Genomic DNA, 139,405 nt, shown 5'->3' with positions numbered 1-139,405 from the left:
CGTGTTTTCTGGTATTTAATCTTCACCTCTTTCTGTTTGCTCCGCACTGTAATTAGCTGTTCATATAAACAACAGGCGCACATTTTCTAATGTATTTGCATTAATGGAACCGGAGGCAGCTGTAAGGTATTCCCGTCCACTTCCCAAGGAATGACCCTGAGACAGAGACACTTAACAATTTGCCTGGGGGAGGAAGGAGCTGAAGCAGTGGGAGAACCACGCCTGGAACTGGGGAATGTCACCGCTCGCGTGTCCTCTCTGCGCTTGGCGGGGACTTTGGGGGACCAGTGGAACTATTTGTCAATGTAAATCCTTTTTTCCTACCTCTGGCTGTGTGGTCGAAGTTAAGACTGAAGAGTTTCTCCTCTCTCAGCCGTGTGCTCGGGTGCTTTGTCCTCACACTCCCTGCTTTTTATTTTCAATGTGCTATTAAGGATTTTCTTAACATTTTCATCCATGGAACGGATGGGTGAAGCCTATATTAAGCAGCTTTCAAAGAAGTCGTGCACAAGTGTTAGATTTCTCCGCATTGTTACCATACACTCAATTTTATGGGATTGTTTCCAAGGCCCGTGAGGCTGGGATAGCGTGTGTCCAACAGTATTCATGATGATCGCATTCAGTGCTTCACACTAACACTTTGATTCTTTGCCACTGTGGGCAAGCACAAGGCTCAAGACTGGGAATTGGGTCTTGAGTGCACTTCTCCGTGTCTTCACCCCGCGCCTCGGGAGCCCAGCAAGTACCTCACGAATGCTCCGAGTTGGGCACCCAACAGGGCTTTTCCAGCAATTACTTACAGCTGTTTTGGCTGAAATGTGCTCAGGCCAAGACTGAGCAGTCAGGAGTGAACAGATAAAATGTTTGGAGTCAGGGCAGATGTTATGAAATGGGCATGAGGATGGGGAAAGGAGCTGTGGCCATATGCAGAGCTAGGACAGCCCCACATGAGACAAAGAAGGTGTTGATGAAGTTTTCACCTGCTGAGAGGAGACACCAATGTGACACGAGTCTCAGGACGATGAGGCAGCTAATATTCACAGCAAATAAAGGCTGCTGTCACGATCAGCAGACTCTGAATGTGAGGCTGGCGCGGCGGCAGGAGACACGTAGTTCCTTCCGAAGATGCGAATGTGACCTCCTGTGACACTGGATGGCTCTTCTGGAATTGTCCCTGGGGAAGGATTGTTTCAGTCATGAGATCATAGCCAGATACCTGCCTGCAGGAAGTAATGCCCCTTTGTGTAAACCTCAGCTGTGCTGTCCAATGAATAAGTCATTAGCCGCCTTTTTATCAGGCTTTATTGCCATCATATTGGCTAAAAATGATCCCTGTGTTAGAAATGGATGTGAACCCTGCAAGGCTGTTGCCAATCAGGGTCTTAAACCTTGAGGAGATACTGGCGTTTAATGTGTAGTTGGGTCAGAAATAACATCTTCTACAGTAAATACCTTTTACAAGCCTTGCCATGCTGTGCCTTGCCATGCTGTGCCATGCCATGCTGTGCCATGCTGTGCCGTGCCATGGTGTGTCATGCTGTGCCTTGCCATGCTGTGCCATGCCATGCTGTGCCATGCTGTGCCATGTCATGATGTCTTTGTAAACTTTCGTGGTGGTTACATGAATTTGAGGGCTGCAGTACCTTTGTGAACAGGGAGGAACCGGTCCTGGCAGCCTTTCCAGCATACGCTGAAACTAATATTCACAAGACTTCCTTAACAAATTGTGCTTCCGATACGGTATAGAATGGTATAGAATATCCTTCTGCCTGTGTATTGTACCCGATTTACCTGTTAACCAAAACCTCCTAAAGTCTGAATAATCTTGCAGGAGAGTTTAACGTATGTAGAGAAGATGATTCTAATGCAGACTTTGTGTATGCTCTGAAGGTTTGGTTGAGGGAAGCAATCAAGATAGCGCTTAAGGCATTTTCTTGAGACGTGCAATTCAGAGCTCTGTCCTGAATTTTAATGCTAAAGGAAGTCCCAGCCAGGTAGAAGGGATATTGTTGACTCATGTACACGCTATTTTAGGAATGAAGCTCTTAAGTTGTATGCTAATGCCTGGGTTTCATTCCAGCACTGGTAATCCAGGAATGCTGCATATGAAAAATCTCTGCTCACATAAAAATAATTCAGTGATCCAAAGTGCTTTCTGAAATTTTATTTTGAAGATGGTACCTTCTGTTCAGTGAGCAGCGAACTCCTCTCAATACATACTGAAATACCTATTCCAGTATCAAGCATATGTTCCTATATTCTTTATGAAGTGCTGTGATTTCAGCTGGCGGAATTGCACGTGCTTCATCCAGACTGCGTCAAGTGTTGTTTACCTTAACCATTTAGTTTTATAGTAAAAAAGGGGCTAACTTGGGCAAATGGTCAGTGGGTGCAAGAAAGGATCATTCTGCTCTGGTGTCTTAAGACATAATTGATGCCAATGGGAAGCATTTTGGGGCAGTTTTTTCCTCAATGTTCTGCTGTGCCACGGAAGATCTTTGGTAGCCAGGAGGCTGAAGGCATAGAAAACACGACCAGAATGAGGATGCACCTGGGCAAAACAATGTAAGAACAACCAAACACAAGACATTTTGCGTTTTGCTCAATGCTAGGTTTTATTGTCTACAAGTCAAGAAGGAAAACGAAGAATGATCACATTAACTGCAAAGGTATTCCAAGTCCCATAACCAAGAAGAGAATGAACAGCCACACTAATATCTAATACATGCCTTACACAGTGGATAAAATATTCAAGTGCATTGCAGATGTTCGATAATTGAAGGACAGAAAGAAGAATTTTGAAAACAAGAAGAAAATCACTAGACATTTACTCCGCCATCACGTGAACCAGAAGTGAATGAGCAGGTTTTCACCTCCTCGTGCCTGCTCTTGTTGCATGCCAGAGATGGGCGCCAGCAGAGCTGATGTTGCCACCTGGAGCTGGCTCAGCAAGACTTCTTGATGGAGTCGCAGCACTGCTGGATCGGTATGGAACACTTCCTCAGTGGAGAGCAGTACTGCACGGGGCTGCAACACACCACCACGGGTTTCTTCACCACGTAGGAGCAGCAAGACAGACGTCCAGAGCAGCAGCAGGGGCAGCAGCCACAGCGGCAGCAAGGTTGCAGGCAACAGGACTGCTGGCACACCTTGGTACAGCAGACGGACCGCTGGCACGGGTCACAGCAGGACTGCTGGCATGGGTCACAGCAGCTGGATTGCTGGCACGGGTCACAGCAGGACTGCTGGCATGGGTCACAACAGCTGGATTGCTGGCATGGGTCACAACAGGACTGCTGGCATGGGTTACAGCAGGATTGCTGACATGGGTTACAGCAGGATTGCTGACATGGGTCACAGCAGGTCTTCTGGCACGGGTCACAGCAGGACTGCTGACATGGGTCACAGCACTGTTTCTGGCATGGGTCACAGCAGGACTGCTGGCACGGGTCACAGCATTGTTTCTGGCACGGGTCACAGCAGGACTGCTGGCATGGGTCACAGCAGGACTGCTGACATGGGTCACAGCACCGTTTCTGACATGGGTCACAGCAGGACTGCTGGCATGGGTCACAGCACTGTTTCTGACATGGGTCACAGCAGGACTGCTGGCACGGGTCACAGCACTGTTTCTGGCACGGGTCACAGCACCGTTTCTGGCACGGGTCACAGCAGGACTGCTGGCATGGGTCGCAGCAGATGGACTGCTGGCATGGGCTGCAGCAGACAGTCTTCTTCTGGCACGGGTCGCAGCAGACGCTCTGGCATGGCTGGCTGCAGCACACGGTCTTGCTCTTCACGATGGGGCAGCATCCGGTGGAGCACATGTTGATGTAGTGTGGTTGGAGCTGGAAGCACTGAAGACCTGAAACACAATGTACTTTCAGACACAATGCCTCCTTCCGAGTTCTTACATGTTTCATTTCGGCATACAAATTCTGCTGCCTAGGTCTGCAGGTGGTGGCCATATCACACACCTCTTCCTATTTATTTGTCTGGAGTTGCAAAAACAGATCTTTACAGAAATCAAGCTCAGTATCCCAGTAATATTTGTGCATCTTTTGGACCACCTTAGGAACTAACTTTGGTCCACTCATCCATGAACATCAGTCCCTGAATTTCCATGCCAAGGAGTTTGTTTTCAACTCCCAAGGCCTTTGCTCTTTCTCTACCAACCGTCTTTCAAAATAAACCAACAGGCTGGAAAAATCCGGGTTTCAGAGCGAGCTGTAGATCAGATACAAAGACACGTTTTGACTAATTGCTTGATCAAAACCAAATGAGAACCATTGCAACCAAGGGACGCTGCTAATGGGTCACACTTACCGCGCTGACTGAGAGGTGCAGTTGAGTGAGGAGCAAAGGGACAGGGAGACCTTTTATTTAGCTCGAAATGGTCCTGCCGGAAATGAGGTACCCCACAGCAATTTGTGATTTACGCACTAAGCCTATACTTACTTGTTGAATACGCCTTCATCTATTTAGTTTTTGTCTCATTGCTTTTGACTAGTCCCTTAATTTTGTGTAATTATCAATTTGTTCAGTAAATTTTTTACAATTTTTTAATGTCAAGTTAATTCTCGTGTGATGCCTGTGGTCTCCTTAACAGGTGTGTTCCTATGGTTTTGCATATGGTAACGCTGTTGGATTGACATGCTAGGTGGCTTGTTCAGAGCTAGCGAGTGCTCAATTATCATAAAAATCATAATTAAGATTGAAGAGTGGTGGATTCCAAAGGAATGCAGAGGCCTTATGGATGTCAGTTGCTCTTCAATATGATTTTATTAAACAGAATTCCTGCAAGTGTGATTCTGTAGCCCTGTGTTTTGTGTTTGAATGCAGAAATGGTGAAGCTCAATGGCCTTCTTTGGGTCTCTGGTCATCAGAAGAGCAAATATAGAACAGAAAGCTCCTGACGTCTCATCCCTTGTTGCGTTATCCCACCCTCGGATGGCAAAATACGTGCCCGTGGCCTTGCCAAAATGAGGAATTTTAGATGCAGAGGACTGTGAAAATTCATCATGGAAACTGGGAATAGGGTTTGGGTCAAGTCAGAGTCCATATTTTTCCAGTTCCTTTTTGACATCTTTAAGTAAAAGCGAAACATAAAACTTGTCTGGAAATTGTGCATCCTGTTTATGTTTAGCATAACTTGATCTGCAAAATTCCTATTCCATTTTTTAAAGTGTAATATGCCCTCGAGTAATGAAAGATCCACCTAAGGATGTTTTTATTTGAATAACTCCGCGCTCAGTTCTCAGTCAGCCACTGGCGGTCATTAGTGCTGATGTTAATGATCATGTTGCAGTTATTCATTAATGGGTTAATATTTATTTTGCGTGGAAGCCTGAAGGCCTGACGTGATGCACTGATCATCTTCAGGAGTTCAAATTAAACTGCGTCTTTTTGACAAATTGTCGCTCTCTGGTCAGACGGAATTCACGGGACCCAGGACCACAGCTGACCTGATTAATGCTTTGTTTCTGAGGTCACCCGGAGGAGGAGGATGGTCCCGCTGCTGGGGGTCTGTACGTCTGGGGAGCAGAGCACCAAGGGACCCTTGACCAGCCCCCTTGACGGCACAGAGCTCCACTGGACACATCCTGATTTCTGCTGAGGAGAAGGTGAGACGGTTCAGGCTGTTTCTGGTCATACAGTACGATCCAGATCACAGGTGCTGAGGACAGGATAAGTCATTGGGAACCTTATGTTTGGCTTTTGGTGCCACAAAGCATCCATTTCCACCCAGTTTCCATTTGGTAGCTGCTGTTTTTATTTGGCTACATCCCAGCTTTTAGAAAGCCACCCAGTCTTGCTTTGCAGAACTACAAAGACCATGAAGTCATCGCTTCTCCAGGAAAGCTCTTTCCAGGGTCAATATTCCTCTCTGCTAAAACAGGCTTCATTTCCTATGGAGTTTGGCTTCATTTCCTATGGAGTTTGGCTTCATGCTAATGACCCAATCAAACCAGGTCACAGCTGCATGTTATCATCTAATTAGTGATACAGATTTACACCAGCTGAGTATGTGCATCTCAGCTGAAAATAAAGGAGGCTCATGGCAACCAGGAGGGGATTTCTGAGCCTGCAGAGAAACCACAGGAGTCTGCAACATTAGAAACAGGAGGGACACTGAGCAGCATGATAAAGTAAGAGACATTGGTCAAAATGAGGCAGTTTTCACTGTGACTTTGTAGGAAATTGGTGCATAGTTTCATCTAGTGTCCCTCTGAGTCAAAACCCACTGCTGCTCCTAGAACTGGATGTGCACATCAGAGCTGCCTAAAGCCACACGGGACAGGTCCATAGGCAGCTGGGAGAAGTGGGACTTGGGAAAGGAAGGGGAAACAAAATCTACTGTGATTAATCACTGAGTAGAAATTTGGAGGCCTGGGGCAGCAGAAGAAAGTGAACGTATATACTTCAAGACAAAGCCACTCCTGTGGACTGAAGTCCTTAGTGACTCAGCACCCAACTGCAGAGAAGTGCAAAATGAGCAAGAAAAAGTGTTTTTAATGCAGCTGCCAAGGGCCATGTGAAAATGAGCCACCTTTCCGCAATCGCAGCAGCTTGAATGTCGGTGAGTAATTAATTGCTCTCTGCGTTGTTTTCAACTTTTCCTTTTTGGCAGGTTGTTCCTCTATAATGACAATTTTCTCTGTAACCTGTAAATAACTAATTCCAATTACTTACACACCAACTGGTTATTTAGTAGGTGTTTGCGGTGCCCGGTTCATCCAGCCCGTTCCCCATCCCTGCCCTGGGATGGGTGAATCACGCCAGGGAAGCCTCGTCTCATTTTACGCTGCAGAAATTCATTAATTGAAGGTGTTTCAAGGCACGTTCCAAACCTTGCAGGATTTGCTTTGTTTTCTTTCCAAACGGAGCAGCGGTTTTTGAAGATTGTGTCTGCAGTAAAAGCAGGAACATGTGGGCTGGGCCCGCAGCTGTAGCTCTGAACCCCTCTGTATGTGCTGAGCTCAGTGCAGGGGTTTGGTTAGAACAGGGATTAACCCGATGTGCTCCTCGCAGGAGCCAAAACAGGATTGCCAGCTGCACCCCATGGGTATGGCACAATGCTGGGAAGTCTGGTGTGATCTCTTTGGCTCCCTGGTGTGGTGAGAATGGAAATGTTTCTGATTCTTCACATATTCCTTGACCTGCCAGATGACCTGGCTGACCCTGCCAGGTTGTTCCACATGCAGCAAAGGCGAGTTAGTCCTTAAGGTCAGAGAAAACAGCGTAGCGAGGAGTTCTGTGGAAGGTCTGAGTGTGCTGAGTTTTCCTGTTCTTTGGTTTCTCTTTCCCTTCACTGATTTCTTATACTTTTTTGCCTGACGTCACCTGCAGAGGTGTCCGGAAAGCAAAGGGTTCAGAGGAAGGGAGCATTTGAATGGAAGTCTGAGCAAATTTGGGTTCCGTCTCTAGCGGTGAAATGATGGGCACTGAGGTTGCATTTTTAATCCTGTTTGGCTCAGTCTTTGAAGTGTAAGAAAATGAAGCCTGTAACTCATCAGTTTTGGAAAATGTTGCCCATTAGACTAATTCACTAACTGCTAATGAGAATCGCTTCTTCCCTTTCTCTAAAGTGCGGGTGTGCTACAGCTTTTCTTCAGGCTAGAGGCACCGTAATTGCTTGTGGTGAGTTTTGTGTAGAAGTGATGCATGGATTCTTTAGGGATGTTTTGTGCCTCAGTTGTGGGTCCAAACGCAAGGGTGGCTGCGGCTGCCCCGGTGCTGGACCAGGTGCTCGTGTGACGGTTCTCGGTTCCTCCGCGCTTTGGCCTGGAGTGTCAGACCAGTGCTCCTCCAAACTCCTTCCACCTCCTCAACAGCCTTCCAAAGCTGGGCTGTCATCCGCTTACACCCGCTCAAAAAGTGTTTCTGAATCTTTCAAATTCAGTTTCTGCTAAAGAAGGCATGGTCTCTGAAGAGTTGTCATCCATCACTTCCAGAACTTTTTGGGGAGTATCTAATGAAAGACCAACCTTCAGTGATGAAACCATGTCCCTGAGGACCTCATCTACACATCTCCTAAACCCCTCTGGGCATGGTGGCTGCACCACTTCCCCAGGCAGCCAGTTCCAATGCTTCACAACCCCTTCAGCAAAAGCTTTTTCCTAATATCTGATCTAAACCTCCCCTGGCACCGCTTGAGGCCACGTTCTCAATTGTCTTTTCAACTGTCTTCTACCTTGTTGTTTTCAAAACAGTGTGACAAAACTGTGTGGACCAGCTCATCATCTGGTGTAAGCTGGGGGAGTTCCGTTCTGCTCAGCCCTTTACATACATATAGATTTTTCATAGTTGAGACATTTTTCCTCTACTAATGCATTTGTTTTCTCCCCAAATGAATGTGGCAATTGTTATTGGCACTGACTGTTGGGGCACTTAGAGAATATGAGGAAATTTGACTGAAGAATCCAGGAAAAAAAAAATGTCTAAAGCAAAAATGTGAATAAAGGAATTGAAAGACAATGTGGGTCTCATGAACTGTAAGATTTATTGTTTCCCACACCCAGATGAGTCTGAAGCAGAAGTGCATGGCATAGAAAGACTCCCAACAGTAATTACACACTAAATAATTAGAAAGGACATTTCCTGAATAATTAGAAAGAATGACACTTTGAATGATAATTAGAGGAACGCTTCATCCAGAGTGGTAGTGAGGCAGAGACACAGGATTTCAACAAGGATGAGACAATCCACTCAAGGGAGGAGCAAGCCGGTGGGTCCGGGTCCCAGGGCTGGATCCTGCTGTCAGTACTTGGGGTACGTTGGTGGCAGCTTGCAGATGTTGGTGGGGTACTGGGTGCAGTAGGGAGCTGGGGGGCAGTAGCGCTGCACGGGGGGGTAATAGGGCTGCACCAGGGGGTAATAGGGCTGCACATAGTTGTACTTCTGCACAGGCTGGCTCTGGACGGTGTAGTTGCAGGAGGCCCCCGAGTCATGGCAGGAGGACCGGGATCCAAGGCAGGAGGACCAGGATCCAAGGCAGGAAGACCGGGATTCACGGCAGGAGGACTCGTAGTCGTGGCAGGACCTGCGGGAGCACATCTTTCTGGAGTGTCAGCAAAGCTGTAGGGAAGAGAGAGACCATCAGGCTCTAATGGCTGCTATACTGTAATCTCCTGAATTTTCCTTGTCTCTTTTTCTGTAGCAATCTGGGAAAGTTCTTTTTCTTCTGCTTTGTAATGTATGGGATATCTTGACCTTGAAAGCAATACTGCCTTGTCTTTTGGGGGATACTCTGCCATGGTACAGCTCTGATGAAAATTTCCCTACCAAGATGCTGCTGTTGGCCTTTTTAAGGTAAAATTTACTTCTAAAACTCTACACTGATTTATCTGAGATATCTTCCCTCCATCACCATCTAGTTTGAGAATTAATTCTTTGCTGGGTCCCAAAGACATAGTGTCTTTGAAGATTTGGTCTTCAATCACTCCAATTTCAATCACACCAAGTCCCCTTTGCTGTGAGCAGACCATGAGCACCCTTCGCATAGCTTACATGTTCAACAACCCACTCACAAAGAACAAGAAAATTCTAAGACACAAGCAAGATCTAAATGCAGAAGTTGTCAACTATAAGTCCTTTGTGAGGTCCTGCTGTTCAGTAGTAGATAAATCAACATAATCCAACTTACCCTCTGTTGGATCAGGCAAGACGAAGAGCACTGAGAGCTGATGCTGAATGAACGAGGAACAGGGGATGGCGGACTTTTATATCTTCCAAAGAGTTACCTGATAAATTATGCACCTCTTGGCGATGCTGGCAATTAATTAGTCACGTTCATATTTATCTTCTGTGTCTAGTTTTTAGCATTCACAGTTTGACATCGTCAGGAAAAACAATTATGACATTTTCCTTAGTATGTTAATAGGCAATGGATTTCCCAATCTGCTTTATAAGGGAATTTTGAAGGTAGTTGCATATTTGCATATGAAAAATGAACCTAACCCTAGAGTTATTAAGTGATTTGCCATTGAGCAACCAATATTGCATCAACGCACAGTTCAAAATTGTTGACTCTCAATTTGCACGCTGCCCCTTGGTCTCTATGGCAGACTCACATTTTGATTGATATGTTTTTGTCGTGACACAGGGGACTGTAATTAACAGCCACAGCGCACACGCATGCTCCTTGCAGGGAAGCTGTGTTGGCTAGCTCGAATGCCCCTGACACTTCAGCACTGGAGGTGACGTTAGAAGGACATCTCCAATGCCAGATTTTTGTTCCTTTTGTGAGTCCACCAACCATCAGCTGCTTTTCCCTTGTGCAATGATATTTTGTTTACATTCCTCCTGGAAGAAGAGGATTTCAAACCCTAAACAGGAAGGATTTGTGCTCAGAAACTATCACCCACTGACATTCTGTTTTCAGATCACAAATCGCCTTGGGCTCCTGCCTTAATTAAGCAGTTGTGTAATTTTTTGCTTGTTCCAGTGTTTCACTATTTACCACCAAGTTTATCTCACAGTGATGTAGGACTTTACTTTAGGACAATGAAACAGGTAATTGTTCCTTTCCTGTGACTTTTATCCAGGCAGACGCTTCAGGAACTCCCTGGGAGCATCCCGTGGTCAGTCCTGATGCAGTGACAGCAGGAAGGTCAGAGAGTTGCTTACTGAGTTACAAGAAGGCAGCTAACCCTATGGGGATGGTCTTCACGCTATTGAGAAGGCCCTTGTGTCAGTTCTCTGTCGTGCAAAGTGCATTCATCTCACCCTTTTTGAGACACACTACGTAAGTTGTTTAATTTGACCCCGGCTGTTGAGCTCTTTGTGACTCTGGTGCAGAGAAACAGGCGCTGGCAGAGGGAAGTGAGCGATCCTGTTCCAGAACAGATGTCTCAGCCAGATGGGCTGGCGACTGGGCAGATAAGAACAGTCTTAGGTTGTAAAAAATAGAGAGACATTTAGCATTTATTTTTAAATGCCTGCAGTTTTCATTGAAAAGGATAATCTGGAGTTCAGTGAGAGAAGGAGGGTTTAGAAGTCCTCTAGGTGCCCATTTGCATTTTTCAGACACCTTGGAATTTCGTGATTCTGGATCAGACTGACAAATGAAGTGTGAGGTGCTGCTGCAGCAGGGAACTGTGAAAGACAGTCCTGGGCTAAATATGGTATAGATGAGCTCCTGTATGTTGTCCATAAATGTGTTAATCTGCCATAGAAATGTATCTGGAATGGCCGCCTTTTGTTCACTTTGAAATTTCAGGATGTGAGCATTTTGTGGTAAGTTTGAGAAGAAAAGAATGAGGAGCTGTGACTAAGAAATCAGAGGTAAAGATAATTCCCGAGTAAAGAGGTCAAAGAATAAACAAATCATAAACTTTTTCTGTTTTTGGAAATGAAATTTTATTGTCTCATTTGCATGTTTCAGAGGCTGACACATCATATGTAAGCCACTATCAGCAGAAATAATTCTCAGCCTTTTGGAAAAGAACACAAGCTTGGTCTTGCATGCTAAATAAATTTAAACAGATCAGATTTATATTTTGAAGAAAATTCTAATCACATAAGAGGTATTTGAGGATTCACACAGACCAGAAATGGGAAAAGAGAACCAGTGATTCAAGCTTTAGGCATTGAGAGCATCCACGGGAGGAGCGAGCCGGTAGGTCTGGGTCCCAGGGCTGGATCCTGCTGTTAGTACTTGGGGTATGTTGGTGGCAGGTTGCAGATGTTCTTGGTGTACTGGGGGCAGTAGGGAGCTGGGGGGTAATAGGTCTGCACCGGGGGGCAATAGGGCTGCACGTAGCTGTACTTCTGCACAGGCTGCCTCTGGATGGTGTAGTGGCAGGTGGACCCCGAGTCATGGCAGGAAGATGGGGATCCATGGCAGGCGGACCCTGAGTCATGGCAGGAGGACCGGGATCTATGGCAGGACAACCAGGATCCAAGGCAGGAAGGCTGGGATTCGTGGCAGGAGGTTTCACGGCTGTGGCAAGACCCGCGGGAGCACATCTTTCTGGAGTACCGGCAAAGCTGTAGGGAAGAGAGACCATCACGCTAGTACAGCATCACCAAGGTACATGAGCATACCTGCATTCCACAATTCATTCTGGAATTCCCCATTTTCTTCCTACTTTTTAGTTCTTTAGGGTAAGAAATTTATTTCAATGCTGCCTAGGTACTGGGAGAGGATTTCTATCACCCACTGAAAACATGACCTTTTACAGATGCAGTTGGCTTCTTGGAGGAAAACGACTCACAACACCCATCGCTCCTATGCAGCCCCAGACCCTCCAGTGCCTTCTGCTCAAAAACTTTGAAGCCTCTTTTCCAGAAAGTCCTCTAACTGTCCTCTCTCTGTATTTTCCAGTCTCTCTGTTATTTGGTTTGGTTTGAGCCTCTGGCTGCCAAGACTATATCCCGCTTTTCATTTGCCTTAATGAAACAGCTCATATGTGTGACCAAGGCCCAGAAGTAAGGACTGAGTATCATAGTCCAACTCTACAAAAGCTTGTAGGAAAGCAGTTTGTTTCATGAACAAAATAAAGAGAAATAAAATGACTTGACTTACCTCTTCAGCAACAGGGATGAATGTGTGTAGGAGCAGAGAAGTGAATGAAGGCAACTGGGATGAGAAACCTTTTATACTCTTCCAAAGGGTTATCTGGGACATGAGACATCTGTTGGCCAGTGTAACCTAATTACATATCCCAGCCCATTTCTGTCTGCTGTATTCAGCTTCCGACATTTTCCCTTTGATGCACTGTTCTTTTAGCATTGTAATTGTCCCTTAGGTTATTAATAGCACTCTAATTCCTCACCTCCCTATGAAAAAGATTGGAAGGTATTTCATGCAATGTGACACCAGTATCGAAGAAACTAATGGATTTGGTCACGGACAACAAGTATCAAGTGGGAGAGATGTCTGTAATTCAGAAGAACTGATTCCTCAAGCTGTGCCAGGATGTCACATGGACCAAGAGCTAAACGTGATCACACCTCCATGTGAAAGAAAAATGATTACTAATGCTAACTCATGCAGGTTGTGTTTCGGGAAGGAATACTCTAGCTGAATTGCCCAATGGTACCCGATATTCTAGTAAGAGATTCAGCATTGGCACAAAGGTATCCTTCATTGAAAACTTCAACCTGCTTGCCAAGGATTCCTTTTATTCTTGTTATAAATGCTGTTTCAGTTTAGTTCTGTGCTGTGTTGTCGATGGCAGTGATATCAAACCCCAGAGCAGAATGGTTAAAGGCCAACCTTCCATCCTAAGTCCTGCTCACACTCCAGGAGATGTAGCTCTTTTTCCTCCTCTTTTCCTCCATCCTTCTTTTATGTACTCCTAATTTTTCTCCCAGCGTTTTATATAGAAACATGTCTTTAGTTTTCTTTCTGGACATTTTTACCAGTTGAGGTTGTGAGAAGATGGGCTGTGTGCCTACTACAGAGTAAGACCTTGAATTCCACGGTAATATTGAAGACGATATTTGGACGACTAACCGTGACAGAGCACCAGTATTGCTGCCTGGCTTTCAGTACCAGCCATGGCACCTCTGCAGCTCTTACGGAAACACACGTTAGACAGGACTGTAGCTCAAGGAAAACAAACAAAACAGCATAGCGCGGTAAAGGCAGATGCTTCTGAGTCTGGATTTTCCCATGAATCGTGTATGAATTTCAGTCTTCCTTTCTGTGTCTCTATACAGGTCGTGCCCATCTAACCCAGCAATTACATTTTCTGGTCATATAAAAGGCAAGAATGTGTCAACACCAGGCTGGCATTGTGGATTAGACATCAGGCACAAGTGATTTTGGGTGATGCTCCACTGACTCACTGGGATCCCTCAAACAGGTCCATTCACATCAGTGATTCAGTATCACAATGTACAGAATGAACCTGTAAATACTTTATCATGCTTTTTTGGTCTGTTTCTCACCCGTTCTTCTCCTGCCTCTCTTGAGGCACTGTCCAGAAAACGTCCTCTGCGGAGGTTGCCCTTGCACAGGCGTCATTGCTGCTGTGGGCTTCGTGGCGGGGGGAAGGGGGGATGATTTCCTGCTGAATTTGGGCAATCTGCTTCACTTCCCAGGGTGTGTGCTGAGATAACAACACTCCAGCTGGGGACAGATCTGCTGTCTCCATTCCTCAGACTCTTCCTAAGTCTTTCCTTAAATGAATGACACAACCTGCAGCACTTCAGCTTAGAGCGTAGGTGAGGACTTGGACTGCTTAGAAAGAATTGAGATAGGAGATTTTATCTCTCCTTCCCTCTAATGCGTTCAGTCAGACTCAAACTTGGGCTGGAGCCTCCAGTCTGGCTTGGTTTCAACCTCCCCTTTGGCACAAGGTGGGTTTGGCACTGGCGGGGGGTATGTGGGTGTCTGGGGGGAACGATGACCACTGGTAGCACCGTGTGAAACCTTCATGCAAAGTCAGAGCTGTGCGTCTCTGACCCTGGCATTCATCCCTTATGCTTGCAATCACATACCTTGCATATGGGAATGATGTTCCTTGTTACTTTAATTAACAGTAATAATAAAACAAGTGCTAATAATAAGCTTCTAGTTCATTTCAAAGATTCAGTGCAAACTCTTTGTTAATTAAATGTCTAGAGCATTACACACAATACTGCTCTCACCCCACAGAGGCACAAATCCTTGCAGCAATCTGGCTCTGTGCTTACGGATACTGGGGGAGAACCTGGGGATGAATCTAGTGCAATGGGAAATGCAGTTGTTGGTTTTTACAGCCACCTTTCCATTTGATATTCCTTTTTTTTCTGCATCTATGAGGAAGCTCTGAACTTTCCTGCTAAGACATTAGCTTGAACCTGTGTAGGAACTGGGAACATCTTTCTTTTGCAATCTGTCTCCTGTTTCCCAGATGTGAGCGGTGTTTACAGGACCAGCGTTCGCAATGGGAGTCAATGCCACACAGACCAAATTTTATTTTGCATCAGCCAGTACTTTGTGTGGGCAATATGGACTTTTTCTGGGATCTTCAAAGAAGATAGAGTTACCTTGCACAAAGTATCTGTCTAATCCCATATTCTCTATTTAGAACAGGTCAGAAAGAAGGCTAAGTATGATGTAGTCCTTCCTCTTGTTTCTGGTGATCAGTGATTTTTGGACTTCCTAGGTGTAGCCTCTGCATTTGTACTCAGCAGCCATGTACATATTAAGAAGATGAATCTCTGCTTTCACCTCCTTTGAAATGTTCCCGTGAGGGTCTGAGCCTCAGGGCCAGTTGTTTCAGAGCCGAGGGCTGGGATTAAAGAGAGATGCTGGTGCCACCTTCAGCCCCGGACAGCTTTTCCAAATCCAGAACCTGGCTTTATCTGGCAGATGCACAAGATGTAGGGACTGAAGAGCTGAGATTTGAAATGCAATGGGAAGGGAGGAAGCTGTTTTCAAGCTGGGAAAAGCAGCTCTTGTTAATAAAGGTGGGCTTGGGAATGATGCTAAAGATATGGAGGAGGATAATGGTGGAAAAACACCAGGACACCAAGTTTTGTGAGCTTTATATTTTAATATCACATCTTTGCTACTGGAGACAGAAGCAGGAAATCAACGGATTCAAATCATCTTGTGCACGAGGCAAATCACGTTTCTGCCATGCTAATGCCACTTTGCGTTATCAGGAGCGAGGAGAGGTAATTTGTGCCGGAGGGAAGGGGCAGGATCTGCCCAAGCTCAGGGCTGCATCTTGCGGAGGGGAGAGGTGCAGCCCCGCGTTGTGCGCTGACCGTCGGCTGGTCCTTGTCCCTTCACTTCTGCTGCTGCGGGGGCCACTGCGCTGGCTGCTTGATCTGCTGCTGCTGCTGCTGGCAGGGCGCGGCAGGCACCGGCACCTGCCCGGGCACGGTGACCACGGGGCCCTGGGGAGGCAGGACCACCACTGGTGTCACGTCCTGCACCGCGGTCACTTCGTGGCAGGTGAGCTCCTCAGAGCCGTGGCAGGAGGAGCCTCCGCGGTGGCAGGAGGAGCTCTCGGTGCTGTGGCAGCCTCTGTCTCCACGGGAGCACATTGTTCGTTGGGTGTGGGGATCCCTGGAAGGAGAGACCTTTGTCGTTAGACACATGAAGTGCAGCATGTTTTTCCCACTATACTTCAGGTTCAAAATTCCTCGACATGTTTATAAGCCTGCTGGGGGTTGGCAGGATTTGCCTGTTTACCCGTCCTGTTTCCTTGGCTTGGGGTTTCATACCATTGCTCCAGATCAGCACCCACCACCTGCACAACCTCACGAGCCCCCTGGCCGCCCCTATTTCCATTTCTGCTGGGCTGTCTGTGCTGTGCTTCCTCCCTCCTTGTGTCCTCCTCATCCTTTCCTCCCTCTGTGGCCTGTGGACTCTTGGCTGGCAATTGCCCAATTTCCTGAGGCATTTCCTAAGCGTATCCAACCCCCTTCTGAGGAGACGAGCCTCTGGAGCTGAAACTTCAGGGAGACAGAAGGTGCCCAGGATGCGGCCACCTGAGCTGAGAGCAGCTCATGCTACTCCTTCCTCTCATAGCTTAAAGCTGCCTTCTCAGTCCTTTCCCAAATTTCTTCAAGGGCACCTTAATACTTCCAGGTCCTGATATTTTCTAAGGGAAAGGAGTCGTGCTTGCAAGTGTAATTAAAATTCCCACCTTAAACCCAAATTTTCTCATGAAAGATCAGCCTGCCATCTCTTATTCATTCCCACATCCCATTCTTTACTTTTTATTTCCCTGTTTAACCTTTGGAAATGAGGAATCCTGAACACTGAAGTAATCCAAATACATGTACATGTGATAAGAACAATAGATTTTTCTTAGCATAGGCAATTTTGAGACCAATTTTGACAGCGCAAAACTGCCCCAGGTGCCGAGGCAGAACTCGGCTCTCAACAATCCCAGCGCCTGCAGACAGACCCATCTCTGTAAGCTCAGCTCACCAGACTTTCACAGCATTGAAATGTTAGCCGCGTAGTCAGAACTTACCTTGGCTGTAAAGGCTCGGAAGAGGGAGCGGAGCTGAGTGGATGAGATGCTCTCCCATCTGAGAACTTTTATATGGTCCCCAGCTCTCTTCCTGAAAATGCAATAAACCCCTGGGGAAAAATGACCAACATATTTACCAAACAACCACACCTCTAATTACCCACCACCTTCAAAAGCTTATTCAACCCCGTTTCTTTGATTGACTTGTCATACAGTAGATTGTCTTCCTTGTGTTACACAGCTTTAATTGCCACCCTGCCCCACACAGGTTGTAATGCACAAAGAGTGAAAACTGTGTGGGTGGTTTGGCTGTCTCACTGTCATGCCAGAATGAGTTTTATATTGCAAAACAGATGGCAAAGGTGGCGCTTTTTGGGTTTCTCTCCTTCTGAAACCTCTTGCCCAAGGTCTGGTGGGGAGGAGGGGTCATGACTTCTCAGTCACGGCTGCCTCCCACCGCTCTTGGCAGGACTGGAGTCCCGTACAGTGGACAAGCGCTACCCCGTCAGACCCTCACCATGAAAGGTGGCAAGTTTTTAGGAAGTCCTCATCACACGACCTCTGAAAGCTTCTTTAAAGTTACCCTTCACTGCATAAGACATCTGCAGGTGCCAGCAGCTTAGCAGCCTGGGGTCCCCTCTTGATCCTTTCTCTCTGACTGTGTCACTTTCCAGAGCAATAAAACCAGGGTAACGAAACCTGTGGCAGAGCCCAAGAGCTACAGCTGGGAAGTGTCTCAAAGCCAGGTACTGATATTGACATAGTTACGACTAGTTTTCGTTGCTGACATTTTTCCTGGCTGATACTGAAAAGCCCTGAACAGAGCTGATCTTCTAAAATTTCCATTTTTCTACTATTTTGATTCTTTTTCAATAACCTTCAGAGGAAGCAGCCGCTTTCTGTGATGGGAAATGCGCCTAGGGAAGGCACTTGGGCAAACCTTGCATTCGTGAGTAAGCTGTGAGTAAAGCGATAGCTCGGAGACCACGTGTCCGAGTTCACCACGCAGCATTTCCCGGGGGTGGGACGGGTGCACCGTGCGGAGCAGCGGACGCTGCAAGCCCGCGGCACTCGTCTGTCCCTGGCGCAATCTGCTGTGCAACCATCGCTTCGCAACAGCCCCGGCTTCTCCTCTTCCCTCCCATTAGCAACTTGACCATGCACCAAGGTTCACTCTGTGTTTTTATTAATTTTGCATCTTAACTCCCTCTGCCAACACGGGAGTCACGAGGTTTTGTTGGGCAGAGATTGGCTGAACTCTAAAGCAAAGAAGGGTGGCTCCTGCTTGCTATTTCTAAAACAATTCTTCTAGTTTCTATCCAGAGGTGCCAGCTGGCGACTTTCATCAAGGAGCCAGATTCGTGTTTACCGTTCATCCTGCCTGTTTACAAACAGCTGGACCGGGGGGGGCCATGGCTTTTGCAAGCACCGACATGCTTGTGGATACAGGTCCTGTGTTATCGCAGTTCATCAGTCACGAAGGACGAATTGTTCCTTCCCTGTTGTGCAACAAGCAGGAAGGAAATACGCATGTGCAAATGTGCAAGTGTGTCCCGCCTCTAAAATGTGGTGTCTGCCCGCTCCCGGCATCGTGCTGGAGATGAGCTGTGTCCGCTCTGGCGTGCAGAGAAAGGCAGTGGGATGCGGCCCTGGCTCCTTGTGTCCAAGCTCTGGAGACAAGGGCATCTCCAGTGGTTCTATTGTTGTATCATTAACCTAGCTTGGTGATCATTGATGCTTGAGGAGGGTTTTTAGATATGAGCCTCAAAGAACCAGACAGGTGGGCCAGTGAATAAGAGATGTGCTTTTAAAATGTTTTAAGGTGTTTTTTTTTTTGTGTGTGTGTGTGTGGGGAACCAAGATTTTTGAATGATTTTTGGTCAGGTGGTTGAATAGACAAGACATTTTTTAATGCTCCAGGCTCAATCAGTTTTCTGGAAGTCTCTTGGAAGCTGTGTGAGCTGAGTTATGTTGCCTTTGGTGTTATCAGATGAAGTAGGGACAACAAAAGAAATCAATAATGGAGTATGATAATGCTGTCTAATTTTAGAATGGAATTTAATATGTTTGGTGACAAAAATCTTGTGTAACGTTCTCTCTACCACAGCTCTCCAGTCTCACAACATTTTACTCCATGCAAGGTACCCGTTGTGGCACTGAACGTGGGTCTGGAGCTCAGATGGTTTTGGTTTTTGTAAGCTGTGGTCGTTTATGAACATAAGGGCAAAGTTTTACAGATTGTTGTTGAGGTAAAAAGGTCAAAATCCTCACAGGTGGATGAAAGCAGCAATGGTAAAAAATACTTTACAAAGGAGTCTTGTGCTCCTTTGCTCCCTTTTGAACGGGCACAGATCTGTGGGTGTTTTTTCCTCCATTATCAATATTTGGAGGAGTCAAAAAACCTCCAGAGCGCAGTCTCATAGCACTGATTATTTGGCAAACACCAAGTTACAACTGGCACTGGATGTTCAGGCCCCACTGGTGCTGTCCCATCAGCGCAGCACAGAGGAATTGTCTTCTTCCTCTGCCTAATCTGGAGTCTAATCCTACCAAACAATGTCATGAAGCAGGTTAAGGTGAAGAAGCAGATGAGCTTGTTCGAGTTGCTTCATGCCGCTGTGCAAGCATAAGGTTTACGTGATCCAGCTTACAACATAATCTGCAATCTCTCTGGGATGGGAGCCTGGTGTGTAATTGTTTCCAAGTAAACAACCTGGTGCTCCCAAGGTCACGATGTAAATAATAATCAGCTGGAAATCACCGGGTGTTTTGTGTATCTCCCTAAATCAGCCTGCAGGGTCTGGCCTGCGTACCCCCGCGCGGGGTCTCAGCACGGCAGAGCATTTCCATTGGGTGGGAACAGCGTGAGGGAACCTCTGACTTCGACAAGAGCAAAATTAATCACCTTCTCTTGCTCTTGAACATGATGTATTTTAGTTCTATTAGAATAGATATTACATTTGAGTATGGTTGTAAAATACATATAAAAAATGTTGGAAGATAAGTCTTGTGTTGTCAAGTAGGCTCCTTGGTATCTGTCCGTATTTTGAGTGAAGTAGCCAGAAATCAAAGAAATCATTCAGATATTGGAATTTCGCACAGACTATGGATCTTTATTTTCCAACCCATCAGCAAAAGGAGATGGAGAAAGGGCTCTTCTCCTGTCACTAAAGCACTTCCCAAGCGGTGCTCACAGCAGCACTGCCAGCACGGCCCACCACGAGGAAGGCAAACCTCCCCAACCATAATGGCACCTCCAGGGCACTTTTGCTGAGCAGGGGTGGCTGCTGGGACAGTCACTTCTTCTGGCTGTGTGGCCACTGGCTGGTCTGCTTGCTCTGCTGGGCCTTGATGTTGGGAACGACAACGGGGCATTTCTGCTGCATGTCCTGGAAGGAACCACCATCTCCATAGCTGAGCTCTGGGCCTGGGTGTCCCCTGACACCATAGCCTGATCCTGTGCTACAATACCCTGACCCACCTCTCACCCCACCTGTTAAGGCGTTTTCTCTTGGTGACGCATCATACCCGTATGCGGAGCCGCCTCCTTCAGTGCTGCCCAGTGTCCCAGTGTGGCAGGTGGATCCGCCACCACCACTGCCATAGACTGGGACTGTCCCCCCCGCAGTGCCCCAGCCAGACGTTCCCCCACTGTTGCTGTTGTCTATTATAATAGATCCATCCCCACCACATGTGTAGCCCCCGGCAATGCCGTAGGTGGACGACATTGGGATGGGCTGCCCAAATGAAGGTCTCCGGCTATAGATGACTGAGCCTTCCCCACCACAAAAGAAGGAGCCATGTCCATGGAGGTTTGACAAGCCCCTGCTGCCACTGTGGTGCGAGGAGATCTCATTGCTGTAGCCCCTGTTCCGGTGGGCACATCTCCCTCGGAGATACTGATAAATCTGAAAGAGGAAAGAAGGGAACAAACCAAACCTGTACAACTTTCCTTCGTTTTTGCACCATGGCAGGTGGGAGCTTCAGGCAGTGTGGTCAGAAAGGGCCTGGAACAATACCGGGTTTTGAAACAGGGCATTGCAAAGCTGTTCTTCAAATGCAAGAGTATTTTAATTCTTACTGGGATAGCTTTTCTTTTTCTTATGTCCAGGAGGTATTTCCAGAGAATTCCAATCTGAAGTATATTCTTTTAACATCCACAAACTGCCGTGGTTCTCCCTGCTCTTCATGACTGTAACTGCAGAGCTGTAAGAACAGCAAGGATTATCCTTGCTTCTGTGTTCAAACTGCTGCAATTGTGGTGGATCAAAGTTTCCGTGCAAGCCGACATTGCCAGCTGTATTATTGCTGTCACTGTATTTCATCCTCAAGGTCTTTTACATAAGGATATCGGCATAGCCGTAGAGGCACGTAACCACTGTGAAGTGCAGTACAGGCTTGTTGTTAAATAGTATTAAAAAAGTGTCCTGCACGTTGCAAACATATTTAAAACTGCAACGACTATGCAGTCACCGTGTGCTGGTCCCTACAGGCTCCTCTGGGCTTTTAGTGTCTCAACCCCATGGCTTTGAGTCCGGTGACCTGACTCCACCTTTCTTCCTAGTGATCTGATCCGCACCACAGCAAGAAGTCATACAGACCCCGAGAACTGCGCTGTGGATGCTCAGGCAGTGTGGCTGCCGCTGCAAGCATCGAGATCTGAGATGAAGCTGTATCCCATGAATATGAATCAATAAAGTCTCAGAAAAAGCAGACTTACCTTCCTCATCCATTGGAAACACATTTAGAAGATAAAAGTCGACTGAATGAGGAGCCTTATCAGACAGGAACTTTTATATGGCGTTTAGCATGTATGGGAAGTGAGACACTCAGAGGAATGGCAAGGATTTATTTACCTGTCAAACTCTGATTTCAGTGTCTGGCTCATGGCATCTGATCAATATCTTTCCTTCCTGCTGCTTGTTGCATTGCATGCAGCAGTAATTGGCACTTCTGCGTAATGATCCTATTCCTGTGTTCCTGTCCTGACCTATGGAGTGCTGCTTCATCCTCCAGTGAGTTGGCGATGCTGGCGGAGGCCGGGGAGGTGGGTGTGAGCACGGGTGTAGGGAAACACCGAGCAAGAGGATTAACAAGCGTGGGGCAGCGGGTGGCGGTGGCAGGGTCCTGCTCAGGGAAGGGGCAGGGAGCAGAGGGAGGCTGCGGTTCGGTTACGTGGTAGCTCTCATGGTTTGGGGCATCACTGCAAAGACGGGTGTGAATCACGGGTACCTTGGAGACAGGATGATGAATGTTCAGAAAACATCTAGTGGCCACATATCACACCGATCCCTTCAGCATCTCACCAGTGGCCACAGTGAGAGATATTCTGAGCAAGACTTTTATATCTGAACTGGAAGCTCATCAAAAGTGAAGTACCTGGCTTGGGCATTTTGCAAGGGTGCTGGAGATGCTCGGAGAAAGCTCAGGGGCCCTGGAGAGCATTGCGGAAGTGTGTATGTTCTAACACTTAAACCCACTGTGGTCGGATTACTCCTCTAATGACTGATGTGTCTTTCCTCTAGCTTGGAAAGAACACCAAGCACCAGGGACTCCAGGGAAGCTGATCTGGAGGGCTGAATGGCCGTGTTGTGGCCATGCTGTCATGCTGCCCCGCGCGATGTCCACGCTGCAGCCTGCGGCTCCACCTCAGCCCCACGGCGTGGCTCTTGCAGGCTGGACTGGGTCTGTTCAGCTGGGAGCAATTCTGCCATGAGGACAGTGAGTGCCAGCTTTGGCAAAAGGCCACATCCACTGAGAAGAAAGCAGCATACGGGGGTGGTGGTGCTGCCCTCGGCATTCCAAAGCAGATTTCAGAAGCTTGGGCAAGGATATTTTAAGACCTGGAGGCATGATTTGGAGTGTGTTGAGCTGGGTGAGGGATTTGCTGCTGGTTTTACTTCCTTCTGCCTGGCCCAAGGTTGATTTGACTGCCCGAGTGCGCAAAGATTACTCTCTGGGTAAGCTTTGAGGTCTGAAAAGCTGGGACAGAAGTGGACATTGACTTAGTGCTTTTGGCCACCATGGGCAGCAATAGTTGCTATGGATGGAGCGGTCCCTGCTCTTAAGGACTGGGCATGTTGGGCTTAGCTGTGTATCCCGGTGGCACCACGCTGCTCCACAGACATTGACATTGGGTGCTGCTACCTCAGAGGACTCAGAGACGTGAGCTGGGATGGCTCTACCATGTGCAGGTGGCACAGGAACTTTGTGTGAAGTGGGTGCTTGATGATTTAGGCTGTGCTGTTACTCTATCACAGAGCCCAGGGGGAGAATGAAGGTGCAAACTCTCTGGGGCTATGAACTGGGTGGCTTTAGAGTTGTGTGTGCAGCAATGTACTATTGAACCCGTCATCTTTCTACACAGAGGAGTGACATGTCTCATCAGATAGGTTTCTAGGTTCCAAGACAGTAACATGGTGTTTGAGAATACAAGAAAAAACAAAATCCCAAACAAGGCAGCTTTTTGATTTTTACGTTTATTAGACATCAACAATGCTCCTTGAAAATGTAGCAGACCCTCATCAAAGGAGTCCCAACAGCAGCAGCAGGGCACGAGGCTTTTCATCCTGGAGTTCTCAGCACCGGTTTGCAGCAACAAGGGAAGAGAAAAGGACATGCTGGGAGGAAACAGGCTAATGGACCCGGGTCTGGAGGGAAGAGGTGACATGGCAGAGGCAGGGTTGTTCTTGCTGAGTGCCAGGGCCACCTGTGGCTATTACTTGTGGTGGCTGGAGGGCCAGTGGCAGGACTGCTTGGTCTGATGTGACTCGATGTGGGGAATGACAATGGGACATTTCTGCTGTGTGGAATGGCCAGACCCTCCACTACCACCTCCGGAGCTGATGATGATTGAGTGGCCTGAGGAACCACCACCACTGGATCCTCCACTGCAGCATCCAGAGGAACCACCACTGCTTCCACCTACGATTACGATCTTGCCACCAGAAGACCCACCACTGGATCCTCCTCCCATGCCATAGCCTGAGGAGCCCCCACTGCAGCATCCAGAGGAACCTCCACTGCTTCCACCTCCAATTATGCTCTTTGATCCTGAAGACCCACCACTGGATCCTCCTCCCATGCCATAGCCTGAGGAGCCCCCACTGCAGCATCCAGAGGAACCTCCACTGCTTCCACCTCCAATTATGATCTTTGATCCTGAAGACCCACCACTGGATCCTCCTCCCATGCCGTAGCCTGAGGAGCCCCCACTGCTTCCACCTCCAATTATGCTCTTCGATCCTGAAGACCCACCACTGGATCCTCCTCCCATGCCGTAGCCTGAGGAGCCCCCACTGCAGCATCCAGAGGATCCTCCACTGCTTCCACCTCCAATTATGATCTTTGATCCTGAAGACCCACCACTGGATCCTCCTCCCATGCCATAGCCTGAGGAGCCCCCACTGCAGCATCCAGAGGAACCTCCACTGCTTCCACCTCCAATTATGATCTTGCCACCAGAAGACCCACCACTGGATCCTCCTCCCATGCCATAGCCTGAGGAGCCCCCACTGCAGCATCCAGAGGAACCTCCACTACTTCCACCTCCAATTATACTCTTTGATCCTGAAGACCCACCACTGGATCCTCCTCCCATGCCATAGCCTGAGGAGCCCCCACTGCAGTATCCGGATGATCCTCCACTGCTTCCACCTCCAATTATGCTCTTTGATCCTGAAGACCCACCACTGGATCCTCCTCCCATGCCGTAGCCTGAGGAGCCCCCACTGCAGCATCCAGAGGAACCTCCACTACTTCCACCTACAATTATGATCTTGCCACCAGAAGACCCACCACTGGATCCTCCTCCCATGCCATAGCCTGAGGAGCCCCCACTGCAGTATCCGGATGATCCTCCACTGCTTCCACCTCCAATTATGATCTTTGATCCTGAAGACCCACCACTGGATCCTCCTCCCATGCCATAGCCTGAGGAGCCCCCACTGCAGCATCCAGAGGAACCTCCACTGCTTCCACCTCCAATTATGATCTTGCCACCAGAAGACCCACCACTGGATCCTCCTCCCATGCCATAGCCTGAGGAGCCCCCACTGCAGCATCCAGAGGAACCTCCACTACTTCCACCTCCAATTATACTCTTTGATCCTGAAGACCCACCACTGGATCCTCCTCCCATGCCATAGCCTGAGGAGCCCCCACTGCAGTATCCGGATGATCCTCCACTGCTTCCACCTCCAATTATGCTCTTTGATCCTGAAGACCCACCACTGGATCCTCCTCCCATGCCGTAGCCTGAGGAGCCCCCACTGCAGCATCCAGAGGAACCTCCACTACTTCCACCTACAATTATGATCTTGCCACCAGAAGACCCACCACTGGATCCTCCTCCCATGCCATAGCCTGAGGAGCCCCCACTGCAGTATCCGGATGATCCTCCACTGCTTCCACCTCCAATTACGCTCTTTGATCCTGAAGACCCACCACTGGATCCTCCTCCCATGCCGTAGCCTGAGGATCCCCCACTGCAGCATCCAGAGGAACCTCCACTACTTCCACCTCCAGTTACGCTCTTCGATCCTGAAGACCCACCACTGGATCCTCCTCCCATGCCGTAGCCTGAGGATCCCCCACTGCAGTATCCGGATGATCCTCCACTACCTCCACCTACAATTATGATCTTGCCTCCTGAAGACCCACCACTGGATCCTCCACTGTGGCAGCCACATGAGCCACCTCCTCCACCACCTGAGCTCACAACGATCTTCTGGCCTGATCCCCCACTTCCACCACTGGATCCTCCTCCCACACCGGATCCTCCGCCCATGCTGTAGCCTGAGGAGCCCCCACTGCAGCAGGATCCACCTCCTCCACCGCCAGAGCTGACAATGATCTTGCCAGAGCCCCAGCTGCTCCCGCCGTAGCTGCCCGAGCCCGAGCCCCCACAGCAGGAGGAGCCCTGGGCCTGGTAGCTGGAGGAGCTGCCCCCACAGCAGGAGGAGCCTCCGCTGTGGCATCCGTGGGACTGGGAGGATGTTTCATGGCAGCCTCCGGAGGTCTGTCTGGAGCACATCTTTGAGCAGTGACCCTACGAGAAACAGTGTGCGTTTTACTCAGGTGCAGTCACTGCCATCACACAAATTTTTCCCAGCCAAGACCCATGTACAGCCCAATGTCATTGGCAGATAGTCTTCAGACTCAATGAACTTTCTTCTAAGCACTTTGTGCTCCATGGATCCCCACCACACACAGAGCTTTTTGCTAACAGGAGATTGCTAAAGTCAATTAACTAATCATTTAAAGTCTTTTATCCCATAGCTGTTCCGTCTCCGTCTCTATACCTACCAAACGTGACTCCCAGTATCATCAGATGATCCTGCTTCTGCTGACATCCACAGGAGATGTAAATTTGTCAAAGCAACCTTCCTCACCTTCAAGCCACCACCCACCAGGCATACTTTATATAAGCATTTACGATTTGCAAGCACAAAAGTAAGAGAAGAACCACTCCCTTTGGCAGAAATGGACTTACCCTTCTTGGTTCTGACGACTTGTATGATAGAGGAAAGCTGAGCGAATGAAGCACTGTGAGATCCAGCAACTTTTATACTGTTCCCAGTGTCCCCAAACTGGGAAGTGAGGCATCCAAAGGAATGGTGATAGGTTTATTTACTATACAAGTTGTGCTCCTTCATCCCACTTGTCCTGACTCATTGAATCGGATCAATGCCTCTCTAGTGCATCACTTCCTAGGCTATACGCAGTTTGGCCGCAGGTATTGGTTGTGAGCTCCCTCCTGCTGTTGAGTTTCAAGACAGGATTGTGGCACTCTAGGTAGCACCCTCCACTTGAGCTGGGGGATGCTGCTGGGCTGGTGGCTGACAGCAGAAGGGAGAACCATCTTTCCTTTGTGTCACAGACTATGGAAATGTCCAGGGGAACTGGCTGCCCAGAGAGGTTGTGGAGTCTCCTTCTCTGGAGACGTTCAAACCCGCCTGGATGCATTCCTGTGCAATCAGCTCCAGGTGAACCTGCTTTAGCGGGTGGTTTGGACTAGATGATCTCCAGAGATCCCTTCCAACCCCAACCATTCTGTGATTCTGTAACAGAGGGCTGCGCTGGGTAGGACTGATGTTGCTGGGACAAGCAAAGGAATGTCATATGCCTCGACTTTCCCACTATGCCAGTGTAGTGTCAATCATGATTTTTATTTGAGTGCGTGTGCTGGTTTGACTGAAAAGGGGTTACTTTTCTTCATGCAGTTAGAGACCTTTCTTTTTCATAGATAGCATGGTCATTATTTGGACTTAATCTGAGAATAAGAGATAACACCTCAGCACAGAATTAATGTTTTAAATTACTTTGATCTGAGAGCCAAGGATGTTCTGAGCGCTCTGCCCACAGGTGTGAGGCATCAAGGATGGGACAGACCTTGACTGACATCCAGACTGATCAGCAAGAGCATTCCATCCCATTAGCATCATGCTTCATATTTAAGGAGAGTCAGGATCTTCTTGTCTCTCTCTCTCTCTGTTTTTTCTGGAGAAGCAACAAGAGCTGAGGATGCCCTGTGTTCCTGCTGTCACCTCGAGAGCCTCTGAAACTTGGCTCCCCACTTCCTTGGTGCTGGGACATTTCTGGGTGTGGGGGTATTTCAACAACAGCATTCCCACCTCCTTGAAGCAGGACCCCAAACTTTGTCAGCACCGTGCAGGCAACAGCAGTGTCTGTGCAGTTCCCAGACACTGGTGTTTTGGTACCCTATAGCTTTCCATAACAAAATGCCAGGGAACTCAGCTGTTCCAGTGGCAGCATGGGCTGAAGGAACTTGTCCAGAAGTATTTTGAGAATGCTTGCATCCCCGGAGTCCCTCAGGGGGAAGGACAGAGGGCAGAGGGACATGTAAACATGAAGCTCTTTTACTTGTATAGGTGTGGGTCGTTCCTCTCTCTGCTGGGACACTTCCAAGCATCTATCATCTGCCTCACATAGTTCAGGCAGAGGTTAATTTTCCTTTCCCTGCTAATTGCCAGAATATACCACATCAAAGAAATCACTTCCCATAGGGAAACTCCCTCTGAAGACTCATACCCGGAGCAGTGTTTTATTCCTGCGGAATGAGGAGATCCCTGGTTACCCCACACTCAGCATCTCAGCCCTTGGAAGTGGCTTTCTGAAGTGCTGTTCCTACTGCTGGAGGTCAGAGCTGGAGCAAGAGTTGGAGATATCCCTCATTTCCCTTCCACAGCTGCTTGGGGCAGCTGTGGGCATTAAGAGCTCGGGCACCATGCACATGCAAGGACCTCAGCTTCACACCTCTGAGAGTACCTTGTAATCTGTCACATTAGAGCGTAAGAGTTTTTATGTCTTTCCTCTCCTAATCCATTTAAAACGTCCTTGGGCAATGTGTGGTAGAAAGACTGCAGTGTTTAACTTTGTGGTGGACAAAAGTCAGGACGATGAGTAGCAACAGCAACACGACATCTCTTCTACAGGTGGGTTTCTAATGCATTTTTGCTCTGGGGCTTTGTTACAACATCAGCTCAGAATAAACTCATAATAATGGAAATAGTGCAAATGTTGTGATATAAAGCAAAATCCAACCACTCAGACACTGAAGCGCTCTAGAACTGCAAGTTTTATTGTCTTGTGCAAGCACTAGAAAATTGAGGCAGAAAACAGACATATGAAACAATGCTGTCTGGAGGTTATTGGTACATAACACCAGAGGCTCTGTTCAGCTGGAGAGCTGAACAGAAAAATTCCAAGGAAGAGGAGAAAAGAATACTGTAAATATTCTTAAATTTAATAGAGAAAGAAATGTGATGCATGTTTGCATCTTGGGCTTTCTTGATCCGAGAGTCCCTTCTGCAGGCGCTACTTGTGTTTAGTCTGCGGAGGCCAGGAGATTGGCTGGGTCTGCTGTTGAATGGACAGACCTCCAGAACTGGATGAACCACCTCCACTGCCACCTCCTCCAGAAGAGGATGATCCATGGCTCTGGTGACCTGAGCCGCCTCCACCAATGATGCAGATGGATCCTTGACCATGGTGGCTGGAACCACCTCCTCCGCCTCCTCCTCCTCCTATGCTGCCACCTCCAATGCAGATGGGGCCTTGGCCCTGGTGGCCGGAACCACCTCCTCCACCACCACCTCCTCCTCCTCCTCCTCCTCCTCCTATGCTGCCACCTCCAATGCAGATGGGGCCTTGGCCCTGATGGCCAGAACCACCACCTCCACCTCCTCCTCCTCCTCCTCCTCCCATGCTGCCACCTCCAATGCAGATGGGACCTTGGCCCTGGTGGCCGGAACCACCTCCACCACCACCACCACCACCACCACCAATGCAGATGGGACCTTGGCTCTGGTGGCCAGAACCACCTCCTCCACCACCACTTCCACCACCAATGCAGATGGGACCTTGGCCCTGATGACTTGAACCACCTCCTCCACCTCCTCCACCACCACCACCACCACTAATGCAGATGGGACCTTGGCCCTGGTGACTTGAACCACCTCCGCCACCTCCTCCACCACCACCACCACCTCCAATGCAGATGGGACCTTGGCTCTGGTGACCTGAACCACCTCCTCCACCTCCTCCTTCTCCTATGCTGCCACCTCCAATGCAGATGGGGCCTTGGCCCTGGTGGCTTGAACCACCACCTCCCCCACCACCACCACCACCAATGCAGATGGGACCTTGGCCCTGGTGACTTGAACCACCTCCACCACCACCACCACCACCACCAATGCAGATGGGACCTTGGCTCTGGTGACTTGAACCACCTCCTCCGCTTCCTCCTCCTCCTCCTATGCTGCCACCTCCAATGCAAATGGGACCTTGGCCCTGGTGGCTGGAACCACCTCCTCCACCGCCACCGCCTCCGATGCAGATGGGACCTTGGCTCTGGTGGCTGGAACCGCCTCCTCCACCTCCACCGCCACCACCTCCAATGTAGATGGGACCTTGGCTCTGGTGGCCAGAACCACCTCCACCTCCTCCTCCTCCTCCTATGCTTCCACCTCCAATGCAGATGGGGCCTTGGCTCTGGTGGCTGGAACCACCTCCTCCACCTCCACCACCACCACCTCCAATGCAAATGGGGCCTTGGCCCTGGTGGCCTGAACCACCTCCACCTCCTCCTCCTCCACCACCACCACCACCTCCAATACAGATGGGACCTTGACTTTGGTGGCCTGAACCACCACCGCCTCCACCACCACCTCCACCACTACCACCTCCACCTCCAATAATGCAGATGGATCCCTGTCCATGGTGGCCTGACCCACCACCACCTCCTCCACCTCCTCCACTGACACTGATGGATCCTTGGCTCTGTTGGCCTGAACCTCCTCCTTTTCCAAAGGAGGAAGATGATATGTGGGTCTGGTAAATAGCACCACCGCCGCCACCGCTGCTGCCGCCTCCGTGGCAGGATGATCCTTGGGTCTGGTATCCTATAGATCCTCCTCCACCACTCCCGTGGCATGAACCTCCTCCTCCACCACTCCCGTGGCATGAACCTCCTCCTCCACCACTCCCGTGGCATCCACCAGACTGTTCAGAGATCCCATGGCCATCACCCTTCTGCTGACGGGAACCCATCGTCCCAGGCCTCGGGGAGTCCTCCAAGAGAAAGAGAAAACAGACCTTAGCAAACCCAGAGGGAGAAAATCTTGCATTATGTTGCCTCCCCATACTCTTCCAAAGGCAGGCTGATATAGGAAAATGTCTTCTGTTGCCTTTTTGCCCCCTGGCCCCCATCCACCTCTGGTAGTTAAAGCAAAAGGATATTGTCAGCCTCAGGAATTTATAAATTCAAATTATTACCAGGAAGGACTTGGGAAGTTTTTGTCTCATTCCATATCCCTTGATCAGGTCTTCTACAGGGCCTCCTCCACCCATATATAACAGTTATCTTTCTCTAGGATAGGTGCAGCAGTAATCATTCCTCAATAATTCCTTCTTGCAGAAGGTTGTCAGAGTGACAGGCCACTGTAAGAGGTACACGAGGCCGTGTACACCAGAATTACCCTTGCCCAAATGTAATTTGGGAACTTTGAAAGGTCTGCAATGCTTGCGGCTAGGTATTAACATTACCTGCCATACAAGAAATAAAGAACAAGGCTCATAATTTGCACAAAAATAACTTCATTGCACTTCAAAATTCTTCACTCTTGATTTCAAAAAAGCACAGTGACTGTTTCATTTCTTCTTCAAAATTGGAAGAAAGAGGAACAGCCACTGGAAAAGGTATCAGCAATGCAAAATGAAAAAGCAGCTGCACAAAGCGTCAGTGGGATGCTCTAGGTCACCACTTGCGAGGGCCTCATGGGTGCCCAGAAACCTACAGGGGTGCTGCAAAGTTTGAACATTTCTTTAGCACTTAACACCCAGCGCAGCCCACGTCCTCATCTGCTGGCAGTGGTCATTTATGTCCCTCCAGCAGGCAAGTGACAGGATCTACAAGTCAGTGGGCTGAGGTAGCCACATACACCACAGGAGAGAACGGTTCCTCTAAGAAACAAAGTGGGCAAGAGAACCCTTTCCAATTTAGACAAAAGGCTGGAAAATGAGAACAGTCTCTCATTTTGTATTTCAGTTCATGTTTCCCATCCTTTGCGAAACAGTTGCAAAACCTCTTTCTTTTTCCTGACCCTTTTCTTAAGCTTTGTATTTCAATAGAATTAGGAGCTGCCTGTATATAGCAGCGTTGGGCCCAGAGAAATCAAAGAAGCTCCAGAAATCATGTTTTCTATCTCCCAGCTCTCCTCCTTTTCTGTGTGATTAAGTAATCTCACATATTGAATAATTAGAAAAAAAAAGACTGTAATAAGGAGGAATTTTTGGACAATGAGACCCAGCAGCCTTATTTAGTCCCACCTTTTCCAGTTTAGCATTCCAAGTCTAAGCAGCCAAGTTAGTTTTCATCAGCAGCGTGAAAGATCTTACCGTGTCCCACAGCACGAACCAGTGGAAAGAAGTCAATTGGAGTGAGGAAACCTGGTGTGTGAGAACTTTTATATAGTATCTAGTCCTCCTCTTGGAAAGAAACAATGATTGATTTATTTACCAACCAAATCCAAACACAACTACCCACTTACTTAGCATAATCTTGGGCTTGTCATTTCTGATGTTATCTCCCTTCCACCACCTCTTTTGTTTTCAGCTGTATTAAATTAATTGGATGGCTCCACCTACTACAAGTAGAGTGAAGAAATGGGGAAGAGCAGACATGCTCTTGGATTTCCAAAAAGACAAGTGATTTACTTTCACATCCCCCTACACAGGAATCCAGCATTCCAGAACAGAAATGTGATGGGGAAAGAGGAACTTTTGTCTTTATAGTCACAGATAATTTATCTCTCATTCTATAAAATGTTTCTGAACACCCAGACATGGCTCTGTCATGTCATTATATTGTGTCGTAACTGACAGATCAGTAGGAGCACATTATATGTTTCTAATGACACCCGCGTTATTGCCAGGGGCTGTAGGGACACACATTGGACTTTGGTCCAATGAATTTAAGCTCTGAAAAGAGAACACATGCCTATAGAGCAAGAGGCTGAAGTGATGCAAACCTGGGAGGTTCCAGGTGATCTACAGCCTTGGAGGATTTGGCCTACAGAGTAATGGAAGAAAGAAACCCAAACAGCCAAAGGAGGAGTGATCTCCATGTAGAGCTGCAGTTGTGTAAGGGCAGCCAGGGTTAGCAATGTGACTTTTCTTTTTTACTATGCTGGCCTGCAGAGACCTTGGCACAAGAGAAGAGGGGACAGTGGACTCCTTGACAGTTATAGCAGTGACCTCATGGCACCACAAGAGCATGGCCACCACATCCCATCCCATCATGGGAGTCATCCACAGCCCTGCAGGCACTGGAGGAGCTGTCTTTGCCCTCAGGGTGGTGGACTGTCATAACTTCATTGGCACTTCCCAGTGTTTCTGCTTTGACTGTGCCTGTCATAGCCAGAGGACTTGGTCAGCTTACATAATTTTAGCTTTAAAGGAAGTCCAAGAGCTATTTCATTGCTAGTTCACTGGTAGATTATATACATAAGAGCAGAGAGAGATGCTCAGATGCTCCAGACATTGACTGTGTTGTCATAGGGAAAGTGAACATGACAGAAAAGGAGCAGTTTTGAAAAAACAACCAGAGCAATACTGGGAGTTTTATATTCAGTGGGCAGATACGTATACAAAAGGCTGTCTTTAAACTGCTCGGGAGAATATAAGAATAGGGAAAGCCCCTCTTTGTGAGAGACTGTCACTTACTGCATGTTGCACACAGTTGCTTTGCCATTCTTCTTTTGTAGCACCTTATCCCTTAACTCTAAGGGCCGCAGGGGAATTCATGCTGCAAAGCTGCTATGCAGCTTGCTCATACTTTTCCTGTCTTTCTTCTGCCAAACTGGAATGATTGCAAACAGTAGCAACAAGTTCCTCTGATAAAACCCTCCAGCTCCGGGCAAGCTGTTAAGTGCTGGTGCTGGCAGGATTTTTGCCTCAGATATAGCTGCTTGAGGCAACCATGGCACATCCAGCTTCTTGTGAGTATGTCAATGAGTATCCAAGTAGGTAGAGCCAAATAAAGTGAAATAAAACAAAAATCACCTCCCCTTCCCACCCGGTCTTTCACTAGGTTTTGTTGCAGCATTTTGACTGTGATATTTACACCTAGAAGCACCCACCTGAGACCATACAACTGCTAATGTGATGGAGACACAACCATGGGTAATGCCCAAGCCTCTCTCTGCTGTGCCTGGGCCAGGGAGGTAAGTAGGGCAGGGAAGATGTCAAGGGTTTCACTGTTTGTCTGAAAATAAAATTAAGGGCTGTGGTTGTAGTGCATACTTAGCATATCTAGAACAGCTTGTTTATCTCTGCTATTAAGATCAAGGGCAGGCAGGATGCAGTAGGAAGAAGTTTAGCATGTTCTGTCACATAAAATATGAGTCCTTGGATTTTAGGTATGTGTGCTGGGGAGCAGGGCATAACAAAGCTTGCTTTGGTTGGTCTAAATGAGGCTTGTTAACTTGGCTGGAGAGGCCAGAGCAGCATGGAGGTGCTGGCACATGCTGCTGCTTCATTAAAGGACTCATTGTAAGCAGTACAAGAGTAGTATTTGCAAACTGCTAAGAGACATCAAGAAAAATCAGAATTTGGCAGCACATTCAGCTGTTTCAACAGCAAAGTTAAATGCTCATATTAACTGAAATTAGCTTCAGCTGGTCTCGTTCCTGGGCAAGCTATCTGAAGTCTTTAATCTGTTAGTTATATAAGTGTTTTCTTCCAACCAACTGCTCCTTCCTGTTGCTGAAAGTCCTTTTTCCCAGGCCTATAAATGGGAGTTGTGGTGACAAAGACAATCAGACAAAACAGAATTAACTCCCCATTTTATGCACAGGGGAGAGTGATTTAGGTAAGTCTGGGACTTAACCCAGAGCTTCTAAACCTCAGCCTAATGTCTCATCACCAGATAAAGCCCCTCTTAATGGAGGAAAAATCACATTGCAGAGGCAGAGATACCCAGTACTTGGGAGCTGGAGATATTTAATCAGTTTATTGCAGAAACCCCCCCAAACACTGTGTGCTCTGAATATCTTGGTTCACTATGAAGCTCACTTTGTAGCTACCAAAGCTGGATCTGTAGGGTGGAGTAAAATTGCCACAGAGGCGTACGTGTTCTCATGATACGCTTGCTCAGGACATCCTGATTATAACCTCTGCACGGGTTATGAAAGAGGTGTGATCCTGACACCTGTCCCGATTGTAGGAGAGGGTCATGCTTCTGCTGGGTGGCAGGTAGCAGGTGAGCCGGATGTTGGTGTGACTAAAGGACACTGGAGATCTGGTCAGTTTCTGAAGCCCTCAGTTTGTTTTCTGTTTAATTCTCTATACCAGCTGTGCTTTTTGCACATTGCAGGCTGGTGTGTAAGGATGGTGAGGTAAAGGTAATGTGGCTGGTGGGATAGAGGATCATCTTCTGTTTCCTTAACACTTTGGTTTCTCCCTCAGCAGGTTAATATGGCAAAACTTTTAATAAAAATGGCCTAATGGACAAAATTTGTGATATCCGGCATCCCCATATGATGTACATTGAGGCAACTGGGTGCCAGTGAGGTGGCCACAGAGCATTGCACACCCTGGGCAGCTCTCAGGGCTACAGGAACATGATGTCTTGCTTGCGCTTCCACCTGCTCTGAGCCTTCAGGGACTGGGCTCAGTGGTCCTAGAGAAGGGCAGTGGCTCATGGAGAGTATTCAAAACAGCTTTATCTCTTCATCAGCTCACCGCCGCCGAAGCAGGACCTGCCCACTGTTCCCTGACAGGCAGCCTGCCCTTTCTGATAGAAGGTTTGGTGATGCAAGTCTTGCTACTGGGTACGACAGACACCCAGATAGCAGGTGACCACGTGTTGTGATGGTTGACAGTCCCCAGCCGTGGCCAGGATTGGTGCCGTGTGTTGCTTGAGGTGCTGGGCCCTCCTCTAGTGCAGTCAGCACTCTCATCCATAGGATACAGATCCACATCTGCTGAGCAGAAGCTGATTTTCCCTTTCCCACAAAATCAGTTCCATTTCACATCTCTTTCCTCACTCCTGATCTCTTCAGATAAGGCACCATCATCTCTCTACCCACCTCATCCTTGGTGTCCCATGGGCACAGGAGGTGGAAGGGAAAGATTATTTTAATCTGGAAGTGTTTTTGCCTCCATCCCTTGGGTTCTGCTTCTATTTTGGAGATCAAAGCTTTCAATCTTTGCCTCTTCTCAGTGCCAGCTCTTCCCCAGAAACAGCCCTTTTGCCCTCATTACAATACTTAACCAACTATGAGCATGCCTAGGGCTCTTTCTGTGAGTCTTTTTCCTAATTTCAACACAAATGTGTCACAAATGTGACATGTGACAGGACGGCTTTCTTCTTGAAGGATAATTCTGCTGTCAGCAAGCCCAAGCAGGCCGATCATACACTCAACTCAGCATTTCAAGATCTTCTAAAAGAGAACAGTATCCACTACAAAGGGAGCGAGAAACCCATCTTGTTTCACTACCTGCAGAACTAAATGTTGGAGTAAGCTTCTATTGTATCCGACTTTGCCCCAGACCTGTTATGCCCACATGCAGGTGTTTTTTAGAGCCTGTGCACAGCACCCCATGAGGTCGCGTTGCAGAGGAGACTGGTGGTGGTCACTGCCTTGGCACCTCATTCCCCAGCAGAAGCTGTTCAGCAGCAGGCATTGCTGTCATTCTCTCCACTCCAACAGGGAATAGAAGCATTTCTGAGATGCCAGGAGAGCCTGCTTGAAGAACATGTCATTTTTCACCTACGCATCGGCAGCACTCAGAATGTGTCATGGCCATCCTCATCTTCATGTCCAATATGGACCCATGGTGACAATGGCTGTGTGCAGGACAAACTCCTTGGGAATACAGTTGGAGCTGCTTATCCCCTGGCAAGTCTAACTGCATAGCTTCCTATTTTTATGATCCACCCAGCTTTTTAGTGGGTCATCTGCCAGTTTCTACCTATGACACTGATGCAGCTTCCTTTCCATATTATTCAGCTAGTTTGCACCAGCCCATTAAAATTACAGTCATCAAATGGAAAGTCTTAATTGCTCCATTCATTATCATCAGTGGTCATATCCGACAGTTAATTTATTTGCCTGGGAACTCCCCACAGGCTTCACAAGAGAGCTTTTAAACTAAATCAAGATTAACTGGTCTGACAGTCAGGAATGCCACCAACACAGGGGACCCCTTGCAATGACCCCAGATCACAGTACCATTTGTGCATTTACTGACCATGCATCTTCCTGCATTAGGACACAGAATATGCCAGAGCCAGCACTGATTTTAAGTTGGCAACTTCAGAGCAGGGACATGATGGCTCCACGGCGCCAGGGCATGACAATCTTTGAGGAACACGGAGGATGTCCATTTCACCCACAGCTGATTCTTAGTTACTCACATGAGGATGTCAGTAAAGAACAGTAAAAACATGACCTGTTTTATAGGACAGAGTAGAACATATCAGGAAAATGATGCGCTGTACAGTGTAGGGACACCTGAAGAAGATCTCCTTATGACTCATATTTCAGGGGGAGAACCCCTCCAGATTTCGCTCCTGGAATTACAAAGACCGTACAGCTGTATGCTGGTGCAGGTCAGCCCAGCCCACTCTTCTCAGCCTCATCAGCACCACCCAGAGAAAGCAAAGGGACTTGGGGTGGAGAGGGAGAAATGCAGTCTCTTCAGACCACATTAAATCTTATTCCTTCTTGTAGTGAAAAGGTTCTTCATGGAGAGACACCACCAAGTGCAACAATAAAATGGGATTTTCTCCTTTGAAAGCCTCCAGCCACTGCTGACGTCCCCAAAGGACGTGAGCAGGGCAACAATAAGAAAGGCACGTATATCAACTGATGTTAACGTTCTCAGAAATTCAAGTCAAATAGCAAGTCCCTCAGGAGTGGAAAGGAGTTGGCGCATTTGGTGCAGGGATCTTGCAAGCTCTGTGACCTCCACAGCTGAGGGAGATGTAGCATTTGGCCTTTGTTACTCACAGTAATCTGATATTAACATTTAACAGGTTTACCACTTCTTTCCCTTTAAAGCTAACCTGTTTCTCCAACACTTCAGTCAATCATGGGCAAGCCAGTACCACCAGATAAGAGTCCCTAGCATCATATATCAGCTTTTCTACATCTCCACTGCTGGTGAGTGTTGCATCACTTTATCACTGACTTCACAGCCCGAAGTTCGTCATCAGCGCAGCAACTTGGAATTTCAACAGCAAGACACACCATTCCTGTGCTGCTTGTCCTTCCCACACCCACATTCATTCTTTAATTCTCTGCCAAAAACACTTTGTGCAACACCTCAAATTTTTCCTTCAAAATGGAGAAGGAAAACTGACAAAGATGAAATGTTGCCTCTTTTACTGATGCAGGTCTAGGGCCGAACCCTACAGAAGTCCCTGGGGAACACCAGACCTTCCACAGCTCTTGTACAAACAGGTCACCCACCTGTCTCACTCTTCACTGGTTTGTATCCACAGCAGTATCTAGGCTGGGGATCAGCTGAGCTTTGAGCTGAGCTCATCAGCTAATTACAACAAGCACCTGTACCTCTACCAGGTATAAGGGAGGTGAGTCAGGAGGGGGCACATTCCTCTAGCTCAGTGCCTGCACTGCCACAGGATGGTGCTCTAGGACCATCTAGCTCATTCTCTTGGTTCTGAAGAAGACTTTTTATCACTTATATCTCAAAAAAAGGAAGGACCTATCCTATCTCACAGACTTCAGAAGTTCCCACACCACAGGTATGTAATTCCTATATCAAGAGCTGGAGTGAGAAATGGCTTCAGATGGTTTTAACCTGTGTGATATTATGGAGGACTGTGCTTTGCTGCTTTTATGTCTAACTGGAGTAATCTTGGGGTGGTCTAGCTCTTGTTTTTGTCTACCGGATGTTTCAGGAGTTCAAGGAGTTAAAGCTTGGCTTGTAGTGTCCTGTCTGATACTTGTGTTACAGACTACAGGAGGAAAGCCTGAGAGGCTTCTACCTTTTTTTGATCCCTTGTTGTATCAAAGCACTTCCCTAACATCTTGACGAACACCATCTTACCCTTCTGCTTGCTCTCCCTTGTCACCAACACCCAGCATTTTGAGTGCTGGCCAGCTGCTCGGTGCCAGGCTGTCAGCACTAAGTGTGCCCATTTTGAGGAGAGGAGGAGCTGTTCTCTGTGCTTCAGAAGAAAAGCAGCGTGGCCAGTTGCAAGAGAACAGCTGATGGTTTTATTGCTGCTGGAGGTCATGTAAAAACAGTGTCTGTGTAAGCTGGTGGCACCCAGAGGAGGGCAGAGCTGAGCTGCAACAGTCGGGCTGGGTGTTGGGATAGCTGGGATGCTCTCTGGAAATCCTGAGCCTTGTTTCTAGTGCAAGTGGCTGAAGTACAGATCCACATCCACCAGGTGACAGCTGTGAGCTCGGCAGGGAGATGCTCTAGTGTATATTACTGTCTGCAGCAAGCTGGCCTTTAAAAATAGTGAACAGCTGAATGCACTGAAATAAAGGCAGCTACAGTGCTTTGTAGGGTTAGCTGACACAAAGTGGGCACCAAGTATAAGATAAAAAGTCTGAAAGTAATAGTAAACTCTTAATGCCGTATCTGGAACAGTACTAAATGAAAGGCTTTGAGCTGCAGGTGCTGGCTGATTTGGGTCAGGTGCTGGCAATGATGAGAGATGAGCTGCAGCTGCTCACCTGGTGCTGGTCTGGGTCAAGGAATGCAGCTCCTGGGGGACGTGCAGGGAGCTGCTGTCTTGTGGAGGTCTCCTCTGATCCCTTCTGATGCAATGGATGGTTTGGTCCTGCATGGAAAGTGCTTCTTATCACATCAGGGCTGGAAGAGGAGCCTGCAGGTTTGCTCTCTTGTGAATTCTTGGTTCCTGTGTGCTAGAGGTGGCTCTGGATGCTTTACTTTTGATGTTGGAGGCAGAGTGCTTTTTATTATATGGGGGAAACTACTATGCTTTTGAATTGCACCAGAAATAAGAGACTAAAGAGCAAATTCCTAGCTCTGCAATGCTCCTAGTTGTCTTCAGCTTTTACCTGGTAGAGATGGTGCCACTATTCAGTAAATAACACTTCTGTCCTCCTCTTCGCAGCTTTTATCTTGCTTTTCCTGCTAGGTTTTGAACTGTAGGTATGTGGTAAGCCAAAGCTGACCAGAAGAGAGAAAAACTGACTGTCTAGGATCACTTAAACCTGTGTGTAGAAAAAGATATGGATCAAAAAACCATGAAGAGGGGAACAGAAAGGCTCCTTTGTTCATGTTGCTGCTGCAACATCGCTCTGCTGATGTGCTGCATTTGCAGGCCATGGTATTGCAGCCAGGAGAGGGAATGGGAGAGCGCTCCCCGTTTGGGTATCACCAAACAGCTTTTGTCTCCTTTGAATGTGACCACATTAGAGACATGCCCTTTGGCTACTTGGTGGAGAACAACTTTGTTACTCCTCTCCATTAGGCAGATCTGGAGCAGGCGTAAGTCCTCCTCCCTCTGCTGACTCCAGGGAAGTTGCACCACTTAGGAGAGGTTGTCTCTAATTTTTTTGTTCTCTTTTTTTTGGCTCCAAGACAATCTACCTGCTTCATTTTTTGGCTTCAAACCTTTTGTTCTTTTAAAAAATGCTTCCTTGCTGTGCAAATGTAACTGCGTTTTGGAGTCCTGTAGCATGCCTAAGTTAGCAAGTGACATGCCACTTAGGAGTTTCAATTCCAGCTTGTGTCACAACTGGTGGAAAAAAAAGAATCACTGCAAATCTAAAAATGTTTCTGCTATACCTTCTTCTGATACCAATGCATTCCTCTGTCTGTCTGCGGTACTGTGAGTCCATCATAGCCTGAGAGCTTTGTGCTCAGCGCTCGGCTGCCGTGCTGCGGAGCGTGTGCCTGCGCGGGTTTGCTTTGCTGCGGCTCCCGCGTGCTCCCCGGATCCGTTGGCCACACGTGGGAGCACAGGGAATTGCTGGGGTACAATTTACAAATGAGCAGGGAATGTTTTTGAGTAAATTTAATTGGGATTTATTGGTGGTTGGGGTCATAAAACCTCAATTTGTGAATAGCTGAATGTCCTACTGCATGCGGCAGTGTGGTCTGGGGGTTAGGGCACTGCCCCGACAGCTCCAGTGTTTGCTGGTGGTTTATGGCTTCACTGTGTTAGTCATCTCCCAGCTGTCTCAGCTTTTCTATACGTTGTTTCGAGAGCCACTGTGGGGAGCTGGGTGTTCGTTATCAACACAGGCGGAAGCAGAGCTTGACTTTCTGTACAGCCGGAGATTTTCATTACTGAGTCAAGTGCGAATAAGCATGGAGGAAGAAACTAAACAGAAAGCAGGTAGTTCAATGCAGTAGAGGATTTATTATGTGAGATTGGTTATATACCATAGAGAATAAAGTAATCAGACTATAAAGCAAGTGCCCTCTGGCTTACATTTGGTACATCAGAGGTACCAAATAGTACATGCTTCAAGTAGTACATGCTTCCACAGTGAGTTGCTTCACACAGCTGACCCTCTTGACTTGTGAAGTGGTGGAAAATGAGACTTGACTTTCGTTTGCTTGTCTTATTTCTCTTGGTTGCACACAGAACAAAGCACAAGATTACAACCCGGTTTCTTCTACAACATCTCCTACGGAACAAAGTCGAAAGCAGGAAGAAATGTGTGTTCTTAGCAATATCAGCGTGGATGAACCGGGTTTTTGTTGCGTCTGGGCTACCTGATACCGTTTGGGCAGTGCAGTGTTATGCATGTGAGTGATTATGCTCGTGGTAAAACTCACATATCCTTTACACTGGTCATCATGGAAAAGCTGTCTTCATGCAGTTGAGATCTGAGCCCACTATAGATGATAGGAAGCTGTAGGTATGAAGCTATGAGACCTCTAAACCTAATGCAGAGTGTATTGCGGAGAGGATTAAATAAGGGCTGGTTTGTAAAGCTGTTGAGTTGTTCGCAAGCCCCAGTGATTGCAGCAAGAGAAGACTTGCAGTTCTGAAAGTTGTACTGTGAACTCAGCTATGGACATGCACCTTGCTCTTCATCACCTGGTTGTTCTGTGGGCACCTCCCTGGAGCTCACTGTTGGCCGCAGTGGTAGTGGTAGCTATTGGACCACTGGTATGAATAAGGACATGAGCTGTGTCGGTACATGTGAGATGGCACACATACCTGAGGACATCCTGTAATGCCCGGCTGCCCACAGTGTGGCACGCAGAGATGTCCCCTGCCCTGCACATGTGGCTGAGGGAATGCCATGGTGCATGGAGCAGGAGACCTGTGGCTACAGGAGGAAGAGTGGTCTTCCACAATATGTGTCTGAACACACCGTGATGAACACGGTGTGGAGCACTTGGGGCTGCCCTGCGTGGTCTTCCTCACAGTGCACAGCTCGACACCTTTGGAAGCACAGGGTGTGCATGACACGTGCTTCACTGCACCAGGGTTCTGGCGTGGCGTGAGGACTGGTGTGGCGTGCTTCACTCCACATGGAATATAGCAACGCTGCTTGTATTGGTACCCGTGACAAGCCATTGTTCTGGGGTGGAGATGGACCTAAAAAGCAAAGTAGGGAAGACAGGTAAATCAATTCCCTGCAGATCATTGCTTGTATCTGACAAGTGGCCTTTCTGCTGTTTGAGTTTACTGCTCTGACTTTCAGCCATCATCTCTGCATTTACCATCTCTATCAAAGCTTCAGATGTTGTATGGAACAGGCAGCTGTTATCCTGAGGAGAAGGGGTGTTTCGGGCATGGCTGCAAAACGACCTGTGTGTTTCAACTAGTGAGGCAATGGCCTGTTGGGGATTACAGTTGAGGTTCTCATCTTTTGTGACAAGGGCTATCATTTATTTGCTTTCCACACACTTCAGTTGAAAACAGAATTGCTTTCTGCTGGCACCAGGTAAAGCAAAAGAAAGTATTGGCTGCCTTTATGCTAATTTAAATTGCAGAGCAGAGGATTGTTATCTTTGTAATTGGTGTGGTGATGTGGCAGAGCTGTATTTTAAAAAGCCTTATGTTCATTAAGGACAGAGCAACTTTTCAAAGCCTGGCTCAAGCTGCCAGTGTCACATATGAGTAGAAAGTCAAACATAGCTCGATGCAGCTGTGTAGCTGCTCTGCTGGTTCTGCTGTCTCTTGCTCTTTCTCTCCAGAGTTTGCTCCAGTAGGAGCTGGGGACCAAAGGGCTGCAGGAATCCCAGGAGGTGTCTGCTCGCATCTGCTCCTCAGCTGCCTGAACGAGCCCATGGGGCGCCCTGTGCTGCCAGGGCTGAACTGCTCCTGGCACGGAGACCCCTGGAGCGAGGGCGCAGGGTCACCCCAGCTGCTGGGGAGAGGCCGTGGGGCTTCAGAGCTGTCCCTGCCGTACCTGAAAGACATGAGCTGTCCATTCCAAAGATGTGATTGAGCGTGGAAAAATGCTGAGACCTTGGATTTCTTAATTAATATTTGAAATCTGACTGCCCATCAGCTTTGCTCAGCATTAGTAAAAGGCACTTGGGCGTCTGTAGTTTACAAGTTGGTGGCAGCTGCTTTTGCAGCTGTACAGGACTGTTGTAAGAACAAGCTCTCAAGGGTCAGATACAGCTACTGTAGGTCAGCATGATTTGTTCACAAAGATGTCCGCTGACACTTAACTGCAGACACAGGAGAAATGCCAGGCAGGAACCTGTTAGGATTTTCTTGCTATGTTTTGAAAGTAGGTAGGTAATATAATATCTTGTAAAGAAGAACCTCCCAAAAAGTGTGCATAAGAGTTTTTTACAGATAAAAATTAGCCTCTAGTATCATAGAAGTAATCTACATCAGTGTCTGTTCAGTTTGGTAAAGATCAGCTGCTAACAGAAATAGTTACTTGGACTATGAAAGTAAGTGGTGTCTAATACAGCAGACACCTAGAATTCAGGTTTTTTTCAAAGCAAATTAACGACACAGGTAACTAAATGGCCAAATCACATGGACACATCACATCCCAAATTGGGGGAGGTTCTGTAAATCTCAGGCACAATTTCAAAAGCTTTAAAAAAAATACTCAAAATCTTTTAAAAGCAACAAATCCCTTAATTTGCACTGTCATAGTATTTCTGCAGGATCTAGATTCATTTATGCTAGTTAGAAATAGAAATAGGCAAATTGCTTACCGAGCTCACAGCGGAGAGTAAGAACTGGATGGGAAGGCTGGAAATGTGTGTTTTTATAAGGTCTCTTAGACTGTGTGGAAAACTTGAGCCACTGTGTTTCAAATCTTAATTAGCTACAGGATAGAATTTGTTCATATGTAACGTTTTCATTGGCTGTAATTATTTTGCTTACTTGTGATGGTTGGTATATTGTTATCCCCCAATACCACGAAATGCACATCACACCCTGTGGGTTCTTTCCCATTTACATCTTTATAGGAGAAGTAAAAGCTGCCTTTTGTTCCATTGACCTCATTATTTACATAAAGAAATCTATCCCTCTCCTCTCAAAGCTGCTTTGAGCAGACTGACAAGCAGGAAGTAGCAGGGGGAGTGGTCAGTGATCAACCTTACTCCATTTTCTTCTTTGTTCACTTAAATGCAGGTGGGCAGTGGGGGCACTGAGGAATTCAGCTTTGCAAGGTGAGGATGGGAAAGATGTACCCAAAGCTTGGCACTCTTAAGCCTCTTTAAATGGGTAAATTAAGCTGACACGTGCACTGTTTTGCTGTGTTTCTTCCTCATGGATATATCCTTTAGCTAGTAGGTTTTGGCTACGGTTTACCAGCTGACTCATTGCTTTTATTTCCTTGTCTTCTTTGGTGGTGCTTGAGTAGGCAGTTGTAATATGCTTGTTAAAAAAAATAATCCATATGACAACACCAGTTGTGTAGAACATCAATGAGCTTTTATGATGTGCTTTGAAAATGCTTTCAGAAAGCATCGTCATGCCCACTGTCAGCGTTGTTATTTATGTTTGGATAAATGGACCTTGCAGTGACATTAACCTCAGGCAGACTGCAGCAGAGAAGGAAACAAATCCCAGTGGTGTGGACTCCTGACATTGGTTTGGAGGTTTTGAGTTACTTCAGGTTCTGAGTTTGAGTTACTTCAGGGCTAAATTGCTACCAATCTAAGCTGATGTAAAGACATACGTTGCAATTCACACATTTATCCTCAATTATAGAAAATCAGAGCAAATTTTCCAAAGGAATGACCAATGTCCTATGTCACCCTCAAACATTATCACACTATGAAGGTGAACCTCAGCATGCAATTTCAGTAGGAAAGCATCAAAGCCATTTCCCATTGTTAAGGAAAGCTTGATTGAGGTTTCTTTTCCACAGTAGCCTATAATGCAATGGGGTCTAGTCCTGCCCTTCAAAGCCATTTTGCTGCCACTCTGATATGTAAGAGGTTTTACCTGGGATTCATTCCTTGAAAGGTGGGAACTTTGTTCTGCAGCGTTACTCTAACTCCACCAAAGGAAGGTTTTTCCTTGCAAGAATGTGTTGCTGCTGAGAGAGGGGGAGAGCTTCAGCATAATAGAACAGCCCAGACATGTCCTTTCTGTTCCTACAGAAGTAACGAAATATCTTTGTTGTGAAGTTAAATGTAAATCGGGATGGATAAGTTGCTACTCTCCGCGGCCTGGCAGGCGTGTTTGCACAGCAAAAGCCGTCACCATCCTTGGCATCTGTTGCTGACTCTAGGGCTGTCGGAAACCCTCCTCCTCACGCTGCTGATTAACATGGATGATAACCCCACGCTGGCGGGTGTAACGCGTCAGCAATTGGGGTTCCAAAAGGCATCTTCCACTCATTGCTTTATATGTGCAATCTGCGTCGTTATTACTATAAAGGCTTTAGGTGCCCTTTTATTGAAGAAGCAACTCCCTGAAAAAACTGTCCGACAAGGTCTTACATAATCCACACCCTATTTATTGTGTTTTTGCCGTTCCCCTAATCAGGTAATTATTTGTAGCCTCACAGTATAGGACATTTAACTTTCTATAAAATATGACCTTATTTTTTCTTTTTTAATTGTTAAAGCTTATGTGTTTAAAGAAATGCTTCCTTAGTGTCTAATTGGAAGACCTGCACTGACTTCTTTGGATATATTGCTCTATAAAATTCAGGATTTCTGCCCTGTGACAGAGCTTTTTCCAGACTTTGTATTAGCCTGATTTCATCACAGAACCGGAACCCGACTACCCCCGGGCCAGGAACACAGCTCACCCCTCGCTTTTGCAACTCTTCAGGGCTGAGTAAAGTGCATTTTCTTGCAAGCAAAGGGCTGTTTACCACCTGTCCAGTGACAAGTCCGTTCATGGAGGACATAAAATATGCACCATATAAACATTTTGTCTTTCTCCGACATGCAAAGGTGGAGCATCCCCTCTAAATAAAGTTTTGAAATAGCAGAGGTGGGAAGACAGTACAGGTAATACAGGGTAGAAGGACAAACTAGTAATTACAAAGAGTGATTTATTGAAACAATTGACATTCCTTAACAAACTTAAGTCTTGAAAGAAATACATTTAGCAATTGATTAGGATGTTAGACACAGGTGATTCATGCCTTGGGCAATCTAGGGTTGAGTATAAAAGCACTCAGCATCAGACCTTGTATGATCATTTCTCTTGCCTTATTTCTCTTGTGAAGTAGGTAAGTTTAGTCTGAATTCCTCTTTCTAACAACGCCTTTGTTGTTTTAAGTCAGGTGGATAGTGTGTCAATATCCTTTAATATCAATATGAATGCTTCTTGATTAAAATTAATAAATTTGTGACTTCAGCTGTTGGCTTTAGTGAGTGCAGATCTGGAGGATGAGCTCAAATTTTTCATGAAAATTCATTGTCCGATGCTACTGAGTATAATACAATATTTATAGGTGTCTTCTGAGAACTGAGGTACAAAAGCCTACCTTTTCTCCTAGCCTGTTGATAGTCTTCTATTATAATGTTTGATCATGAAACTTATAAGAATTTGTGCTTTATTTTTATAATATTCTCTTGCAGTTCAGATTAACCATCCTTGAAAAATGGTGCACTCCTTAAGCCCATGCACTGACGGCAGTGCCTCCCCGTGCGGGGTGGCTGTGCCACGACCCATTGCTGACAGCTGCAACGAGCCCTGTGTTCGGCAGTGTCCTGACTCCAAGGTGGTGATTTACCCTCCACCGGTGGTTGTGACCTTCCCCGGACCCATCCTCAGCACCTTCCCGCAGCAGAGCGTCGTGACATCTGCAGGAGCCCCTGAAGTTGGAACCGGCTTTAGTGGTGCCCGTGCTCCTGGGGCCTCACGTGTTTATGGTGGTGCCAGATGGGGACTGGGATACCCAATTGGAAGCTGTGGACCATGCTAAATCTAGTGAGAGTTGCTACTGAGAGGGGAATGTCTGGAAGATAAGAAGGATGCAGCTATGTGTCTGAGCTCCAGGTTGCAGCATTCAGAAGTGCTGTGCATTTGAGGCTGCCATTAAATGCACCTGTAGATGCTCAGATCATCTGACAAATCCATTTACATTATTCTCTTGTTACTTTTCCTGACTTTATTCTTCCTAGTGCCTTTCCATCTAAGTGTTTGGCTCTTAGTGCTATGGACTATATTGCTAATTCCTTGGGTGTTTGTAGGTATCATCATGGCAATGACAAGGGATCTGGTATGACATCCATTTTAGATCCCTTTCTAAGCTCTTTCTGTGGTTGACAATGTATAAAAAAGGCTCATGGAGCCAACCAGTCTATGCTGTCTCTGTGCTGTGCATGTCTTGCTATCACAGAACTGCAATAGGGAAGCGACATCAGTTATTATGTGAATCATCTTGCATCAAATCACAGGTTGTGGGTAATTTGTAATCTGCACTATATTCTTCTGCCTCTGTACAATCTGCTGCTTTCTCATTAAACACGACCTTGCAACATGTTATTGGCCTCTACACATGTGTGGGTGTCTGTGTGTGTTCCCCATCACTCTGCCTAATTCAGGTGCCTTTCTCCTGCTTCAGGACAAGGCTGTTTGTGAGAGATCTGGCAGTGGGTTGCCTATTCATCTCCTTTCCACAGCAACCTCTATGCGGTAACTGTCCCTTGATGGAACCACTGCCCACATCTTTGCTTTCATTGTTCCTGGTCTTGCTCAGCTTTGAGGAGCAATTTCCTCAATAGGGGTCCTCAATATCTTATCAGATATAAGAGGGTCATTAGGGGCAGTCAACGTGGCTTCACCAAGGGGAAGCATCCTTATGAGGAAAGGCTGAGGGAGCTGGGGCTCTGGAGCTGGAGGAGACTGAGGGGTGACCTTATTAATGTTTACAGATATATCAAGGGTGAGTGTCAGGAGGATGGAGCCAGGCTCTTCTTGGTGACAACCAACAATAGGACAAGGGGTAATGAGTTCAAACTGGAACACAGGAGGTTCTGCTTGAATATGAGAAGCAACTTGTTGGGGGTGAGGGTGGCAGAGCCTGGCCCAGGCTGCCCAGGGAGGTTGTGGAGTCTCCTTCTCTGCAGACATTCCAACCTGCCTGGACACCTTCCTGTGTAACCTCATCTGGGTGTTCCTGCTCCGGGGGGGATTGCACTGGATGAGCTTTCCAGGGCCCTTCAACCCCTCACATTCTGTGATTCTGTATCTTACTAAAAAGAGCCCCATATTTTAAGATTGTAGAAACTTTGTTAATGACTTAGGCTCACATGGTGGGTTGACCTTGGCTGGATGCCAGGTGCCCATCAAGCTGCTCTGTCACTCCCCTCCTCAGCAGGACAGCTGGGGAGAAAACAAGGTGGAAAAATCTCACGGGTCCACTTCCACTTTCCCTTTTCTTCAAAGAGTCCTGTTGTCATAGTGCGCTTTTAAAGAAATATTTTGAAAAATGTTCTAGTCCAGCTCATGCAATAGTCAGGGGCCCAATTTCTCAATTAGGGTAAGGTTGCTCTTCAAAAATGATTCTCCGTCTTGCAGCGAATCTTCGTGCTGGAGGCATGTCCTGCAGCATGCCTCATGTGGGTTCACAAGCTGCATCTGAATTGCTAGTTTCCCACATGCATGCAGTAAATACATCCTGCTTCACACTGGCATACAGGAGTTTAAATGAAATTATAGGAGTTAATTTTCTGTTACTTAAATTAGCCATCTGTCATCTATTATTATAATATCTCATAGGCAGGCACAAAGTTCCTCTAATCACCCAACTTTTTGTAAGCCACAGGGCATAAACCCCTATAAAACAGGGAAAATGCTCTTCACACACCACTGGACAGGCGTGTGGGAAACTTGAAGCTTTCTGAGATGTTAGGATGGATGCATGGGGAACAAGCATCCATGTTATTGACTGATATTTAGGGGTCCAGAGAATGGTCTGGATCCCAATTCTGCAATGGTCTAGGATTTACTGAATCACCCTGATGTTCTTGAATGAATAGGTAATAAAATGATTCAGAAATGATTATTTGGTAATGAAAGGCTGACAGCCCTGTGGTAGGTGCACCTGGGGCAAAGAATAGGTTTCCCTCGCTGTGTGGTGGTTGGTCTCCAGTGTTTGCATAAAGCTGACCTGCAGCTGAGCAGGAGATCCTGACTGTGCCATGGATCCGTGGACCAGGAGGAGAGCAAGAGAGGGCTGAGGTTGCTTTGCTGAGCGGCAGCAGTGATGTGCATCAGGGCTCCCGTAGTGCTGTGCACAGAGCTGGCATCACAACTGAACTGTGGCATCTTCAAAGCAAAAAGGGAAGTGACGTGGTGCCCAGGTGGCCCCAAGGCAGGTGACATGTCTGGGAAGGCTGGGGTTGGCAGGCAATTCCAGCCTGTGGGCTGTTCCCCAGGCATCAGGCGGTGATTGCTCCCCCTGTTGGAAGCGATAGTGCCTCAGGCAATGAAGTGAGTGGGATGTAGTTGAAGGGAAGAAACATCAGTACTGCTGCATTGGCAAATGTGGACAGGGACCTGACATTAAGGTGGGGCCAAAGGATCCTGTGCAGCCTGAGATTTTCACCCACATCTTTGGCTTTCCATGTTTTATTCTGAGTCTCTTCCCGTGCATCTCTGTGCAAGCCCTTCAGCACCGTGCAGGTGGGAAAAGCCTAGCAGACAGCAGGGTTACAAAAGACGTCTTAATAGTTCAGCAAATTTCAAAGGGCTGTACTGATTTACTGCTGACGTGCTCTGCTAGGAGGCTAGGGTGGAGGTTGCTGCCCTCACCCTCTTTCTGGGTGTCCCGATCTGGCTCTGCCTTGCTCAAACTAGGCCACAAAGAGGTGAACTCTGAGCAATGAGGCAGCAAACTGGGCCCATCTCTTGGCTGTGGCTGCTCCTCCCCAGACAAGGAAATGGATCTGTGGAGCTCATCCTCTCAGTCCTGCTCAAGGTCAAATGACTTAAGTGAAAGCAATGACATGGACGTGAAGAAAAGGACTTTGGACTGGAGGAAGAGCATTTACAGCTCAAGGACTATTCTACTAACTATCCATGTTTTTCTGCCTTTGAAAGTGTTTCTCCAATCTTCTCCAGTAGTTATTTTCTTGACCCTTTCCTCCACTTTACTCCATCAGCTGGGGAACGCAGAAATGGTTGTGTAGGTGGCCACCATGAGAAGAGAAGAGCTAGCAATGTATGGTATCTCTTGAAAATCAGCCCAGAGGTGTCCCCTCACAGCCACTTCTGCAACAAGATTTTTGACTCCTAGTGATGTCTTTGAAGTATAACTTGGCTCGCATGGGATCCATGCAGTTTTGTCTAGGTTATGCTTGTTGAATCACCTTGTTTCATGCCAGACTGTAATCTTAAATATTATAAATCTAAATCAAGACTCAGTCTCCCAAGGTGACATGGTAGAGGCTGACAGGAACTCCCTGAATAACCTGGCTGTTCAGTTTGCAAAGGAGATGATCTCTCCAGTTGATGGTCATGGCTTGGTTGCCTTTGTTCTTTTCTCTTAGGTGTCTTTAACCTTGAGCGGCATTGTTTCCTTTCCTCAGCAGACCACCAGACTTGCACTCAGTCTCCTGATCTTGAAAGTAACTTTTCAAGCACAAAGCCCATCTTGCTCTGGGAGTGCGTGTTTGTTAACGCAGGCAGCTGATGCCCTTTTCTGGAGAAGTATTTGTGTAAACCCAGGGTCACGGCTTAGTTAAAATGAGCTAGAACTCCTTCCTACTCTGGGAAATGAGTTAGGGATGGAGCATTTCAGATGGGGTTGGGACAGTATTCTCTAACATCTGGAGTTTAGACCTCTCTCTTGCTCTATGGTTGGTTAAAGCGATGGTGCTGCTGGTCCCTTTACAGGGCCATACGAGCACAGACAAAAGAAGACTGGGCGTCTGATAAAGAAAACACTTTAATAGAAATGAGAAACAGTGAGGAACAGCAAGAGTATGTCTGCAGTTTTACAGAAGGCTCTTCAGCAAACAGAGTGTGTCCAGTGCTGGATGGTGCTTTGTCCTTCTGGAAACAGTGGAGTTTGACAGTCCAGATGTGTTTCTTTCTCGCAGAGCTGCTGGTAAATCATATGCATTGGCAGATGAGGCACAGCATGGGTATATAACAGGAGACCCTCTACTAGATGTTGTCTTTGGTGGAGTTTATAGCTAAGCATAGTGGACTTGTTCATGATGGTTGTAGAAATTCCTGTTGCTATGACAAGACAAAGTGGCTGTGAATTAACTTAAACATCAATTTACTCGCACCTCAAAGTCTTTACTAGATAAACATGCTGTAAAGATGCCGCAGTACTTGCTGTAATTCAAGTTGCCTTTTAGAGTAATAGTTGAAGAAAGAGGAGATATTAGAGAGGGTTATGTATGGGGTAATCTTACACACCCTGGCACCCACATGTCCCACTGAACACAGCCAGAGGCGTGGGTGCTCAGCGTTCCTCAGCATCATAAACCTAGCCATGAATCCGTGTCCTGCATTTCATTTCTTGGTTGCTATTTCTGCTGGTTCAGCATAGATAGCACTTTCAATAGCTGTATCTGTTGCCAAAACGAGAAAAAAAGGGGTAGCCATTCCCAAATCCATAGAAGTCCCCATATCCATAGAAGCCACCAGAACCAATCAAGCCTCTGTTCCCATACAGGTTCCCAAAGCTTCTGTAGCTGTATGGGTACTGGTCCCGGTAGTACCCATATTGGCTCCCAAATCGGTAGCCATTCAGGCCCCCAAATCCGTAGAGGTCTTCATAGCGGAATGGTGAATAGCACCCATCATCATAGAGGTCCCTGTAGAAAGTCATCGTTCGTCGATGCAGGTAAACCTGAAATACACACCCAGAAGCCAGGTGAGATTTTGGGCTGCTGACAGCAGGAGGAAAGGCTCAAAGCTCGGATGGAGCTGAGGAGAAGCAACTCGCTCCCTTCTGCAGGTCTTTTTCATCCTCTTGACCATCTCATTTATTTAATCTCCTGAATCCCGAGCAACATTTTAGGTGTTTTTCCCCCACGACTTTTCGTAATGGCTGACTATACATAGAAAATATGAGTTTTGCCAACTGAGATCTGAAATTTAACACTCAAGAAGTCAGAGAAATTTGGATAAATGAAAGAAAAATATGCTAGTTTGGGTACTGATTACTGATGCTTATTCAGATGAGACCAACAGCCTATCAAATGCACCCCCTTGTATCCCATGGTGCTGTGTGCCACTCAGCATGGGATAAACTCAAAGAATGCAATGAAATGGAGGAACTTCCTTCCAGGATGTCTACTTAAAGTAATGAATGTTTCATAAAGTTTTTATCTGGGGATTTGAACTCCCAACTCCTAATGAAGATAATCTGGAACTCGAAATTACTTATGACTTAAAAATTGCGGCAGTAAACTTAGAATTTTCAGTGCCTTAAAGCCGACTATTAAACTAGAACGAGAAGAGCGAAAAAGTTTAAATTAAGGATTTCCTTAATATTGCAGAGATTTTTGTGTTTGGAATTAACTCCAAAATGACAAAAAATTGCATACAGAATATCTGTACAAATACAGAGACACATTCTATATAGCACATGTACGCAGCAGTGCCTTTTTAAATACATATATCTATGTCCACACACATATTTATACAGACAAACACATATGGACATATACACAAACAAATATACTGATCTCAGAAAGAGAGTAGAGTTGGTATTGACTTACCTGGTTCACCGATGAGAGTAACTCGAGAGCAGTGAATGAAATTTCGGAGTTGTAGGTCCATATATATACCTTCTTCAACTTCGGTGTTTGTTATACAACGTATCTTTTTTTGAGTGCATTATTCCCTCAATTGATGTAATTGGAGTCAGTGATTTTCATATTTTCAAAGTCTGATGCTATGATGCACATGTAATACCTTTAGAATTTCTTTCATCTTAAAACAAGAAGAAATGGGCTCAGCACATTTGCAGTAAAATTGCATGGAATTCTTTGTAGTTGGGTAGGAATACTTCTGGGAGACGTTCAGACCATTACTGGTTGTGCAATCTGCTTGTAGGTACTCCGTTGGCTTGGCTTTTGCACGTAAGGCACAATGTATAAGGAAGGAGAAGGCTTTTATTTGGTGTGCCGAGATGTAGAAGAGCTTCTGTTCAGCATCATATGACCTGTACATACTGCCCAGTGACATTGGTGGCGCTTCTTCCTTACAGCTTTGCTTGATTTTTTTTGTCTTAGGTGATGCAACAGCAAATTTGAAGAAATTTTTTGTCTGCCTTATGAATGACCCCAAATATTTCTTCCTATTTTAGAAGAGTTTTTTTAATAGTTTTTGATTTTCATAAAGCATAAAATGCATTACCTTGTTCGGACATAGAAAAAGGAGACCTTGGTGTGTCAAGTGACCATATTATTAAATCTAGGGGTGTCTTTTGGTGACAAACTATTAATATTTAAATACTGCAACACTTTGCAAATTGAAAGCATTAATGAGTGTTTATGAAATGCTTTGGTATTCAAAATTCTGAGGAAGCCTCAACATCCTGCTTGCTCATTATTGCCCTTATTTTGTATTCAAATTAATGCCAGAAATTAGGTGAAGGTCATACAAGGAGTTCTGCAGTAAACTGAAGCATTCTTCACTACTGTGTAGTATTTGATACAGGTGACTGATTCTTTGCAAAGAAAACATTAACAGGGTTCCTTGCAAAAATAGCATTTAGTTAATCTCACAAAGCCCTTATCATTTATTATTTTCCAGGCCAAGTTAATACTTGTATTCTCCACTTGGTTTTGCTGAACTTGCAGACAAGCCCTCTGGTGAACCGAATGGCAAACAATGACTTAGTCCTATTTCTGTGGAAAACATTCTTTCTGCTTATGCAGCAACATGACTTTTATTCACCATGAACATTTTGGAGGAACGCAATTAAGATTTGTTCATAGCTCATGCTGGTCCTGTTTCCTGCAATTTCTATGTAGTTTGATATAAAATACATAAATATATGTTTAAGTTTCCTTTAAACAGGAAGCCTGTGCCACGGTTCATCAGGTTTTCTGGTGAACAACAGAAGTTTTCAAGTATGTGGGAAAGTTATTGCTTCTTACTGAAAATTTTTCTCCTTCCAATGGCTTTGGAAACTTACAAATGCTTTTATATTTTATAAAAATAAACTTTAATTTTGACAGTGAAGACAATAAACTGGTATCAGGAATGTAGTTGGCCCAGAAAATTTTAAGATGAAAGAAACCTGTAATATATGTGACATATGGGTGGCTGAGAACACACTAATAATCCCAAACAATGAAAATTATATTAATTGAAGATATGACGTGTACAGGCAAATTTGTTTTCCAACCAATAAGGCTACAAACCTTTTGAATATACAGGGCGTCTAAGATAAGCCAGGAGGCCAAACAAACAGTATAAAAAGGGCTTGGAGCTCCAGGCACCTCATCAGCTCTCTTGCCTTCCTCCTCCGGTGAACCTGGTAAGCCTCTTCTCCATCCAACCTCTTTGTAAGGATTTCTGCATCGCAGGAGCTGGTGGGTTTGAGTTTCAAAGCTGCGTCTGAGACTTTACTGGTCCTGTTGGTGCTTGGGGTATCTGCTCCATGATAAGGATCAGTGGTCATTAGACAGGTCTGCAGAGCTGCCTCCAGCAGACTTCGAGAAGGGTTTCCTCACTTTCAGTGGGTTCTTCCATAAACCTTCTATTCTATTTTGAGGGAGACATTTGGGTCTATTTGGCAGGAGAGCAGATGTTCTCACACGTGTTAATTACTGAAATGGGACTTGGAGCAATGGATCCAACAGCTGCCGTGTGTTATCATGGCACATGCCAAGTGCTTTAAGCTTTCTTGAAGGATTTTGTAATGTAGGGCTCTATGCAAAGCTGATATCCTAAAAGAAATCTAGGATTGATAACTGCTAAAAATATCCTCTAAGAAAAATCCGGAAATGGCAGCAAGGAGGTTTTGATCTGTAGCAGGTGTATTCCATAGTCAGCGTTTTCAACAATCTTGGTAAGCGAGAAAAGAAATAGTGTAAAAAGAGTGGGTAAATGAGAGAGTTAATGATAGAAATGGGCTGTAATCATGAACAGAGGAATTTGGTAGTAATTTTGCTTCTGTCTGTGTTTTCATGGGACCCATGAAGAGGTCTTTGGGCTCCAAGACTCTTAATGACACTGGAAGTATTTATTACTTTTGCTTTCCTCCCTGCTGCTGCATTTCAGGTTTGCCTCCATCACAGAAAGATGACTTTCATCCAAGGCCAGTGCGAGGATGACTGTTACTCCCCCTGCAACTATGGGAACCTGTACAGCTACCGGGGTTATGACTGTGGGAGTCCCTGTGGCTACCGGGGCTATGGGGGCCTCTATGGCTACCGGGGCCTCTTCGGCTTTGGGGACCGGTACAGCCATGGTGGTCTGTATGGTTACCGGGGCATTTATGGCTCTGGGGACTGCTACGGCTCTGGGGGTCTGTATGGTGGCTACAGGGGCTTCTATGGCTCTGGGGACTTCTGTGGCTACCCAGGCTATTACCTTGGCCGGTACGGCTACCCCTTTGGTTCACGATATGGCCAAAGATTTGGCTACGGGAGCTGCTACTCTTGTTAAACCCAGTGGGAACTTCCCTGAAATGAAGATCAACTCAGACCTGGCAAGCATGGATTGATGACAAATCTTAGCAGCAGCGGTCCCCGATGTGCAGAGCCCTGGTGACAGCAACCACCTTCCACAGAGGCTTGGAGAGCTCTGTGCTGCTGTCGAAGTGCTTGCGACAAATCATCTTTGTTCCGCTTTGTGTCTACTTGCTCTCTTGCCACCCGAACTCTCCTCTTGATCGAAAGCTTACTTCTCCTTGGTACTGCAGTTCTTGGTAAATTGACTTTTATGTTTGTTGCAATGATGTACAAAACATTAACCTTGAATGAATGGTATAGGCGGGGTGTAATGTGTCTCTGGGAATGTAGTCTTCTGCCTTTCACTCAAATTAAAACTTATGCTGCATCAATTCTGTATTTCTGGTTTTATTTTTCACTTGCATTTCATAAATACTTTGAAATCAATAGCATCACACAGATAGGATGACAAAGTTATTGACTCTGTGACCTCAGGTATTTGCTCATAGAGACTTGCCCTCCTCAAATTGAGAAACATGGACTTATGTAGCTGCAAGAAACTTCAGCTCTGTCTCTGGTTGTGCTTATTTCTGCAACTCTGGGTTTTTGCTTGGTGTATTCCAAACACATGGTTCATTAAAGATACTCCAGTGCTGCTGTTGTGCTAATGTGATGTGATTAGGGCATAATCCATCACTGGCTGTGATCTGATGTTGAAGAGGTCATAGCTAACTGCAAATGCATGGACTTCCTTGTAATAAGGATTTCAATTCTTAAATAAGTTTATATTTTATAAATTGCCATAGAATCATTCAACTGCCCAGGTTAGAAGGGACCTGGAAAGATGAGGGTTGAAAGATAAGGGGTTCCCCGATGGAGAAGAGGAGACTGAGGGGTGACTCATTCCTGGGGATCAATATGGAAAGGCTGAGTGTCAGGAGAATGGAGCCAGGCTCTTCTGGGTGACAACCAGTGACAGGACAAGGGACAATGGGTTCAAACTGGAACACAGGAGGTTCCACTCTAAATTTGAGAGGAAACTTCTTCCCGGTGAGGGTGGCAGAGCCTGGCCCAGGCTGCCCAGGGAGGTTGTGGAGTCTCCTTCTCTGCAGACATTCCAACCCGCCTGGACACCTTCCTGTGTAACCTCAGCTGGGTGTTCCTGCTCCGGGGGGATTGCACTGGGTGAGCTTTCCAGGTCTCTTCCAACCCCTGACATTCTGGGATTCTGTGAGTTTTGAGTCCAGCAGCAAGACAGGGAAAACTTTCTTGACACTTTTCCCAATGCTTTTAAGATAGTTTTTTATTTTTTCTTATGTTCCACTGGCTGGTAAAGAAGTTTGTCCATTAAATTGAAATGTGGTAGGAAATCGTGACTGTGGAACAAGAACACTTGAATTTGGTTTCTAGGAATAGGACAATATTCTGCTCACTTGAACATTTTAATATACTCTCTATAGATGCCTGGGACTAACTCTTTTACACATTAAAACATCATTGTAAAGACTATTACAACCCTGTTGTGCTCCAAAATGTTAACCTTAAAGCTGGTGATAGATTCAATTAAGTAAAGGGAGAAATAGTGTCATTTCTGGAATTTTTGAGGGACAGAAGGGCAGAAAAGAGTGTATTTAGTGGGACCAGCTGCTCTGGACATGGAGGGTTATGAAGTGCTCCATCAGTACGAGGGACAGAAGTCCCTCAGGGTGCTACTGCTCTCAGTGTCTCAATGCGAATTAGGGACAGAGGGAAGAACACGACTGGAAGTCCAAAAGATTTTTTTTTTTTTTTTTTAATGCAGAAAAATTTTGATGCAATAAGAAAAGCAGTTGGAACAGATACAGAAAGATTATAGTTTGGGGGATACTGGGAAGAGCTACAGCAGATGAGTCATTGCACTGTGTTATACAGAACATTCCTTTTTATTGAAGCCATGTTGTTCATCCTTTGAGTACTTGTAAATCCAGATCAAAGGAGAGACAGCCATAATCCTTCTCCATTACACAGCACTGTAGCACCTTACTGGAAGTAGTTATTGAAAATGCAGATGACACAAAACTTAATTTTACAGAAGTCCTTTAAAACCACTGTAGCAACTGTAAGAAGCTTCGAATGAACTGCAGATCATTGCTCCCATTGCTGAAGGGTTTAAAAGGGGTTTAAATGCAGAATATCAAAAGAGAGCTCATAGTTCAGAAATACAACGAGACAGAAAGAACAAGAAATTTTAGAGAGTAGCCAAGCTCCCCATTCTCAGTAACTTCAGTCGCTGTCACAGGGGCTTCGCACTTGTGTAAGCATTGCCTCTGAGATTAGCCACGTGTCTTTGCTTGCTGGGTCGAGGTTGATTCTTGGTGCAAGGATATTGCCACTGAGTTCAGCAACAAGGGTAGCAGCACCTGTAGCTGTAACTGCAGCAGGAAGGGTAGTAGTAGCGGGTCGTGCGTGTGGTCCCATAGCTGCAGCAGTCTCCACAGTTATACCTGCGCGGGTATCTGTACAGGATCTGGTAGTTGCAGGGGTTGCAGCAGCTGTAGGTGCGGGAGCGGCGCACGGTCCTGTAACAGGGTAAGTAGCACACGCTGTAGCAGGGGTACCCGTAGCAGCAAGACATCTTGGTGCGGTGGAGGGATGCAGGCAAACCTGAAACAAAACAGCGGGTAAAAGGTAGGCTTGGTTTGCAGGGAAAAGCAACAGCGGTGCCTTGGTGGCATGAGTGTGGTGGTTTTGGCAAGAAAAGTTGAGCAAATCCCTCAGTCTGTGGATGTGATTTTGACTTTCATCTTATCCAACCCCTTTCTGTGCTCCCTCCTTGTTAGATTTGACTGTGAGACAGTTTCTACTCTTTAGCTTCTCCTCTTGAAAGTGAACATGATATTCTGTATTTTTGGACTTCGGATACAGGAGATTGACCTTGTGGGTATCCATCAAAATGTGTTTGTGAGCACTTGGTGTCCAAGCTCCTGGCACAGGCAGCTGAAATCAGTCCCGACAGCTCGACTGCAGCTCAGAACATGCACTTATAGGTATCCTCATTTTCAAAAGTTTTCAGAAGCATCCATACACAACATGGCAAGTTCATGAAAGTCAGCCTCCTCGTCTGGTTTTAATCTTGGCATGCAATCCATTCATTTTCCTGTGTAACATTGGTTCACATGCCTTAATACCAGTTCTATCAAGGAACTGAAAATACTCTGCTGTGCACTAAGAGCTAAGGTTTAAATCCTCTTTTGCTGCACATCAGAGCAGGTCTAGTGGCTGCAGAGACACCAAGGCAATTAATGTGTTCTCCATATTCCTTATTGCAATATCTTTCCATCAAAAAGCCATTTCCACTTTACATAATATACAATTCTGTCCACGAGCCAAAATTTCAGACAGTACTAGTTATCACCAAATAAAAAAAGATTTCTATTCCATTTAAAAAGCCAAGGAAGTCAAGCTTATATACTCTATGAGAATGGGATAGGAACTTACCAAGTTCACTGAGCAGAGTAAACCGAGAAGAGCGGTGTGAGGAGCGTGGGGTTGTGAGCACTTTTATATGGATTTGTAGACCTGTGAAAGTCAGTACAATTCCTCGTGTGCTTCAATTACCCGCTGGTCACAGAACAAATTTCGGAAGTACATCACCAGTCCAATTGCTGTAATTGTTTTCCTCCACATTTAGGACAATTTTCAAATTCCTCTGGTACCACATTGTGATTAATATCCTGTGATATTCTTTCATCTTAAAACTTTCCAGGATAAATGAGTTTCTGGGAATTCACCCAAAGGACAACTTGGAATGAAACTGGAGGATACACAGAATAGTTTTAGCTACTTTGCCTCCCTAGCTGGGGAGTCCATAGACTGTTTCTTTACGTTATTCCCCTACAAGGGAGGTGATGCTGCACATTGTGGTGTGACGTAAAACACCTGAGGAAGAAAGAGGTATTAGACCATGTGCTCAGGGTTTTCACCAACCATTTTGATTCATTTCCGTCGCTATTAATGACAGGCGTTCCATTTATTCCTTTAGGTTCTTCTTCTGTCTATAATTTGGCATACGCACTATGAGAAGGATGGCTCAATGTATAGGATCAATTAAATGAGCATCTGAGCAATGTGTCTAAGACTGTTTTTGTTGTGTGTTTTTTTTTTTTTTTCTACCCCCGCCCCATAACTTTACTGGTTGAAATACTTTGATAATCCTGCTTAAATCAATGTCTCATGATATCATACACTCATATGATATATGATGTATATCTGAGATAAATATATATGTATATAATACTGAGGCAAGTACTGCTGCAGGATCTGGCAATGCAGAACAAATCTGGGTTTCCTGTTGTTCTACCGAAGAGACCAGAGTAGAGAAAAGGGGGAGAGCAGCCTTTTAGGAAGGCCACGGAAACCAGTAGGATGGAGACTGTGCATTCCTGACTGGTCGGAAGCATTTGCTGGGCAGGGTATCTGGAAAATCTGCTACTAGTGAGGGGTCTTATAGTCCCTTGCTTTGCAATGAGCTTCAGCAGAATAAAAAGACTGTCGAGGTGCTAAAAGTCACAGAAGGGATGTCTCTAAGCTGTAAAAGAAGGAATCACATCTCTGATTTTTTTCTGGTGGCGTTATCCTATGAGGTATGACTCTATCTCTGTCAGTCTGCACCACGGGAGGATGATGACAACTACCATGCCTTAGTTTTAATAAAGAGAAACATTGCTTAGCTCAGGGGTTCCCTTCCCCGTTCTCTCGTTTATTATACAGCACCGAGGCACCTTTCAGTAACGAACCATTAATATATTTAAATAATACAAACATTGCTGAAGTAAGTCTTTAATGACTGTTTTGGAAGAACATTGATACCCTAAATTCTGATGAGTCTCAGCACCTCTAGAATGGCTGTTATTATCCTAATTTAATATGCAAAAGAGGAATGTCTCACTGCAGTGAAGGTCATACAAGAAGGTATTCTCCCTCCCTGTCATGGCCCTTCTGTTAATTACGGGGAAGAATGACTTCCCCTTGAAGCTTCACCTTATCTGGAATCTGCATTCTTCTCATCTTCCTGTCTAAAAGTGACTTTCCCGATGGCTGAGGCTGGCGGATGCTCACAGAACGTGCACCCAAAAGCAGGGCTGGGCAGGGCAGCAATGGGCAGAGCTGAAGTCACAGTTCACACACAGCGTGCAAAGTAACCTCTGGTGGAAAAACGTCAATATTTAAACCAAGATCTGCATTGGGAAGAGCTTATTGTGAGCTCCTATGTGTTCTCTTATCAGGCATATATTTCAGAGCTGCAGAAATCTTAGGGAATCTGGTATTCTGTGTGTCCCAGTGCAGTTTGGATCCTCAAATGTTGCACAGCTTGGGTGGATGTCGTCAGCAAGTGCTGACTTAATTTTCTTAAATCTTCACATATCTGAGCTGGTGTTTTGGAAATAAACAGTGTTTTGTTGTGTTTGGTGGAAAAGAGGCAGAATTAACACACGGTAGATGTGAGTTTTCAAGACTGTCTTGGAGAAGACAGAAATTGAGGTGTTTTTTGCCATGTTTCAGGTAAATAATCAGTAAAGTCAAATATAACAGAAAAAATATAACAACAGTACTGTGATGCAAGATCTTTTAATAAGAGGAAGAAGCAAAGTATACAGCAGTTACAGAATTGGAGTATCCAGAGATTCACACATACTTTAAATGAAGAGCTACGACGTTTCACAGAAGATGCTTTGTTTTGGGACCATGGTGGTACCTGGTGAAGAGCAGAGCTGTGAGCTCAGCATGCAGTGAGGTGACACATCTGCTCTGTCTGCACCTCCTGTTGCAAAGCTACACTCAAAATACACAGTACAGCCACCAAAAAGGCTGTGAAGGAAGAGCTGATCCTAAAAGAAGGTTATTCGAAAAAGCTGCAGATAGTGGAGACAGATGCTAAGCACTTAGGACCATTCCTGACAGCTGTCATTGTCATGGGAGCTTAGCAAAGGTAACATTCATGCAGGAGCCATAAATCACTATTTCACTTTTCCTATCAGGTCGTTACATAGCTGGGTTTAGCAGGGGTAGCAGGGGTAGCAGCTGTATCTGCGGGTGTAGCGGGAAGAATAGGGGTAGCAGTAGCTGTAGGAGGGGTAGCGGCAGCTGTAGGAGGGGTAGCAGTAGCTGTAGGAGGGGTAGCAGTCCCGATAGCTGCGCAGGCTCCCGTAGCTGCGGTAGCTGCAGGGGCTCCCACAGTCATAGCTCCGGTAGCTGCAGGGCGAGTAGCAGACATCCTCACACTGGTTCTGGTAGCAGCTGGACACGGTCCCGTAGTTGCAGGGCGAGTAGCAGATGTCCTCGCACTGGTTCTGGTAGCAGAAAGTCATCTTGGTGTGATGGGGGAGGCAAGTCTGAAACACAACCAAAAGAAAATGATCAGGTCTGCTGCAGAGATCAAATGGCAGCCTGTTTCTTCTAGTAAATAGAATTTTAGAGAGTACATTTTTAGGATTAAGTTCCTTGTACCAATGTCTGATGTTTCACTAAAGTCTGCAGGTGAACAGACTCTAGTTCAGGAACAAATTCCTCCAGTTTTTACAGCTGAGAGAAGACACCAGGAGGAAGTCCTCCCTGTGCAAATCAGCAGCGCTTTGCTGAAAAAAACAGCCTATTTGTTTGGACCCGTGTCTGTACCTTAACGGCCAGTCAGTACATATGCTTACTTTTTTGTTTGAAATAAATGAAAAAAACGTAGCACACCGACTGCTGCAAAATGAAGAAGCCTGAAATGCTTCAGTATGTCATAAAATAGGAAAATTTCTCAAAGTGCATGGCCAGGTGAGATGATCTTCTGAGCTTATGCCTTTTTAAATAAGCCAGGATTGTACTTGCATGGCTGTAGAATTTGCTTTTAAACTATAACTGCCATCTGTATAGCAATATAGCAAAAGTACAGCATCTACGCAGCAGTAAAGACATTGTAGGAAGTCCGACTTACCAAGCTCAGTGAGGATGTGAGTTCAGAGATACGAATAGAGAGGCCTGAATTTCTCTCCTTTTTATATATTTGTCTGACTGAGCCTACCGTGTTTTAAACTCACACTCATCACTAAACAAATTTTCTTATGCACGTCATTCTTTCAATTGGTGTAATTGTTTTCCTTGGTTTGTGAATATTAGTCAGTTCTTGGCTTCCAAAAGCATGACATTGCATTGCAGTTTTCTTTCATGTTCAGACTTCCTGGATCAATTATATTTGTTGAATTAGTGTGGTGAAATCTGAGTTATAACAGAACTGTAAAGCAGGTAGCAATCAATAATAAATCTAAAGGTTTTCAGGCAGAAACAATGATATTTGAAATTCCCAGGCTTTGCACCATACGTGAAATCAGCTTACAGACTCGGTTTTCAGGAGAGCCAACTTGAGCAAGGCAAATATAATTGGATCCAAAAACATCTGCTTAGTGATTGTTTATGCTTTGATCAGAAAATGAATCACTCAGGGGTTTATTAAAAGGAACAAAATAAACCAAACAGAAACATATATCTGTAATAACTGTAGTTTTCATGAGAATTCCACCAAATGCTAAATATGGTTTAATGTGACATCTTATTAATGTTTAGGTGTTTAACTTAATGCTATTAATGACAGTGAATAATGCTGAACCCTGTGCATGTGACCTGTTGAGAGGCAACATCCCGGTCTTTCCTGGTGACCTTCAACTCCAAACATTGCTGTTTACTTGCATCTAAAGGAAGGATAATAACAGGCATGTCAGATGTTCTGGGCCTTTCTCTAAATTTTGAATGTCAAAGCCTTCATTAATGTTTATTAAAGATTCACAGGTACAAAGAGATTTATTATTTAAATATTACTACTATGTTGCTGGAGAACGCCCCAGTGTTATGTAACACAGTTTCTAAAAATGTGTATCAGGTTATCCTGTTTCTATGGTTTATTCACGTTGTAATTTGTAGCTTCGCAATCGGGTCTCTGAAAGTTTTTTCTCTGAAAATACGTCATATACATACCATTTCAATGCTTATAAACCAATTTTCTAGATGAATCAATTGACACAGCAGTATCCTATTGCATGACAGCATCAAATCAAAGAAATGGTCTTTCCCCCTTTGCCAGTCACAGGAAATGTTGGAAGGGAATGGTAACAACGTACTGTTTCACATGTCACTGAAGTTATGAGACACATGAAAAGCAGGGACTACCCCTTCCACAGCTATTTCAGAAGAAAAATGCACAACGAAGTATGTGAGCCAACGTGAACGATGAGGCTGGACTTCCAAAAATGATATGTTTGGTAATTTGTACAACTTTGCATATTCTTTTGACTTGTTGCTGTACTAAATAAGTGAATTCAGCATGATGATACCAAGACTTAATTGCCCTATATAGTTTTGAGATGAAAGAAACCTGGAGGGTGTAGCCTGCATGTCACAGTGCTGGACCAATAATCAGAAACCCTGGGGAGAACCGGTATATCAATGAGATGGAGTCACAAGGGAAGCAAAATGTGTTTGGTAATTAGAACCGGCCCAGGGCACAGACATTCCTTTCACGTGCTGGGCGGGACTGGGAGCTCTATAAAAACCCGCGCTGCTGAGAATAGTGCATTCGCTTCTCCTGCCTTATCCTTCTTGCAGAAACAGGTAAGTTGGAATAGATTTAGAAAAGCTAGTAAATAATGAGAACGTGTATTTGATACTTCCCCTCTCTTTCCCTAGCCCCCCGGTTACTAATCTACAAATGCTGTAGATTAATGTATTGGGAATTAAGGTTGCGATTTATGAGAATTATTTGTATGTAATATATTCTTTCCTCTCTGAGTTTTCATTAGTATCAGGGTGTTTGAAAATGTGTCGATCCTGTGCGTACCCATCTTTTCATTTAAAGTCTTTATCTCGGTGCGGCTATGAAGGCTCTTCCAGTTAAGTTCCTGACAGATCCTTTTTGACACAGGTGTCACATCAATCACATCTCCCATCACGGTCCACGGGCACAGCCAGTGAGGCTGTGCAGGAAAGCTCAGAATGGCTGGTCATGATGAAGGATTAGGGAGGCAATCCAGTACTGAAAATCAAGATCAAACAATAGATGAACACAGAGGGTGTCAGGCAGTGTGACAGGGTTTTCTGAGTCTTTCCTCTCCTTACACGCTTTATTTGACATTTACTTGTGACCATCGCCTTACAGACTTTTTCTTCCCTGCTGTGTTTCAGACTTGCCTCCCCACATCACACCAAGATGACTTTCTACTACCAGAACCAGTGTGAGGATGTCTGCTACTCGCCCTGCAACTACGGGACCGTGTACAACTGCCAGACCTATGACTGTGGGAGCCCCTGCAGCTACCGCAGCTACGGGAGCCTGCGCAGCTATCAGGACTGCTACCCCTCCTACAGCTACTGCTACCCCTCCTACAGCTGCCGCTACCCCTCCTACAGCTACTGCTACCCCTACTCTTCCCGCTACACCCGCAGATACAGCTGCTACCCCCGCTACCCCTGCTAAACCCAGAAGGATTTCACAGGAAATGACGACTGAGAATTAATTACCAAATTCACGGCTGCTGTCAGAGGAGAGTTTGCAGAAGCTCTGAATCCAGGACTGTGACTGAAAGCTGCAGCATTTTGGAGAGCTCGGTGTTTCTGCAAAACTTCTTCAATGTCCTGTCAAAATATTTTGTCTTCTCTTTTTCCTACTGACTTCTTTACTTTACATAGCTTTGGAGGTGGAAAGAAAACAGGGATTAACATGGATTATTATGGGTAAACAAATTCTTAACTCATTTATAGCTCTTTCCCAGCTAACGTTATTGGAATCTAGAGCGTACCGGCACTAGCCTTCCTATGGATACGTTTCTGACTTAACTGCTTTTGAAGCTACATCAAAGAAACTGTAAATCATCTGATCCGGTTTGTTTCATTGAACTTAAAGCAAGTGCAAAAGTTTGAAAATAGATATCGATAGTAAAATGCTACAGCTGTAGCAACAAAAATGACACCAATGAAATGGGGAGATATTCTATAGATATACATTAATCTCTATATGTATTCCTTCTGCTTCTAGCTTCTGTTCTATTTTAGACTGTGATAGGGGGCTTTATTCTTATTAAATATGTTATAGCATCATTACATGTCCCTGGTTTTCCTTTTCTGATTTTGATGTCCATGGATTTTTGTCCCCCACTTGATGCGTTTTACAGAGACGTACTGTGCCCTGTAGCTTTTATGAATGTCAGCTGAACCTGAGCACACAAACCGATAACCCAGAAGTATTTCAGAAAATGAAGTCCTCTGTTCTGGAACTTCCTAGGGAGGATTTGGAAATGGTCTTTGAAATCTACCTAAGCATCACAGTGTATGTGCAGGCATTGAACGAAACAGCGTGACACCTTTGTGATTTGTAAATGCACAGACTGCATGCGGGTAAACCAAATTTAGCTGGGGAATAAGCCAAGAAGTTGAGAGAAAATCCCTCTTTCTCAAGTGCTTTTGTTCTGGCAGCATCTGGGGTGCTTTCTGGATTTAGAGACCTGATATGTTACAGAGCAGAAAATGGCACACTTCCTGGTCACCTTATCAAGTGCTGATAAGAACAACTGTTTGCAAGTGTAACCACAAGGCTCCACTTGAATGTCAATGAAATGGCGTGAAGTTCCCAGGCTGCACAATCACACATTTGTTATTAGGGTGAGATTGCATGACGTGAGCGTGAATTGACTTCACGACTGAAGTACCCAACTGGCAGTAGTATTAACCTCTTAATAGTATGGTGCTGTAACAGAGTCTAGGCATAAAATAGCCAGCGGAGTGCTTTGAAAGCCCTATTAAACCATAGAACCTTCATTGTGAATGTAATTGCTGTCCTTTGAACACACAGAGGCACTTTTGAGGGCAATCTCACAAGAGGACAGAGCTCAGTCGTGCTACAATACACCTGTGCGCATGACTACAAAATTAATTGAAAATCTTTGCAAGTAAAGCTGTGGGTGACACGTTCCCTAGCTGTTGGGATGGAGCTTTCTCATGGTTTCTGAGGAGCTTTGTTTCTGGGAAGGGACTCACTGACTTCGTTGCCTCACTTGTTCCCTGCAGCAGCACGGTGCAAGTTACTGTTCAACCTGTATCTTGACATTAAGGTCTATAAATTTAGCTGGAACTGGTCATCCTTTCATTTGTTTTTAATTAGCTAATTATGTAAATAAAATCTGGAAAGTTATGAAAGTAAAAACTGGATAGTACTAAGTGTCTCGGAGTGCACAAGTAAGAATCAATGTTAGCTTAAAATAATTGTTAATATCTCAGTAGTTCAGCAGACTGTTTGTGTATAGGGGACCTAGTTAGAAATTCATGGATTGCCACACACATATATGTTTCTTCCACTCCAGGAAAGCTCAACATAAGACTAGAACTAAATACAGATTTCTGGGATGACAAGGCAAAGTAACTAACTGTAGGATCTATTATGGTTGGTCGTACAGAGCCACATCTGAATGAAAAATTTGAAGGCTATAAAATGAAATTCTGGCTAAAGCACACATTAAAATGTCTCAACGTGTACTTTTGAAGTGACTATTATTCACCTAACAAGAGCAGTAAGTTTTAATCAAGTAGTAGCACAGCAGGAGTGTATAAAACAGTTACAAGTGTCTGAGAGGTGCTTTGAACTTTTCAGACTCTCATGTCGAAAAATGTGGAGACATTGTACACTCCTGCTTGAGAAAAGTCCCACTAAGTAACAAATAAATTCATTGATACTTTTCCCCTCAAAAGTTGTCCCCGAATGGCGCTAATAGCTGCTTTGTATTTATCGTTTGCTACAACATAAGGTTGTGTTTCACAAGATGTTGAAACTCTCACAAACCCTGTTTGCTAATCCACTGCCCCTTGAATGTTTAATCATGCGGTTTGAGTTTCATTATCAACATATTCCTGACCCATATGGAAAATAAGAAGAGCAAACTCATACAAACCAATCAAAAGCCAAGTTACTGTTGCAATGTAGATTCTTTAATGGGGATGGAAAATGCAATAGACAGTGAGAGCAGGAAACAAAAAAACACAGAAACAATGAATTGGAAACATGAAAATGATAAGGCTACAGCAATGCAAAACTCAGGGCTCCACCACAATGATTCCCATGTCCTATTGCAGGCTGGGAGCCTCAGAGCTGGATGGAGCAGGGGACACTCATGTCTGAGGACGAGTACAGCTTCGTTCTGTCCCAGCTAGAGAGGAACTTTTGGAGGCAGTGCTAGAAAATCTAAAACCATTGGCTGAAGATCTGCAAGATTATTCTGTGCAAAGTAGCAAGCACCATAAAGTTCAAGTAGCTGCTTTGCTACAGCCTAGAGCAGGGCTGACAGCTTTGCTCTGCATCTGGAGGTAGAAGACAGGAGAGGCTACTTGTGAAGACCCAGGGCAGAGGCAGCGCTCAGCTCAATGGATATCTGGGGCTTAGCAGGGCCCACAGTTGCCATTGAGGTACCTGTGGCCTCGGGCCCAGCCACCATATCCACAGCTCCCAAGGGCTCCGTAGCCCCCATAAAGCGCAGAGCTCCCATAAAGCCCAGAGCCTCCATAGCCTCCAAGACCCCCAAAACTACCACGGCCTCCAAAAGTGCCACCATAGCCCCCTCCAACACCAGGGGCTCCCGCCGAGCCAACAGCGCTGTGCTGCGGGAAGGAGCTGAGGATGGGTCCGGGGTGCGTGACCATCACAGCCGGGGGCTGGATCACCACAGTGGAGTCGGGGCACTGCCGCACGCAGGGCTCGTTGGTGGTGTCAGCCAGGGGGGCCGGGGCGGCCACCCCACAGGAAGGGACGCACAGGCTGTAGCAGGACATCTTTCAGAAGGCACAGAGACCTGGAAAACACTCCAAGGATTAGGCGAGGCTGTGGGGAAGGGGCTGTATTGAAAGAGGCAGGAAGAGAACTCCAAGAGGCTTCCGAGAGCTGGACTTACCCGGTTGATCAGGAGAGTGAAGTGGAGGAAGCTGGATAGAGGACAGTGAAGCCCTCAGCTCTTTTATACCTGTCCCAGACTGCCTGGGGCATCAGCTGAGGGGTGGTGGCAGAAGCCCCATTGAATCATGAAATCAAGCAACAAGCTTCATGACACTGATTTTTTGTGATTTGAGACAATTATCTGCCTCCTCATCGGGGTTACTGGCATGTAAACGTGCCCTGAAGAGGATAAAGGTGATGGGAGGGACAGCCCGTGACACATCATGACATGAAAGCCAAGGCGCTGCTGTAGCTTACCCAGCAGCACCAATAAACCCTGATCTGTTCCTAATCCCACCACTTTAACCTACACGCCAGCATCCTGATCATCCTGCAGAAATACTTGGCAGTCCTGTATACAGCCATCATGCCTGTCATAACCTCTTTTTTACAGGCTAGTAAACAGAGACCGGGAGGCTGATCAAAGGATGAAGACGCTCCACCTGCACAGGGTGTCTCCTAAGTGTCCACCGCCTCCCAAGGCTGGCAAGGGTTGTGGGCTCACATGGCCTGGTGACAGCTATAAGCCTTGGCGATGTCTATACCCTTGGTGGGTCTTTGGGGCTCGCAGGTCCCCTTGATGAAAATGCAAAGAGCACACTGCCTGACCTGCGTGTCCCTCTAGAGAACATGGGCACTGGGGACCTGTGTGAGGGGAAATGTCCATGAAGGAGCAGGAGGGCAGGAACAAGACCAAGACACTCTGGGGTCCTTCAGCCACATGCGTGTGAGGGTTGTGCTCCTTGGGTACTCTCTGGAGGGACTTGGTTACTCATTTGGGCAGCAAAAACTGTGCCAGGAGAGGCTGCGTGACCACCCACAGAAATCCAGGCTGCACGTGGCCACTGTCCCCAAAGGCACCGGCACACTGGACCTGGGCACAGGGCTGGGCTGCTGCTGACTGTGCTGTGGTTCTGCACAGCAATCTCCTGCAAAATTCTCGTGACCTTTCCACATACACAGAGTGTGGGATTAGGAACAGATGGGAGTTTATTGGTGCCTCCAGATCAGCTGCAGCAGCGCCTTGTCTTTCATGTCATGATGTGTCACGGGCTGTCCCTCCCATCACCTCTTTCTTCTCCAGGGCACGTTTAAACACCAATGTCCCCAATGAGGAGGAATATAATTATCTCACATCACCTGAAATCAGTGTCATGAAGCTTGTTAACTTGATTTTGTAATTCAGTGGGGCTTCTGCCACCACTCCTCGGCAGATGCCCCAGGCAGTCTGGGACATGTATAAAAGAGCTGAGGGCTTCACTGTCCTCTGTCCAGCTTCCTCCACTTGACTCTCCTGATCATCGTGGTAAGTCCAAGTCTTGCCTCCCTCCGTCCTTCCCCAGCAGTGGCTTTCCCAGGGTACCTTTTGTTGTAGGCACTGCTACTCTTTCATAGTGCATAGTGCGGATGTGGTGGCACTATTTCAGAGCTATGGAAAGGATGCGAACTCAAACCTGCGGGTAGCATGTCCTGAGTATACCAATGCACTCAAGCTCTTTGGGTGCTCGCTGACTTTCCATCTGCTTTCGATGGGTGAAGGAGTTTTTCTTCTCCTCTGTGGGTGTGTTAGGGTGAGGGACCGTGAGGGAAGCAAGGGGTCAATGCCAGCATTTCAGCTGTGGAATGTGTTTTGGCTCTGACTGCCTGAGATGACACAGGTTCCAAGTACAAGAGAAGCAGGAGGGATTTGGGATCAGCCTTGCACTGATCCTGAGCTCTGCCTTGTATTGCAGCTTCACCTGCTGAACCAAAGGATGTCCTGCTCCAGCCTGTGCGTCCCTTCCTGTGGGGTGGCCGCCCCGGCCCCCCTGGCTGACACCACCAACGAGCCCTGCGTGCGGCAGTGCCCCGACTCCACTGTGGTGATCCAGCCCCCGGCTGTGATGGTCACGCACCCCGGACCCATCCTCAGCTCCTTCCCGCAGCACAGCGCTGTTGGCTCGGCGGGAGCCCCTGGTGTTGGAGGGGGCTATGGTGGCAGTTTTGGAGGCTATGGGGTGTATGGAGGCCTTGGGGGCTATGGGGGCTCTGGGCTTTATGGGGGCTACGGAGCCTTTGGGAGCTGTGGATATGGCGGCTGGCGCCGAGGCTTCAGGTACCTCAGTGGCAACTGTGGGCCCTGCTAAATCCCAGGTGGTGTAGAGGTGCAGAAAAACCCCCAGCACACCCTAAGAAGCAACTTCCCACCTGCATCTCTGGACTCGAGAGTCTGAACAACCGATACGTCCTTGGGGCCCAGCTCGGCCGCCTTCTTGTCCTGCATGATCATCCCTTCAAGTCTTGCTCTCCCCTGATGACACAACCCCGTGTTTGGTGCCTACACCTGCAGCTTGGCTGATGCTCACTGTCTCTGCCCACTGCCAGAAGACAGAGGAAATCAGTGGCCACGGTCCTGCTCTTCTCCCAGCTCCCTTCCTTCCCCAGAACCGCAATAAAAGCTCTGTTGCACTGCAATGTTGACCACTGGATTTTCTCGATCTTTCCCCCATATCTAATACTGCAACTGGGAGTATTGGCTCCCTGGGTCATCCCCATCCACTCCCACATGAGGCCTCCCAGGGTGACCTGTAGGAGCTGCCTCCCTTCCTCCTGCCTGCCCTCAGGCATCACATCCCTCGGGGAGAGGCTCCCCCAGAGAGGGGCCATGATCATCTGCTCTGTAAACAGCTTGTCCCGCTTTGCCCTCCCTGTCTTCTCTGTACATCCTGCACTCTGCAGCTGAGAAGGAGCTGTTGAGATGCAGTGGGTCTGGTGTCCCCTCTGGCCATTCACCATGGGCTGCCCGCAGGCCCAGGGTTGTGGAGTTTGGTTACCAACAGAGCCACCTGAGGGCAAAGGTCTAGGTCAGAGTCACTTAGGAGGCCACAGGTCAATAGGGAAGAGGGTAACCACCCCCCAACACCTCCACAACTGCCTTGCCTCTATCCTACCCATATTCCTATACTCCTCCTCTTCCTCCTTCTGCTTCTCTCCATCTCCCGCTGCTCCTTGGAGCACTTTTGGCTTGGCTTGTCTCCACCACAGGAGCAGAACTTCTTTGCAATGTTCCCTGTGCCACCCACTTGTGTCCCGGGTTCATGGCTCTGCTGAGGCAGCACAGGAGAGCTCCCTCAGCCCCGCGCACTGGACCAGACTTTGCTGACCCTTTGCTGCCCTTCCACACGCACCAGCCCACAAACTAGTCCACAGTGTCATATGCCCACCCAGAGCACCAGCCCACAGCAACCTTGATAGCATCACCAAGATCCCCTTCCAACACTGTGCCCTCAGAAGCACGGATGGGACACCACATGATCCAGGAAACAGCCGGTGGCTGAGAGTCAGTGCAGAGGGATCTGGGTAGATATGGGGACAGGCAGAGATGGAAGCATCCTCAAGGGGAACGGAAGACATGCAGACTTCTGTTCCAGCAGTGCTTGTGCTGTTTTGCTGTTTTTTTCCCATCCCCTGTGTTCACAGTTGTACATGACACATCTTTTCCTGAGCTTTCCAGCACTGATGGATGCGCTGCCACACTGACCTTCCTAGTGCCTTTGGCCACAACTGCCTCTGTCCAAGACCATCCTGCACTGCCAAGATCACACATTTAGAAGATACTTGGGAAGGGAGTGATCTCTTGACGGAAGGCACTCCAACCCCCACTCAAAGAGTTTTGCAGTTCCTGTGACTGGATACTCATGGTCGTTCGATGGCTCTGAGAGGACACTTGGGAAAAGTTGGCTGTGTCTCTTTTACCCCTTCCCAGTGCCCCCAGTTCTACCTTGGCTCGGGGGCATGGCCAGCAGCCCCCTACATGCAGTGGTCAGCTCCCCATGTCCCTGGACCTCCAGACGTGACCATGAACAAGCCAAGAAAAGGTGGCAATGCCAGGTATGCTGGTTGTGAAGAGGATTTGGAAGAGCTTCCTTAAGATGCCTCTGGCACTTTCGGGGTTTTATATTGTGGGCTTTGGGAAGTCATTGTGCTTATTGGTGGTGGGAGACCAAGCCCAGTGGGATGTGCTCTACGTGACCCAGCTGGGACTGTCATCATCAGTTGTAACACACTGACCAAACTGCCCAAAAGTCATAACGCACCTTGTGGTTTGGGGGAAATGGGAAAGAACAGGTAAGTATCAAGAAAACTCATGGGTCCACATTGCAATGCACCACAGCTTTTATTGCAGTTTCAAGGGAGAAGGGAGTTGGAAGTAGGTCAGGGCCCTGGCCAGGGCCTTCCACCTGTCTCCAGGCAGCAGGGAGAGAGACAGCGAGCCTCAGCCGTGCCGCAGGAGCAGGAACCGAATGCAGGGCTGCATCATCCTGGGCCCGCGAGTCTTGAAGGGATGATCAGCAGGACAGGAGAAAGGCAGAGTTGGACCTTAAGTGGGCACAAGGTGTCCAGGGTGCAGAGCTCAGCGATGCAGAGGGGAATTTCTTCCTTCAATCAGCAGGTGGAGATGTGCCAGGGTTTCTCCAGAGCTCTCCTTCTTCTGGGGTTTAGCAGGGCCCACAGTTGCCATTGAGGTACCTGTGGCCTCGGCGCCAGCCACCATATCCGCAGCTCCCAAAGGCTCCGTAGCCCCCATAAAGCCCAGAGCCCCCATAGCCCCCAAGGCCTCCATACACCCCATAGCCTCCAAAACTGCCACCATAGCCCCCTCCAACACCAGGGGCTCCCGCCGAGCCAACAACGCTGTGCTGCGGGAAGGAGCTGAGGATGGGTCCGGGGTGCGTGACCATCACAGCCGGGGGCTGGATCACCACAGTGGAGTCGGGGCACTGCCGCACGCAGGGCTCATTGGTGGTGTCAGCCAGGGGGGCCGGGGCGGCCACCCCACAGGAAGGGACGCACAGGCTGTAGCAGGACATCTTTCAGGAAGACACAGACACCTGGAAAACACTCCAAGGATTAGGTGAGGCTGTGGGGAAGGGGCTGTATTGAGAGAGGCAGGAAGAGAACACCAAGAGACTTCTGACAGCTGGACTTACCCGGTTGATCAGGAGAGTCAAGTGGAGGAAGCTGGATAGAGGACAGTGAAGCCCTCAGCTCTTTTATACCTGTCCCAGACTGCCTGGGGCATCAGCTGAGGGGTTGGTGGCAGAAGCCCCACTGAATCACGAAATCAAGCAACAAGCTTTATGACACTGATTTCATGTGATTTGAGACAATTATCTGCCTCCTCATCGGGGTCATTGGTATTTAAATGTGCCCAGGAGAGGATAAAGGATATGGGAGGGACAGCCCGTGACACATCATGACATGAAAGCCAAGGCACTGCTGTAGCTGACCTGGTGTCACCAATAAACCCTGATCTGTCCCTAATCCCACCAGTTTACATATTTCCCAGTGCCTTGGTAATCTTGCAGATTACCAAGGGTCCCAGGAATTTTGCAGGAGATTGCTGTGCACAACCACAGCACAGTCAGCAGCAGCCCAGCCATGTGCCCAGGTCCAGTGTGCCGGTTCCTTTGGGGACAGTGGCCACGTGCAGCCTGGATTTCTGTGGGTGGTCACGCAGCCTCTCCTGGCACAGTTTTTGCTGCCCAAATGAGTAACCAAGTCCCTCCAGAGAGGACCCAAGGAGCACAACCCTCACACGCATGTGGCTGAAGGACCCCAGAGTGTCTTGGTCTTGTTCCTGCCCTCCTGCTCCTTCATGGACATTTCCCCTCACACAGGTCCCCAGTGCCCATGTTCTCTAGAGGGACACGCAGGTCAGGCAGTGTGCTCTTTGCATTTTCATCAAGGGGACCTGCGAGCCCCAAAGACCCACCAAGGGTATAGACATCGCCAAGGCTTATAGCTGTCACCAGGCCATGTGAGCCCACAACCCTTGCCAGCCTTGGGAGGCGGTGGACACTTAGGAGACACCCTGTGCAGGTGGAGCGTCTTCATCCTTTGATCAGCCTCCCGGTCTCTGTTTACTAGCCTGTAAAAGAGAGGTTATGACAGGCATGATGGCTGTATACAGGACTGCCAAGCATTTCTGCAGGATGATCAGGATGCTGGCGTGTAGGTTAAAGTGGTGGGATTAGGAACAGATCAGGGTTTATTGGTGCTGCTGGGTAAGCTACAGCAGCGCCTTGGCTTTCATGTCATGATGTGTCACGGGCTGTCCCTCCCATCACCTTTATCCTCTTCAGGGCACGTTTACATGCCAGTAACCCCGATGAGGAGGCAGATAATTGTCTCAAATCACAAAAAATCAGTGTCATGAAGCTTGTTGCTTGATTTCATGATTCAATGGGGCTTCTGCCACCACCCCTCAGCTGATGCCCCAGGCAGTCTGGGACAGGTATAAAAGAGCTGAGGGCTTCACTGTCCTCTATCCAGCTTCCTCCACTTCACTCTCCTGATCAACCGGGTAAGTCCAGCTCTCGGAAGCCTCTTGGAGTTCTCTTCCTGCCTCTTTCAATACAGCCCCTTCCCCACAGCCTCGCCTAATCCTTGGAGTGTTTTCCAGGTCTCTGTGCCTTCCTGAAAGATGTCCTGCTACAGCCTGTGCGTCCCTTCCTGTGGGGTGGCCGCCCCAGCCCCCCTGGCTGACACCACCAACGAGCCCTGCGTGCGGCAGTGCCCCGACTCCACTGTGGTGATCCAGCCCCCGGCTGTGATGGTCACGCACCCCGGACCCATCCTCAGCTCCTTCCCACAGCTCAGCGCTGTTGGCTCGCTGGGAGCCCCTGGTGTTGGAGGGGGCTATGGTGGCAGTTTTGGAGGCTATGGGGTGTATGGAGGCTATGGGCTTTATGGGGGCTCTGGGCTTTATGGGAGCTCTGCGCTTTATGGGGGCTATGGAGCCCTTGGGAGCTGCGGATATGGCGGCTGGCGCCGAGGCCACAGGTACCTCAATGGCAACTGTGGGCCCTGCTAAACCCCAGAAGAAGGAGAGCTCTGGAGAAACCCTGGCACATCTCCACCTGCTGATTGAAGGAAGAAATTCCCCTCTGCATCGCTGAGCTCTGCACCCTGGACACCTTGTGCCCACTTAAGGTCCAACTCTGCCTTTCTCCTGTCCTGCTGATCATCCCTTCAAGACTCGCGGGCCCAGGATGATGCAGCCCTGCATTCGGTTCCTGCTCCTGCGGCACGGCTGAGGCTCGCTGTCTCTCTCCCTGCTGCCTGGAGACAGGTGGAAGGCCCTGGCCAGGGCCCTGACCTACTTCCAACTCCCTTCTCCCTTGAAACTGCAATAAAAGCTGTGGTGCATTGCAATGTGGACCCATGAGTTTTCTTGATACTTACCTGTTCTTTCCCATTTCCCCCAAACCACAAGGTGCGTTATGACTTTTGGGCAGTTTGGTCAGTGTGTTACAACTGATGATGACAGTCCCAGCTGGGTCACGTAGAGCACATCCCACTGGGCTAGGTCTCCCACCACCAATAAGCACAATGACTTCCCAAAGTATAAAACCCCGAAAGTGCCAGAGGCATCTTAAGGAAGCTCTTCCAAATCCTCTGCACAACCAGCATACCTGGCATTGCCACCTTTTCTTGGCTTGTTCATGGTCACGTCTGGAGGTCCAGGGAAATGGGGAGCTGACCACTGCATGTAGGGGGCTGCTGGCCATGCCCCCGAGCCAAGGTAGAACTGGGGGCACTGGGAAGGGGTAAAAGAGACACAGCCAACTTTTCCCAAGTGTCCTCTCAGAGCCATCGAACGACCATGAGTATCCAGTCACAGGAACTGCAAAACTCTTTGAGTGGGGGTTGGAGTGCCTTCCGTCAAGAGATCACTCCCTTCCCAAGTATCTTCTAAATGTGTGATCTTGGCAGTGCAGGATGGTCTTGGACAGAGGCAGTTGTGGCCAAAGGCACTAGGAAGGTCAGTGTGGCAGCGCATCCATCAGTGCTGGAAAGCTCAGGAAAAGATGTGTCATGTACAACTGTGAACACAGGGGATGGGAAAAAAACAGCAAAACAGCACAAGCACTGCTGGAACAGAAGTCTGCATGTCTTCCGTTCCCCTTGAGGATGCTTCCATCTCTGCCTGTCCCCATATCTACCCAGATCCCTCTGCACTGACTCTCAGCCACCGGCTGTTTCCTGGATCATGTGGTGTCCCATCCATGCTTCTGAGGGCACAGTGTTGGAAGGAGATCTTGGTGATGCTATCAAGGTTGCTGTGGGCTGGTGCTCTGGGTGGGCATGTGACACTGTGGACTAGTTTGTGGGCTGGTGCGTGTGGAAGGGCAGCAAAGGGTCAGCAAAGTCTGGTCCAGTGCGCGGGGCTGAGGGAGCTCTCCTGTGCTGCCTCAGCAGAGCCATGAACCCGGGACACAAGTGGGTGGCACAGGGAACATTGCAAAGAAGTTCTGCTCCTGTGGTGGAGACAAGCCAAGCCAAAAGTGCTCCAAGGAGCAGCGGGAGATAGAGAGAAGCAGAAGGAGGAAGAGGAGGAGTATAGGAATATGGGTAGGATAGAGGCAAGGCAGTTGTGGAGGTGTTGGGGGGTGGTTACCCTCTTCCCTATTGACCTGTGGCCTCCTAAGTGACTCTGACCTAGACCTTTGCCCTCAGGTGGCTCTGTTGGTAACCAAACTCCACAACCCTGGGCCTGCGGGCAGCCCATGGTGAATGGCCAGAGGGGACACCAGACCCACTGTGCATCTCAACAGCTCCTTCTCAGCTGCAGAGTGCAGGATGTACAGAGAAGACAGGGAGGGCAAAGCGGGACAAGCTGTTTACAGAGCAGATGATCATGGCCCCTCTCTGGGGGAGCCTCTCCCCGAGGGATGTGATGCCTGAGGGCAGGCAGGAGGAAGGGAGGCAGCTCCTACAGGTCACCCTGGGAGGCCTCATGTGGGAGTGGATGGGGATGACCCAGGGAGCCAATACTCCCAGTTGCAGTATTAGATATGGGGGAAAGATCGAGAAAATCCAGTGGTCAACATTGCAGTGCAACAGAGCTTTTATTGCGGTTCTGGGGAAGGAAGGGAGCTGGGAGAAGAGCAGGACCGTGGCCACTGATTTCCTCTGTCTTCTGGCAGTGGGCAGAGACAGTGAGCATCAGCCAAGCTGCAGGTGTAGGCACCAAACACGGGGTTGTGTCATCAGGGGAGAGCAAGACTTGAAGGGATGATCATGCAGGACAAGAAGGCGGCCGAGCTGGGCCCCAAGGACGTATCGGTTGTTCAGACTCTCGAGTCCAGAGATGCAGGTGGGAAGTTGCTTCTTAGGGTGTGCTGGGGGTTTTTCTGCACCTCTACACCACCTGGGATTTAGCAGGGCCCACAGTTGCCACTGAGGTACCTGAAGCCTCGGCGCCAGCCGCCATATCCACAGCTCCCAAAGGCTCCGTAGCCCCCATAAAGCCCAGAGCCCCCATAGCCCCCAAGGCCTCCATACACCCCATAGCCTCCAAAACTGCCACCATAGCCCCCTCCAACACCAGGGGCTCCCGCCGAGCCAACAACGCTGTGCTGCGGGAAGGAGCTGAGGATGGGTCCGGGGTGCGTGACCATCACAGCCGGGGGCTGGATCACCACAGTGGAGTCGGGGCACTGCCGCACGCAGGGCTCGTTGGTGGTGTCAGCCAGGGGGGCCGGGGCGGCCACCCCACAGGAAGGGACGCACAGGCTGGAGCAGGACATCCTTTGGTTCAGCAGGTGAAGCTGCAATACAAGGCAGAGCTCAGGATCAGTGCAAGGCTGATCCCAAATCCCTCCTGCTTCTCTTGTACTTGGAACCTGTGTCATCTCAGGCAGTCAGAGCCAAAACACATTCCACAGCTGAAATGCTGGCATTGACCCCTTGCTTCCCTCACGGTCCCTCACCCTAACACACCCACAGAGGAGAAGAAAAACTCCTTCACCCATCGAAAGCAGATGGAAAGTCAGCGAGCACCCAAAGAGCTTGAGTGCATTGGTATACTCAGGACATGCTACCCGCAGGTTTGAGTTCGCATCCTTTCCATAGCTCTGAAATAGTGCCACCACATCCGCACTATGCACTATGAAAGAGTAGCAGTGCCTACAACAAAAGGTACCCTGGGAAAGCCACTGCTGGGGAAGGACGGAGGGAGGCAAGACTTGGACTTACCACGATGATCAGGAGAGTCAAGTGGAGGAAGCTGGATAGAGGACAGTGAAGCCCTCAGCTCTTTTATACATGTCCCAGACTGCCTGGGGCATCTGCCGAGGAGTGGTGGCAGAAGCCCCACTGAATTACAAAATCAAGTTAACAAGCTTCATGACACTGATTTCAGGTGATGTGAGATAATTATATTCCTCCTCATTGGGGACATTGGTGTTTAAACGTGCCCTGGAGAAGAAAGAGGTGATGGGAGGGACAGCCCGTGACACATCATGACATGAAAGACAAGGCGCTGCTGCAGCTGATCTGGAGGCACCAATAAACTCCCATCTGTTCCTAATCCCACACTCTGTGTATGTGGAAAGGTCACGAGAATTTTGCAGGAGATTGCTGTGCAGAACCACAGCACAGTCAGCAGCAGCCCAGCCCTGTGCCCAGGTCCAGTGTGCCGGTGCCTTTGGGGACAGTGGCCACGTGCAGCCTGGTTTTCTGTGGGTGGTCACGCAGCCTCTCCTGGCACAGTTTTTGCTGCCCAAATGAGTAACCAAGTTCCTCCAGAGAGGACCCGAGGAGCACAACCCTCACACGCATGTGGCTGAAGGACCCCAGAGTGTCTTGGTCATGTTCCTGCTCTCCTGCTCCTTCATGGACATTTCCCCTCACACAGGTCCCCAGTGCCTGATCCCACCGCCCTTCCACCCACAGTCCATGCCAGCACTTTTCATAGATGGTGAGTAGTCCCCCAAGGGACCCATTTCCTCTCTCCTTTGCATGGCCATAAGGTGAATCAGGGAGCCACAAATCAACATGTTATGTACTCACGGTAAAATGTTCAAGGCTTAGGGATACCCCTCGCACTTGGTACCGAAATGTCCCCAGACCTTGTCAGTATGGGATGATGACTGGAATGCGGTAGCTGCCCAGGTGGGTGTGATAGCTTCTTTCTTTGCCCAACATCCAGGTGCCTCAGTTTAACAGCCTGTAAAAGAGATGTAATGACAGGTGTGATGGCTTTGCACAGAATTGCAAAGCATCTCTGCAAAATGCTCAGGACGCTGGCGTGTAGGCAAAGTGGTGGGATTAGGGACAAAATGGGGTTTATTGGTGCCTCCAGATCAGCTGCAGTAGCACCTTGTCTTTCATGTCATGATGTGTCATGAGCTGTCCCTCCCTTCACCTTTATCCTTCAGGACATGTTTGCTCGTTGGTATACCCAGGGAGGATGGCTATAATTGCCCTGCATCACAATTTGTTTTATGAGGCTTGTATGCTTGATTTTACGATTTTATGGGGCTTCAGCCACTGCCTATTGGCCAATGCTCCAGGCAGCCTGGGACAGGTATAAAAGAGCTGAGGGTTTCTCTGTCCTCTATCCAGCTTCCTCCACTTGACTCTCCTGACCATCGTGGTAAGTCCAGCTCTTGGATGTCTCTTGGGGTATCTTTTGTTGTAGGCTTTACTACTCTTTCATAGTGCATAGTGAGGATGTGGTGGCACTGTTTCAGAGCTATGGAAAGGATGCGAATTCAAACCTGCAGGTAGCATGTCCTGAGTATACCAATGCACTCAAGTTCTTTGGGTGCTTGTTGACTTTCCATCTGCTTTTGATGGGTGAAGGAGTTTTTCTTCTCCTCTGTGGGTGTGTCAGGGTGAGGGAGCACGAGGGAAGCAAGGGGTCAACACCAGCATTTCAGCTGTGGAATGTGTTTTGGCTCTGACTGCCTGAGATGACACAGGTTCCAAGTACAAGAGAAGCAGGAGGGATTTGGGATCAGCCTTGCACTGATCCTGAGCTCTGCCTTGTATTGCAGCTTCACCTGCTGAACCAAAGGATGTCCTGCTCCAGCCTGTGCGTCCCTTCCTGTGGGGTGGCCGCCCCAGCCCCCCTGGCTGACACCACCAACGAGCCCTGCGTGCGGCAGTGCCCCGACTCCACTGTGGTGATCCAGCCCCCGGCTGTGATGGTCACGCACCCCGGACCCATCCTCAGCTCCTTCCCGCAGCACAGCGTTGTTGGCTCGGTGGGAGCCCCTGGTGTTGGAGGGGGCTATGGTGGCAGTTTTGGAGGCCGTGGTGGTTTCGGAGGCCTAGGAGGCTATGGGGGCTCTGGGCTTTATGGGGGCTACGGAGCCCTTGGGAGCTGTGGATATGGTGGCTGGCGCCGAGGCCACAGGTACCTCAATGGCAACTGTGGGCCCTGCTAAGCCCCAGATATCCATTGAGCTGAGCGCTGCCTCTGCCCTGGGTCTTCACATGTAGCCTCTCCTGTCTTCTACCTCCAGATGCAGAGCAAAGCTGTCAGCCCTGCTCTAGGCTGTAGCAAAGCAGCTACTTGAACTTTATGGTGCTTGCTACTTTGCACAGAATAATCTTGCAGATCTTCAGCCAATGGTTTTAGATTTTCTAGCACTGCCTCCAAAAGTTCCTCTCTAGTTGGGACAGAACGAAGCTGTACTCGTCCTCAGACATGAGTGTCCCCTGCTCCATCCAGCTCTGAGGCTCCCAGCCTGCATAGGAAGGGGGAATCATTGTGGTGGAGCCCTTGGGAACCTTTGGGGTGGGTGCCTTGCTGCAGCCTCATGATTGTCATGTTTCCAATCCATTGTTTCTGTGTTATTTCCTGATGTCAATGTCTATTGCCTTTTCCTTCCAAATTAAAGAATCTGCATTGCATGAACTTTTTCTTTTTTTTTATCTGAATTTGTTTCTCACTGTGGTTGGAATTGTGTATAATTGAGGGATGATGTGAAATGTTGGATGGCAATTCATTTGGTGAAAACCTTTGTGGAAGTTCTGAATTTCTCTTGGAAAAACTTTTGACATGCAAGGTAGGGAAGTTAGTAGCCAATTATTAGTTTCATCACAAAAGATAGATTTCAAAGGTGAAATACCAGTTTGTGGTTTGTGAGGTCTATAGAGGAATGAAAGGTAAACTAGTGGCCTATTTCTTTCCCATTCTTACTCTGAAATCCACTCCCACTGGTCAGTCACGATGCTTGGGGTGATGCACTGAGCATGCACCGTGCAATGTGGCTTCTGCCTTTATGATTGCCATCATTTGTAGGTAGCCCTGGACATCCTTCCCCCATGAGCTAAGGGAACGTTTACACAAGGTATTGGAGGGCTGAGCATGGTCTGCACATTTCTCCACTCTGCCGGGTGCAGCCAGGTATTCATGTCTTGTTTTGGGATTGGAGCCAAGTGGTGGGAAGTTTCTCAGTCCTGAGATGGACATGATTCAGAGTGCAGCTTTACTGAAGCCCTTGCAGGAACTGCTGTCACATGTGGCTACTTGGTTTTGGGGACCCAGCTTGGTTTTGCGGAATGTAAAAAATTCAGCACATATTTAATGAGATGGCATAGAAAAGGATTCCTGGGATTTTGTGACATTTGCACATAAAGAAGAAACATAGAATACCTGTGACCATGGACAAATACACTATAAATTCTATTGATAAGTAAAAGAAGAAGGGAATGATTATGTGGCAACGAAAACCAAAAAACATACTTTGGTACACAAAATTTATTTTGAAAGAGACAGCTTTTCCACAATTCTGGAACAAAATTGTACAGAATATAAAGACCATCTGTCCAGGGGTTCAGTGAGGCTCTGGCTGATCACCAGGGTGAAAGTGATGCAGTCTATAAAAAAAGTGGGTTTTTTGCCTTTGGTATAGTTGCTGTGTGCAATTTCTAGCATCCTAAGTCACCTCTCTAAGCTCAGTGTCACTAATATAACTGAAATATGACAAAGCACAATGTAAGCAGATGACTAAACAGGAAAGCCAGAGGATAACAGATCTAAGCTAAAGGCAGAATGAGAAAATGCACACGAGCCTGCCTTTCACAGGTGCTGAGCGCTTGCAGCTCTCATTCTTTTCAGCTGGAGCCAGACAGCACCCAGCACTCGGGCTGCTCAGCTCCACCCTCAATTTGCATCTTGAGTTTTCTTTGCTACTTCTTTAAAATACTCTGTGCACGCCGTGGCTGGGTTTAGTATGTCCACCGTTTCCCAGAGCGGTATGAATTGCATGGATGTGTCCATTGGGAAGAATAGCTGTAGGAGTATTTTGGGGCACACCGTGGCTCAGGTCTGGCAACCACCTGGGGGGCAATTTTCTCGACTGCTGCCTCCAGCCTCCCTGTCACCTCTGCTGGTAGAGGTGCCGCAGTGGGTGGCTCTGCCAGGGCCACCTCGGAGGGCTCGGAGGCTCCCACAACGGTTTGCTGCGGGTAAGTGGTGAGGATGGGCCCTGGGAAGGTGACGACAACAGGCGGTGGGAATATAATCACCCGGGAGTCACCGCAGGCCACAACACAGGGCTCGTTGCTGCTGGTGGCCAGGGGCTGGGGACACTTGGCCTCGCAAGGGTTGGTGCATGCCAGCTGGTCAGAAGCCATCGCCTGGCTGTGGTAGAGGGGTGCCTGCAATTCATTTGCAGAATTAGAAAAAAACAACAGCACACAAAAAAACCCAAACAAAACTAAAACACCCCACCAAAGAAACAGAAACCCCAAACCCCACCAAAACCTCTGCACTTGGTTATTGAAATTTCTCAACTTTAGACAGAGATAATTTGGGTGAAGACAGCCGTTTAGCTCCTTTCTTTGTATCTGCCACCTTTTACTTAGTCTGCACCTATTTGTCCTTTCTATTCTGATGCTTTAAGCTTGCTCTCTTCTGTTTCTGTGGGAGCAGAATTCCTCCCCTTTCTTTGCATGACACCTCCAACACAGACATCGGCTCCACAGCCTCCCTGTTCTTTGTAATATTTCCTGGAGACAAGTTAGAACTTGTTCCCATGGCGTCTCTTTTCCTCCCACACATGGCTTCCCAGGGCAGAGCCCGAGTCTGCATTTCACAGATGGGGCGCGAGAGGGTAAGGGATAAGAAATCCGGATTTTCAATAGCTTTGGGTATGGAGTAATTTTTTTAGCAATCTGCTTCATTTCCTATATTATTTTCCTTGAAGATTTCTGTTATTATCAGGCAGTAAAATGTTCCACTAAAATACAGGAAAATGAAAGGCTAAGAATATATGGGGGGTTAAAAGTATCAGTTTAATAACTAGGACACATCACTTAAAGTATATGTATTGTGGTGATATTGTCAATCCGAAAGAGAAAATTGCAGTTTCAGCTAGGGTATAATGCATACTTAACAGTGTTTATTTATTTCTTTAGATGAAATCTTCAGATAAAAGCTAGCTCTCCATGGTATACCATGACAATAATGTTTAAACTTGTAAATCAAAGATACCTTACAGTGGTGAAGAAGAACAACATTATTTTGTTCTCAGTGAATTCCTGTGTGCTGCCATGCACTAGAGCTGCTGTACTCAAGAGCGTTTGGAAGACCAGGATGGGACACAGCAGCTTTGCAGCACCCCTTACAGTAAGTAAGCACAAAATGCAGAATGTGCATAATTTGGAGATAATCTAAAATCAGTAGACCTTATATATGGAGACGTGGTATACAGGATCCTAAAATATATAGCCAGCAACCCTTTCTCATATATAAACTATCATATTCTTAAGCATAAAGTAAAAATATCCTGAAAGCTACTTTCTCCCAATTGAGAAGCCAAGTGCAGTTCTGCACCAGGTGGTAGCAGCACAGTGGCACAGGGGAGTGGGCAGGACAATGACCTCTCTGATTTATTTACTTGTCTCAACTGTATTCAGAGGAAAGCAAAAGTATCCTCAAATGCATCATTCTTGGGGGAAAAATAAAAGCGCATGCATAACATTTTTCCCCAAATACCCTTAGGTTAGAACATAGCTTTGACCTAAAAAGATTCTTAATTTCCTCAATGTAAAAACACATTAAAATACTAGCAAATTGATATTTTTAGTTATTAGAAAGGAAACCTTATTCCTGCAGTTACGTTAAGTAATAGTATCTGTCATCTGGTGTATCTTGTTGTGACTACAGTTAAATCAGTTATGGAGGGGCAGACTATGAACAACAGCAATGCTACAGAGGACTTACTTCAAATGACAATTTTGCTTCGATAGTTATCTATGAGATGCACCTCCCCCCCCGCCCCCCCAGCTGAATCCCCTTATCATTCCATGTGTGCAAAAACAATTCTAAAATATATTCTCAGAGCTCCTCTGAAAATTTCAGAACTAAGAGATTGAAATTTGGAATTCTCCCATAAAATTAGCAGCCCAAAGGAGTCTTGAAAAGACCTTGTTTTATTTTCACATCTTTTATCAAGCATAGAAAACGTTAGTATTTCTATAGATGTCTCAGAGTTAGAATATTTATGCAGGATTTAGTCCCAATTTTACCAAAATTCATGCTAAACCAAAATAAACTTGAGGTTTTTATAGTTGTCAAATCAGACTTACTCAGTGTACCGGAGAGAACAAGTCAAAAGAAGTAGCGAGAAAAGCCTTACATGGAGAGAGTATTTATACCCTTTCTCAGATTGCCTGGAGGAGCTGAGACACCCTTTGTGTAAAGGTCTTTAATTACTCATGAAGCAAACTTTGTTGCATGTATTAGTCCTGTAGCTGCTGTAATTGTTTTGCTCACTGTTTATGATTATCTAAAGCTGAGCTACGTAATAACACAAAACACAGCTTGTAACCTGCAAGTCCTTTTCATCTTGAAATTTCCTGGTTTTACTCCACTGATTTCATTAAGAATTTAAAATGTTATAAGAATTAATAGACTTGCAGTGGCTCATCTTTGATAAAACATGACTGCACAGGGAGTCTCAGAGATGTCGGTGGCACAGTGTGTCAGCACACAGGAGATTTATTTTCCTATTTGGAAATGCAAGCTAATATCTAGTATTTGTCCCTGTGCCCAGGTAAATCTCTAGAAACACAGGGCTTGTTCTTCATCTGATATGAAGTTAATGAAGTTTAGAGATATATTCTTCCCTAAGCCAGAGGAATTACCTGTTGCAAAAACTTTAAAGAGCAAAGCTATCACAGAGTTATCTTTTAAATAAAAATGAAGCCATCTCCAATTATGAAGCTTAAAATGAGGAGGTGATTGAATAAATGTTTTATGTATTTTATTCTGAATGAGGTCAGAGCAGTTTAAACCCACTAGGATATTATTACTATTAACATAAAATAATTTTAATGTGTGACATACTAACAGATGTTTGTGAACTACTTTGAAATCTTGTTTCTTGATGTCTCCAGAATATTCCTGATAGACTCCACAGCCCAGGGGATCCTTAGGGGTACCTCTTAAAACAAGAATAATTAATGTCATAAATGCACCATGTCATAAACAGCATGATGGTGGTGGTTTTAATTCATTTAAATGCACTTGGCATTTTAATGCACCAAGCTTCCCTGAGAGGGAAGAGTGGAATGCACTGAACTGATTTCTGGGAAGAGGAGTTTGTCAAGGTCCTCCTGGTGGCCTCTGCCACCAGAGGGAGCCTCTGTGTCCACGGGATCCTCCCATCGTGCGTGGGGCAGAACTATGTCCATTAGCACTGGCTGCGGTAGCAGTCAGCCCGTTGGCACGTGCCATGGAATTATAGAACATCCTGAGGCAGGAGGGACCCACAAGGATCACTGAGTCCAATTCCTGTCCCTGCACAGGACAACCCCAAGATTTATGGCAGAGGTAGTCTCGGTTTTTCATTATTTGGTCCTGGCAGGGTAGGATGAATGTTGTATATGTCAGAGGAGCTCACAATTCAGATGAAAACATGGAATAGATTGTTTTTTTCTCTAAGATTCCAGTGTCTCTTGGTTCTAACTCCTTGGTAATTTCTAACTGGAAGACTTCTTCCTTCCAGGGAAGCATCCCAAAATTCCTATTTCAAAACACACGTCAAAGCGCATATAGCAAGTATGAAGTTCACCCCTACAAAAGGATTCTAGCTCAACACTCTGGATTATCCTTTCAGTTTATCCTGGACAGAACTAGGAACTGAATCCTGGCTGTCATATTAAGATGCAGTCCCTTAACTACAAAGTAATAAACTCTTCAAAATTCCTCTGTAATGTAGCAATAGCATACAGAATTTTCTCTCTCCCCCACCCCCTTTTTGTGCTGTGCTCTAGAGTGACTAACAAAGGTAATAAAGGCAACAGATGGCAAAGAGTAATGCAAACTGTGCACACCACAATACAGAATGTTAATATTGTCAGCGTCTATTCATTTTAAATTGTTTTAGAAAATTATACCCTTGTATATGTCAGGGACAACATTATTAATGTCTCTTGCCTAGCTAAGATACAGTTTATGTGGTCAAACCAGTTATGTTTAACTTCAGAGCACAGAAGTTTTGTTTGTAAAGCTGAGTCAGGAGCACTTGCTAATGAAGAAATTACCAAAGGAAAATGCTTGGGGATGGATGCTCTGCTGATGAAGATCTGCAAGATTCATTCTTTTCACTTCAAAGAAGGCCTGCTTGCTTACGTCATCTGAACACATAATATATCTGCAAGAATACTGCCAACTAGGCAAGTAAGAACTGAAATATAGGACCAGATCAGTAGCAAGATTTGTGTTGGTGTATAGAATCACTTTTTCATGCTTTCAGAAACTCTGGCTTTCTGATTTTATTCAAATTGCAAGTGAAAGTTGAATAATTCAAAATTTGAGGCAGTGATTTATGGTCTAATTAGGACAATGCCAGAAATGACCTTGATATATCTCCTTTAAGGCGGTACTATTGCCCAACACTAGGCGTCACCTACAGCTATTATCATAATACAACCATTTGCATAAGCGACATATTAATAAGTGTTTGTGAAACATTTTCAGTCCTCAGAACATTCCCATGGTGTTTAATTACGGAGGGTGTTTCCAGAAACACCTCACAAATGCTAAGTTATGGCAGAAGAAGCACAATTTAACAAAACTCTACAGCTGCTGAAAAAAACCCCACAACAATCCATGGACTGAGTATATCACAGAATCCCAGGATGTGAGGGGTTGAAGGGCCCTGGAAAGCTCATCCAGTGCAATCCCCGCCCTGGAGCAGGAACACCCAGATGAGGTTACACAGGAAGGTGTCCAGGCGGGTTGGAATGTCTGCAGAGAAGGAGACTCCGCAACCCAAAAAAGGCTTCTCTGTACCTCGAAGATTTCGCTTAATTGGGACCCGCTGAGCTGCGTCCCATCAGCTGATCTCAGGAACTGAGAGGGTGAAAGGTGCCCTTCTCGAGGTGTATTTGCTGGCTCAGGGGAACAGATGCTTTTCTGAAGGTCTTTTGACAACTTTTGGTGGGTAAAATGGGAAATTTTCTTGCATGATGACCCCATGCTGTGTGCAGTTGCTGGCCAGATCCTTGCTTTCCAGGCTTGTCAGGACCCCACAAGTGCAGAGGGCTGGGGTTTCCTGGCTTTTCCATGTCTTTACCAACATATTTCTAGGACTTGGCAGACCAGCAAAAAAACCACTGAATAGAGTGGAAGAACCTAGAAGGGCACTTTTTAATCCCCTTCTAGCTGGGATTAAACTAGATTTTGAATAATGAAAAATGACAAAGAACTGTCAACTAACTATCAGTTGGCATGATAAAGGAAATACAGGTTGAATGAGCACAGAAGGAAAGGGAATGAAGGGAACAGGACAGAGTGCTGTCCAGAACTGTACTGAAACATACTGTAAAAGAATATCAAAATGCTGGCTTGTTCAGAGCAGGAAAGCAAATTAAACAGTTTAAATGATGTTAAATCTGTCTGTGTTGTATGTTCTCCCTGATGACACTGTGGGTTTTTTTTGTTGTTAATCCTGTTCCTTGGTGTGTAGGTAGAAACCAGAGTCATGCAGAGGGGTTTACAAGACACTGAGTTAACCCTGTAATATTTGGCCTCCACAGCTCCCTCTGGTTGTCCCAGATGACATTACACCACCTGCCTCACTTTCGCTTTACGTCTTGCATTTTTCTTTATTTTCCTCATCCACTTCCCCAGCACCCACCTCGGTTCTTCATTGTACAACATTAGGCAGCAGCACATAGGCAGAAGTTTCTAGACAACTACCATAAATGACCACAGCTAAGATTCAACTGGGGAATAAATGGAGCTACTGGAGACTGCCTTTGAGATGGTATCCTCGGAGAAGTAGGTGTGTAGTTGAAGACTCTCCTCCTTAGTCTGGCCACTAAGAAACATTCCCTGGGGACTGAGACACCTCAGCAGCCTTGCAAGCGATCATCTGGGTACCCTTGAGAGTCCTCACGTTGACACAGAGTGGGAAGATGTGAATTTTGAATGATCACTCCAGTTTTGGGATCTGATCTCCTTGAGTTTTAGTTGGTTGTGTAGTAATTGAACTTCTGGTATCTGAACCTGTGTTGTATGTTAGTGGAGTGCTGAAAAATACAGTGCACATAGAAGGTGTTGTGCAGTCTTTACAAAGTTCTTTGAAAGTATTTGCACTCAGCCTTCAACAGGATGTGTTTAACAAGTGAATCTTTTTCCCCCAGGGGAATCCCACACATTCATCTCAAATTTTAACGACAATTTATAACATGGAAACCTGAAGTTATTTAATCAGGGACAAACCACAGGAATGTAAACAAATTATGCATGAGAATGAATGAAGTATTTTTAACAATCTGTGGGTGTAGCAGCTAAATCTGATTTGAGTCACCCCATGTCCTCCCTGGCAGACCTCACACTTGAGATGGTTACAGGGTGAGAAATGCTGCCCAGCACACAGACCTCTGCTCCCACAGACCTGCCCTGGGGTCTGACTTAATAGAAATTGAAATACTCAGAGCTCAAGGACTAGAACTAATGATGACTGTATTAATTATTAGGAATGAAGTTTTAATGCACACTTTAAAGTTATGTTAGTACCTCATACTTGAACATAAGGAGCCTGGTAAGATGTGGTTTGATTCATCCCATTTGTTTGTTCCAATGTTTTGTGCAGGAAAAGCAACCTCAGATTTGAGATGAGGGTTTTGAACTAGCGTCTTTTAAAATAACGGTAGGTGTTGTTGCTCAAAAGTTCCTGGAGAGGGCAGGCCAAAAACTTGGGATGAACAATGTAAAAGAAGTCGCAAATTTAGGAAATAAGTAACGGACAAGAATGCAAATAGCAAGTGGACTATTCTGGTTCTGTACATAGGAGAAGCTCTCTGAAATTGGAGCAGGAAAGAGAAGGATGCCAGAGAGACATGGGAATGGAGAGTCTGCTGCGCGGGAAAGTTTTTGAAGTGATGAACAATCCCTTTGAACATTTAAGGCTTATTAACAGTTGCATCTGATTTAGGTGAATAGCTACTTGATAGTAAAGATCTGTTTCCAGGACATCTACATTGAGTTACATGATAGTAACTTCAAAATAGGCACTTTGCCTATGTAAATCAATACAAAGCACTTAGGAAGTAGTCAAAAACTCTTTCCTTGAGGACACTTGGAGGTTTCGCAGTGAATTAATTTGCTTCGGTGGCTGTCAGGGATGTGGTTCCCATCCTAGAGGTAGCTGGGAGTATAAATGTGATTAAATGAAAAACTAGGCTGTACAGTAACTGTGCAAAGGGATAAAAACAGACTTTTAGTACACAATCTGGCCCCAAGCAGTCCGTCCCCCTTCTGCAGAGCGCAGCCGCAGAGCTTCCCAGCACTGACACCGTGTTGCACGCGCCTGCCCCCTTACAGCACAGCGATTGCTTGTAGCCCGGACACGCAGCAGCAGAGTGTCTTGCACGGATCCTTGAGAAGGAACTGCTGGAGAGAGTCCAGCGCAGCCACCAAGATGCTGAAGGGAGTGGAGCATCTCCTGTGTGAGGAAAGGCTGAGGGAGCTGGGGCTCTGGAGCTGGAGGAGACTGAGGGAGGACTCATTCCTGGGGATCAATATGGAAAGGCTGAGTGTCAGGAGGATGGAGCCAGGCTCTTCTGGGTGACAACCAGGGACAGGACAAGGGGCAATGGGTTCAAACTGGAACACAAGAGGTTCCACTCTAAATTTGAGAAGAAACTTCTTCCCAGTGAGGGTGGCAGAGCCTGGCCCAGGCTGCCCAGGGAGGTTGTGGAGTCTCCTTCTCTGCAGACATTCCAACCCGCCTGGACACCTTCCTGTGTAACCTCATCTGGGTGTTCCTGCTCCGGGAGGATTGCACTGGGTGAGCTTTCCAGGGCCTTTCCAATCCCTGACTCTGTGATTCTGTGGGGATCCTTCTCCATCACAGACACTAGGACAAGTGTCACAGCTAAATCTGTGGGACAGGTGTGGTGGTGGTAGATAGCTATGGTTGGCAGCTACTAGCAATTGACTTGCTTATCTGCTATTAAATAAACTACTTCTGGAAACATGCTCATGGGCCTAGACTGTTATAGGGTACTGATATTCAAAATACATGAATATTATGTATTCATGCATAATGCAAACTAAGCATAATGCACACCAGATTGCTGAAGGGGAGAGAAATGTCTGGCTTCCATTGTGCTGGGATTAGTCACATGCACTTTAAAAAACATTCAGGTATTTGTGGGGTGATTTACTTAAAATGAAAAAGTACAAAATAATGAACTCACCTGAAAAATTACATTTGCAGTCCTTGTACATGTGTTTCAAAAGTGTAGGTGTTACTCAACATCCGGATGTCCAAATCTGAAGGCAGAGGCTTAGTTTTGCAATGCTCTGCACATGTACAAATATAATTAGTATTTATGAAGCATTCTGAAAACTTCAGCAATATTTGTTATTACTGAAAGCATCATATAGGAGCTATCTGAAGCTGGGTTTGATTTTTGTTGCTCTGCGCTGGACTCTCTCCAGCAGTTCCCTGTCCTGCTGGAACTGAGGGGCCACAACTGGACACAATATTCCAGGTGTGGTCTCCCCAGGGCAGAGCAGAGGGGCAGGAGAACCTCTCTGACCTACTGACCACCCCCCTTCTAATCCACCCCAGGTACCATTGGCTTCCTGGCCACAAGGGCCCAATGCTGGCTCACGGTCACCCTGCTGTCCCCAAGACCCCCAGGTCCCTTTCCCCTACGCTGCTCTCTAATAGGTCATTCCCCAACTTACACTGGAACGTGGGGTTGTTCCTGCCCAATTCAAGACTCTACACTTGCCCTTGTTCTATTTCATTACATTTCTCCCCACCCAGCTCTCCAGCCTGTCCAAGTCTCTGGATGGCAGCACAGCTTCCAGTGTCACCCACTCCTCCCAGCTTGGTGTCACCAGCAAACTTGCTGACAGTCACTCTATTCCCTCATCCAAATCATTGATGAATATATTGAATAATACTGGCCCCAGCACTGACCCCTGAGGCACTGCACTGGATACAGGCCCCAGGGGTATGGGAGGCCTCCCAGCCTTCGCGAACTCTAGAGTGATGCCCCACTGATGCAAGCTCAGCTACATGCGCATCCCCCTTCGGGTCTAGTTTAAAGCTCTTTGTTCCTTCCCCTCCAATATTTTGGAAGCACAGAATAATGAGGGAGGGGGGAAAAGTGATTGGTCCTTCTGAGCCACAAAACATACTTAATTAAAAGCCTAATTGCTCCTCTGTTGGGTCCATACTGCCCCTTGGGGAGAACATGAGCACATTAATGCTCAGCCTAATAACTCCTTAGTCCCAGCTATTACTGTGTGTTGGCCAATATACATATATACACATATATATTTGCTTTGCACTGCATGTATCCACATTGCAGATTCTTGTTGTGCAACTTGTCCCAATGAAACGACCCAAAGAGAGGGTTATACAGCCCTGCTGCTGCCTGTACATGTTTGGTCAGTGATTTTTGTCCTTTTTTTGGGGAATAGCCAATAGGCTAGGAAATTAATTGTGGTACTTAAATTAATCCGAAAATTTTAATCCACTGTGTAGGCACCTGCGCTCCTGGCAGCCTAGGAAGGAGTGTGGAGGAGGCTCCATGCTGCTGTAGCCAAACAGGTGTCCATTAAATGTTCCAGAGGTGGACTGGCTCTGCACCATGCAGGGCACAGCACCCTCTGGAGACGGCAGCCTCCTTCTTCCAAGCAGAAGTTTGGATGAATTGTTGAAAAATACAAAAGTTTATAATTATTGGGTGGAGATTTATTTAATGCTGGCATGGGTGTTGATTGTCAGGAAGGTGACAATGCCACCTAAAGTGGGACTCACAAGGGCTCAAAAATAAAGTGTAGAGAGAAAAGGAAAACAAAAAAGTGCATGCTGCATGACAATGTTTAATGGGAGTGAGAAGCTGAATATACTTGTACAACATTAGATGGATAGGATATAATCAAGAGTTCCAGGATTTCATGAGGGGCTACAATGAATCTCCAGTTACATGATTCTGCATATGTTGCTCATTTTTGATCAGAGATATTTTACAAAGAAATCTGCTATTACAATTGCTTTATTTTTGGTTTTGCCCTGGTTTGCATCAAATGGGATACAGGCAGAAAAATAAGCTAGGAAGAGGTAGCATTGCAGGGGTCTAAGCAGAAATAGAGCACAGGAAAGACTTATAAATGCCTAATATTAAGAAATGCCAAGTAGAGTTGATTTTTTTCTTTTAATGGTAAATTCTGGTTCAGCAAAATAAACAAGTGAATATAAATTTTGATAACATTTCAGTTTTGAAACCAAGATTTTCCATCAGATATTTTTGAAATACTTTTTGCTTTCTGTTTTGAGAGTAAATGATAATAAAAAGTCAATATTGGCGTAAAAATTTAAATTTATTGAAAGATACATTTTTATCAAACTGAAAAGATATTTTTGAAAATCTTGTTTCTTGGAAAATTCATTCTTTTAAAATTTAATCCTAATTTTGAGTAAGATCAATAGTGAAATTTGTAGTTTGGAAATTCTAGTCCTCATGCTGGTCTAGTGCCAGGAAGCCATGTTTTTATTGACTCCACTGGGATCTGTGGGAGCTCAGCACTTCTATAGTCCATCATCCATAAACTTAGTCATGATCTGTCTTACTGTTCAGTTCTGCTTTTCACTTAATCCACAGACATCCATGTTGGATTTAGGTTGGCCTGCCAGTTTTACAGCAAAATGGTTGGGATAAGTGAGCAGAAAAAGGATTACAGTTTCCCGCATCAGAAAATGGTAATCCCGAGTTACACGCTGTCCCAGAACCACACGCGCCCCTAAACCCAAAAGATGCCTTGGAACTGAGCAAGTTCCTGATATCAAACAACGCAGTAGATCCCACAATGGTTTGCTGAGGAAAAGTGGTGAGAGTTGGGCCGGGATATATCACAGAGTATGGTGGCATGTCAGGGTCCACTATGTCCACTATTGTATCGGGGTATTTTATCACACAGGTCTCACTGGAGGTGATGGCAAATGGCTCTGGACATGCCACCCCTGGTGGCAGGCGGCACTCATTGTAGGGAGACATGTGACAGATCCAGACCTGAAACACAGGAGGAGGAGGGGGGGGGAAGGCAGTTATTAGTCCAGCAAGAAGTTTACGTATTAAATATCAAGATTTTGGGAAGACAGGATTGTATGCTGGGCATCATGATTGCTGGCAAGAAGGGCAATTACAAGGTGCAAATAATTCAGATGATAGTTAAATGTTTGTCCAGTTTCCTTTTTCTATCCAGTAAGTCTTCTCTTTCCTAAGTAACCCTTTTGAACTTAATTATTTCAATATCTGATATTTCCCAGATGCCCCCTGTTTTAAGCCTAAAATGCTCTTGTCCTATTGTTTCACTTTGCTTCTTCCCAGGATTTTGAGTGTGTTGCACTGCTTTGACTACTACTGCAAATTCAAACCCCACTGAAAGCCGTAACCCCAACTCAACTCGTTTTAAATTTCAATTTTAATCCTCACAGCACTGACAAAACCAAAACATGGGGGTGAAGCAATTTACCTCATCTCACCTGGTTAGAAGTGGAACAATATGATCTGGAATGAAGATCCACCCATATTTTATTAGTCTCATAATTATATCACCTGGATTAGAGTATCTTATCTCTGAAATCACACAGTATACCTGATATCAAGGGCAGATTTTCCTTGGCATTGTATAATTATAGATTAACAGGCCATCCTTGCCCTGAATTGTGCCCACACTAATTAGGCAAGGCAAACAGATTGAGGGGCAAGATTGGTTTTCTTTTTCAGGTTATCAGCATGAAACTGATGTGGCAGAGATTGAGGGCTAATGCAAAGAATGGGCCTAGACTGATACCCCAGACAAGTCCCCACGTCTACCCCAGGAGTCAGTGGGAGAGACAAAATTCAAGGGAGATTTCTCGTGTCCCCAGCTCAATGTCTCATTTTAGCCACTCGCCATTGCTGCCTGCTCCAGTTCTCAGGGCTGCATCTTCAGCTGTTTCCAATTGACCCTGTGTCTTTGACTGGAAGGTAAGAAAAAGACAGCAACAAAATCTTCAGCTAAAAAGGGGGATCTGAAATGGCTAGTTCTGCCTTCGGGGAAAGAATTGCTGCCACAGATAAGTCTAAGGGTAGGAATCCTTTTGTAGTGCAATGCAGAAAAGTAATTTGTCAAAGGTCATCCTAGTCCTCATGAAAAGAGGTGAAGAAGGAACACCTGTACGTTCCTCCTGATTTGAAATTCAGCACTATATTTTAAACAAAACCAGCAGTAAAGTGTTTTTTTAGTAAGAAAAATGTGAGTTCCAGTCTCTGTAGGATTTTGAAAATATTTAGGACAAGTTCTTCAACTGTTAAAAGACACCGTAGCTTCCCTGAAGACAGCTGAGGGTGAGAACCTAATAAAACATTACTTTTTCAATCATAGTCTGTATAATGAAACCTAGGTCTTTATAATATGAAAAGAGTACTTGCTAGTATGAAATTATTGAGAGTCTTCAGAGTTCTGAGGTAGTTTTATATGCCAGCCCTGGTTTAAATGAACTGCTCTCCTGAACACTAATGTAGTTTGTAAATCCCAGCTTTAACATGTGAATTGTATAACTTAAATTGACTTAAAACTAAAGGACAATACAAAATATATTTCTGGAACAATAACCCTTTGACATTTCCTAAGTTCAATCTATCATTTGACAATATTTAGAAAGCAATAAGTAATTGATTGAAAATTGACTTACCCGAATCACCAAGGAGAAGAGTTTAAGAAAAGTGATTAGAAGAGTTCTACATAGCAAATGCTTTTATACACTTAGTCAAATTGCCTGGAGGATGTGACACCCTTTTTGCATGGAGTCTTAATTAGTTGCAAAACAAACTTTGCTGCATGCATAACTTCTGCAAGTAATGAAACTGTTTTGCTCGCTGCTTGTGTTTGTTGGCTATTGGATCTTCACATAGTGTGCTAAATGCATCCTACACCCTGCAGGCAGGATTCACTTTGCCGTTTCATGGGTCAAAAATAACTTGATATAATTCTTTAACCACATTTCAGTTATATCAAGAGTTGATCAAGCATTCTTTTATTTGCATTTTTTTCCCTCAATTTCAGTCTGTGAGAAGGATTCAAGGGAGCATCAGTAGCACCATTTGTTGTCAGGGAACAGGATTTTATTTTCATTTCCCAAATTTGACATGTTGTCCAGTGCGGAGGAGAAGAATCTTCCTTTGAAATTCTTTGTGAGGCATTAAACTTACCAGTATACAACTGTTATCCCTCTCACTGAGTATTTCCAGATGAGGACAACAACTCAATACATTTGTAGCCATTTACCCAATGAGACTGATCATCTCTGCATAGGACTGATTCCTCGGGAGAAAGCTCCATGTTATCTGACACTGACTTCAGTGTTTACAAATAGTGCTTGCATAGGGTTTAAGTGGAGCCTGTGGATTTGTTTCAGGATCTCTTTGCGGGGTTTGACCATGTTGCAATTAAAAGCAGGTAGATGCCACCCACATTTATTTTTTTTGCCACTGACTCAAACTCAAGTCACAGAGCTGGACGGTTGTTGTTGGTTTGTGTTTCATTTTGGTGTTCCTTTTTCTTTTTTTTTTTTCCCCCCAGATTTTTGACTGGTTTGAAAGGGACAATATTATAGGAAAAAGAAGGCTGCAATGGACTGTACTCTGAAACTGGCGTTTCCATCCAGACTGTGTTTTTCTGTGACATTATTGAGGTGAAGAATGAGGTAGAAATAAGTACACAAAAAACCCTCTATCCTGATAAGAACTTAGTTTAACACAAATGTCTCTGTCTACTGTGCTGGAGGCTGCCCTGAGGAGCCCTGTACGCTGAGGCCCCAGAGGAAGGCAGGACAATGGAGGAGTTTGCCTTGGTTGATGAGGACTGGGTTAGGGAGCAGTTAGGCAATCTGGACATCCATAAATCCATGGGTCCAGATGGGATGCATCCATGGGTGCTGAGGGAGCTGGCTGAGGTCATTGCTGGACCGCTCTCCATCATCTTTGCCAAGTCTTGGGAAAGGGGAGAGGTGCCTGAGGATTGGAGGAAAGCAAATGGCACTCTAGTCTTCAAAAAGGGCAAGAAGGAGGACCCGGGGAACTATAGACCGGTCAGCCTCACCTCTGTCCCTGGGAAACTGATGGAACGACTTCTCCTTGGTGCCGTCTCAAGGTATACCATGGCGAAGAGGGTCATTAGGGGTGGCCAACATGGCTTCACCAAGGGGAAGTCATGCTTGACCAACCTCATTGATTTTTATGAGGACATAACAAGATGGATGGATGATGGCAGAGTGGTGGACGTGATCTACCTTGACTTGAGTGAGGCATTGACACAGTCTCCACAGCATCCTCACAGCTAAACTGAGGGAGTGCGGTCTGGATGAGCGGGTAGTGAGGTGGAGTGTGAACAGGCTGAAGGGGAGAAGCCAGAGAGTCGTGGTCAATGGGGCAGACTCCAGTTGAGGCCTGTATCCAGTGCAGTGCCTCAGGGGTCAGTGCTGGGGCCTGTATTATTCAATATATTCATCAATGATTTGGATGAGGGAATAGAGTGACTGTCAGCAAGTTTGCTGATGACACCAAGCTGGGAGGAGCGGCTGACACTGGAAGCTGTGCTGCCATCAGAGACCTGGACAGGCTGGAGAGTTGGGCAGGGAGAAATGTAATGAAATAGAACAAGGGCAAGTGTAGAGTCTTGAATCTGGGCAGGAACAACCCCAGGTTCCAGTATAAGCTGGGGAATGACCTATTAGAGAGCAGCGTAGGGGAAAGGGACCTGGGGGTCCTGGGGACAGCAGGGTGACCGTGAGCCAGCGCTGGGCCCTTGTGGCCAGGAAGGCCAATGGTACCTGGGGTGGGTTAGAAGGGGGTGGTCAGTAGGTCAGAGAGGTTCTCCTGCCCCTCTGCTCTGCCCTGGGGAGACCACACCTGGAATCTTGTGTCCAGTTGTGGCCCCTCAGTTCCAGAAGGACAGGGAACTGCTGGAGAGAGTCCAGCGCAGCCACCAAGATGCTGAAGTGGAGCATCTCCCGTGTGAGGAAAGGCTGAGGGAGCTGGGGCTCTGGAGCTGGAGAAGAGGAGACTGAGGGGTGACCTCATTAATGTTTACAGATATATAAAGGGTGAGTGTCAGGAGGATGGAGCCAGGCTCTTCTCAGTGCCAACCAATGATAGGACAAGGCGTGATGGGTTCAAACTGGAACACAAGAGGTTTCACTCTAAATTTGAGAAGAAACTTCTTCCCGGTGAGGGTGGCAGAGCCTGGCCCAGGCTGCCCAGGGAGGTTGTGGAGTCTCCTTCTCTGCAGACATTCCAACCCGCCTGGACACCTTCCTGTGTAACCTCAGCTGGGTGTTCCTGCTCCGGGGGGGATTGCACTGGATGAGCTTTCCAGGTCCCTTCCAATTCCTGACATTCTGTGATTCTGTGAAAGCTGTTGCCTGCAGTAGATCCCTTAATTACTAGAATTGCCCCAGTAGCCCAGTTTTATAGACAAGGCCGCAAGACACCCTGTGATGGTCCATGCATGGAGCCCTGCAGGGTTTGTGCAAAGGAGCCTGAGAACGGTGTTGGCTGTGGGATGGCAGCTCCTTCCCCGTATTTAGGTGAGCTGAATGGCCCTGGACATCACCTGAATCAGGGCAATGTCCCGTGGAGGCTTTTCCACAAGCACTTGGGGCAAATCACATACGGTCTTTAATAAACTTCCCAGGAAGATAGCTGGGAATGCCTGGCAAGAAAACCCGTAGCTGCTAACTATCCTCATCTTCAGTAGCTGAAGCATTTTGTGCCATTAATCCAGGTTTAGTGTAACCCCTGCTCCTCTTATGGGCCTTCTCTTCTGTAAATACTGTCCCAGAGACCGCTCAGTGCTTCATGTTCAATGCACCCTCTTTTTACAGCCCCTTGTGCCATAGGACAACATGAGACTCCTTGAGAATTTTACTCTCTTTGCAGTTTTGGGCACTATGTGAAATGCTACCTTGCACTTCCCTTGCCACTTGGTTTTTCATTGCCTTTGGCGAATTTTAATTCTAGTTATTATCTAGGTTTAATAGTGAAGCATAGAAGCTAAATGAATTGTCAGAGGTCACTTGGTGAGCAAATGGAACAGCCTGGAGTAAAACAGGCTTTCCTCATAGGCATTTATCATATTATTTATAATTTGAATTCCAGCAACTCTTTGAAGTCTTAACAGAGATTGAATTGCATCAGACAAACAAAAGGCAAGTCCCAACACTGAACAACAAGCATTCAAACTGATTAGACCTGAGAAACAAAAGAGAAGGGATTACTGTCACTTTTACAAATGTGATATTAATGCCTACGGATTGAGGGAGGGGCTGTCAGTACAGAAAAGTGCAGTGAGCATGTTTTATATGTCCTGAAATGATTTTTCCAGTTTTACATAGGAAATCTATGCCAGTCAGGAAGTAAATACAGACCTGAGTTTTACTAAATGATTTTAAGTGTGTGCATTATATTCACGTTCTCTGAGCATAAACTGAGGATTTGGTGTAACAGCTCAGTCTATAGGATGACTGAAGTGTGTACAACTGCAACTAGACCAGTGATTTGGACACAGGAACATCCTTCTCTCTGGGAGAGCCATGTTTACAGGAAAGAGACCTGAAATTAATTGAATCTGAAGAGATAAGTGTCCAAAAGGACTCAAATATATAGCTTAATTTTGAAACTTAAGCTGTCACTTGAGCAATCTGCAGTTACCAATACCTGCAAATTGCTAACTAAGGAGTAATGATCTTTGTTAAAAAATAATACCCATTTAAGGAAAATCACACATCAAAAATAATCCCTTAGGTAACAGTTTGTTACCAATGAACAATTGTCTCAACAACAATTTATCTGCTTTTCTGAAGAGAATAGGGAAAAATAAAGAAAACAAATGAAGGAAAAAATGCCCTATGCTGTGGGAACTTTCTTAAATGGATTGAAAGATTAAAGAGGCCTTTTGTGCATGATGATCTAATTAGAGACCCAGATATTTTTTTCCAAGAGTAAGTTCTGCATCCTGTTTGCATGTATCGGACTAACCTAATTTGCACATTTTCTGACCTTTACATTCTCACATTCATTAGAGATGTACAAGAGCCTAATCCTTTGCTCAAATTTTCCTCCTGACTCCTCTGAAAAGGCCTCTGGTTCTTGGTTAAGGGTCTTAGTAAAGGATCTTTATTCCTTTATCAATGTGAGTTCGTCTCTTTCCGAGGCCCTCCCCTAAATGCAAACAAAATTAAACAAGATGCAGAGGTCATGCATGCTTATGCAATCGCTTCACTCTGTTTTCACACACATAGGAGAGAGCCAAGTGAGCATGTGCCTGTTTGTGTACTGAGAAATCAGTGCTGTCTGAGGATATTCAGTTTTTCTGCAGCAAGTTTCTTGAGTTACCTGTTCTGAGAAGTCTAGAGGCAGTGCAAAGGTACTTTTCAAACAAAAGTCAAACAAAAATGTAGTATGATGCAAGCACATTAAAACATAACTAGAGAATGCACATTGCTAACCTTGACACAAATTTCAGGGTGACATTGCAACTCTGTTTTAAATCACTGCAATCATGCTGCATACTTAAAATATAATAATAAGGGTTTTGCATGTGTAAATCATTAATGAGAGTTTGCAAGGTGCTTTGAAATCCTTTAATCCAAAACTTCCACAGGCTGTTCCCAATGACTGTCATTGCTTTGGGATCTTTACAGAGACATCCACTTTATAGTTGGTGATGTATGGCTGGCCTGCCATACAGACAAGCCTGTGTCGTCTGAAAGAGAGCCGCTATCAGCAACCCCCTGTGCCCTGCTGTGCACAGAATCCCTTGGGAAATGCACTCTTCAAGGTGTCCAAGGTGACTGGGAAGTTTATACCAAAATTTGATGGAGTTAGGTATTAGGTTACACAATGGATATGGTGACTCCTGTCACAGAACATTCTTTTTAAGTCTGTCCTTGTATTTTTGGGTTGCATGAAAACATGCCCTATTCATGATGAGATTCCTTAAAGTGAGGCCCTGGAGGGCAAAAGGATGGCGTCATCTATCAGAATGGGACACTCCTCTTCATCTGCCAATGCTGACGTGTCATTTCCCCTGGAAACATTTTGGTCTCTAATACTGTCACTTGAAAGAAGCCTGTGTGACTGCATGGGGACATCATGAACAGGGAAATGAAAAAAGCAATATTGCAGGGAACATAAGCAGTGTCTTCATTTACTTAATTATGATGTTTTGCATGCAAGATGAGCTTGCTGATGAACACATGACAGGCACAAAGGGTGCCTCTTGGCCTGGGGTGGTCTGGACCAGTATAAAAGCTGGTCCAGCTGCAGGCTCCCTCATCCACTTCTCTTACCTTCTCCTCCTTGGTGAACAAGGTGAGCTGCAACCATCTTTGCCTGTTTCTTGTCTTTCTCTTTTTCCCCCTATGTCCTCTGGCCTCATCTGAGTCTTTGTCTCCGTGTCCTTGCTCCTCGACCTGCTCCCAGCATCCCTGTTCTCTTTGCCACATTGTGGGGAGGTGGGAAAAAAATCTTCGCCTCTTTGTAGGGAACCTGTGGGGACCGGGTCAGGAAATCCTCTCTCCCTCCCTATGCAGCCTGTCCCTGCTCCCCAGCCTGTGCCTTTTCTCTTGCTAAGGACGCTGTCTGGCTGCACCTCACATGCTGCCTGTGCTTTCCCTGCCCTCTCTCCCAGGTGAACCTCCATCCCGCAGCCATGTCCTGCTACGACCTGTGCCGTCCCTGTGGCCCAACCCCTCTTGCCAACAGCTGCAACGAGCCCTGTGTCAGGCAGTGCCAGGATTCCCGGGTGATCATTGAACCGTCTCCTGTGGTGGTGACCCTGCCCGGACCCATCCTCAGCTCCTTCCCCCAGAACACCGCTGTGGGATCCTCCACCTCCGCTGCTGTTGGCAGCATCCTGAGTGAGCAGGGAGTGCCCATCAACTCCGGGGGCTTCAGCCTCTCTGGCCTTGGTGGCCGTTCCTACAGCAGAAGGTACCTGCCCTGCTAAAGCCGGACTGGACGTTCAGTGAGTGCATCGACCAGGAAGCCCAAAGCCAGGTGCCGGACTGAGGATGCAGCTGCTGGCCAGGGTTTCCAGATGGGCTGAGCACCATCTTACCTTCCTGTAAAGGAGGGCAGGAATCATGGTGCCAGCCTGTGCTGTCTGGAAACTCGGCCAACTGATGTCATCTTCTCCTGCTTTCTCCTCTGCATCATGAATCCCCTTTTGTCTGCTGCTGTTCTGTGCCACAGGTTCATCCCAAATCAAGCTGAGAGGGCTCCTGCTCATCATCCTCTCCAGACATTTATGGAAGGAAGATGTGTGTCCTATTGCTGTGAAGGGGTGCCTGACCATCAGCTACCCTTGTAGCAGCCTGCACTGGGTCCCTTCCACCACGCCCTGCTTTGTTTCATTCTTTAGATTCATTAAAATTTATGCTGCATTGTAGTGGGAGTCTCCTTGTGTTCCTTCCCTATTGGTTTGCCCAGCAAAGTTGCCCAATGGGAAATGACAGAATGACAGCATGACTGAGGTTGGTGGGGACTTCTGGACATCATCTCCTCCTACTGCCTGCTCAAGGAGGTCAACCCAAAGCTAGTTGCTGTAGTTGGGGATGGCTTTTGGATATCTCCAAGAATGGAGACTCCATAATCTTCCTGGGCAATGTGTTCCAGTGCTTGATGACCATCAAGTGAAAAAGTTTTCCTGACCTTCAGATAGAGTTTTCTGTGTTTCTGTTTTTTTTCCCATTGCCTCTGGTGCTTCCCATGGCAGCACAGAGAAGAGCCATACTGCGCCCTTCTTGCACCATCCCTTCAGGTGTTGAAATACATGAATGAGGCCCTACTCCTCTGAACCTGCTCTTCCTCGCTCTCAGTCTTCCCTCATATGTACAACGTCCAGTCCCTTAATTACCTGTGTTGCCCTTCATTTGACTCTGTCTAGTACGTCCATGTTTCTCTTACACTGGGGCTCCCAGAACGAGACCCAGCACTCCCAGAGTGTCCTCCTGCATGCTGAGTGAAGGGGAAGGATCAGCGCTCTCAGCTCACCAGAAACATTTCATCTAATGCAGCCCAGGGTACAGTGCTGCATTAGTAAATGTGATCCCATACGTGGTAAGAGGGTACCTGAGAGGATGTGGTTCTTTTTGAGTGATTGAGAGTGGGTGTCCCACTGAAATGTCACCTGGAGATTGTCAGTCTTTTATATGTGATAAAGCTATCGAAAGTCACCCACATGCCTTTGTCCTGAACACCAGACTTGTTGTATCTCTCAGCAGATGCCTGTGACGCTTTCCATGGCTCTAAGACTTGTGTGATGTATGAGAGATGATGCCCCAGGAGTTTTATCCCTTCACTTCTGCCCCCATAGCATCTCTTTGTACACCCCAGGCCCCATTCTGAAGTACTCAGCAACACTGGCAGAGCTGCACAGACACTCTCTGGGGAGTTGCGAAGACCTGTGGCCCATGACATTGGAGTGAGGGCATTTAACAAGCCCTTCTCTGTCCCTTGCACAAGAGAGGAAGGAAAGAAAGAAACCTTCCAGTATGGAGCCGTTGTGTCTTCCTGCCTTTCTGCCCTGAATTGCAAGACTGGTGACACCAGGAAGGCAAGTAACCTTGCTTGTGCTAGAAGTTTGCATGTAGTTGGTGATGTACGACTGGAAAAGCTGTCTGTCATTGCCTCCCATATTCTCTAATCATCCACAGAGTATGTTTGGCCCCGTACAACCCACTTCTGCTTCAGGTAGAGTGAAGGGAACCTCCTGTGCTCTCCCGTACTCTGTGGAAATGCCTATGATGTCTTTCCTCAAATCCATAGCCCTGTCTTGTCTGAAAGACAGCTGCTATCAGCAACCCCCTGTGCCCTGCTGTGCACAGAGTCCCTTGGGAAATGCACTCTGCATCAACACTTGTGACCATACTGTGCTGACAGCAGAAGCAAGGTGGGGACAAAAAATTGTACCAGGGAGGGTAGGCAGCATCCATACCATGGGATCAGAGAGAGCAGGCTGCAGAAGACCTCGGAGCCTTTGAACAGACTCTCAGTATAGGTGCTGAGTGCAGGACTAGCGTGGCCACTGGTAAAATGCATGTTAGGGTGTGTGGGGATGCTTGGGAAGAAGAAAGAGAGATCTGGATGTGTACTTGCCTCCACCATGTTCCTGCTGATGTTCTCAGACCGCGTGTTCTTGTGAAGAGGTCTGGTGTCTCATGGAAAGCTTTCCAAGCTTTTTGCAGAGCCGGTTATTGAGTTAGGGTGTGGGATCAGAGAAGAAGTGTTTGGTAGCCTTGAGGATGAAGAAGGAGCAGTTGGGTATCCCCAACACTGAGCTTTGGTGCTGTGGTGTGGCAGAGGGAGTACACTTAGTGTATGTTAAGGAGGAATGTCTCTGCTTCTCAAGCATCCTTCTCTTGTTGATTGCAGGTTGCTGGAGGGTTTCCAGATAAAGTGTGCTAGGGCAATGAACATATGAATTTCTCTTGATGTTGAACTGTAGAGTCTAAAATCTTCAAGGTGTCCAAGGTGACTGGGAAGTTTATACCAAAATTTGATGGAGTTAGGTATTAGGTTACACAATGGATATGGTGACTCCTGTCACAGAACATTCTTTTTAAGTCTGTCCTTGTATTTTTGGGTTGCATGAAAACATGCCCTATTCATGATGAGATTCCTTAAAGTGAGGCCCTGGAGGGCAAAAGGATGGCATCATCTGTCAGGGTGGGACACTGCTCATCAGTGGCTGTATCATCTGCCAATGCTGATGTGTCATTTCCCCTGGAAACATTGTAACCTACTAATACTGTCACTTGAAAGGAGACTGGGTGGCTGCATGGGGACATCATGAGCAGGGAAATGAAAAAGCAGTGTTGCAGGGAACATAGGCAGTGTCTTCATTTACTTAATTATGATGTTTTGCATGCAAGATGAGCTTGCTGATGAACACATGACAGGCACAAAGGGTGCCTCTTGGCCTGGGGTGGTCTGGACCAGTATAAAAGCTGGTCCAGCTGCAGGCTCCCTCATCCACTTCTCTTACCTTCTCCTCCTTGGTGAACAAGGTGAGCTGCAACCATCTTTGCCTGTTTCTTGTCTTTCTCTTTTTCCCCCTATGTCCTCTGGCCTCATCTGAGTCTTTGTCTCCGTGTCCTTGCTCCTCGATCCTGCTCCCAGCATCCCTGTTCTCTTTGCCACATTGTGGGGAGGTGGGAAAAAAATCTTCGCCTCTTTGTAGGGAACCTGTGGGGACCAGGTCAGGAAATCCTCTCTCCCTCCCTATGCAGCCTGTCCCTGCTCCCCAGCCTGTGCCTTTTCTCTTGCTAAGGACGCTGTCTGGCTGCACCTCACATGCTGCCTGTGCTTTCCCTGCCCTCTCTCCCAGGTGAACCTCCATCCCGCAGCCATGTCCTGCTACGACCTGTGCCGTCCCTGTGGCCCAACCCCTCTTGCCAACAGCTGCAACGAGCCCTGTGTCAGGCAGTGCCAGGACTCCCGGGTGATCATTGAACCATCTCCTGTGGTGGTGACCCTGCCCGGACCCATCCTCAGCTCCTTCCCCCAGAACACCGCTGTGGGATCCTCCACCTCCGCTGCTGTTGGCAGCATCCTGAGTGAGCAGGGAGTGCCCATCAACTCCGGGGGCTTCAGCCTCTCTGGCCTTGGTGGCCGTTCCTACAGCAGAAGGTACCTGCCCTGCTAAAGCCGGACTGGACATCCAGAGCTGCATTGACCAGGAAGCCCAAAGCCAGGTGCCGGACTGAGGACGGAGCTGCTGGCCAGGGTTTCCAGATGGGCTGAGCACCATCTTACCTTCCTGTAAAGGAGGGCAGGAATCATGGTGCCAGCCTGTGCTGTCTGGAAACTCGGCCAACTGATGTCGTCTTCTTCTCCTGCTTTCTTCTCTGCACCATGAGTCCCTGTTGTCTGCTGCTGTCCTGCACCACCGGCACATCCTGCATCAAGTTGAGAGGGTTCCTTCTCATCATCCTCTCCTCGTGTGTAGGAGGAAGACGTGTGTCCCATTGCTGTGAAGGGGTGTCTGTCAGCTGCCCTTGTAGCAGCCTACACCAGGCCCCTTCCCCCATGCCCTGCTTTGTTTCATTCTTTAGACTCATTAAAAGTTATGACGCATTGTAATTTGAGTCTCCTTCTGTTCCTTCTCTCTTCGGCTGTGCAGCCAAGCTGACTGGAGGGAAATGTGATGCAATGGAGGGGAAGAGGGCAAATGAATAAGGGGCCACGGTGGACCCTCCTCATGCTTGTAGAAGCTTAGTGCCCTCAAGGTCCGTGGTCTTTGGAAGAGACATGTGGCAGTTTTGGATGTGTGGTATTGTCTTCGTATGAGACACGTGGCCTGAGCTTCCCCAAGGGACATGTAAGCAACAAGTGATGTTGTATACTGACTTCCAGTTGATGAGGCAAGCCATTGATGGGCTGGAAGACATTTCTGTGCTGTCTAACACCCACCTGGCCAAGGCTCTGATTGCATGTTACCATTCAGAATGCATCCTTCACTTCTCCCCTCCAAGGACTTCTTCCAAACCCTGGGTTTTGTGGGAGTCCCAAATGAGTTGAAGGGCCATGTGGCAGCCAGCTCCACTGTCTAAAAGGAAATATTGTTCTGAATTTCAATGTTGTTCTCATTTCCTCCCTTCTGTGACCTGTTCCTCCAGTCGGAATGCTTTGCTCCTGGCCTTACTGTCCTTCTTCTGACAGAGCCAAAGGCTACACTTGTGCACTATCCTTGGTTTAGAAATATGTTTTCGCCAGATACTATTTCTTGTCTTGGCTGTATTAAAGGTATCTTTCAAAATTCTCCCATGCCTTTATCTGCTGGGAGACTCTGTAGATATGTACTCTCATCTATGACTGTAAGCCATGCTGAGCCTTCAGCAAAACAACATTGAGATTGAACCAGGGAAGGAAAGCAACACCCTCAGTACGTGCTCTGAGGGAGCAGGGTGTATGAGGATGCTTGAGCATTTACATAGACCCTTACTATGGGGGGTAAGTTGGGAGAATAGACAGATGGTAGGAAATGACTTCTTGCATTTCAGGTTTTGCTTACAGAAGGGTTTTAAGTGGAAGTGCCATGGATAGGAAACTGGTGTGTAGCATTGTTTGAGGGTAATGAAAACTTTTGTGTTTGAAGGAAATCCTTCCATTACATTCCAGTCTGCCATGTACAGACACACCGGGGATTTCTTCCGCAGACATATTTGGTTAAACATCTCCTGATGACCAAAAAGCTCCCTTTGTCTTCCTGAATGAGGAATTTGTCCTGGAGATCTGTGATTAGAGATTTGCCTGTCTCTGTTGGAGTCCCAGCCTAATTGGGGAAGGAGTTTTGTCCACCCCTCGCAATGAGGACACAGATGGGTTGTTGAGAGGAGGGAAGGTGGTGCCCCAAGCAGAGCTGTCATTCCTGTTGGAGACATTCAGCTCCTCTTCTGCTCCAGGAAATGCATGGACAGCATTGAATCCTTTCCTTGCTCTCCAGGCTGTCTTTGCTGGCACCACCAGTCCTCGCTTGTGGGGCGTTTTATATGTTGCATGGAAATCTTGCAGACTGTTTGGAAGTGTGTGTGCTGTCCCGTCAGTCCATAAGGGCCTAAGCAGAGGCTGAGTTATGGAAGTGGGAAATGGAAGAAGGAAGAGTTTTGAAGGAAGAAGTCATTCTTGTTAGGGAGTGGTTACTGAAAGTTAACAGCTGTGGTTAATTAATACTTACTTGTGGGAAAGCATTAAAATTCTTTCTGAAACATTCTTTTTCTGGTGACTGGGGACCTCTAGACAATGCTAAAAGAAGTGAGAAGGAAAACCAGACAGGCTAATGTATTCTAAGGGCAATGTGAGATATAAAAGAAAGTTCAAAAGCTCAACAGCATAGACACCTTGATGAAAAACTGATGATTAAGAAAATTTGAAAAGCCTTGGAGGCACAGAGAGCAGTGGATTTGGCCAGTCCCTGAAAAAAAAAGAAACTCTGCCCTTTAATTCTAGGTTTATAATGAAAAAAACAGCATTCATTAGACCAAAGGCCAAAGGCATGCCTCAGGAGAGTAAGGTGATGACATCACCAGAAAATACAGCACCACTCCACCCAGTTGGCTGAAAGATCTGCCTGAATTTTGTTGTAAATTCCACCAGAAACATTTAGGCCTCTAATACTGTCACTTGAAAGGAGCTTGTGTGGCTGAGTGGTCACATCAAGAACAGGGAAATGAAAAGGCAGCATTTCAGGGAATGGAAACAAGCATCCCATTTATATCACTGGGAGGCTTAGTATGAAATAAGAGCTTGTTGGGTAAGCACGTCATATGTGTGAAGGGTGTCTCTGGGCCTGGGGCACTCTAGACCTGTATAAAAGCCAGTCCAACTGCAGGCTGCCTCATCCACTTCTACCTTCTCCTCCTTGGCGAACAAGGTGAACAGCAACTGCCTTTGCTTCACTATCCTCTTTAACTTGTTGTCCTCTTTTTCTCTCGAACTTAACTGAGCCTTTTTCTGATGTAACTTTTGGTGATAGCCGTGCTCCTCAATCCTTCTCCCAGCATCTTTGTCCGTCTTATTCTCCACAGGGAATAGATGACAGACGGTTTGGGCTCTCTTGTCAGGAAGACTTTGTGCACCATGGCTCCTAGGGCTCTCTTCCTCCCTGTGAAGCATGTCCATTCTCCTCAACCTGTGCCTTCTCTCTTGCTGAAGATACTGTCCAGCTGCAATTCACATGCTGCCTGTGCTCTTTCCCTGCCCTCTCTCCCAGGTGAACCTCCATCCCGCAGCCATGTCCTGCTACGACCTGTGCCAGCCCTGTGGCCCAACCCCTCTGGCCAACAGCTGCAACGAGCCCTGTGTCAGGCAGTGCCAGGACTCCCGGGTGGTGATCCAGCCCTCTCCTGTGGTGGTGACCCTGCCCGGACCCATCCTCAGCTCCTTCCCCCAGAACACCGCTGTGGGATCCTCCACCTCCGCTGCTGTTGGCAGCATCCTGAGTGAGCAGGGAGTGCCCATCAACTCCGGGGGCTTCAACCTCTCTGGCCTTGGTGGCCGTTCCTACAGCAGAAGGTACCTGCCCTGCTAAAGCCGGACTGGACGTCCAGAGCTGCATCGACCAGGAAGCCCAAAGCCAGGTGCTGGACTGAAGATGGAGCTGCTGGCCAGGGTTTCCAGATGGGATGAGCACCTTACTGCCCTCCTGCAGGGGAGGGAGGGAATCAAGGTGCCAGCCTGTGCTGTCTGGAAACACGGCCAACTGATGTCTTCTTCTCCTGCTTTCTTCTCTGCACCATGAGTCTCTTTTATCTCCTGTTGTTCTGTGTTGTGACTCATCCTGAAGCAAGGTGCAAGGGGTCATGCGCATCTTCCTCTCCCCATGTGTATGAGAGGAGGACATGTTTCCTATTACTGTGAAGGGGTGCCTGACTGTCAGCTGCCCTTGTAGCTGCCTGCACCAGGTTCTGTCCACCATGCCCTACTTTGTTTCATTCTTTAGACTCATTAAAGTTTTTGCTGCATTGTAATTTGAGTCTCCTAATGTTCCTTCCCTCTTGGGATGCCCATCTAAGCTGCCCAGGGGGAAAAGTGATGCTATTTATGATGTCATTGATTAGTATCTTTCTTGGGGGATCCAGAGGGTGGGAGTCCCACTGAAATAATCATGTGGTGGAGACTGTACATGTCTACATGTGATAATGCCATTCAAAGTCATCCACATCCCTTTGTCTTGAACAGTAGTGTGTTGTGTCTCTCAGCAAACCAAACTGATGCTTTCCATGGCACCAAGATGAGTGCGATGTGTGACAGATGCCCGAAGTGTTGAAGCTCTTCATTCCTGACCCCAGAAGATCTCTTTGTGCCCCTCAGTCACCTTTTCTGAACTATTCAGCCATGTTGGCTGATTCTTCCACATCGCAGCCTGAGTTCAGGAACAAAACACTCAGTAGCCCTGATGAACCCTCACTGGGCATCTCTCACTCCTCCTTCTCCCCTTTGATACTCTGTCCTGGGCCACAGCCCTTTCTTTAGCTTGGTGGCGGGAGTGTAAGCCTCCTGTTGCTTTGCAGATTTGCTTATGCCTGATCATGAGTCCTCATGACCTGGAACCTAAGTTGCCCAAGGATTTCTGAGACTTTTCTTGGGTCTGTGTGGGAGTTATGGCTCTGGTCAGCAATGAGTGGGCTCTGTTGGGCCAGGTTATCCTCACTGGATCTGCTCCTGATGTGTGGACTGAGTGCGCTGCTTGTTGTCAGTTCTGCTCCATCACCACGAAGCTGGTGGTTGAACTGGCCTCTGGGCAGCACCCATCTGTGCATTTTCTTTGCTCAAGTACTGTGCAATGACGCCATTGTTAATGAGGCTTATGCCCTCCTGGCCTTGTAATCTTGCTTATCTCCTGGGTCCCATCCTGCAGGGACCAGCTGGCTCTCACTGAGCCCTGGCAACATTTCTGTTTGTATGGACTTTTACTGTCATCCTCAGGTTAAAGCAGTGCTCCTTCTAAGCTCTCCTCATGATCTAAAATGAGGAATTTGCCCTGGGCATCTCTGATTAGGGAGTTGCCTGTCTCTGCTGCTGTCCCAGCCTAATTGTGGAAGTTTTGTCCATCCTGTGCAATGAGGACCCAGATGTGGTGTCAGAGGAGGGCAGGTGGTGCCCCAAGCAGGGCTATCATTCCTCTTGGGGACACTGAGTTTCCCTTCATCTCCAAAAAATGCAGTGTACAGCACTGAATCCTTCCCCTGGTATGCATCTCTGGGGAGATTCTGAGATCTGCAGCTCTCCAGGCTGTCTTGGCTGCCACTGCAGGACCTCACTTGCTTGTGGGGAGGTTTATATGTTACATGCAAATCTTGCTGCCTGTTTGGAAGTGTGTGTGGTGTCCTGTCAGTATGTTGAGCCAAAGCAGAATTGGAGGCATAGACCATGGGCAAAAGGAGGAAAGGAAATGTATTTAGTGCCCAGCATGCGCCTTTGTTTGTGGGGCACATCCCAGTATAACTGGAGGGCTGAGGCAACACTTGGTTGTGGCAGAGCAATGTCCTTCTTTCTGAAACATGCCTGTGCTGACCGGAGACCTCTAGATGCTGCTGTTAGAGGTGAGAAGGAAAACAGACATGCTTATTTGTCTGGAGACGGATGCTTGATATCCCAGAAGGGCCATAATTCAAATGCAGAGCTGATATGCTTGGAAAACTGCTGCCTGAGCCAGCCAGAGCTGCTTAATATGGAAAGCTGAGGATGTGGCTGGTTGTAAAATAAGAACCTGGGTGGAAGTTTGGCCTTTATTGATAGGTTTGGAAGGAAATAAAGTCCCCTATGTTAAAAGGAAACCTCAAATCAAGTCCCAGGATGGTGAAAGTCTGACATCACCTCGTGAGGGTGGTCATCTTGATCTCAATGCCTTGATGATCTTGCTTCACTTCTGTGTCATTTCCCCAGAAACATTTTAGCCTCTAATGCTGTTGCCTGAAAGGAGCCTGTGTGGCTGAGTGGTCATGTCAGGAACAGGGAAATGAAAAGGCAGAGTTGCAGGGAACATAAGCAGCGTCCCCATTTCTTTAATTGTGATGCTTTGCATGCAAGATGAGCTTGTTGGTAAACACGTTACATGCACAAAAGGTGGCTCTGGGCCTGGGGCAGTCTGGATCTGTATAAAAGCCAGTCCAACTTTAGGCTCCTCATCCACTTCTCTTGCCTTCTCCTCTTTGGTGAACAGGTGAGGTACAACCTCCTTTGCCTCTCTCTTCCTTTCTCTTGCTCTCCTGTTTGGCTTCTGAAGTTGTTAGAGCATCTTCTGACACTGGCTAGTTTTTGTGACTCTCAGCTCCTTGCCACTACTATGGGAGGTGGGAGAAGACCTTGCGTTTCTTTGCAGGGAATCCTTGGGAACTGGGGCACTTTCATCTCTCTTCCTCCCTATGCAGCTTGTCCCTGCTCCCCAGCCTGTGCCTTTTCTCTTCCCGAGAACACTGTCTGGCTGCACCTCACATGCTGCCTGTGCTTTCCCTGCCCTCTCTCCCAGGTGAACCTCCATCCCGCAGCCATGTCCTGCTACGACCTGTGCCAGCCCTGTGGCCCAACCCCTCTGGCCAACAGCTGCAACGAGCCCTGTGTCAGGCAGTGCCAGGATTCCCGGGTGGTGATCCAGCCCTCTCCTGTGGTGGTGACCCTGCCCGGACCCATCCTCAGCTCCTTCCCCCAGAACACCGCTGTGGGATCCTCCACCTCCGCTGCTGTTGGCAGCATCCTGAGTGAGCAGGGAGTGCCCATCAACTCCGGGGGCTTCAACCTCTCTGGCCTTGGTGGCCGTTCCTACAGCAGAAGGTACCTGCCCTGCTAAAGCCGGACTGGACGTTCAGTGAGTGCATCGACCAGGAAGCCCAAAGCCAGGTGCTGGACTGAGGACGGAGCTGCTGGCCAGGGTTTCCAGATGGGCTGAGTACCATCTTGACCACCTACATGAGAGGGAGGGAATCAAGGTGCCAGCCTGTTCTGTCTGGAAACACAGCCAACTTATGTCGTCTTCTTCAGCTGCTTTCTTCTGTGCCTCATGAGTCCCTCTTGTCTCTTGCTGTTCTGTGCCCTGGGTTCATCCTGAATCAAGCTGAGAGGCTCCTCGTCATTCTCTCCCCATGCGTGTGGAAGGAAAACTTGTGTCTTAATGCTGTAAAGGCCTGTCTGACTGTCAGCTGCCCTTGTAGCAGCCTGCACAGGTCCCTTTCACCATGCACTGCACTGTTTCATTCTTTAGACTCATTAAAATTTATGCTGCATTGTAATTTGAGTCTCCTTGCGTTCCTTCCCTCTTGGGATGCCCAGCTAAGCTGTCCTGGGTGAAAGATGATGCTATGCATCGTAATGACATAGCTAAATGTGTGATGTTGAATAAGTACCTTGGTGGATTCTGCTGGTAGTTGCACCTAAATGATCACCAGGTAGGGACTGCCTTTTTCATGTGACAAAGGCATCCAAAAGCACCCACATCACTTTGGCCTGAATACCAGACTTCTTGTGTCTCTTGTGAAAACTCAGTGATGCTCCCCATGGCTCCAAGATGAGTGTGGTGTGCAAAAAATTGCCAAAGAGGTGTATTCCTTTACTTCTCTCCCCAGACCATCTCTCTGTATGCCTAGACCTCCTTCTGTAGTTCTCAGTGATACTAGCCAAGGTGCAGAATCACATTTGGCAGTTCACATGACCAGTGATACACATGAAACTGAAGTAAGGGCACTTAAGAATAACTCTATCTGTCCCTTTTCAACTAGTGAAAGGAAACAAACATTCCATGATGCAGCTACTGTGTCTTTCTACCTTTCTGCCCTGAACTGCAAGACCAGTGACATCAGGGAGGGAAGTAACTTTGCTCATGTGTGGGGTTGGCATGTAGCTGTTGTGATAAATTGCACTGGGACATGGTGGTTGGTCCTGCTGGACACGACAAGCTGCCTATAACTTCCTCCTCTATACTTCAGTGTTCTACAGGTGATATTTTGACCCATGTCCTCCTGTCCTGCTTCAGGTAGAGTGTTGGGCACCTGCAATGCTCTATCCTACACTGTAGAAATCCCTGCACTGCATTTCCAGACAGGTAAAGCCCTGTCTTCCTTGAAAGACAGCCGCTGTCACCAGCCCCCCTGTACCCTGCGGTGCAGGAAGGCCCCTGGGAAAGGCACTCTGCATCTACAGTCCTGAGCTGTGCTGAGTTGACAGCAGAAGACAGGGAGGGTGAAAAGATCATACGAGGCAGAGATGGCAGCATCTGCAGCATGGGATCAGAAAGAGCAGGGCGTGGCAGAGCATGGGAGCCTTTGGGCAGACCTTCACCACGTGTACTGACTGCGAGACACTCAAGGTGTGCCAGAAGACTACCTGTGGATTTTCTGGGGCAGGGATGTGGTTAAAAGGAGCATCAGAATAAAAGAGAGATTTTGCACTGATACCATGAATGTAAGCTTCCTTGCTTGAAGGAGGAATTCCTCCCCCACCATTGTTGTGATAGTTGGAGCCGGTGTCCTGAGTCCCAGGTGCACAGAAGACTTCCTCTTCTCACAAATCAGTGGCCTGAATTCAGGAACAAGACTCAGTGCCCTTCATGAGCCTCACCTGGAGGCTCTCACTACTCCCCTCTGACCCAGGGCTCTATTTAAGGTCTGTCCTGAGCCCTTAGATCTTTCTTCAGGTTGGTGGCAGGAGTGTAAGCCTCCTGTTGCTTCATAGATTTGCTTATCCCATTGATTTCTGAGACTTTTCTTGGTCTGCGTGGGATTTATTGCTCTGGTCAGCAATGAGTGGGATCCATCATTAGATCTGGTCCTGATGGGTGGACTGAGTGTGCTGCTGTTGTCAGTCCTGTTCCATCACCACAAAGTTGGAGGCTGAGCTGGCCTCTGGGCTGCGCCTGCCTGCTGTGTCTGCGTTTCCTTCCTCAGGTAATGTGCATGGTGATTATTCGTCTTTTACTTCTGTGTCATTTCACCTAGAAATATTTATGTTTCTGATACTATTGCTTGAAAGTAGCTTGTCTGGCTGAATGGACAGGTCATGAATGGGGAAATGAGAAGGCAGCATTGCAGAGAACATAAGCAGCGTCCCCATTTCTTTAATTGTGATACTTTGCATGCAAGATGAGCTTGTTGGTAAACACATGACATGCACAAAGGGTGGCTCTGGGCCTGGGGCAGTCTGGATCTGTATAAAAGCCAGTCCAACTTTAGGCTCCTCATCCACTTCTCTTGCCTTCTCCTCTTTGGTGAACAGGTGAGTTACAACCTCCTTTGCCTCACTCTTCTCCTTCTCTTGTTCTCTACTTTGTCTTCTGACTGAGGTATAGCTTCTTCTGACATGCTTGCTCCTTTAGCATTTTTGTGACTCTCAGCTCCTTGCCACCACCATGGAAGGTAGGAGAAGACCTTGGGTTTCTTTGCAGGGAATCCTTGGGAACTGGGGCACTTTCATCTCTCTTCCTCCCTATGCAGCTTGTCCCTGCTCCCCAGCCTGTGCCTTTTCTCTTCCCGAGAACACTGTCCGGCTGCACCTCACATGCTGCCTGTGCTTTCCCTGCCCTCTCTCCCAGGTGAACCTCCATCCCACAGCCATGTCCTGCTACGACCTGTGCCAGCCCTGTGGCCCAACCCCTCTGGCCAACAGCTGCAACGAGCCCTGTGTCAGGCAGTGCCAGGACTCCCGGGTGGTGATCCAGCCCTCTCCTGTGGTGGTGACCCTGCCCGGACCCATCCTCAGCTCCTTCCCCCAGAACACCGCTGTGGGATCCTCCACCTCCGCTGCTGTTGGCAGCATCCTGAGTGAGCAGGGAGTGCCCATCAACTCCGGGGGCTTCAACCTCTCTGGCCTTGGTGGCCGTTCCTACAGCAGAAGGTACCTGCCCTGCTAAAGCCGGGCTGGACGTCCAGAGCTGCATCGAGCAAAGCCAGGTGCCGGAATGAGGACTTCTCTGCTGGCCAGGGTTTCTGGAGGGGTTGATCACTGTCTTGCCCTTCTGCAAGGGAGGGGGGGAAGCACAGTGCCAGCCTGTGCTGTCTGGAAACACGGCCAACTGGTGTCTTTTTCTTCTTCTGTCTTGTTCTCCACATCATGAGTCTCTGTTTTGTCATGCTGTCCTGTACCACGAGTTCATTCTGAAACAAGCTGAGAGGCTCATCAGCTTCACCCAGTGTGTGTAGGACAAAGACATGCATCCAATTGCTGTGAAGTGGTGTCTGTCAGCTGCCCTTGTAGCAGCCCACATCAGGTCCTGTCCTCCATGCCCTTCTTTGTTTCATGTTTCAATTTCATTAAAATTTATGCTGCATTGTAATTTAAGACTCCTCATGTTCCTTTCCTTGTGGGTTACCCAGACAAGATGTCCAGGGGGAAATGTGATGCAATGGAGGGGAAGAGGTTGAGTGAAAAAGGGGCCATGGTGGACCTGTCTTTTGTGTAGAATCTGAATAACTTAAAGGGATACAATCATTGAAACAGACATGGTTCAGTTGAAGTGTGTGGATTTGCCTGGGTATAGTAAGATTGGCTAGGATCTCCCCCCAGGGACATCTGAACAACAAGGGAATTTGGATAATGGCTTCCAGTTGATTAAGCAATCCATTAACTTGCTGGGAGATGTTTCTGTGCAGGCTAACACCCACCTGGCCAAGGCTCTGATTGCGTGCTGCCACTCAGAATATGTCCTTCCCTTCTCTCATCCAAACTCTTCTTCCAAACCTTGGAACTGGACAGAGACCTGAAGGACATGCAGGGACATGTAGCAGCCAGGTCAAGTGCATAAAGGGAGATGTGAGTGCTTGGCTAGGTTTTGTCACAAGAGGGATCAGTTGAGCATGGGTGTGTAAAATGGATAGGGGAGTGGGACTGACACACAGGGATGGTCCTCTGTCACCTGAAAGGGAATTTTTGTGTCAGCAACACATCTGGGTAAATCTGATGAGGTCTAGAAGGGAGTAGGAAAAACATTTTACCCCCCACTGGAGCAGTCTTGTGGTCAGAAGCATTTCAGTGTTGTGGAGTCCTTCTGCGTGTGTCACTGTGTCCTGAAGGGATGCCAGTCTGGAGCAGATGTGCAGTAACTCCTAGTGAACTACCACTCAGCTGCTGAGCAGGCTGTGTCAGGAGAGGTCCCAAACAGTGATCCTTTTGTCCCTCAAACAAGACCTCAAAATGTGGAGACTGAGGGACCTGTACCCTCCCAGTTCAGTTCTTAGGCCCTCCATCCCATGCCCTTGTCCTGCAGAGGCAATGCTTTGCTTCTGTGAGTCTGACAATGCTTCCAGTAGAGAAGAAGGCAACTCCGTGCCGTGCTCCTCCAACAGTCCTTGCACAGACGTGTGGACCATGTCTGCTGCTGAGCAGGGCTGGGTGTCCTGTGGATAGTGTGCCGAGCATTTGGTCATGCCGGGTGTGCCAGCAGTCTGGATGGCCAAGGCAGAAGTTGTGGCAAAGACAGGGACAGGAAGAGGGACGTGTATGGATTGGCCAGCATGTGCCTTGGACACTGGGCTACCTTGTTCACTGGGCTGCCTCCAGCTTCACCAGAGGTGTTCAGCAGAGAGTGCTGGGAGGGGAACAGCCTTCGTGCCTAACCAGTAGTACTCTGCTGCTTAAGGCAGCTAGGGATGAAGGAGAGAAAGCAGATGGCAAAAAGAGCCTAGCAAGCTTATGTTGAGGGCAAACATCAATCTAAGAGAGAGTCTAAAACCCAAAAGCAGAGGTGCCCAGCCTAGAAAGGGGGTACCTACTACAGTGTGAGTGAGCACCGCATGAGGGAGAGCGACTGATGGCGTTGACCCTTGCATGGGTATGTCCAGGTCGAAGCCTCAGGTTTAGGAGGAGACCTGCCTCGTTTGTCAGGAAACACTTTGAAATGAGCCCCTGGAGGGCAGGAGTCTGGCATCACCTTGTGAGGCAGAACACTCCTCATCACTGGCTGCAGCATCACCCTATGTTGAGCAGTCACTTGCCTGGAAACATTTTGGCCTCTAATACTGTCACTTGAAAGGAGCCTGTGTGGCTGAGTGGACACGTCAGGAACAGGGAAATGAAAAGGCAGCATTGCAGGGAACATAAGCAGCGTCCCCATTTCTTTAATTGTGATGCTTTGCATGCAAGATGAGCTTGTTGGTAAACACATGACATGCACAAAGGGTGGCTCTGGGCCTGGGGCAGTCTGGATCTGTATAAAAGCCAGTCCAACTTTAGGCTCCTCATCCACTTCTCTTGCCTTCTCCTCTTTGGTGCACAGGTGAGTTGCAGCCTCCTTTGCCTCAGTCTTTCTCTTGTTCTCCTCTGTCTTTTGGCCTTACCTGGGTCTTTTTCTTGATGTAGCTTTTCTGTTAGCCTTGCTCCTTGATTCTGCTCCCAGCATCTCCGTTCTCCTTGCCACAATGGAGAAAGGTGCAAGAAGGTCTTGACGATGTTTCTAGGGCCCCCTTGGGAACTGGGGCACTTTCATCTCTCTTCCTCCCTATGCAGCCTGTCCCTGCTCCCCAGCCTGTGCCTTTTCTCTTCCCGAGAACACTGTCCGGCTGCACCTCACATGCTGCCTGTGCTTTCCCTGCCCTCTCTCCCAGGTGAACCTCCATCCCGCAGCCATGTCCTGCTACGACCTGTGCCAGCCCTGTGGCCCAACCCCTCTGGCCAACAGCTGCAACGAGCCCTGTGTCAGGCAGTGCCAGGATTCCCGGGTGGTGATCCAGCCCTCTCCTGTGGTGGTGACCCTGCCCGGACCCATCCTCAGCTCCTTCCCCCAGAACACCGCTGTGGGATCCTCCACCTCCGCTGCTGTTGGCAGTATCCTGAGTGAGCAGGGAGTGCCCATCAACTCCGGGGGCTTCAACCTCTCTGGCCTTGGTGGCCGTTCCTACAGCAGAAGGTACCTGCCCTGCTAAAGCCGGACTGGACGTTCAGTGAGTGCATCGACCAGGAAGCCCAAATCCATGTGCCGGACTGAGGACGGAGCTGCTGGCCAGGGTTTCCAGATGGGCTGAGTACCAGTTTGACCTCCTGCAGGGAAGCGAAGGAATCAAGGTGCCAGCCTGTTCTGTCTGGAAACACAGCCAACTGATGTCTTCTTCTTCTGCTGCTTTCTTCTCTGCATCACGAGTCCCTGTTGTCTATTGTTGTTCTGTGCTACCGTTTCGTCTTGAAACAAGCTGAGCAGGAGTCCTACTCTTCATCCTCTCCCCATGTGTGTGGAAGGAAGAAACATGTCCCATTGCTGTGAAGGGGTGCCTGACTTTCAGCTGCCCTTGTAGCAGCTTGCACAAGGTCCCTTTCACCATGTGCTGCACTTTTAAATTCTTTAGACTTATTAAAGTTTATGCTGCATTGTAATTTGAGTCTCCTTGTGTTCTTTCCTTCCTTGGATGCCCATCAAAGATGCCCAGATTAAAAAGTGATGGTACACAGGGTAAAGGCATAGCTAAATGTGTGTCATTGTCTTGGGGGATACAGAGGACTGCAGTCCCATGGAAATGATCACTGGCTAGGGACTCCCTTTTCTATGAGATTAAGCCATCCAAACCACCCACATCATTTGGGCCTGAATACCAGACATCCTGTGTCTCTCATCCAGCCCAGTGATGGTTTCCATGGCTCCAAGATGGGTGTTGTATGTGACAGATTGCCAAAGTGTTTTGTTCCTTCACTTCTGTCCCCAGACTGTCTCTTTGTACCTCCAGACCCCTTTCTGAATGACTGAGCAATGTTGGCAGCAGTGCAGAATCACAGTTGGCACCTTGCATGACCTCTGACCCACAATACTGCAGTGAGTGCACATATGAAGCATCTTTCTGTGCCTTTAAAACCAGAGAAAGCAAAGAAAGAAATGTTCCAGGATACAGCCATTGTTTCTTCCTGCCTTCCAGCCATGAACAGCAAGACCGGTGACATCAGGGAAGAAGTACATTTACTCATGTGTGGAGTTGTCATGTATTTGGTGTGGTCAGCTCATTGAGAACACAGTGGCTAGTTCTGCCGCAGGGGATAAGCTGCCTATCCCTTCCTCCCACATGCTCTAGTCCTCTGCAGATGATATTTTGCCCCGTGCACCCCACTCCTACTTCAGGTAGAGCAAGGGGCATCTCCTGTGTTTTCCCACACCCTGTGAGAACCCCTATGGTGTCATTCCCCACAGCTAAAGCCCTGTCTTCCTTGAAAGACAGCCGCTGTCACCAGCCCCCCTGTACCCTGCGGTGCAGGAAGGCCCTTGGGAAAGGCACTCTGCATCTACAGTCCTGAGCTGTGCTGAGTTGACAGCAGAAGACAGGGAGGGTGAAAAGATCATACGAGGCAGAGATGGCAGCATCTGCAGCATGGGATCAGAAAGAGCGGGGCGTGGCAGAGCATGGGAGCCTTCAGGCAGACCTTCACCACGTGTACTGACTGCGAGACACTCAAGGTGTGCCAGAAGACTACCTGTGGATTTTCTGGGGCAGGGATGTGGTTAAAAGGAGCATCAGAAGAAAAGAGAGATTTTGCACTGATACCATGAATGTAAGCTTCCTTGCTTGAAGGAGGAATTCCTCCCCCACCATTGTTATGATAGATGAGTTGGTGTCCTGAGTCCCAGGTGCACAGGAGACTTCCTCTTCTCACAAATCAGTGGCCTGAATTCAGGGAGAAAACACTCAGTAGCCCTGATGAGCCTCACCTGGGGGCTCATACTCCTCCCTCTCCCCTCTGACCCAGGGCTCTATTTAAGCTCATGTCCTGGGCTCTGAGCCCTTTCCTAACTGTGGTGGCAGGAGTGTAAGCCTCCTGTTGTTCTGCAGATTTACTTATGCCTGATTGTGAGTCCCATTGATCTGGACCATAAGTTACCTACTGATTTCTGAGACTTTTCTGGGGTCTGTGTGGGAGTTATGGCTCTGGTCAGCAATGAGTGGGCTCTGTTGGGCCAGGTTACCCTCACTGGATCTGCTCCTGATGTGTGGACTAGTGCGCTGCTTGTTGTCAGTCCTGCTCCATCATCACAAAGTTGGTGGCTGAGCTGGCCTCTGGGCTGCACCTGCCTGCTGTGTCTGCATGTTCCTTGCTCAGGTACTGTGCATGCTGATCATTTTTTTAATATTTCTGTGTAATTTGTATTGAAAACGTACTGGCCTCTAATACTGTAGCTTGAAAGGATCCTGTGTGGCTGAATGGACAGGTCAGGAACAGGGAAATGAAAAGGCAGCATTGCAGGGAACATAAGTAGATTCCCCATTTCTTTAATTGTGATGCTTTGCATGCAAGATGAGCTTGTTGTTAAACACATGACATGCACAAAGGGTGGCTCTGGGCCTGGGGCACTCTGGATCTGTATAAAAGCCAGTCCAACTTCAGGCTCCCCATCCACTTCTCTTGCCTTCTCCTCTTTGGTGAACAGGTGAGGTACAACCTCTTTGCCTCTCTCTTCCTTTCTCTTGCTCTCCTGTTTGGCTTCTGAAGTTGTTAGAGCATCTTCTGACACTGGCTAGTTTTTGTGACTCTCAGCTCCTTGCCACTACTATGGGAGGTGGGAGATGACCCTGAGTTTCTTTGCAGGGAATCCTTGGGAACAGGGGCACTTTCATCTCTCTTCCTCCCTATGCAGCCTGTCCCTGCTCCCCAGCCTGTGCCTTTTCCCTTTCCGAGAACACTGTCTGGCTGCACCTCACATGCTGCCTGTGCTTTCCCTGCCCTCTCTCCCAGGTGAACCTCCATCCCGCAGCCATGTCCTGCTACGACCTGTGCCAGCCCTGTGGCCCAACCCCTCTGGCCAACAGCTGCAACGAGCCCTGTGTCAGGCAGTGCCAGGATTCCCGGGTGGTGATCCAGCCCTCTCCTGTGGTGGTGACCCTGCCCGGACCCATCCTCAGCTCCTTCCCCCAGAACACCGCTGTGGGATCCTCCACCTCCGCTGCTGTTGGCAGCATCCTGAGTGAGCAGGGAGTGCCCATCAACTCCGGGGGCTTCAACCTCTCTGGCCTTGGTGGCCGTTCCTACAGCAGAAGGTACCTGCCCTGTTAAAGCCGGGCTGGACATCCAGAGCTGCATTGACCAGGAAGCCCAAGGTCTGGTGCTGGATTGAGGACGGATCTACTGGTCTGGGGTTCCAGATGGACTGATCATCCTTGTGCCCTCCTGCAAAATGGTAGGGGAATCAAGGTACCAGCCCTTGCTGTCTGGAAAAAATGGCCAACTGATGTCGTCTTCTTCAGCTGTTTTCTTCCCTGCATCATGAGTCCCTGTTTTCTCCTGCTGTCCTATGCCATCATTTCACCCTGCAGCAAGCTGAGAGGCCTCCCAGCCATCATCCTCTCCCTATGTGCGTAGCAGGAAGACATGTGACCCACTGCTGTGAAGGGGTGTCTGACTGTCAGCTGCCCTTGTAGCAGCCTGCATGGGGTCCCTTCCATCATGCCCTTCTTTGTTTCATTCTTTAGACTCATTAAAATTTATGTTGCATTGTGAGTTGAGACTCCTCATGTTCCTTCCCTCCTGGGGTGCCAAGCCAAGCTGAACGGGTGAAAAGTGAAGCAATGCGGGGGCAAGTGGGTGGATGAATAAGAGGCTATGGTGGACCTTCCTCATGCTTAGAGGAGCTGAGTACCCTCAAGGGCCACAGTCATTGGAAGAGACATGCAGCAGTGGAAGGGTGTGTGGTAGTGTCTGAGACTGGGAAGGGTGGCTAGGAGCTCTCCCAAGGGATATGTGAGCAACATGTGAATCTGGATACTGGGTTCCAGTTGATGAGGCAAGCCATTAACCTGCTGGAAGACATTTCTCTGCAAGCCAAGACCCACCTTTCTAAGGCTCTGATTGCGTGTTATCACTTGGATTGTGTCCTTCTCTTTTCTCATCCAAGCACTTCTTCCAAACCCTGGAACTGGAGGAAGTCCCAGAGGAGTTGAAGTGGTATATGGAAGCCAGGTGAACTGCATAAAAGGAGATGAGGGTGCTTGGCTAGGTTTTTTCACAGTAGGGATGGGCTGTGCATGGGTGTTTAAAATGTGTAGGGAGAGGGATGGACACACAGGGAAGGTCCTCTGTCACCAGAAGGGGATGGATAGTGGCGGTGGCAAGTCCAGGAAACTCTGTGGACACTAGGAGGAAGCAGGAAAGTCATATTTGCTCACAAAAGAGCAATGTTGTGGGCAGACGCACTCTGTGTTGTGGAGTCCTTCTGCATGTGTCACTGTGTCCTGAAGGGATGCCAGTCTGGAGCAGATGTGCAGTAACTCCTAGTGAACTACCACTCAGCTGCTGAGCAGGCTGTGTCAGGAGAGGTCTCAAACAGTGATCCTTTTGTCCCTCAAACAAGACCTCAAAATGTGGAGACTGAGGGAGCTGTACCCTCCCAGTTCAGTTCTTAGGCCCTCCATCCCGTGCCCTTGTCCTGCAGAGGCAATGCTTTGCTTCTGTGAGTCTGACAATGCTTCCAGTAGAGAAGAAGGCAACTCTGTGCCGTGCTCCTCCAACAGTCCTTGCACAGACGTGTGGACCATGTCTGCTGCTGAGCAGGGCTGGGTGTCCTGTGGAAAACGTGCCGAGTATTTGGTCATGCCGGGTGTGCCAGCAGTCTGGATGGCCAAGGCAGAAGTTGTGGCAAAGACAGGGACAGGAAGAGGGAGGTGTATGGATTGGCCAGCATGTGCCTTGGACGCTGGGCTGCCTTGTTCACTGGGCTGCCTCCAGCTTCACCAGAGGTGTTCAGCAGAGAGCGCTGGGAGGGGAACAGCCTTCGTGCCTAACCAGTAGTACTCTGCTGCTTAAGGCAGCTAGGGATGAAGGAGAGAAAGCAGATGGCAAAAAGAGCCTAGCAAGCTTATGTTGAGGGCAAACATCAATCTAAGAGAGAGTCTAAAACCCAAAAGCAGAGGTGCCCAGCCTAGAAAGGGGATACCTACTACAGTGTGAGTGAGCGCTGCATGAGGGAGATCGACTGATGGCATTGACCCTTGCATGGGTATGTCCAGGTCGAAGCCTCAGGTTTAGGAGGAGACCTGCCTCGTTTGTCAGGAAACACTTTGAAATGAGCCCCTGGAGGGCAGGAGTCTGGCATCACCCTATGAGGCAGAACACTCCTCATCACTGGCTGCAGCATCACCCCATGTTGAGCAGTCACTTGCCTGGAAACATTTTGGCCTCTAATACTGTCACTTGAAAGGAGCCTGTGTGGCTGAGTGGACACGTCAGGAACAGGGAAATGAAAAGGCAGCATTGCAGGGAACATAAGCAGCGTCCCCATTTCTTTAATTGTGATACTTTGCATGCAAGATGAGCTTGTTGGTAAACACATGACATGCACAAAGGGTGGCTCTGGGCCTGGGGCAGTCTGGACCCGTATAAAAGCCAGTCCAACTTTAGGCTCCTCATCCACTTCTCTTGCCTTCTCCTCTTTGGTGCACAGGTGAGTTGCAGCCTCCTTTGCCTCAGTCTTTCTCTTGTTCTCCTCTGTCTTTTGGCCTTACCTGGGTCTTTTTCTTGATGTAGCTTTTCTGTTAGCCTTGCTCCTTGATTCTGCTCCCAGCATCTCCGTTCTCCTTGCCACAGTGGAGAAAGGTGCAAGAAGGTCTTGACGATGTTTCTAGGGCCCCCTTGGGAACTGGGGCACTTTCATCTCTCTTCCTCCCTATGCTGCCTGTCCCTGCTCCCCAGTCTGTGCCTTTTCCCTTCCCGAGAACACTGTCCGGCTGCACCTCACATGCTGCCTGTGCTTTCCCTGCCCTCTCTCCCAGGTGAACCTCCATCCTGCAGCCATGTCCTGCTACGACCTGTGCCAGCCCTGTGGCCCAACCCCTCTGGCCAACAGCTGCAACGAGCCCTGTGTCAGGCAGTGCCAGGATTCCCGGGTGGTGATCCAGCCCTCTCCTGTGGTGGTGACCCTGCCCGGACCCATCCTCAGCTCCTTCCCCCAGAACACCGCTGTGGGATCCTCCACCTCCGCTGCTGTTGGCAGCATCCTGAGTGAGCAGGGAGTGCCCATCAACTCCGGGGGCTTCAACCTCTCTGGCCTTGGTGGCCGTTCCTACAGCAGAAGGTACTTGCCCTGCTAAAGCTGGACTGGACGTTCAGTGAGTGCATCGACCAGGAAGCCCAAATCCATGTGCCGGACTGAGGACGGAGCTGCTGGCCAGGGTTTCCAGATGGGCTGAGTACCATCTTGACCTCCTGCAGAGGAGGGAGGGAATCAAGGTGCCAGCCTGTCCTGTCTGGAAACACAGCCAACTGATGTCTTCTTCTTCTGCTGCTTTCTTCTCTGCATCACGAGTCCCTGTTGTCTATTGTTGTTCTGTGCTACCGTTTCATCTTGAAACAAGCTGAGCAGGAGTCCTACTCTTCATCCTCTCCCCATGTGTGTGGAAGGAAGAAACATGTCCCATTGCTGTGAAGGGGTGCCTGACTTTCAGCTGCCCTTGTAGCAGCTTGCACAAGGTCCCTTTCACCATGCGCTGCACTTTTAAATTCTTTAGACTTATTAAAGTTTATGCTGCATTGTAATTTGAGTCTCCTTGTGTTCTTTCCTTCCTTGGATGCCCATCAAAGATGTCCAGGTTAAAAAGTGATGGTACACAGGGTAAAGGCATAGCTAAATGTGTGTCGTTGTCTTGGGGGATACAGAGGACTGCAGTCCCATGGAAATGATCACTGGCTAGGGACTCCCTTTTCTATGAGATTAAGCCATCCAAACCACCCACATCATTTGGGCCTGAATACCAGACATCCTGTGTCTCTCATCCAGCCCAGTGATGGTTTCCATGGCTCCAAGATGGGTGTTGTATGTGACAGATTGCCAAAGTGTTTTGTTCCTTCACTTCTGTCCCCAGACTGTCTCTTTGTACCTCCAGACCCCTTTCTGAATGACTGAGCAATGTTGGCAGCAGTGCAGAATCACAGTTGGCACCTTGCATGACCTCTGACCCACAATACTGCAGTGAGTGCACATATGAAGCATCTTTCTGTGCCTTTAAAACCAGAGAAAGCAAAGAAAGAAATGTTCCAGGATACAGCCATTGTTTCTTCCTGCCTTCCAGCCATGAACAGCAAGACCGGTGACATCAGGGAAGAAGTACATTTACTCATGTGTGGAGTTGTCATGTATTTGGTGTGGTCAGCTCATTGAGAACACAGTGGCTAGTTCTGCCGCAGGGGATAAGCTGCCTATCCCTTCCTCCCACATGCTCTAGTCCTCTGCAGATGATATTTTGCCCCGTGCACCCCACTCCTACTTCAGGTAGAGCAAGGGGCATCTCCTGTGTTTTCCCACACCCTGTGAGAACCCCTATGGTGTCATTCCCCACAGCTAAAGCCCTGTCTTCCTTGAAAGACAGCCGCTGTCACCAGCCCCCCTGTACCCTGCGGTGCAGGAAGGCCCCTGGGAAAGGCACTCTGCATCTACAGTCCTGAGCTGTGCTGAGTTGACAGCAGAAGACAGGGAGGGTGAAAAGATCATACAAGGCAGAGATGGCAGCATCTGCAACATGGGATCAGAAAGAGCGGGGCGTGGCAGAGCATGGGAGCCTTTGGGCAGACCTTCACCACGTGTACTGACTGCGAGACACTCAAGGTGTGCCAGAAGACTACCTGTGGATTTTCTGGGGCAGGGATGTGGTTAAAAGGAGCATCAGAAGAAAAGAGAGATTTTGCACTGATACCATGAATGTAAGCTTCCTTGCTTGAAGGAGGAATTCCTCCCCCACCATTGTTATGATAGATGAGTTGGTGTCCTGAGTCCCAGGTGCACAGGAGACTTCCTCTTCTCACAAATCAGTGGCCTGAATTCAGGAAGAAAACACTCAGTAGCCCTGATGAGCCTCACCTGGGGGCTCATACTCCTCCCTCTCCCCTCTGACCCAGGGCTCTATTTAAGCTCATGTCCTGGGCCCTGAGCCCTTTCTTAAATGTGGTGGCAGGAGTGTAAGCCTCCTGTTGTTCTGCAGATTTGCTTATGCCTGATTGTGAGTCCCATTGGTCTGGACCATAAGTTACCTACTGATTTCTGAGACTTTTCTGGGGTCTGTGTGGGAGTTATGGCTCTGGTCAGCAATGAGTGGGCTCTGTTGGGCCAGGTTACCCTCACTGGATCTGCTCCTGATGTGTGGACTGAGTGCGTTGCTTGTTGTCAGTCCTGCTCCATCACCACAAAGTTGGAGGCTGAGCTGGCCTCTGGGCTGCACCTGCCTGCTGTGTCTGCATGTTCCTTGCTCAGGTACTGTGCATGGTGATAATTTTTCTAATACTTCTGTGTAATTTATATTGAAAACATACTGGCCTCTAATACTGTAGCTTGAAAGGATCCTGTGTGGCTGAATGGACAGGTCAGGAACAGGGAAATGAAAAGGCAGCATTGCAGGGAACATTAACAGCGTCCCCATTTCTTTAATTGTGATGTTTTGCATGCAAGATGAGCTTGTTTGTAAACACATGACATGCAAAAAGGGTGGCTCTGGGCCTGGGGCACTGTGGATCTGTATAAAAGCCAGTCCAACCCTAGGCTCCTCATCCACTTCTCTTGCCTTCTGCTCTTTGGTGAACAGGTGAGTTTCAACCTCCTTTGCCTCTCTCCTTCTTTCTCTTGCTCTCCTGTTTGGCTTCTGAACTTGTTAGAGCTTCTTCTGACACTGGCTAGTTTTTGTGACTCTCAGCTCCTTGCCACTACTATGGGAGGTGGGAGATGACCCTGAGTTTCTTTGCAGGGAACCCTTGGGAACTGGGGCACTTTATTCATACTTTCTTTGTAAGCTGCCTGTCCCTGCTCCCCAGCCTGTGCCTTTTCCCTTCCCAAGAACACTGTCTGGCTGCACCTCACATGCTGCCTGTGCTTTCCCTGCCCTGTCTCCCAGGTGAACCTCCATCCCGCAGCCATGTCCTGCTACGACCTGTGCCAGCCCTGTGGCCCAACCCCTCTGGCCAACAGCTGCAACGAGCCCTGTGTCAGGCAGTGCCAGGACTCCCGGGTGGTGATCCAGCCCTCTCCTGTGGTGGTGACCCTGCCCGGACCCATCCTCAGCTCCTTCCCCCAGAACACCGCTGTGGGATCCTCCACCTCCGCTGCTGTTGGCAGCATCCTGAGTGAGCAGGGAGTGCCCATCAACTCCGGGGGCTTCAACCTCTCTGGCCTTGGTGGCCGTTCCTACAGCAGAAGGTACCTGCCCTGCTAAAGCCGGGCTGGACGTCCAGAGCTGCATCGAGCAAAGCCAGGTGCCGGAATGAGGACTTCTCTGCTGGCCAGGGTTTCTGGAGGGGTTGATCACTGTCTTACCCTTCTGCAAGGGAGGGGGGGAAGCACAGTGCCAGCCTGTGCTGTCTGGAAACACGGCCAACTGGTGTCTTTTTCTTCTTCTGTCTTGTTCTCCACATCATGAGTCTCTGTTTTGTCATGCTGTCCTGTACCACGAGTTCATTCTGAAACAAGCTGAGAGGCTCATCAGCTTCGCCCAGTGTGTGTAGGACAAAGACATGCATCCAATTGCTGTGAAGTGGTGTCTGTCAGCTGCCCTTGTAGCAGCCCACATCAGGTCCTGTCCTCCATGCCCTTCTTTGTTTCATGTTTCAATTTCATTAAAATTTATGCTGCATTGTAATTTGAGACTCCTCATGTTCTTTCCTGTGGGTTACCCAGCCAAGATGTCCAGGGGGAATTGTGATGCAATGGAGGGGAAGAGGTTGAGTGAAAAAGGGGCCATGGTGGACCTGTCTTTTGTGTAGAATCTGAATAACTTAAAGGGATACAATCATTGAAACAGACATGGTTCAGCTGAAGTGTGTGGATTTGCCTGGGTATAGTAAGACTGGCTAGGATCTCCCCTGCAGGGACAACTGAGCAACAAAAGAATTGGGATACCGGCTTCCAGTTGATTAAGCAATCCATTAACTTGCTGGGAGATGTTTCTGTGCAGGCTAACACCCACCTGGCCAAGGCTCTGATTGCGTGCTGCCACTCAGAATATGTCCTTCCCTTCTCTCATCCAAACTCTTCTTCCAAACCTTGGAACTGGACAGAGACCTGAAGGACATGCAGGGACATGTAGCAGCCAGGTCAAGTGCATAAAGGGAGATGTGAGTGCTTGGCTAGGTTTTGTCACAAGAGGGATCAGTTGAGCATGGGTGTGTAAAATGGATAGGGGAGTGGGACTGACACACAGGGATGGTCCTCTGTCACCTGAAAGGGAATTTTTGTGTCAGCAACACATCTGGGTAAATCTGATGAGGTCTAGAAGGGAGTAGGAAAAACATTTTACCCCCCACTGGAGCAGTCTTGTGGTCAGAAGCATTTCAGTGTTGTGGAGTCCTTCTGCGTGTGTCACTGTGTCCTGAAGGGATGCCAGTCTGGAGCAGATGTGCAGTAACTCCTAGTGAACTACCACTCAGCTGCTGAGCAGGCTGTGTCAGGAGAGGTCCCAAACAGTGATCCTTTTGTCCCTCAAACAAGACCTCAAAATGTGGAGACTGAGGGAGCTGTACCCTCCCAGTTCAGTTCTTAGGCCCTCCATCCTGCCACTGCAGAGGCAATGCTTTGCTTCTGTGAGTCTGACAATGCTTCCAGTAGAGAAGAAGGCAACTCCGTGCCGTGCTCCTCCAACAGTCCTTGCACAGATGTGTGGACCATGTCTGCTGCTGAGCAGGGCTGGGTGTCCTGTGGAAAACATGCCGAGTATTTGGTCATGCCGGGTGTGCCAGCAGTCTGGATGGCCAAGGCAGAAGTTGTGGCAAAGACCGGGACGGGAAGAGGGACGTGTATGGATTGGCCAGCATGTGCCTTGGACGCTGGGCTGCCTTGTTCACTGGGCTGCCTCCAGCTTCACCAGAGGTGTTCAGCAGAGAGCGCTGGGAGGGGAACAGCCTTCGTGCCTAACCAGTAGTACTCTGCTGCTTAAGGCAGCTAGGGACGAAGGAGAGAAAGCAGATGGCAAAAAGAGCCTAGCAAGCTTATGTTGAGGGCAAACATCAATCTAAGAGAGAGTCTAAAACCCAAAAGCAGAGGTGCCCAGCCTAGAAAGGGGATACCTACTACAGTGTGAGTGAGCGCTGCATGAGGGAGATCGACTGATGGCATTGACCCTTGCATGGGTATGTCCAGGTCGAAGCCTCAGGTTTAGGAGGAGACCTGCCTCGTTTGTCAGGAAACACTTTGAAATGAGCCCCTGGAGGGCAGGAGTCTGGCATCACCCTATGAGGCAGAACACTCCTCATCACTGGCTGCAGCATCACCCTATGTTGAGCCTGGAAACATTTTGGCCTCTAATACTGTCACTTGAAAGGAGCCTGTGTGGCTGAGTGGACACGTCAGGAACAGGGAAATGAAAAGGCAGCATTGCAGGGAACATAAGCAGCGTCCCCATTTCTTTAATTGTGATGCTTTGCATGCATGATGAGCTTGTTGGTAAACACGGCATGCACAAAGGGTGGCTCAGGCCTGGGGCAGTCTGGACCTGTATAAAAGCCAGTCCAACTTTAGGCTCCTCATCCACTTCTCTTGCCTTCTCCTCTTTGGTGAACAGGTGAGGTACAACCTCCTTTGCCTCTCTCTTCCTTTCTCTTGCTCTCCTGTTCGGCTTCTGAACTTGTTAGAGCATCTTCTGACACTGGCTAGTTTTTGTGACTCTCAGCTCCTTGCCACTACTATGGGAGGTGGGAGAAGACCTTGCGTTTCTTTGCAGGGAATCCTTGGGAACTGGGGCACTTTCATCTCTCTTCCTCCCTATGCTGCCTGTCCCTGCTCCCCAGCCTGTGCCTTTTCCCTTTCCGAGAACACTGTCCGGCTGCACCTCACATGCTGCCTGTGCTTTCCCTGCCCTCTCTCCCAGGTGAACCTCCATCCCGCAGCCATGTCCTGCTACGACCTGTGCCAGCCCTGTGGCCCAACCCCTCTGGCCAACAGCTGCAACGAGCCCTGTGTCAGGCAGTGCCAGGACTCCCGGGTGGTGATCCAGCCCTCTCCTGTGGTGGTGACCCTGCCCGGACCCATCCTCAGCTCCTTCCCCCAGAACACCGCTGTGGGATCCTCCACCTCCGCTGCTGTTGGCAGCATCCTGAGTGAGCAGGGAGTGCCCATCAACTCCGGGGGCTTCAACCTCTCTGGCCTTGGTGGCCGTTACTGCGGCAGAAGGTACTTGCCCTGCTAAGGCCGGACTGGACATCCAGAGCTGCATCGACCAGGAAGCCCAAAGCCAGGTGTCGGACTGAGGACGGAGCTGCTGGCCATGGTTTCCAGATGGGCTGATCATCCTTGTGCCCTCCTGCAGAGGAGGGCGGGAATCAAGGTGCCAGCCTGTTCTGTCTGGAAACTCATCCAACTGATGTCTTTTTCTTCTCCTTTCTTCTCCACATCATGAGTCCCTGTTGTCTCCTGCTGTCCTGCACCACCGGCAAATTCTACATCATGTTGAGAGGGTTCCTGCTCCCTCTATGTGTCTTGGAGGAAGACGTGTGTCCCATTGCTGTGAAGGGGTGTCTGACTGTCAGCTACCCTTGTAGCAGCCTGCATGGGGCCCCTTCCACCATACCCTTCTTTGTTTTATTCTTTAGACTTATTAAAATTATGATGCATTGTAATTTGTGCCTCCTCGTGTTCCTTCTGTCTTGGGATTTCCAGCAAAGCTTTCCAGGGTGAAATGTGATGCAGTGGCTGGCAAAATAATGGTTTAGCCAAAGGACTGTTGTTGATTAGTATCTTGGAGAAATGGCAGGGGTTGTCCAAATGAATTATCACCTGTTTAAGACTGTCCTTTATACATGACAAAGCTATCCAAAGGCATCCACATTCCTTTGTCTTTAACATCAGAGTTTTGTGTCCCTCAGCAAACTCCTGTGATGTTTTCCATGGTGTCAAGAGTTGTGTGCTGTTTAAGAGATGCCTAAAGACATGATGTATCCCTTCTCTTCTTTCTCCAGACCATCTCTTTTTTGTCCCTCAGCTGCCTTTCAGAACTATTCACCCATTAATAGCTGCAGAGTCACTGCTTGGGAGATTGTAGGACCTGTGGCCCATGACAATGACTGAGGGCATTTAGTATGTCCCTTGTACATGGAATGAACAAAACAAAGATACATTTCAGAATGCAGCCATTGTGAATTCCTGCCTTTCTACCCTGAAGTTCAAGACCACACATATCATGGAGGAAAGTAACCTTGCCCATGTGTTATGTTGTCATGTATAATAGCTGGTGATGTAGGAGAGTAGAAGCTGCCTATCCCTTCCTCCCACATGCTCTAGTCCTCCACAGATGATATTTTGCCCCGTGCACCCCACTCCTACTTCAGGTAGAGCAAGGGGCATCTCCTGTGTTTCCCCACACCCTGTGAGAACCCCTATGGTGTCATTCCCCACAGCTAAAGCCCTGTCTTCCTTGAAAGACAGCCGCTGTCACCAGCCCCCCTGTACCCTGCGGTGCAGGAAGGCCCTTGGGAAAGGCACTCTGCATCTACAGTCCTGAGCTGTGCTGAGTTGACAGCAGAAGACAGAGAGGGTGAAAAGATCATACGAGGCAGAGATGGCAGCATCTGCAGCATGGGATCAGAAAGAGCGGGGCGTGGCAGAGCATGGGAGCCTTTGGGCAGACCTTCACCACGTGTACTGACTGCGAGACACTCAAGGTGTGCCAGAAGACTACCTGTGGATTTTCTGGGGCAGGGATGTGGTTAAAAGGAGCATCAGAAGAAAAGAGAGATTTTGCACTGATACCATGAATGTAAGCTTCCTTGCTTGAAGGAGGAATTCCTCCCCCACCATTGTTGTGATAGATGAGTTGGTGTCCTGAGTCCCAGGTGCACAGGAGACTTCCTCTTCTCACAAATCAGTGGCCTGAATTCAGGAAGAAAACACTCAGTAGCCCTGATGAGCCTCACCTGGGGGCTCATACTCCTCCCTCTCCCCTCTGACCCAGGGCTCTATTTAAGCTCATGTCCTGGGCCCTGAGCCCTTTCTTAAATGTGGTGGCAGGAGTGTAAGCCTCCTGTTGTTCTGCAGATTTGCTTATGCCTGATTGTGAGTCCCATTGATCTGGACCATAAGTTACCTACTGATTTCTGAGACTTTTCTGGGGTCTGTGTGGGAGTTATGGCTCTGGTCAGCAATGAGTGGGCTCTGTTGGGCCAGGTTACCCTCACTGGATCTGCTCCTGATGTGTGGACTGAGTGCGCTGCTTGTTGTCAGTCCTGCTCCATCACCACAAAGTTGGAGGCTGAGCTGGCCTCTGGGCTGCACCTGCCTGCTGTGTCTGCATGTTCCTTGCTCAGGTACTGTGCATGGTGATCTTTTTTCTAATACTTCTGTGTAATTTGTATTGAAAACGTACTGGCTTCTAATACTGTAGCTTGAAAGGATCCTGTGTGGCTGAATGGACGCGTCAGGAACAGGGAAATGAAAAGGCAGCATTGCAGGGAACATAAGCAGAGTCCCCATTTCTTTAATTGTGATGTTTTGCATGCAAGATGAGCTTGTTGGTAAACACATGACATGCAGAAAGGGTGGCTCTGGGCCTGGGGCAGTGTGGAGCTGTATAAAAGCCTGTCCAGCTGCATGCTGCCTCATCCACTTCTCTTGCCTTCTCCTTGGTGAACAGGTGAGTTGCAACCTCCTCTGATTTAGTCTGCTTTCTTTTGTTCTACTGTTTTTCCTTGGCCTTGGTTGAGTCTGTTTCTTGCTGTAGCTTTTGCTGAGAGCTGGGTTCCTTTATCTTTCTCTCATTGTCTCTTCTCTTTCCTTTCTAACAGGGAGTGGTACAATAAGTTCATCTTTGTGTTTTCAGGGACCCCTCTATGACTGGGGCTGGTAACGGGCTCTTCCTCCCTATGCAGTCTGTCTCTTCTCCCAAACCTGTCCCTTTTCTCTTGCTAAGGACGCTGTCTGGCTGCACCTCACATGCCGCCTGTGCTTTCCCTGCCCTCTCTCCCAGGTGAACCTCCATCCCGCAGCCATGTCCTGCTACGACCTGTGCCGTCCCTGTGGCCCAACCCCTCTGGCCAACAGCTGCAACGAGCCCTGTGTCAGGCAGTGCCAGGACTCCCGGGTGATCATTGAACCGTCTCCTGTGGTGGTGACCCTGCCCGGACCCATCCTCAGCTCCTTCCCCCAGAACACCGCTGTGGGATCCTCCACCTCTGCTGCTGTTGGCAGCATCCTGAGCGAGCAGGGAGTGCCCATCAACTCTGGGGGCTTCAACCTCTCTGGCCTTGGTGGCCGCTACTGCGGCAGAAGGTACCTGCCCTGCTAAAGCCGGACTGGACGTCCAGAGCTGCATTGACCAGGAAGCCTGGTGCCGGACTGAGGACGGAGCTGCTGGCCAGGGTTTCCAGATGGGCTGAGCACCCTTGTAGCCTTTTGCAAAACAGGGTGGGAAGCAAAGTGCTGTCTGGACACGTCGTCAAAATATGTCTTCTTTAAATTCCTATCTTTTATTACTCTCCTTGCATTTGAATTTCAGTTTTATTTGGCATGATGCTTTACTTTCAAATGATTCTGAAGATTTGGCATGTTTGGTTTGTTTTGTTTGTTTGTTTGTTTTTGATTTTTTTTTCTTTGTTCAGGATAGAAGGAAAAGCAGAGTCTTGATTTCCGTTGGAATGGGTTAAGTGGCTTCTTTCCCCTATATAAAAATGTGTATTCCTGTGATTTGCAGAATATTTCTTGATGTTTTATCATTAAACTGGTGTTGCATCTGAATTTGAGCTTCATTGTTGTTTCCTTCTGTTTTTTCCACCTCTCTGGGAGGAATGTGTCACCATACAGAAATCGTTGCAGAGTACCATCTCAGTGGAAAATGCGAATTGAGTAATCACCACAATCAACCTCATAACAATAATTTCAGTGTTGTTTACACTCTTATGAAGCACTGAACAGGTTTACATACATATTTCCCTTGATACTTTTTGCTCTCATTAAAGCTATGCTGCATCACAATCCAAGTCTCCTGGTGTTTGTTTGAAAAGCTTCTAGCAGCTCACATTTTGTAAAATTTCTTACTGTTCCCCTGTTTTATTAATTGGAAGCTACTTTTTCATGTTGACCAGAAATAAGAACCTGACTGATGACCTCTATGCCAAGCAATATTTTCAGAGCCAGGAAACATTGGGAACATTGTATATTCTAGGTAGATACTTTGTAACAAATAGAGGCATTTTGAACTGAAACTAATTAGGTGCATTGTAACAAAGCAGATACTATATACAACATAGATACTTTGTCTACTTGTACTATAGAGTTGCTACATTTCCTTCCCCAATTTTGGCTTTCAGGCCATGCACTTCAACTGCCCGCTGTCAGATTCCTCTTGCTCTTCAGAAGGAATTTCTGATGGCCATGGCCTGAACGAAGTGGGGCCCCAAAGAGAAAAGACCACAGGGAGTTTGGAGGGGAATGGTCGAGGAGGAGACCCGCTCCCCCTGCAAATAATTTTGGGTATTTTTTTGATGATTCAGGCCAGCCTATGTAAGGCTACTTAAACGTAGATTTGTAACTCATGTTGTAAACTGAGCTCCTGGTGCCTCTGTGGATCTTCATGAGTTGGTGCTGAAGCAGTTGGGTTTGGCAGAGGTGTCTGTGTATGCTCAGTGGTTGTGGAGTTAAATGACAGGCTGAATTTTTTTCACCCCATGTGAAAACCTGTAACTTTGAATTTTATTTTGAGCATGAAACCTTCCCCTTCTTACTGGGATAGAAAGGCTTTAAATTAATGCATGTTAGTACTGAGTCTCCAGCTCCAGAAAGTAGGCTGTGGTCTTTTCCTTCCTAAATGACCAATGGTGGTAAATGTGAAATCAGGGACCTGGCATGTAATTCCAGCAAAATGCATGTGAGTGACACCTCATATAACCCCTGTCAGAAAGAAAAGACGCCTTGCAAAAAGGGTTTGTACCGATGATTATAGGTAATCCCTTGCTCTGAGGCAATGGATTACAAGTACCCATTGGTCAGCCCTGGTGGCACCAAGATGTAATTCTGCAATGACAGTGTGTCTGACACATGGGGCCGTGAGTAGAGGAATACTAATTGCTCTCCTACAATTTGAAACATAATTAAAATCTGCATTTGAAAAAATTACTCAAACATATTTGGAAATTAACTAAAGCCCACCTTTTGTGGGTGTGGTTTATTGCAGAGGTTCTGGTGAGTAAATAATTCATTCCCTCTAGAATAAATTAATTTTCGTTGTTTTCATCTAGTGTTCACCATTGGATTTCAGCGTAACGACCACACCACACCTGGCTCCTTGCAGAAATACTCCACAGAGCTGTATGGAGTAGTTAGTTACACTTATTTTTGACAAAAAGGGAAATTATAACATAGCATGTTTATATTTATTAGAATTCAAATATGGGTCACGTATCTTACATTTGCACATAATATGATACTTTGCATGCCTAGCATGTTAATAAAGGCTTCTGATAAACTTTGAAGTTCTGAGGAACTTAATACCAAGCCAAACAAGTTTCTGTTCCCAGGGGATCTTCACAAAGACACTCCTAATTTAGGGATTATTTACATGTCTCTGTAGCTAAAGTGCTAGGAGAGCACAAACCTCAGTACTAATACCTGTGTCTAGGATTGCATATGTATTTTACCCCTTTACTATTTATTTTACCAGACACAGCAGTGCAACATATTTATGCATGTGGAAGTTAACCTAAAAACAGTTGCTGATGTTTTGAGGTCTGAGATAAGAATAAAAGTGAATTTGTGGTTTCTTGAGATAAAGAACTCCTAAGTGATCAGGCCAAGAATTAGAAGCAGTCAGGAAAGATCCTGTATCAATAAGATTTGTTCTTCAGACTCTTCCAAAGAAGTGTTACCATTTGATATTGTCTTGTTAGACTGGACTTGTAATACTCTTTCTTTTCTTCTTCCCCCATGTCAAAGCAGCAGTATCTTAAGTGTTTGTCCTAGTTGTGGCTCAGCCTTTGTACACAGCCATAACTCTTTTCAGTCCTTCCCGACTCTTTACAGGGTTCTTCAGCGTCCTGCCCTTTTAGCAGCAATTGTCCTTCTCTCATTTTGGGCCTGGTGAAAATTGTGTGTGTATTCCTGAAATTCTTCATGATTTCCAACAGTATTTACCTTGCCGAGGGTACAAAGGACTGCATTATGTAAATTCAGCTTAATCTCCTTTAATAACACCAGGCAGATCCAAAAGGGTTTTGAAAGCAGAATAAATTCTTCTGAATTAATCATTCTAGTGTTACTAGAAATTAACTTGTCCAAGATTATTTTAAGATGAAAGAAATTTGTGGTCAGATATACACGCCACAAGATAAGGAAGTGAAGCAGTAATAAACACAAATACTGAGGTAAAAAGAACATGTAATCAGTAGTGGCTCATAAATAACTTCATACACAAAGAATGCACCAAGTTGTTGGGCAGCTTGGGACTCAGTATAAAAACCTGAGCAACTCAAGGCTCTTCCATCCATTTCTCTTGCCTTCTTTGCCTTGGTGAATAGGGTGAGTCCGAACTCATTTATTCTCTCTTTACATGCTGAACTTTTGCCTTGATGATTTTGTAGCTTTTCCTCACTAATGTTGTAATACATTCAACCTTTTTTCCTCTGGGGGAGGAAAGGGTTTTCATATGAAAGAGGAAGCTTTCTGTTGGTGATCAGTTATAAAAAATCATTGAATAAAGCAGTTAGCCACAAGTTAGACTGTTAGGTCTATCTAATCGGCTTTGGGATCCAAACAAATTTTCAGGTCCTGTCGCTGAACAAAAAATACCTGTAGTCCGCTCTTGGGTCTTTTCAGAGTAGTGTGCTGCTCTGTGGAAAATTCAGCTAAGGTCTGAAGAGCAGGAGAACACGGGGATACTGGCAGTCCTGGGTCACCAGCCCTCCATATAGAAAGCAATCATACCATGCCTGCCTTTGAAACTCAATTTGTAGTTCTTCTGCAGGGAAGGAGTGACCTTTAACCCGTTTCTTCTCCATCCTCCAAATAACTGCACTCTAGCAATTCTGAGATATGGTAGTGATTTAAATATTAATATCAATACACAAAAATAAAAGTGTTTCTGAATTCAGCTGCCTGTCATTTTACTTCTTACTGAACAAATTTTAAGTGCTTAGATTTCTATTTTCCACTTTCTAAAACTAGGAGAAGGACATCCAAGATGGACCATGCATGGGAATGAAATGGGAAAGGCTATTTGCTATACTAGGATGTTTGTCATCATCGAGCATTTAGCAAAGAGGCAAGCCTTACAGCAGGAATAATGAGCTGAGTCTTACCCATTCCAGCAGAGCACCTTCACCTCAAAGCTACAGTCACCCCACATTTCTCCAGGATACACAGAGCCCTAACAGTTTTCCTGTGTGCAGCAGCAACTGCAAGGGGAAGTGGTGAAAGTGCCTTCTCCCAGGGCAGTATAATGGCCATGTGGTTCGGGCATCCTCTGCAATGTGGGCAAGAGGCTTTCAGCGCCCGCGTGTACACTGCTTCCTGTGCGAGCTGACTAACCACAAAGGCTTCAGGATAAGTTCCCAACTGAGACGCACCGGTGCTATCCTCCCCAGCAGTCTCCTTTAAGAAATTGCAAGCTCAACCCTGCTTTCAAAGTACTCTGGATCTGGTGAAAAATGTCATCTTTCTCCCCATGGAATCTCTTTTTAGTCTGTCATATACTACCCTTGTCAGAGAATTTCACCTGCACAGAGTTTTGGTTAAATATTTGTATTGCATTTATTTATGGTTTTGTGTTTCAGATTTATCTCCACCACATAGACATGTCCTGCTACGACCTGTGCCAGCCCTGTGGCCCAACCCCGCTGGCCAACAGCTGCAACGAGCCCTGTGTCAGGCAGTGCCAGGACTCAACAGTGGTGATCCAGCCCTCTCCCGTGGTGGTGACCCTGCCCGGACCCATCCTCAGCTCCTTCCCCCAGAACACCACCGTGGGATCCTCAGCATCTGCAGCTGTCGGGAGTGCTCTCAGTGCTGGAGGGGTCCCCATCTCCTCTGGCATTTCCCTGGGATTTGGAAGCTTTGGCTATCCAGGCCTGGGCAGTGGCTACAGCCGGCCCTACCGTCGCTACAACACCTACCGCAGTGGCTTCTACGGGCCATGCTGAAGCACAAGGAGCAAGCAGGAAGAAATGACCTGGAATGCTGAAGCAGGACCGAAGGCAGGACTGAGCTCAGGGCCATGGCTAGATGTCAGACACCCACAACCTGAAGTTAATGAAGCTGCGGGAGCTTGGCATCTCCTCAAACCAGGGCTTCGCTTGTCTTTTGTTATGCTTTACTTTGTATTTCTAATCAAATGTCTTGTTCTCTTATGCTTTTTTGTACTTCATAATGAGTAGGTAAAAAAAATGTAATTATTAGAAATTGTTCTGCATGGCTGAATTAGTACAGTTCACTTGAACAATGAAGAAGGAAGATCTCGTTTTGCTGAGTATGTCACTGCTGGAGGGATGAGTGGGCACTGTCCTTAGCGGACCATGGAAATGTATTCCTTACACTTTGCATTGCTTCCTTCCATTCCTCAGCCTCATTAAATTTGTGCTGCATCATACTCTGAGTCTGCCCGTGTTTCTTTCATCTCCCAGCTGCTCTTCCAGACTGCCAGTGGTGAAACGTATCCCTTTGGAAGTCATCAGTTCCAGAAACAACTGTGCAAATAACTTCATGCCAGTTGCCAAAGGAAATGGGTCAGATTTCGGTTGAATAAAAAAGTTTTTATTTTGTCTATACCAGTAAATCAAGCCCAAGACAATTTATCAGAGGCTGGAAAGTGGTGATGTTCACCTGCAATGGGGATGTCTCCTGTTTTTGCATAAGGAGGAAATCTCAAATCAAGCAAGCTGCTTCTGTTTGCACTTTAAAGGCCCTTCACCTACTCTACCATGGAGATTGAAAAAGACCCTTTAAATATTGCTATTTCATGAGAAAATACTTGTTTTGAGATGCTTGTCTTAGAAGAGGGATGAGAATGGGGGAACAAGCTGAATGGGGCAATAGCTGAATTGCAGGGAAAAACTCACTGAGGGGAATACAGTTTCTCCTTATCCTTCTGCAGGTGTAGAAAACAACAGCATCTACGTAGAAAAGAAGGCAGAGGGATGCAGCAGGAAAATCTACAGGGGCATGGGGAACACTGGAAATTATAGGGACAAACCTTTTTCTGAAGCACTACCTCGACTTATCTGTTCATAGCTTGCTGCACGAATAGTGTGTATGTGC

General features: G+C 47.4%; 21 protein-coding genes across 25 annotated transcripts; 15 read left to right on the top strand and 6 right to left on the bottom strand.

Annotated features, from left to right (window-relative positions):
* Positions 1–2,945: 2,945 nt before the first annotated feature.
* On the bottom strand, positions 2,946–3,923 carry LOC309450379 (uncharacterized protein; the record flags this gene model as incomplete). Its single annotated transcript, XM_082073214.1, has 1 exon — positions 2,946–3,923. The coding sequence occupies one exon, from the start codon at positions 3,921–3,923 to the stop codon at positions 2,946–2,948; it is 978 nt and encodes a 325-aa protein (XP_081929340.1).
* An 11,565-nt stretch (positions 3,924–15,488) lies between these two features.
* On the bottom strand, positions 15,489–17,269 carry LOC309450452 (uncharacterized protein). Its single transcript, XM_082073314.1, has 3 exons — positions 17,142–17,269; positions 16,929–17,038; positions 15,489–16,012 (listed from the first exon to the last, which is right to left on the bottom strand). The coding sequence occupies exon 3, from the start codon at positions 15,988–15,990 to the stop codon at positions 15,730–15,732; it is 261 nt and encodes an 86-aa protein (XP_081929440.1). The 5' UTR covers positions 15,991–16,012; positions 16,929–17,038; positions 17,142–17,269; the 3' UTR covers positions 15,489–15,729.
* A 6,377-nt stretch (positions 17,270–23,646) lies between these two features.
* LOC309450378 (uncharacterized protein) lies at positions 23,647–25,962 on the bottom strand (the record flags this gene model as incomplete). The annotated part of the gene is made up of 2 exons (XM_082073213.1): positions 23,647–23,852; positions 24,360–25,962. 2 exons carry the CDS (start codon positions 25,960–25,962, stop codon positions 23,647–23,649), a joined length of 1,809 nt encoding a protein of 602 aa, XP_081929339.1.
* A 20,506-nt stretch (positions 25,963–46,468) lies between these two features.
* Positions 46,469–46,792, top strand: LOC309450225 (uncharacterized protein; the record flags this gene model as incomplete). Its single annotated transcript, XM_082072957.1, has 1 exon — positions 46,469–46,792. One exon carries the CDS (start codon positions 46,469–46,471, stop codon positions 46,790–46,792), a length of 324 nt encoding a protein of 107 aa, XP_081929083.1.
* A 21,103-nt stretch (positions 46,793–67,895) lies between these two features.
* Positions 67,896–68,285, bottom strand: LOC309450206 (feather keratin 4-like; the record flags this gene model as incomplete). Its single annotated transcript, XM_082072939.1, has 1 exon — positions 67,896–68,285. The coding sequence occupies one exon, from the start codon at positions 68,283–68,285 to the stop codon at positions 67,896–67,898; it is 390 nt and encodes a 129-aa protein (XP_081929065.1).
* Positions 68,286–70,199: 1,914 nt separating this feature from the next.
* Positions 70,200–75,301, top strand: LOC309450204 (claw keratin-like; the record flags this gene model as incomplete). Of its 2 annotated transcripts, XM_082072933.1 has the most annotated exons (2): positions 70,200–70,509; positions 75,123–75,301. In XM_082072933.1, the coding sequence occupies 2 exons, from the start codon at positions 70,200–70,202 to the stop codon at positions 75,299–75,301; spliced, it is 489 nt and encodes a 162-aa protein (XP_081929059.1). The 2 variants fall into 2 exon arrangements, with proteins under 2 accessions (XP_081929059.1, XP_081929060.1); XM_082072934.1 differs by lacking the exon at positions 75,123–75,301 and having other exon boundaries at positions 70,200–70,571.
* On the bottom strand, positions 72,924–73,295 carry LOC309450209 (claw keratin-like; the record flags this gene model as incomplete). The annotated part of the gene is made up of 1 exon (XM_082072942.1): positions 72,924–73,295. The coding sequence occupies one exon, from the start codon at positions 73,293–73,295 to the stop codon at positions 72,924–72,926; it is 372 nt and encodes a 123-aa protein (XP_081929068.1).
* Positions 75,302–77,648: 2,347 nt separating the features above from the next.
* Positions 77,649–78,020, bottom strand: LOC309450208 (claw keratin-like; the record flags this gene model as incomplete). Its single annotated transcript, XM_082072941.1, has 1 exon — positions 77,649–78,020. One exon carries the CDS (start codon positions 78,018–78,020, stop codon positions 77,649–77,651), a length of 372 nt encoding a protein of 123 aa, XP_081929067.1.
* Positions 78,021–80,294: 2,274 nt separating this feature from the next.
* On the top strand, positions 80,295–80,666 carry LOC309450207 (claw keratin-like; the record flags this gene model as incomplete). Its single annotated transcript, XM_082072940.1, has 1 exon — positions 80,295–80,666. The coding sequence occupies one exon, from the start codon at positions 80,295–80,297 to the stop codon at positions 80,664–80,666; it is 372 nt and encodes a 123-aa protein (XP_081929066.1).
* Positions 80,667–100,950: 20,284 nt separating this feature from the next.
* LOC309450226 (feather beta keratin) lies at positions 100,951–102,015 on the top strand. Its single transcript, XM_082072958.1, has 2 exons — positions 100,951–101,121; positions 101,441–102,015. The coding sequence occupies exon 2, from the start codon at positions 101,462–101,464 to the stop codon at positions 101,756–101,758; it is 297 nt and encodes a 98-aa protein (XP_081929084.1). The 5' UTR covers positions 100,951–101,121; positions 101,441–101,461; the 3' UTR covers positions 101,759–102,015.
* Positions 102,016–104,710: 2,695 nt separating this feature from the next.
* LOC309450227 (feather beta keratin) lies at positions 104,711–105,457 on the top strand (the record flags this gene model as incomplete). The annotated part of the gene is made up of 2 exons (XM_082072959.1): positions 104,711–104,819; positions 105,140–105,457. Exon 2 carries the CDS (start codon positions 105,161–105,163, stop codon positions 105,455–105,457), a length of 297 nt encoding a protein of 98 aa, XP_081929085.1. The 5' UTR covers positions 104,711–104,819; positions 105,140–105,160.
* Positions 105,458–108,544: 3,087 nt separating this feature from the next.
* LOC309450236 (feather keratin B-4) lies at positions 108,545–108,841 on the top strand (the record flags this gene model as incomplete). The annotated part of the gene is made up of 1 exon (XM_082072968.1): positions 108,545–108,841. The coding sequence occupies one exon, from the start codon at positions 108,545–108,547 to the stop codon at positions 108,839–108,841; it is 297 nt and encodes a 98-aa protein (XP_081929094.1).
* A 2,961-nt stretch (positions 108,842–111,802) lies between these two features.
* Positions 111,803–112,099, top strand: LOC309450235 (feather keratin B-4; the record flags this gene model as incomplete). The annotated part of the gene is made up of 1 exon (XM_082072967.1): positions 111,803–112,099. One exon carries the CDS (start codon positions 111,803–111,805, stop codon positions 112,097–112,099), a length of 297 nt encoding a protein of 98 aa, XP_081929093.1.
* Positions 112,100–114,853: 2,754 nt separating this feature from the next.
* LOC309450234 (feather keratin B-4) lies at positions 114,854–115,150 on the top strand (the record flags this gene model as incomplete). The annotated part of the gene is made up of 1 exon (XM_082072966.1): positions 114,854–115,150. The coding sequence occupies one exon, from the start codon at positions 114,854–114,856 to the stop codon at positions 115,148–115,150; it is 297 nt and encodes a 98-aa protein (XP_081929092.1).
* Positions 115,151–117,860: 2,710 nt separating this feature from the next.
* LOC309450233 (feather keratin B-4) lies at positions 117,861–118,157 on the top strand (the record flags this gene model as incomplete). The annotated part of the gene is made up of 1 exon (XM_082072965.1): positions 117,861–118,157. One exon carries the CDS (start codon positions 117,861–117,863, stop codon positions 118,155–118,157), a length of 297 nt encoding a protein of 98 aa, XP_081929091.1.
* A 2,806-nt stretch (positions 118,158–120,963) lies between these two features.
* LOC309450232 (feather keratin B-4) lies at positions 120,964–121,260 on the top strand (the record flags this gene model as incomplete). Its single annotated transcript, XM_082072964.1, has 1 exon — positions 120,964–121,260. The coding sequence occupies one exon, from the start codon at positions 120,964–120,966 to the stop codon at positions 121,258–121,260; it is 297 nt and encodes a 98-aa protein (XP_081929090.1).
* Positions 121,261–123,992: 2,732 nt separating this feature from the next.
* LOC309450231 (feather keratin B-4) lies at positions 123,993–124,289 on the top strand (the record flags this gene model as incomplete). Its single annotated transcript, XM_082072963.1, has 1 exon — positions 123,993–124,289. One exon carries the CDS (start codon positions 123,993–123,995, stop codon positions 124,287–124,289), a length of 297 nt encoding a protein of 98 aa, XP_081929089.1.
* Positions 124,290–127,097: 2,808 nt separating this feature from the next.
* Positions 127,098–127,394, top strand: LOC309450230 (feather keratin B-4; the record flags this gene model as incomplete). Its single annotated transcript, XM_082072962.1, has 1 exon — positions 127,098–127,394. One exon carries the CDS (start codon positions 127,098–127,100, stop codon positions 127,392–127,394), a length of 297 nt encoding a protein of 98 aa, XP_081929088.1.
* Positions 127,395–130,061: 2,667 nt separating this feature from the next.
* LOC309450229 (feather beta keratin-like) lies at positions 130,062–130,358 on the top strand (the record flags this gene model as incomplete). Its single annotated transcript, XM_082072961.1, has 1 exon — positions 130,062–130,358. One exon carries the CDS (start codon positions 130,062–130,064, stop codon positions 130,356–130,358), a length of 297 nt encoding a protein of 98 aa, XP_081929087.1.
* Positions 130,359–133,151: 2,793 nt separating this feature from the next.
* LOC309450228 (feather beta keratin) lies at positions 133,152–133,448 on the top strand (the record flags this gene model as incomplete). Its single annotated transcript, XM_082072960.1, has 1 exon — positions 133,152–133,448. One exon carries the CDS (start codon positions 133,152–133,154, stop codon positions 133,446–133,448), a length of 297 nt encoding a protein of 98 aa, XP_081929086.1.
* A 3,069-nt stretch (positions 133,449–136,517) lies between these two features.
* Positions 136,518–138,721, top strand: KRTAP13-2 (keratin associated protein 13-2). 4 transcript variants are annotated; one of them, XM_082072938.1, is made up of 2 exons: positions 136,518–136,672; positions 137,926–138,721. In XM_082072938.1, exon 2 carries the CDS (start codon positions 137,947–137,949, stop codon positions 138,289–138,291), a length of 345 nt encoding a protein of 114 aa, XP_081929064.1. In that variant the 5' UTR covers positions 136,518–136,672; positions 137,926–137,946; the 3' UTR covers positions 138,292–138,721. The 4 variants fall into 4 exon arrangements, with proteins under 4 accessions (XP_081929064.1, XP_081929063.1, XP_081929061.1 ...); XM_082072937.1 differs by lacking the exon at positions 136,518–136,672 and adding an exon at positions 137,615–137,792; XM_082072935.1 differs by lacking the exon at positions 136,518–136,672 and adding an exon at positions 137,615–137,832.
* The last annotated feature ends 684 nt before the right edge of the window (positions 138,722–139,405 follow it).

The sequence above is a fragment of the Streptopelia decaocto genome, assembly GCF_964273445.1.
Source record: "Streptopelia decaocto genome assembly, chromosome: 26".
Classification (NCBI taxonomy): Eukaryota; Metazoa; Chordata; class Aves; order Columbiformes; family Columbidae; genus Streptopelia; species Streptopelia decaocto.
Note: the sequence above shows the minus strand (reverse complement) of the source record. Positions and strands in the feature narration are given on the sequence as shown.

Bases quoted from the DNA above. Each gene is read 5' to 3' on its own strand.
- LOC309450452 (XM_082073314.1), bottom strand. From the start codon at position 15,990: ATGTGCTCCCGTGGAGACAGAGGCTGCCACAGCACCGAGAGCTCCTCC.
- LOC309450226 (XM_082072958.1), top strand. From the start codon at position 101,462: ATGTCCTGCTACGACCTGTGCCGTCCCTGTGGCCCAACCCCTCTTGCC.
- KRTAP13-2 (XM_082072935.1), top strand. From the start codon at position 137,800: ATGTCATCTTTCTCCCCATGGAATCTCTTTTTA. The intron at 137,833-137,925 runs GTCTGTCATATA...TTTGTGTTTCAG, and splicing joins CCCCATGGAATCTCTTTTTA to ATTTATCTCCACCACATAGA.